The sequence below is a fragment of the Sylvia atricapilla genome, chromosome 4 (genome assembly GCF_009819655.1).
Source record: "Sylvia atricapilla isolate bSylAtr1 chromosome 4, bSylAtr1.pri, whole genome shotgun sequence".
NCBI classification, from domain to species: Eukaryota; Metazoa; Chordata; class Aves; order Passeriformes; family Sylviidae; genus Sylvia; species Sylvia atricapilla.
The window spans coordinates 25,292,710-25,435,714 of record NC_089143.1 but is presented as its reverse complement, the minus strand read 5'-3'; the positions used below and the strand labels follow the sequence as shown (position 1 = coordinate 25,435,714).

Below are 143,005 nucleotides of genomic sequence, written 5' to 3'. Positions count from 1 at the left end.
CTGGCCCAAGGAGCACTTGTCAGGGGTTGGGTTGACAGAGAGGTATGTCCTCTTTGGCCATGTTTTTGTGCATGGAATTGTTAATAGCTGAGATGGTTCCCCCAAATCCTGCCAGTGTCCAGAGCAGCACCTTGCACAAGGGCATACAGACCTAGAGAGAACTCTAGGTGTTTCATAGGTGGAAAAAGACAGCAAAAATGGTGAGTTAGGCCAAACTGAGGTGAAATTCATCTCTGCATCATGTCCTATATGCAACAGCAGTCTTACCGAGACTATGAGGTTGACTTTCCAGAGGGACAAAGGACTTGTGAACACAGAGGGAATGACCAGTAGGATGCCAGGAAGGATCTGCACAGATCAGGTACACAAATCTCATTGTCTTATATTATAGGTGAGGTCCTTGACTCTAACTGAAACTCTTCCTATGTGATTTTAAAGGATCTGAGCTCAGCTATCACACATTTAGGCCCACTGGCAAATTCTCCCAAGGTGCTACTCAAACACATAAATATTTGCCTTTAACTTTCTGGTCCTGGCTGAAGTATACTTTACTTTTGTGAATGCATATAGCATGAATGAATGTGGAGAGGCCAAAAGCACCAGCACCGTCTGAATACCTCCCTGGATATTTGGAGCTGTCATTGCCCTGAGAAACAGGGGCACTGCCATTCAGGTGAATGACTTGAGCTCCTGACTCTGGGAATCTGAGCCATCGTCTCCCTGGAGTATTGTGAAAATAAACCAATTATTTAAGAGTAATTTCCTCCTGCGGGTGTTTGTTTGGTCTTTGGCACTATCTTCTGTCTCAGGGATGTGAAGAGAGCTACACAGAGAGCAGCTATGCAGGGCACAGCTTTCTCCATATCTGCATTAGCAAAGAGGAGGCAAACGAGTTCTCTTGGAGGCAGAGTAAAGTGAGAGCTGCGAGCTTGGTTCCTATCCACTTCTAATTGGGATTATGCTGGCAACTATCAGCCCCATCTTTTGATACTTAGGAGGAAGAAATAGGAAACTGAACAGCAATAGTGGGCTGCTCCTGCATAAACTATTCTGGCAAAATGCCTTTTAATTTCATGTGAACTGTGCCTGCAAGAAGACGGAAGGATCAAGCTATCATCAAGAAAGATTAGGATTTGGAGCCAGGTTTTGGAAATTGTCTCCTATCTCAGTAATGAATCAGACACCTTAGGTTAAATTCGGATCCTACTGAATAAGCATTTTCTTTTTTGTGTTTACCAGGGCCAAGATTTCACCCCTAACTTCAAATATTCCCAAACACTGCTATGCCTGTAGCTTGGAGCTGGTTACCAATGTTACATCCTAAAACTGTATCTCATTTATATTATCCTTGTAGGACCTGATTTGCTCCCCATTATGGGCGTTCCAATGCTGAGTTCAAGACGATGGGACTATCCTTTTTTTTACTCTGCTGTGTTACAGAACAGTGATATTTTAAAAGTGATTCTTAATCTTTATTATTCCTGGTAATTCTAGATTGTAGACTTGGTTTCATTTACATCAGAAACAGGATCCCTATTCTCTGCCCTGGAAGGAAGACACTCTCAAGGGCTTACTGATATTTGTGTGTTTGACTTTAAGGCAGAAGTTTGTTCCTAATTAATTGAATAAGTGCTTTAATCCCTGGCCTGAGGGCTTCCCATAGAGCATTAGCTGTATTAAGAAGGAAATGGAGTGTAATCCCTTTAATATAAGCACAGGAGAACATGAGAGTTTCACATTTCTGGAAATAGTTTCTTTCCTTGTTGCGTTATTTATTCTAATATTAATTTACATAAAAGGCAGTGAGGGCAAAGGGCTTCTCCTCTTTCCTGACACCAGTGCAAAGTGTGCACAGCCCTTGCAAGAGCATCCTTCGGCTCCACTTGCACACTGGTACATCACAGTGTGCAGAGAGAAATAACTTGTGGAATTCAGCTCATTCCAACAGTGCCTGTGAACACATGTCCGTGACTGGCTCTCCTCCTGGAGCTGAGATCTCATCTTCCTGGCTCATCACCAGCATTTACTACTATTTGCATCACTGTAGTAGCAGAAGAATCTCGTTTCTGAACTGATGGCTGCACTACACTCATGTGCACCTACAGAAATTGGACTCTTGGATGAGATTCAGCTCACCAAACCTGGGTTTCTGAATTTATTTCTGCCCCAACAATGTACCTGCATTGCTCACATGAATTGTTCCTAATTGGCCAGGAAGTCAGGAAGGATCAGTTCAGAGGGAAATGTCCTCCTTGTGTACATGCAAAATTAGGCAAGGTTAGTCTTTTGGTGAAATGCATCCAAACCTGGTCAAGGCTGGGTGTTTTTTAAAGACTAAATACTGCTCTGTGTATCCAGCATGGAGTTCCTCTCTTATTCATGGGACAGAGGACTCCATTTGAGCATCCCCTGCTGCCTCATCAGAGGAAGAGAATGGCAGCATCTGAAGGGGACAGTTCAGGTGTCCTCAGCCACCCTCTGAGTCCAAGTGCAGATTCCTGCCTGCCCTAATTCTGCAGTGTTCCACATCCTTCTGTGCGGAGATAAGGATGCTGTTTCCTTCTGCTCAGCACATGCACAAAGGATGTCCTTTTCTCCTGAGGCTTTTGCTCACCTCTTTAGGAGGATTCGGTGGGGGACTTCAAGAGCTCACAAAGGGCAAACTTTGTTCCTCTCCTGTCCGTGTGTCCCCAGGATGGCTGGCTGCAGCTGAAAAAGTGGGTAACAGCTCCCCAGCAAGACTGCTGGGTGCCTTTGCCTCCAAGAAACAACACCAATCCCCTCAGGCTCCCCTTCCTCCATCAAGGCCTCCAGGGTTCTGAAGTTCAGTGGCGTCACAATGGAGTTTTCCCTTGACCCTGGAAACACAGTGATCACAGAGGCACTGTTAGATCCCATCACTGATGTTCCCTCTCCCCAGGAGGGGTCACACCCATTCACCCTCTGGGTGACTTGGGGCTCCTGGTGCTGGGATGCCTCCATCTCATCCCTTCTGGGTTCCAACAGACCGCATCCCCTGAGGTGTCCATCTCTGTACATCCTGGTTGGGTATATTTTACTTCGCTGAAGTTGACTGAAATTAGTCAGACTCTGCCAATTTGAGTATTTCAGCCCCATCTAAATCCCCCTCCTCCTGCCAGTAGCCAGTTTCAGGTCTCCAGTTCCCTTATTCCTTGAGGTGGGGTGGAGGAGAAGATCTGGTCTGCTGGTTTTTAATTGAGTGATTCTTCTGGTCCAGGTTCCTGTTTCACCATGGAGATAGTAAGGGATGCAAAACCATGGAAGGTGAAGTACACACAAGACTGTCATCCTCACTGGTGTTTAAGTAAGGGGTTTGGCTGGGAAGATAATAGAAACTGGTGACAATGGAATTCTGCATCCTGGCCAAAAGCAAACACTGGTCTGAGAAGCCCAGAGGGGGGAAAAGATGAAATGTTAGAAAAAAGGGACTGAGAATACATAATACATCCTTGCCCAAGGTGGGTGACTGTTGGCAAGGCACATGAAGTCCTCCCTGAAGTGCTGTGTGCTGCTGCAGTGTCCCTAATCACGTGGACGTGGCAGTGCAGCTCCTGCCTGGGCCAGCCAAGCCACCCCTGTGCGGTGGAAGAGTTTGTGTAACAGTGGGGATCACAGACCTGCAACCAGAGCTCACCTTCCCCAGCCCTTGCCATGCATTGATGAGTTACCACGTTCATTGCTTCAGCATAGAAACAGCTCTGGAGCCAGCCTGAAGGCTCATCTCACCAGCTTTCCTGGCTCCAGCAGTGCTCGTGGTGCATGCTGAGGGGACAAAACACAGAGATAGTGCTCTCAGAGATAATGGTCTCTCCCTAAAATCCTGCCCCTGTCTCCAGAAATTTGCACTGCAAGGATTTATTTCTGGTGTTGGCGCAGGTGTCACTGGTTTTATAGGCCCTGGCAGAGTTTTCCTCCATAGTTTCTCCAATGCCTTTGCAGAATGAGTACTGACATTAGCCAGCTCTTTAAATATGTGATAAGCACATAGCAAACGTTACTGAAATAGAAGATGGAAGCATGTGCTGATTTAACCTGAGTGACACCGGGCCTCAGCAGCTGATCAAAGTATTTCGGCAGCTCTGTATTAGTGCTCTGCCTGGGGCCATTTGGGCACTCAAAGGGAGTTTGAAGAAGGCATGAGGAAGGCGTTTGTTGCAAGGGAAATCCTGGGGCAAGAAGAGCCCCAGAAACCATTGCCCAAGAGTGCAGGCCCTTCTCAGCCGCCCCGCTTGGGGCTGAATCGCCCTGTTGGACTGTCCCCAGGCGGCCCAGAAGAGCAGCTCATCCTCTCCTGAGCTATGAGGCAGCATTTTGGGTTTGTATCACCACGTCTGAAGGCTTTCCCCGAGGCTTAGCGCTTCCTTGCGTTTGCCTTCTCTCCCTTCCAGCTGCCCCCAGCACTGGACGTCTACAAGAGCATTTACCGGAAGGATTACTGCTGGCACGACGACTATCACTCACCCACGCAGGCACACGTACCGGTACCGTGCTCTTTCCTTGCCTTGCATCCCCAGCCCGGGCTGCCGAGTCCCCTCCCAGCTCGGCTGGGACGGTGCCCAAGGAGCAGCAGCAGCAGCGGGTGCTGTCTGGTCCCCAGCTGTGACCCACCAGCGGGTCCCATCACGCCCAAGTGCCCCCATCCCTCCTGCGGGAAATCCCCCTGGCACCCTCCGGTAAAGCTGTTGGTGGGGAGTGATGCTAATTACGCTCATTAAGTCAGGGCACTAACGACTGCCTGCTGAAGCGGTGCCTGAGCCTTGGACTCCGCTCGCTCCCCGTGGGGCTGCTGGGTGCGTCAGGATTAGACCCATCCCGGGACCGCCTTGCGGAGGGGGGATTGCTTTTGGGATGGAGACGGCTGCTTGCCCTGACACGGGCTTGAGAAGACTTCTGTGGGGAAGCTGAGGTTGTTTTTTTTCTAATCTCCTCGCAGTGCGAGCGACCCCCTGAGCTATTTAATCTGATTTGCCTCGCTCCGCCTGCCCTGGCTTAATTGCTTGTGGCAGCCCGGTGGGGACAGCTGCGGCTTGCGCTGGGCCGCTGCGGAGAAGGGGTGGGGGCATGTTCGGCTGCCGGAGCGCTTTGGGCTCACGAGAGAGCGGGGGGAGAAAAAGTTGAGGCTGGGGAGGAAAAGAAGGAGGGCAACAACAGAGAAATCATTGTGTGAGGGTGCCCACCGAGGCAGAGGGGCTGACTGCGGGCACCGCTGCCATCCCCGCCCGGACAGCAGCTTGGGGAGCCCTCGCCTCCTCCTGCCCCGGGGAGCGCTCCCGCTGCCAGCAGCCTTCATTATCGCTGCTGCTCGGGGCTCCCGCTGTTCTCCGGGCTGGCCAGGGCTTCCCGGGCAGCCCCAGCCTTAGGTGGCTGCTCCGCTTCCAGGAGCCCGGCTGGCAGCGCAGAGTTTAACCCCTGCCTGCTGCTGTGCAGTTTCCAAGCCGTCCATCTCAGGTTTTTTTTTTTTTTGTTTTGTTTGTTTGTTTTGTTTTTCCCTTGTTCTTCATTTATTTCGTTTAAATTTCTTTTTTTTTGGAAGGCTGCACACTTCCTGCGGGGGTGCTGGTGTAGTTTGGGAGCTAGGAAGGGAGGAAGCTGTGCCTGATTCTCTTGGGCTGCAGCTCCCTTTGGCTCCTTATTAATTCCCGAGGCCTGCCAAAGAAAGCTGTCCCACTGGGTAGTGTGATGATGAGGTTATTCGGGAGGCTCAGGTTTCCCTCTTGGCCCTGATAGGATTTCTTCTTGTTTAAGAGGGTAAAACAACTATGATGTTTTTATCTGTGGAATTTTGGGCACTAATCTACTCCCAAGTGGAAGGGGAACTCCTTGGGTTAAGGAAGAAAGCACTGGCTGGTGAGCCATCCCCACCAGGCTCTCCTGGAAGCTCTTGTCCCTCTGGAGATACCTTAGGAGAAGTTCTGGTCATCCTCAGTAGGGGAAGCCCACAGACAGAGGTAGTTCCTGTAGCTCTGCAGCCTCCACCTGCCCTATTGTCAGCCTGGCAGAGGAAAAACCATTAGAGGATTGCCCTGGGAACTTTGGAGTCTGAGGGACAAACAAACCCACAGAGATGCAGAACAACAATAGACAAACCCTGTGAGGATGGCCCTTGCTGGTCCAGCAGCCTGGAGGAGCTCACAGCAGGAGAATCCCTTTCTGAGCCCCTAAAAAGCATCTGGGGCTGCAGTGTGCAGGTGGAGAGGCTGGAGGCAGCAGCCACTCCAGAATCCTCTTTAACATTTTCTTGACATGAACCCTGGAGCCATTCCCTCTCCCACTGCTTTTGCCAGGGCTCCATCCCTCCCTCCCACTGCCCACCCAGGCCGCAGCAGGTCCCAGGCTGTAAGATGGGCAGACAGAGGAATCTGTGATGATGCCTGGACTTCAATGAGAGCCCCAGTTGCTGTTCTGTGGCCACTGTATCCCCAGGGATGCTGACCCCAAGCCCAAGGCTTTGCTGTGGGTGGGGGTTTGACGATGCTTTAGCAACTGCCCTCCCCAGTTGCTGCCTCTCCGTTCACACAGGACTTTTTTTTCTGCAGAAACCTTCATTCCCTACTTTTGGAGAGCTCCCCAAGTGCTACCTGCCGGGGTCCCGGCCCTCTGACCTGTCACCGAGATGGGCGGGGAAACTGGAGATTCTCGCCGAGCCGATGCACGACCTGTCTTGTTGCCTGCCCCTTCCACCTCCTGCTGCCACAGCTGGAACTGAGGGTAACCCCTGATGCTGGCACTGCTGCTGAGCAGCTGACTGGCTGTGTCAGCCTGAGGGACTGTCTGCCTGGGCTTTTGCCAGGCCCCCAGCCCCTGGTCCGTGCTGGCTGGACACACGTGGATGGCAGCATCCTGATGATGCTGGGCTGAGCCTGGGAAGGATTCCCACATCCTCAGCACCTTGACACCACGAATATGCAGCTCCCAGGCCAGCTCAAAGCATGGTTGTAGGGAGCTGGGGTTTTAGAAACATCTCGGTGCATGAAGAACCGCTTCTAGCAAGAGTCTCTAAGGTTTTATCTTCACAGCTCTGTTGGGAGAGAGGGAGATGCAGTCAACCCCATGTTGCAGAATTGCAGGGAGGCAGAAGTACTCTGGTTGGGTGTGAGGAGTTTGAATGGTTCAAACACCTTCTGCTAAGAGTACCTGTCTGACAGCAAAGGGGCTGGTGGCCAGCCCTCAGCCACACCACTTAATAGCTTGCTTGCACTGATTACAATGTTCATGGAAGCCAGGAAAACAAAAGGAGTGGTCACCAAATATCATGCTCAACCATCCTAAAGCTGTGGGGATTTTTCTCTGAGCTCCTGCTTGAGAGTAAAGAGGGTGTCATTTCTCAGCAGTGCTCTAGAAGCAAACAGGAGACATGGCCAGAGATATCTCTATTCCCTGAGCTGATCTCTGCCAGCGAGGGATGCCTGAGTCTGGATCTTTTCATGATCAGAGGGGAGTAAAAAACCAGCCATCTCCTGTAGCTTAATGCCACCCTGACAATGAGGTGAAGTAAGCCCTGCTGGGTTTCCTCTCTCCACTCAAGAGAAGGAGAGTCTCCACAAGAAGCTCAGACAGACGTGTCTCCATATGGACTCCACTTACATCTGAGGCCTTCAAAGATGCCATGCCAAGTCCATCTGAAGCTGTCTTATGCTAATGAAAAAAGTCCTGTGGGCTTTTCCATTCCTGCTCTGACCCTGTGTATCCCAGCAGTGCAGTTTTTCTCCCTTCCACACACAGATCTGCTGCAGAGGGTCTCCTGTTAGTGGAGACAACAGGCTCCTTCCATTTGCTTTGCACCAACATAAATCCTTCCCCTCCTTGTGTCATGAACCACCAAAACTCATGCACTTCTGCAAAACTCTGCTGAAGTGACTGGGTCTCCCCTGATTTTGGCCAGCTAGGACTGCAACTTGCCCCATCCAAAAGGTAGGATTTGGGTGAGTAACTGATGGTGATTCCTGACTAACTCACCTTCTTCTCCTCCCAAGTCTCAGGGTCCTTGGTGCCGAGCCAACCTGCAGCCTTGGTCAACTACCAGCAGCTGGCCCAGGATCTGTACCTGGAAGGGCTGAACGATGCTGATAAAAACAAAACCAAGTCCAGGAGCTCGTCTATTTTAATGACTGGTCAGTGGATGGAGGCTGGGGCAACTGCCCCATGAGAATGACTGGTGGCCTTCAGCCTGGTTTTATGCTTTTTAATACAACTCCAGAAGAGACAGGAGGGTGAAAGTGAGTGACACAGGAAGGGTTCACAAAGCCCCTGTAACCATTTGCCCATCGGTGGGGAGAAGCAGGGCAGAGAAAAACAGTTTTCTTTCAGAACAGATGGGAGTGTTGTAAGTGGTGTTTCTTTCACCCCAGTTTCCAGACAGCCCATCCCGTGGACCACAGCCCTGCATGATGTGGTCTCCCTGGAAATTATGTCACAAGACAGAAACTGCTGCTGGGTTGCATTAACAGCCTGACATGGCCATGCACATGTGAAACACGTGTAACCTCAGCCCCGGTGAAAACAACAAAAATACTCTACCAGCGACTCATCATAGGAATGTGTCATTCTTAAAATACCCTGAAAATCTGCTTACAATGGGTGGCTCTTCTTTGTGTCCTCCCTGCATGTTTATCCCCAGTTAGATCTGCTTGATCAGAAGGACACGCACCACGTTTTTAACACACAGATAAAGGTATTTCTGGAGAGCCAGATGGGAGATGGAACCTCTTCAAACCAGCTCCCACGGGGATTTTTTGGGAAGATACTACATGATATCACAACGGATGTGATGGTCCTCAGTTAGAGGTTAAGTGAGCAATGAATCTCTTCCTTGGTTTAGTCCCTGATGAGTGGCATGATGGAATAGAAAATAGACAATATGGGAAAATTTATACCAGGTGACAAGTCAGTATCTAGACAGGAAGATCACAAGATATCATTTCCAGCTCTGCCTTGTGTGGCTTCCCTTATAGAAAATAAGGGCTGAATAATCTCATCTAAATGACCTTATCTACACCAGGGAAGCAATTTCTGCATTTTCCCTTGGTTAATCCCTTCATCATGGTAACTCCAACAGCAGTGCTGGAAGCACAAAGAGCCAATGGAGCTCAGACTGTGCAATATAAGAGAGAGACCCAAAAAGTCTTTAAATTATTTGGACTCTTTTTCACTAGACTACTCTGACCCTGAGTGGAAAACTATCTACCAGCAAGACTACGAGGGCCGGAAAGGAATCTTTGCTGGATTGTACACAGAGGACATAAGGCCTTCTCCCATTTTCCCTGAAGATAACCGCTTCAACACGTAAGGGAGAAGTGGGATAGGGAGGAGAAGGTGTCTGCTGGGAGTGGGGGACAGGGGAGGAGTAAGTCAGGGAGGTTTTGGAATTCGAAGGTGTTTCTCAAGCGTATTTTTCCTTGTCCATGTTATGCAATGAGCCCAAAGAAATTCCCTCGGGACACAAATCCACTCCCAATGGCTGATTAGCCTTTTTTTGAAAAGTTTTGCAGCGGGGTTGATTGGAATGGGGAGACAACTTTTGGGGCAGCCTCACCCCTGTGGAAAGAAGATCCTCATGGGGCTAGGGCAGGAGGCATGTCTCATAATTTCTATGCCCAGGCTTCCCCTGGGAAATGGCTTTCTAAAATCAAACAGGGCAGGAGCTGTTTGCAACGTGACTCCTCTGCACGCTATGAACCAAACGGGCATAAACTGTTCCTGAGTTCTCATTTCTCACTGGAAAGGCAATTCGTCCCTGCTGCCTCATGCCCCCCACCTTCCCCTCACACACATATATTTCAGCTCTTCATTGCAGATTTTAATGTGGAGTTATATGTGGGGTGGGGACTGCACCTGTGTAATGGTTGGTCCAGATGAAAGATGGATCCCAGTGGCAGCTGTGTGTGCTGCAGCATCTGCCCTGTCTCTGATGGAGACAGGCTGTTCCCCCTCTCCCCTATCCCATCTGAATGTGCTTTTGTTTGCCCTACACCTACAGGCAGGGTGGTTGAATGCTGCAGAAGGGGAGGCAAGTCCCTTGTCCTAGTGCACAAAGCACAGGGTGGAGGTCTTCTACTTATCCCCTTCCCCTGTCTGCAGGAGCCGCTGGGTTACTGAGTATGCAGACAGCTACAACATCTTTCTGAAGAGGCTGGACTGGTCATCTCCCATCTCTGCACAATGGCTGCCCTTTGGGAAGGACGCGCGGTGGACACCGCGATGGAGAGTGCCACCACAGTGCTGAGGTGGCTGTGGTAGGCGCCAGGATCATCATTTTGGCCCTGAGAGCTGGGATCCCGGGGACTGAGGCAGTGGGAAAAAGTATAAACAGCTGTGGGACTTGGTACAAACTACCATGAGACTTGGGAGTTTGGCTGCTGGAACGTTCTTCTGAGTAGCAGCGTTTGTCCCAGCTCAGTGCAGGAGGGTTGGATGAGATGACCTTCAAAGGTCCCTTCCAACCAAAACCATTCCATGATTCCATGACTTTCTGAGCTCCTAGAAAGTGATTTTCCAAGCAGATCTAATTAGGAGAATATTTTTTACTGTGCTGGTGGTCAGACACTGGAGCCTGGCAAGATGGGGGAGTGGCATGAAGATGCTCATGGGGTGACAATGCTGGGTCTGAGGAGCCTCATCTAGGCTGGCCCTGTTGGACCAGGACACCTACATTGTTCCACATTTTTCTGATTTATTTTAGGATGTGTTACCTATGTTGTTCTGTGATTGCAGCTCTTCGGCCCTCCAACCTGCGTGTGTGACATTACTCATCAGAGACCCTGAAAACCTTGGAAACCTTGTCTCTACCAAAGCCACCACCACATCTGTCAGAAAGGTGACTTAAAGACGTCTTTAAGTGCAAATTAAGATTAAAATCTCCCAAGAACCTCAGCTTTTGTCAGAAAAGGATTTTTTGGTGGACGGGGTGGGAAATGAGGCCACAGAGCTAAAATCATTTGGGTAATTTCAATTTATGTAGTTTTAAAAAACCTTGATGATAAAACTTTGACTCTCAGCAAGAAGTAGTGTGTGTTAAACACCATTTTTGGTGTTAATTTACTCTCTAAAACCTTGTACGCTTACAGAGAGGGAAATACCCGTGTTATTCAGGGCAGCTGAGTTCCCACCTTGCAGAGCTCCGTCCCCTCCTTCACATTTAGTAATTCCAGGTTTTGGCCATGAATTTCAGCTAACGCTGGGTAAACGGGAATTGGATTTTGCTGTGTCCGTTTGGGATGTCCAAGTTTCTGGAAGGATCAAGGCTGCTCCCAGCCTGAAGATGGCAATGGAGAGCCGCCGAACCCAGCCCTGGAAAGGGCTGACAGCCCATCGCTGTGGCTTTAGTGATCTGACCGGGTCTTCTAAATTGATGTCAAAATTATCCCTGAGTAGGTGGTGTGGAGAAACCTCTCCCTGACTCCTAAAAGGTATTCCTTTTAAAGGACATCTTGCAGTGTTGAGGGATAAGTAAGACATTTTTAACAGATACAGCTAAAATGTCAAAAATAATGAGAACAAATAACTTGTTAGACAGTAATATCAACTATCCCCAGACCTGTTGGTGACAGGACCTGTGTAGACACAGCAGCACTGTGTCCTGGTCCCTGCCCCAAGGAGTTCATCCTCTGAGCTCTGGGGGATTTAGCAAAATGATGTCTAGCAGGGCCGAGCTCCAAGCAGATGATGCAGGGAAGTAGAATGGGCCAGTGTTTCTGTAAAGCTGCTCTGGTGTGAGGCATTGCTGACCACAGCTCATGCAGCATTTGGGATTTCCACTGCAGCTAAGTGTAGTGGACTAGTGGCAATTTTACAGGACAGAAACAATGAAACTAACTTAAAAATTAGGGAAAAATACTTGCTTGCATCAGTGAGACAGATTTTGACTTCTTTGAGGAAAACGAGACCATGAGAATTGAGGTGTCTTTAAGGGAAATGCGTGCTTTTACACCACTTAAAATAAACCCCGTGGTCTTGCTGATAATTTTCTCTTATGAAAAAAGAGATTTTTTCTCTTATGAAAAAAAGCATCATTTTCCTGTCTCCTCATGCTGGAGTTGGGCTCCTCAAACTGAATTCCACAGTGCTCTGCTCTGTCTCCACTGATAAAGGCTGTGTCTGGGTAAGTTCTCAGAGCACATATACAAAGTAATATCATTGGAAAAAGCATATTGCTAAATTCTAATCACAGTCATGGTGGAAAAAAGGCCTGGATAAGAATCTTGGGTTTGTGCTGCACCCTGTCAGGAGAACTAATGAGGATACTCAATCAGGCAGGTGAATGCTGGGTTTGCTAAAGGGGTCCTTAAGTTTGTGCCAGGGAGAAGGAAGGAAGCTGCTGATGTTGGAGGTAAATGTCCCTCCTGGTTTTTCTTGCTCAGGCACTTCCCAGATTTGGAGACCAGGCTTAGAGATGCAGCTTTTGGAACCTGCACTCACAGGTCCAGCCTGTTGCATCCACAGCTCCTGCCATTTCTCTTCCCAAAATTTTCTTTCAAACCTTTGTTTCTCCAGCCCTCATTTCCCATTCCAAATGCAGGTCTGTGTGTCATAGCACATGACACATGGCAGTGATTGCTGTTAGTGCTTTTTCCCCTATCCCAGCTCCCTGGGGATGGAAATTGTGATGGTCCCAAGGCAGTTCAAACACACCAAAAGGCTCTCACATCTCCCCAGGAGTCACTGCTGCATGCAGGGGACATTCAGGCTGTGTGCAAATGTATCCAGATGGCAGAAGGGAGCAGATACAGAAAGAGGTTTTCAATTTTCCTGGTGCCTCCAACAATGCTCTGGCTTTTCAGTGGATGGATCCTGTTCGTGTGAGTGACACAAGGTTAGCACTGAAGAGCACTGGGGTCAAGAAGAGGAGAGAAGCTCTAGATAATAGTGGCTTTACCTCAACACCATCCATTTTCAGTCCTTTTTTTGCAGCACCAAGATGACAGCAGCCATGAGCTCAACAGGATTCAAAAGGGAATGCAGCCAGATTTCACAGTAGTATCAAAGTCCAAGAGAAAACCCCTGAAACAACATTGGGCATAAGTCAGGAAGTGGTTGGTAGAGATTAGGAGATGTTTTCCAGGATCCTGTTGCCTTGTTACTGCTATGGTTGAGCCATAGGCATATTTTTTCAGATTATTTGGTACTTCCCTGTGTCCAAAAGAGAGGAACGTCTCTGGCTGGAGGCTGCTCTGATCTGGTGAGAACTCACTGGAGCCATGAGAAGGACAATCAGAAACATGTTCCCTCTCAGGATACTCGGTGGGTCCCATCACAAGAAGCCTAACCCAGTGAATGAAAAATTTGCACCTCACAACGTACAACTTCAGAAAAAACCAGGGTTTTAGTAAAGCTGAAGTGATGTTTTTTGCCTGAATGCCTTAGTGCCATCTCCTGGGTAGAAGGGGAAATTCTCATTCTGGAAGTGGAACACTTGGTGTGGACACCCTTGGATGTTCAGTCATTAGAATCCTGGTTGGCATCAGGGATCCCACACTCTGCCTGGTCCTGCTAAGATGCTAAACAACTGTCTTCATTGGGATTCATAATGGAGGTGTCTGTTCAGGGAAAAGGATGCTCTGGGTTCACCCCTCATCTTCACAATGAATGTTGAAGTAATATTTTTCATCTTTAATATTGTCTTTTCTGTTTCCCAGCATAGAAGCAGTGACTGAACTCTAAATTTACTTCATGCATCCTTTATGGAATAATTAATTCAAAACTATCATGGGTTAATCCATTGATGACTTTCTCTACTTTGAGTCTTTCTAGAATTCTCCATAAATTATCACACTGTACATCAGAGATGCAAAACACCCTTATTGAATGGCTAGATGAATTTCACAGTCCTGAAAGACAGGCTAAAATATGTCTGTGGTAATTCTGGCCACCACTATAGAGCATTGACTTCATCAAGGAATGACTGACCCTTCAGATGTGTTTGATGCTGCCTGCACCTTGCATGGGAACAGGCAGAAATCCCACAACAGCTCCCTTGGAAGAGCATTCTTGGGAAGAACTGGTGATTTGTGTCGTAACAGGCACAAATTTTCAGAGGTGTTTTTACAAGTGTAATTAGAGGATTAATTTGGCCCAGCAGAACAAATTGTGGTTGGTGTTTCAGTGGTGCAATGAGACATTTATAAAAGAGCAGCACCTGCAGTAAAGGCTTGGACACCTTCACTGCTCTGCAAACAGCACTGCCCATGAATGCCACCACATCTTTGAAGGTTGCAAGGACACTCCAGGGCTGATGCTCAGCCCCATCACTGAACAATCAGCTTTTCCTCCTGTTTTGGACAAAACTCTTCTCATGGCCGCCACCCAACTCGCAACTGTGCAATAAATCATTCAGCATATGCTTAATGTTAACAGAGCAGGAGTTGATGCAAATCCACCATCTGCTGCAGCCAGGTCAGCCCTGCCCTCGGCTCAGCCACCAACCTGAGCAGAAATTGTAAGCAAAGAACTTGCCAATTAACAACATTTTGCCAAACTGATTTTTGTCAAGGGATAGTGGTCAAACAACTCTTTTTGAGTGGTGTAGTTTTAATGGCACTTTCTTGGGCAAATGATGGAATTCAAGAGATGGAGAGAAACAGAGAGAACTGTGAAAGGTTGACTGTGGTGGCTTGGAAGTCCAGAACAAAAGCAACTGCCAAACACTCCTCCCAATTTCCCTAAAATCAGGTATTTTGCTTTCCAACCAGATTCAACTGGCCTCATGCCTGTTTCCATGCTGTTTCCATTCTGTTTCTGTGAGAGCTCAGGTGCTGTTAGTGTTTGGGAACAGTCTGCTGGGATGTGGGACACGACCTTCACAAAATTCATAAACACTAAAAAGTTCTTCACTGCTTTCATTTGAACTCGCTTAGATGAAGAGGTTTTTTTTGGTTTGGTTAAAAGCTATGTGAATCATGCAATAGAAAATGAAAGGGGATGCATTGCTGAGGTGTGATGACTCCAATTATGGTGTACAGATCCATCTGACACTGCTGCAAGATAAAAGTGAGTTTACAGCTATAAATGACTGCAGCTATAAATGACTGCAGCTGTAAATAACTATGTGATCATGACAAACCCTCTCCATGCACTTGCCTGGCCCGTACTCAGCCCAGAGGTGGGTTCCAAGTGCTTTGCCTCAGATCTCCTTCTTCTGGAAGGAAACACACAGCCTGCTGTCAGGACCTGAGGAATGGCCTGAAGTTGTGTCAGGGGAGGTTTAGGTTGGATATCAGGAAAAGGTTCTTCCCCCAGAGGGTGGCTGGGCACTGAACAGGCTCCCCAGGGCAGTGGTCACAGCACCAGCCTGGCACAGCTCAGGGAGTGTTTGGACAATGCTCTGGGGCACAGGGTGTGACTCTGGGGGATGGTGCTGTGCAGGGCCAGGAGCTGCACTGGATGACCCCTGTGGGTCCCTTCCAACTCAGCTTCTTCTGTGATTCCATGGTCAGTTTGAAAGCTACTTAATGGATTTGCTTCCATCAAATATAAACCATGCTAGTAAAACTGTTCGAATTTCCCACTGGTACTACTTTGGTTTTATTTTTAAATGACAAGCAACATATTCTGTAATATGTTTTGGTTTTTTCCATATTTTTCAGTTCTTTTTCCATGTGTTCAAAACAAAATTTTTCAACCCAGGATCATGCTGACCCACACTTCTAATTTCCTCTTCATCTCCTTGGTCAATGGACCTTGAAAAAAATTGTGTTTTGGGTGGCCTGAGTCTTGCAGGTCATTCTTGGTGCAGTGGACACATTGGGTGTTCTGGGATCATGTGGCCTTTGTAGACCTGAGCTTTGCTGCTTTCCCTGTGAACAGTGGTGATATCCAGCCAGACCTATCCCCCTTAGGAGGAGCCACTCTTACATGAAACGAAGCCTAAATATAAAATATCTCCCTTTAAAAAAAAAAAATTGTTAAATAGAAACATACTGTAATATTTGCAGATTCAGTCCTCATCCTTCCATGGCCACCTGGAAACATCCAGCTGTATGTGTTACTCAGCAGGAAAATGATATGCCAGAGAAATATGAAAAATAACTGGATTTTATTTCTCTGTGGGATGGATATCAAGGGAAAACATTCTCATGGGTGATGTTTGATGGCTCGTGGGTGAGTTGCTGATAATGAGCAAATTAATTAAGCAGGTCAGCAGGGCAAACAGTCCCATCAGGATGCTCCTGCTCTAATCAACGTGAGGGTCTTCCAGCCTAGGAGCTGCTCCTGCTTTCCATCATGGCTCACACTGTGAGATTTCACTATATTTATCCAAGGCATGTGTGAATGAAAGACATAAATAATGACAAAAAGTGAAAACAAGCACTTCAGTGTTTTATTTCAATCAAACTGCCTCAAAAGCAGATACAGGCTGTGATCAATGAGACAGCTTTACAATCACCTACACCTTAAATTCAGCTGTGGCAAAAAACTACCTCACCTGGAAATCCAGATCAGCTGTATTGCACTGCAGGTGACAGAGCTCCCAAAATCCCATTGCATTTCTCACTCTGGTGGTGGGTTCACACACCCTGAAAACTACATCCAAAGGCTATTGGGGTCCCTGGAAAAAATTCCACTTATTTCAAGAGACTCAGACTTTGTAAAAAATAAGTAAGGAAAAAAAAAATTAGAAGTAAATTTAATAAAAATCAGAGAGGAGACCCCTGATGTGACACTTTGCAGTCCTACAGCTGAAAGTTCTCACTTTCTCCATTGCCTCCCCTGCACTGTTTCTGGCAGTGGTCACAAGTTCCTGCAATAAAATTAATAAACCAAATCTTGCTGCTACAAATACCAGCCTGCAGGTTTTAACTCTGCCTTACCCTGGCCTTGCAGCGTGCTGGTGCTGATTTAGGCTTGCTCAGGATGCTGTTGCCCAGGCTGATGCTGAGTGCCAAGTGTGACACGGCAGTAAAGATGGCAAAATAACAGAACCCTCAAAAATTGGGGCACTGGCTCAAAACAGAGCCCAAAACCTTTGCACACCCCACTGAGGCTTTTGGAGGTGTGGGAAAAATCACTTCAAGACTAGCAAAGAAATCAAGAAGTGGTGCAAAGCAGAAGGAGAAGAGTTGAACAGAAGCTGATGTGCTTGGGAAATTTGATGTCTTGGGGAATTCTGAGCCTGTGCCTGTCCACTGCTGCCTTGAAACCCAGCCAGTGCACATATAAGAAGTGGTAGGTGTTGCTTTGTACCAGTTTCCTGTTTGCCTAATACAAAATAAATGGGCTTTTTTAATCCAAATGGAGTTGTGCAAGCCAGATGGAGAAATGCCAGCTCTGATGCTTTGGTTTTCATACAGTTCTTTCTGATCCCAATATTGTGTTTGCAGGAAAAAACATCCAAGCACCATTTCTGAAGTCCTTGGGAGTTATCTAATTCCAGTCCTCTCTGGAGGTCAGCCTGGTGAGGCAGGAAGACCATTGGTGCTGTGGCTCTGTGGGATGGAGAACAACTTAGAGATGCCCAGGCAGGGTGTGGGAACCAGCCCATCCTGGTTGGGAGTGAGGTGTGGGGTGTCAGGTGAGTGCAAGGTTGGGATGTTTTGTGGCTTTAGGAGCAAATTGCTTTAGGTTAAAAGAAGTGTGGGAATAATCTTTGTACTGGAGTCAGGCCTTTTCCTTTGACTGGCACATTTCTAGCTTTTGAAGAAGAATGAAAAACAGAGGAACTGGAGACAAGACAATACTTGGGCTTTTAGAAAATTGTAACCCATTTTTCATTTTTTACTTAATTCGATTATCCACCTTTTTCAGGGCAGAGTCAGCTGTCCCTTGAATCAACATAGCCCTAACCATGCTAGCAGGGGATGTTTGGTGAAACCCACCTGAATTTTCATAGAGTTTTGTGGCCAAAACAGTTTTTCATCCTCAATGAAAACTGCATTGAAGAGGGCCCTCTCTTCCCCAAAAATTTCACCCCTGGGAAGGAAGGGAAAAGTTCCTGAGTGTGTGAGCCCTGAACTCCCAGGCTGCAGCTGGTAGGGAAAGACAGACTGCGTGGATTTGGGATGCTCCTGGGGATGGGACTTGCATGACAGGACAGAAATCTGCGAGGCTGGAGAGAAAACTCTCATCTGAGTCACATCAGCTCTGCAATGCAGGTGCTTTCCTGTCACTCTCTTCCTCACTGCCTTGCCTGCTCTTTGGGGGATGACCAATGTCTGAGTCACCCCTCATAAAGCTGCTCCTGGATTCACATTTTCCACGGTTACTCCACATCCTTGTAATAGATGTTTTCCTCTTCAAACACTGTTTGTTGGGTTTTTTTTTTCCTTCAGAGAAGGCAGCAACCCACTCCTTCATCCCTTGATCACTCAACACTTTGACCAATATGAATAATAAATAGTCTTGTCTGGGGGGTAGCACTGAAAGCTGCTTTCTGGGGAATTGTTTCATTTTGTGTTGGTGTGGGGTTTTTTGGTTGTTTGTTGTTGTTGTTGTTGTGGGTTTGATTTTTTTTTTTAGATTATCTTTATTTATTGCCTTGTTTCCATATTTAACCAGACCATGGAGAATGGGTTTGAAAGGAATCCTGAAAGCACTTCTGTGGTACTAAATCAGAGGGCCAGGGAAATCAGCTGAAGCACTGGAACAGAGAAGTCCATATAACTGAATTCTTGCTTAGCCCATGACTCACCAAGACAAAGCTACTGCAGAGGATTAGTGACAATTCGTGTGGATGAAAGGCAGATCTGGCTGCCCAGCCTTGTGGCCAGGCTTTGTGTTTGAGCATTTTTTTTTTAGCACTGTGTGGATGTACCTGTGTATGTGTACATGTGTGTGTCTCAGCCTGATTGCAGGCACAGCCCTGTGTTTGCAGGAAAAAGAGCTTGTGCACCCCACATGCCACAAATCCAGCATCCCAAGGGACAGCTCCTCCTAATCAATCCCTTGTCATACCAGACTTCCTGCACCCTGCCACCATCAGTCATTCTTCTATCACAAATGATTCTTTAATTCAAGTTTTTAATCTCCTTCTTAACACCCAAGCAAGCTCCTGGAAGAGCTCTGCTTTGGGAGTTCAAGTTTTAACAGCTGCAGCCAACATTCTGGCTGCAAACCTTACTCTGTACAGTACTTCTTACTGTGAGCCAACATCTACTCATCTTATGATACTCTCCAGACATTTATTCAGAAATATTTAACAACAATAAATATCCATCTCTTCCAGCCTGCATCAGGCACCATCATTGTGGAGTTTTTCTGGCAGCAGAGACTGCAGGGAGCTGAGAAAGGGTGATCACATGCATGACACAGCATGGGATGGAGCATATTTAACTGCTGGATTACCAAATGGAGAGTGGTGAGGTCCATTAATGCCAGAAGCATCCCAGCAGTGCCTGCATGCCCTTCACCTCCAGGTCAGCAGGAATTGCTTTGCCAGCCTTGGCCATACAGCACAGCACACTGTGACAACCAGCAGCACTTTTCTGGTGAGGGAAGCTCAGAGATTTAATGAGCTGAACACAAATCTCCACTGGCAACTTGTGAAATCTGCATTTTCCCTCCCATTCCGTGTCCAGGGATACAGCACCTGGACACTGCAGAAACCTCTTAGGGGTCACTGGGCATTCTGCAATTATAAAGCACTTTCTTCAGTCAGTCCATTTATTGTGCCAAGGGCAAGAGGAAGCTCCAGCTTTCTATATTGAACATAAAATATTAAACTCAGCAGGTTTTGGGTTGTATTGTGAGGCTGCCATATGTTGGTGGTTTCATCTAATGCTGAGCTGGGAACTCCAGTGCAGCTCAGAGAACTTTATTCTCAGGCTTTTTCTGGCCTCCATTTTTCACTGCAGAAGCACTTGCTCCCAGTTGTGGACCACTGATGGCCACCAACACGTGTGTTTCACTGCTGGAAGGGTTTTGCTGCCTTGGGATTGTGTTGTAAAATGGATAGAATTTGGCACAGCAGCAGCAGGTCTCCAGCTGGGGCCTCATGGGGCACAGTGTAAGGACCAGTAGGGCCAGGGATTTCACTGGGGACTTTGGCTTCTGTCAGGAGCTTCAAGAACACCTTCAGGACAGGTGAGAGCAGTGTAGGAAGGTTTAAATGCTTGATGCATCCCTACTCAGACACGTGGCTTGCTTCCTCTGGGTATTTCCAGGATGCCGTGGGCGCTTCAGCCATAGCCTCTATGGCTGGGTAAAAACCAAAAAAATCCCAACCAAACAAAAAATCCTCAAAACAAACCCACCCCCCCCCATCTATCTATCTATCTATCTATCTATCTATCTATCTATCTATCTATCTATCTATCTACTATAAATATAAAATATATATATTAAATACATACATATATATATGTATAAGGATATGACCATTACACAGGCAGACCCTAAGTGCCACAGAGGAGTGGAGTCAGGGAGCTGTAGGTCAGTCCTGCTGCACAGTTTCCTGTTGTTTTTATGAACAGCTCCCTGAGTGCCTACAGGAGCCCTGCAGGCTCCAGCAGTTTTCTCCCATGTGTTTGTTCATCCCTGGCTGACTATGCTTGGCAGGCAATGTCAGATGCATTTGCTAAAGGATTCCTGCAGGCAAAAAAACCCCAAACAAACAAAAACTTTTTATCTTTTTTTCATAATTGAAAATGTATTTTTGAATGTGGATCTGTTTCCAAAGTGTCCCTGTGAATTATGTCCTCTATGCCATAAAGGGATTTAAGTACACAAATCCAAATTATGGCTTGGAAATCCGTGTGTTCCATGTGGTTTTGGTAGGAAGGATTTTACAGGAGCTGATCATCTTACAAAGAAAGAGGATTCTGATTGTTCTTCAGGGATGACCTAATTCCATCTATAATTCACATTTGGGACTGATGACCTTCCAAACAGGACCTGGCCTTGACCAGAGACTGGGAACCAGGCTTGGATAGGGGATGCTTTCCAAACCCTTCTGATCCTCTTCACACTGAGTTCCCACCACAGTCCAGGGCTGGCAGGAACTGCTGGGGCCAGGAGCTTGCAAAGCACTGGAAAATTGCTGAGTGTGGCAGCAAGATGCTCTTTGGGAAAGGTGGCCAGAAATGCTCAGAACATCCATTTCCTAACAGTATTATTGTGTTTTAGGCACTTGTCTGCATGGATTTGGTGCCTTCAACCCCACCATAAGGCAAAGGGAGAACTGGGCATGTTGGAAATGTGATCCAGACACAGTGGGAAGAGGAAAGAGCTGAACATCATGGGGTGATGATGAGCTCAGCTCTTTCCTGGGAAATCAGGCAGCTCCCCCCATTTTCATAGGCATGAGGAAATTTCTTGTTCTGTTCATGACTTTTCCATGTAGCTCAACCAGGGCTGACTCCTGATGCTGGCATCTGGTGATAGGGTCTGGGAGGAGATGACACTTGGACAGTTGTGGAAGTGCATCTGAAAAGTTAACTCTGGTCATTTGTTCAACAATATCAAGTTTCTAGCTGCTCTCAGATAAAAAAAAAAAAATTGAAACGTGTTTCTCAATTTAGAAGTAAACATTTCTTTGGGGTTTCTATTTCCCAGTGTTCTTGCCAACTTGAGAAAGGTACCATTGGGCCCCCATTTAAAGGGACAAAGGATGGTGAACAACTGGAAACTAAATATTTAAAAAACAAACAGACTTTTTTTTGCCTAAACACAGAGCTGGAAGGGTAAATTTAAAACCCAAGCACTGAGTTGAAACAGGCTTTGTTTCATGTGTCAGAGTGTGAAATGAAAAATATAGGTTGCCTCTCTCCTCAATATTTTTTATTCCACATTTATCCCTGACTGAGATGAGGGTGAATCACAGGAGAAGGATGCCAAGGGTGACACTGTCAGTGGTAACCTACAAATTATACGTGGAGCATTGCTGCTTGTTTAATCCTAGACTCGAAGCCAATCAATACATTTTCTTTTTTAAAGGAAGTTCGCAGGCTCTCCTGAGCCCCTTGGGGGTGATGTTTTGGGTGGGCATTGGATCTGCTGCCCATTCCCCACCTCTCAGGTCACACTTCTGTCTCTGCAGTGAAATATTTTCATTATTTTGTGTTAAACCATCAGACAGTGAAGAAGTGCTGCCAGGTGAGGAGTCTAGAAAATGTTCAAATACAGACATTTTTCTCCTTTGAGAAGATATGATCCCTGAATTTTCTCTTTATTTTTGTTCTTACAGAAAAAAAATCACCTGAGATTAATGCACCTTTATAAAATATTCCCATCTTTACTTTGGAGATGGTTGTTTTTCACAGCACAAAATTTGTTTTCCAAACAAAAGAAAAACATTTTTGTGTTTTAGTGGCATTTTTCATTTTCTATCAAAATACATCAGCAGCCCTACATGAAATCAAGTTTATGAAGACTGCAAATAAGTTTTTCTATCTCTAATAACAAGCATGAAAAACTAGATTTCAGACTCATCCCACTAATGGCAATATTTTCTGTATCCTGCTGTCCCAGTGGTATGGGATTTTGTGTGTTTTGGGTAAGCACAAAACAATAAGAAGACTGAAGATTCATTTTGTTTAAAACCAACATCATCAGTCACCTCTTCCAGACACCCCACAGCTAAGTCCCGTCCCAAGGCCTTGCACAGAGGAGGCTCTGTAACAGTTTATTTTATCATATCTCTTTATTGGCTTTCTCCAGGCTTTTTTTTTCTTTTTTTTTTTTTTTTCTGGGCTCACTGTAGTTTTTTAGACCAGTTTGTTTAAAACATGGATTTATCATTCGAGTGGCAGTGGCTGCTGGCACAGATCAATTACTGCAGCAGCTCCTGTATTAACAGAATTGCAGATATTGGCCTTGCAATCCACAGAAGCACGATGTCCACAGATGAAACGCTGCTTGTTTTTAAAATGACAGCATTTCTGTCACAGGAAGCTGGGGAACATGGTCAATACATAAATCAGCACGTTGGGAGAAGGAAATGGAATTGCAAGGTTCTGCTCCGTGAGCTTCAATTCGGTGAGTCATGCAATTCACAAGCGAAGGTTAAAAATGTTCTTGGGCTTCAACTTGTTGTAATGCAGGGGCTGCCAAACTCTTCTGATTGCTGTGTGTCATCAAAAAAAAAAAAAAAAAAAAAAGGAGAAATTTAATATGCAAGATTCTCCTTCTAATGCATTTTAATTAAAAACTTAATTGGTTTGAGCCTAAGTATTTCTGAACTCTGGTAAAGTAAATGAATATTTAAAGCTCCCTTGGGGCCATCGTGACAAGCAAAAGCCAGAAAAACAGGATTTCCTTTTACCAAAAAATAAAAGCTTTTACAGAACACCATGTAGTAGCAATAGGCAAAAGTCTGAACTGGGCAGTGGTGAGGAATCTGATCTTGCATGGGGCTCTTTTCTCTTGCCAGAAACTCTTGTTTTTTGTTCCCCAACAACTGTTTGTATATTTTGTTTGGGGGTTTTGGGGGGTGGGTGGGGTTCTGTGTGGTATTTTTTGTTCTATTTAATGGAGTAGCATTTCCCAAGCAGTGCCCCCCCGGGAAAGCACTAAAATTGCTATAATTAGAGCAGTCTTTTGGCACACTCTGGGTATTCATTAAAAAAGGGGACAGGATGCACTACTCTCCATCAATGCCCTGTGCAACATGAACTATATATTATTAAAAAAAAGTAAAACCACAAATTATCAGGAAAAAAAAATCTTCATGTGCATCTTAATCTTCTGCAATAATCTACATAAAATCTGATTAATTATTTTCAGAACTGTGGCTGCCCCAACCCTGGAAGTGTCCAAGGACAGGTTGGATGGGGCTTGGAGCAACCGGGGATAGTGGAAAGTGTCCCTGCCTTCACACATCACCCATCACCTTGTCTGCTTATGCAAACTCATCCCCAGGCTGCAGGAGGGTACTTATCTCTCAGAGTTAATGTAGCAGAGGATTTAAAATGCTTTAACTTTAGTCTCACACGAGCTGTGCTTGGATCCTCCCCAGGACGTGCCCATCACTGAGAGCATCAGACCCGAAACTGGCAGCACCCTGGTTCTGCTGCTTGGGGAAGGCTTTGCTGTCCGTGGTGATGGCTTCAGGTCAGGTTGTTTTCTTCATTTTATTCCTGGAATAATGTGGGATTCAGCCTTCGGAGCCAAAGGACTCTGCTTCAGCCACAGTTTTAATAGATAAGCTCTAACTTTTGACTACGAATTTCTGTAAAATGCAGCTGCTTCCAGCTCATTGCCCAAATACTCCTGGAGATCCTCTGCCAGCTGTGATTTCTTTGGGCTGCCTCTCCTGATTTTGGAAGGGGAGATTTGCAATGGCTGAATGATCAAAAGCAAGGAGAAAAGCTTTGCTCCAGGTACTGCTCACAGTCAGACCCAAACATGACAGTGCCTCCCACAGGTGAGTCTGAAGGTCACTCTGACCTTCATCTGCTTTTGTGGATGTCCCTGATCTGGGAAATGCCAGTTTTGTGGCTATGGATGGTGTCAGATCTAAAGGGGGTTAGTGGCAACTTCATCATAAAGGTCAGAAAAATATAGTTTTGCAAAGAGAAGAAAATACATGAAAGCAACTTATAACCTATGTTCTTGTTTATTACCTGGTTCCTTTTCTATATTCAGATTTTACTTCTTTACCTTGATTAAAACTGACTCAGTCAAGCTGCTAACGTAAATAGCCTGGATACCAATTCTTTTAATCCAACCTATATTTATCTGGCATAGGTCATATTTATCTAGCACAAGTCAGTGTCAAATAAACAAACATAGCCTGGCTTGTGTGAAGCCAGACATGAAAAACAGAACAAACAAAAATGAGCCTGGGTATTACAGAGTAGGCAGTGGAAAACAGGCAGATTATTATTGGGAGGGGAGGGGTTGGGTGGTCCTTGGGCCTCAGTCTGACACAGCTGTCAACAGAAGTACATTTTTGGATTTTGTTCCTAAGCTGTTGGCTAGGGACAGCTCCTGGTGCACCATTTTATGTGAATTCCTGGGAAAGAATTACCGAGCTGGGAGAACAGGGGAAAAGGGGCAAAAAAGCAAATATTAGAAAGCAGTGAGATGATACAGAGATCTGCTGGGTGGGCATGGTTTTCTGGCAGGGCAATGTGCACGCACTCTTACCCCCCACCCCAAATTCTGTTGTCCTCATCAATGATAAGGATTTTCATTCCCTTCCCCACTTTTTATCTGTTCCTGGAAAAGATGAGGTTTTGATGAGATGGGTTTTCGTCCTGCCCCTGAAGAGCTGTGTAACCCAGCTCGAAGGAGTTCATCATCACAGCAGACAAGATGTATTTTCCTCTATTCCACCTCTTCTATATCACAACCCACCAAATGAGTTTCCCTCTCTCCTGCTCTTTCAGAGACCCAGCAGATGTAATTGTGGGATGGCAGAGGGCACAGCATCCCCAGCAGAGGTGCCAGCATGAACATGTACCCTTAACAACTTATCAACACGTGCAAGGATTCTTGTTCTTTCTCAAACCATTCCATTTTTTCATCTGCCTTCCCTGGCTTTGCTTTCATATTCTATCCCCTCTCTTGCAATCCAGATTTAGTGACCAAGTAATATTCACACATCATGCCAAAAGAAAACTCCTTGGAGAGTAAAACCTAATTTCCAACACATGCTTCTTTAATCTTCCTGGGGCTTGCTTATCTTTGGAGCAAAGCACCATTTCCAGAGAGTGATTTCCCATCACAGAGGAGCAGCATGCTCCTCCTCCTGCCCGTTCAAACATGTCCTCATCTCTGCAAACACTCCCATAGACATTCAGATCAGGTGTGTACTCTCACCACAAGCGTGGGCAATTATCCCACCATTCCCGATGGAGCAGCAAGGCTTTGGCTGCTCCAATCAACTTTCTACCCATGGAGCCGTGAGGTATTTTGCAGCTTTGCTTAAGCTTAAAAAGACAAGGAGTGAAATTTTTTTTACATGCAAATGTGCATTGCTTAACTTAGTAAAAGTATAGTGGTGAGGGATGTTTTGTTATACAGCTCTAAAGTATTTTGTAGCTGTAATTATGATTTTGCATGGAAAATTTTTTGATAGGTAAAGTAATGGGAGGTATGAGGGAAGGGCAATCATGCTCTAAAAATACCATTTTCCACTAGACCAGGTTGCACAAAGCCCCATCCAGCCTGGCCTTGAGTACTGCCAGGGATAGGGCAGCCACAATGTGCTGCAAAAAAAAAAAAAAAGTGTTTAGTTCAAGCTTTAAGTCTTGTAAATAATTTTCAGATCCTCAAGTGAAAATCCATAATAAAATGTGAAATATTAACCTTGCCAGACAACATTTTATTCTTCAACTAATGAATCACATCAGTAAACAAGTCCTCTCCTGGATTCAAGAAGAAATGGCTGGGAAAAAAAATATTATTAATTTGTTGTTGCTGTGCTCTTCAGCATAAGTTGCTCTACATCATGCCTGTATTTATGCCACTTCATTTACTCTGGGTGGGCAGTGGTAAGATTTGAAAGAATACTTAATTAAAGCTGAAAATAAACCACAGATATACTTGTCAAAAGAAAAAAGCACAATGCAGATTTTCATAGAAAAAAGCAGAATTTCCCAACGCTACGTATGATGGTCCCACATTTAAACAGTCAGAATATAGTGCTTGTCCTGTCCAGAATCTCCCTGTCCACACCAGCATTTCTTCCTGATTTGTCTTTTTTTTACTCTCAGACTTCTCAAAAGATCAGGCATCACTGCCCTGATGTCACCCAGCAAGATAAAATCTGTGCTCCAGGCACGTCAAGGGAGCCGGGAATGCACACAGTTCATTTCACACATTGCACACATTTCATATATTGCAAACGTTTCACAGCTCAGGAGCCGTCCCTGGCCCAGCCAGGGCAGGAAACGCTGTGCATGTGAATGGGACTGAGTTCTGTGCTTCAGGGATTAAACAGTGAGGGGATGCATTTTCAAACGGGATTGTAAATTGAAATGAACCTGGCTCTTGTTTGGACAGGTCCTGGTGTCAGTGCCATGGAAGTTGAAGAAGAGCATATAAGAAACTCTGTGTTTCACAAATTCACTGCCCATCTCACTGTGAAGGGATAATTTCTTGAGTTCTCCAGGGTTTCAGAAGTAACTTTGATCTTTAGAAAAGTTATCTACTTATTAAAAGCCTATCTATAGCAGATCCATCATGTTTCATGTTCTGAGACTGGGACTTACTCTTATGATCTCATCTTCTGCTCAGCCCAGGGCACTCCTCTGTGGCTCTGCTCTGCCCTGACAGGCATAGAACCACAGAACCGTAAAAAATGGTTTGGGTTGCAAGGGACCTTAAAGACCAGCCAGTTTCAACACTCCTGCCATGGGCAGGGACACCTTCCACTAAACCAGGTTGCTCAGAGCATCATCCAACCCAGTCTTGAATACTCCCAGGGTTGGGACAGGCACAACATCTCCAGTAAACCTGTTCCAAGGCCTTACAGTAAAGAATTTCTTCCCAGTATCCAATCTAACCCTGCCCTCTCTCAGTTTGAAGCCATTTCCCGTTGTCCTGTCACTCCATGGCCTTGTCATCTCCAGCTCTCTTGTAGCCCTTTAGGCACTGGAAGAGGTTCTAAGGCCTTCCCAGAGCCTTCTCCTCTCCAGCTGAGCATGCCCAGCTCTCCCAGCCTGAGGGGAGCAGTGGGGCTCCAGCCCTCTGAACATCTCCATGGCCTCCTCTGGGCTTGCTCCAGCAGCTCCATGTCCTGATGGAGGTCCCACAGCTGGACACAGCACTGGAGGTGGGGTCTCAAATCCTGGTGTAGCCTCAGGGCAGAGAGGAAGGGGTGCTGTAGAACCCAGAAGGACGCTGGTCTTCCAGTGGGTTTTGTGAGGAGGTAAAATGCATTTACTGTGCACCCGAGTGAGGGTGTCCAGGTTCTCACTGTGGTGTAGCAGAAACCCTCCTCCCACCACTTGGTCCAGGGGCTTTCAGCCACCAGCCTTGCTCCTGCACAGGAGGTGGTATTCCAGAGAGGGATCCCCTTTTATTCTTTAAAACAGGAGGCCCAAGTGATAAATGAACAAAGGATTTCACAGCCCTTTATTTAAAATAAAGGCTCTGTTTCTTCATGTCTTCTGGGCTGTACAAATGGGATCAACCTGCAACAGGGATTGCCATTGAAGGCACTGGATTGTCTTTTAGTGGTTTGTCTCCTGCCATGCTTCCAGCACACAATAATCCCAGATGTCCAGTGAAATCTTCCTCCCATCTTCTTCCAGTTACTCAGCCTAATCTTTGCCAGCCTGTAATCGAGCCAGGAGCCTTGTGAGACACTAATGTGTGATTGTAGTTTGCTTGCCAGCATTTATGACATTTGCAAAGAGAGTGAGTCATGCGAGACAAATGGTTACTGCTGTCTATTTTTTTATGTATGTATATAATTAGGTTTTGCAGCACAAGAGAAAAGAGACCCTGTCCAGCTTGTGAGGAGAACAATAAAAAGGAAAAAGAAAATTTTCTTTGGCAACTTATTTTGGCCTGACAAGTGGTTTTGATGGTAAATTTCTCTTTTTCTTCTCAGAGTTATACAATAATTTCAGCACTGTTGCTAGAAATACACAACAGAGCCAAGAAACAGGATTGTTGGAAGCAATTAAAATATGGCAGCTATTCAAATAGATTCTGTGTCCTGATACAGCATGTAGGATATCCTGAGTTTTTTCCTCCAGTGGTTTTGTCTGTGGGTGTTTAGTGCTCTCCTCTCTCTCAGGACTCTGTTCTGTGTATCAATGGTGTCTTTTCTTCTAAGATCAACAAATACCTTTGCAACTCCCCTTGGTGGTCTCTGCAACAGATCTCTGGTGTCTACTCAGTGGCATTTCTGACTAGATTTATAATTTTCTCCATCCCCCATGTCTGACATGGTCTAATAGCTAACACACAGAACCAGAGGTTTTGCTGTCAGACCATGACGTTGAGTCATTGTGCAGCTTTTGGCATGCAGTGAAGGCTTAAAAAATGTCCACTCATTTCTGATGACTCAGTTTGAGCACTGTTATACCTCTTGGGCTTGGATTTTCAGATGGTCTTTGAGAACTCAAAGCACACACCAAACTCAGTTGTACAACCCTGCTGCAAGCCCAGCCCCGATCTGGATGTTTAGGAATGGAGGGACCCATAATTAGAGAGCACTTTGGGGAATGTTACTCACTGGGTTTCAGTTTAAGGGTAAAAATACCAAGGTTCCTTCTGGACAAAGGGTTTCTGTTGGCACAACATGGTGAGCCTCAGGTGAAAGTGCTGTGGTGTAAACACGGCAAGGAGCATGACCATGGTGAAACCCTGACCATCTGATAACTGGGACGTGCCCTGTGCAGGGAAGAACATTTTGGTTAGAAGTGCCATCAAATTTCTGGGGAGATCTCCCACACAAATAAAAGTCATCTGCCCAACAGCTATGGGGAGATAAAGAAGCCACTTCAGAGATGTGAGCAGACAATTCCATGAGAGTACATAGCAGATGTGAGCACACTCCAGTGCAAGCTATCCAGAGTTCCTGGACAGTCCCCTGATGTCTGACAGCTGGTCCTACTGTAAAAATCATTATTGCTTTCAAGTAAACACAAGTTCCCTGCCAGCTTTGGATACCTCTACCTGAATTATAGGATGTCTCTCTGTTGATCAGCCGGTGTGAGAGGATGGTGATCTGGCAGTATGTGTTATCCCTCTTATTGGATGAAATTGATGCCTTGGGCAGGCTGACCTGAAACGGAGACTGGACAGAGCTAGAGAATAAAGTAGGTATTTATTGAAAGGCCTTTAGGACACACCTTGGGCAGGACAGGAGACTGACCAGGCCTACCCAAAGTGGACTTAGAATGGTCACAAAATGGATGACTGCCCAGTCACAAGGTCTCACCCTTTTATAAGTTTTGGTCCATTTGCATATTGGGGTTTAATTGTACAATTACAACTTCAGGTTGTGAGGTCTCATCCTTCCCGTTTCTCTCTTCAATCAACCACTGTTTGTGCTTTTGGCTTGAAAATTGTCCTTGGTCTCCAGCAGGAAAAGGATTTATTTTTTCTACCTACTCTGTGAAGAGAGCTGACTGGCACTTAATATGAGGCTCAGAACTACACCCCTAGGGCAGCACAGAATCTAAAAAATATGAAAGCTGAAACTTAAGGCATCAAAATGCCCAAGGTCTCCCCAAGCAGTGATGAAGCTTCAGCTGGAATTGCTCACTCCTGTGTGGAGTGACACCAGAGTGTGGCTGAAGTGAAGCTGCAGAGAACAACTCGAACATTCAAGAGCACTCAGGAACTGTCGTTGCAAGCCACAAGGCAGAGCTGGGCCATTTCTTTGTCTGAATGTGCTTTTAGAGCTATGAGCCTCAAACTCTTCCCTAGCTCAAGGGAAAATCCATGACAGAGCAGAATTTGGACACAAAACTTCACACGTTGATTAACTCACTTCTGTACCAACAGCCCTGCAGTTAAGAGGTTGTCACAGAGTGCTGGGGACAGTGACCAGAGGTCCCTCTGGCAAACACACAGGGCTTGGCTTGTACCAGTGGGAACTCATGGAGAATGACAGAAGAAAGATCCACACTTGGCTGGGAGATGCCTACAGCATTTTAGGGTTTGGGTTTTTAAGATTTAAAGTGTGATTGCTCTTCTTCCTCCCCAAGTGGGATTCATCCAATGACCCAAAATTGCCCTTAAGACCAGAATCATTGAGCATATCCATACAAAATTCCTCATTTGTACAAACACAAGCTCTCATGAGCCAGTTTAAATTTTGAAGATTGTTTTTCTTTTATTTTTTTCTAAAATTCCATAACTATATCCATCTTAATGCCTTGAATTAATGGGTGTGATGATAATAAATGTTTAATAAACTATCTCAGGCTCTGGTAATTCCTATGGATTTCACCAAGAATGTTTTGGGTGTCTCTAGTTCCCTTGACGTGTATCTAGTTCCCTTGATAATGGGGAGGATCCTGATTTTTCAGCAGTGTGACACAGGCTGCAGTTCAGCTGAGGCACATCCAGAGGCATGGAGGTATTTGCAGGGCTAAAAGCGTATCAGCATAAACATTGCTGAAGGTAGTGGGACTACCTGGACTATTTATTTCCTATATATATATATAAATTGCATCCTGTTAAGACAGAAAAAAATAGGAGTTTATAGCCCCTACATATCCATTGGAAAGAAGAGACCACTTTTGAGGTCTGAGGGGCAAGTGGAAGCAGCACAGAACAGCTGAGCCTGCCACAGGCAACAGGAGCAATCCCTTATTTTAGGAGTGATTATGTCAAAGAAGAAAGATTACAAATCCCACCTGAAAAAGAAAATATAAATATATGGGGCCTGGTAAATGAGAGAGAAATTGTCAGGTAGAATTCATCAAGCACAAGAAATGCCGCAGATGCTGCAGCACATAAGATATTGAAAAAGCACTTTTTTTTTTTTTTTTTTTAAAAGCACAATCAGGGAGCACAGCAGGGATCGTGTGTCCAAGGAGCTTCACTGCCTGGGCTGATGACTAAAGCTCTTCCACAGGGATCAAGTGCAGCGTGCCAGAGCAGCCTGGCACAGAGCACATGTCACAGGCAGCTGCCTCTGGGCCCTGGGGCTGCCACAGAAGTGGCCAGCAAGCACCTCCAGAGGCTTCTGCTCAGAAACCCTGTCAGCCAGCACAGTTAGGAAAGAGCTGTTTAACAGCCCAGACAACTGTTTGTATAGTTTCACACCTGGCTAAATCAAGACAGACAGAAAAGCAAATGCTCTTTTCTTCATTCCTTTTCTCATGCTGCTGCCTTAAGAAGGGGCTGGAGAAGAGGCAGTGCTGTCAGGACAGGCTCCCCCTCAAAAGGCAAAGAAAAACACCAAAAGTGCTACTCCTATGGGCCCATTTGCCCAATGCCATGTGATTTACAGGCCTTTTAAATCCATTTTTCTCTGTACATTTTATAAATCTCTGTGCATGGTGGGGTTATCGTCTGACACAGCAGTGCCTCCACTGCTGAAACATGAGGTCTAAAACCCACCAGGTTTCCTTGTATCCTTCTACGTGCCAACACAACACATTGGACTGAGCTCCTTCCCTCCTTCCCAAGGGGTTTAACAATGCTTTCCAAGTGGCTACTGAGTGTAAATGAAGCCTCAAACCATTCCTGAGTATTCCAGCCCCTGCACCACCTTATTTGACTGATTAGGGAGCTGTACCTCAATGTCTGCATAAACAGCTCTACTACTTCTCAAATTGTTTAAGATCAAGCCGCTTTTGATATGCAAAAGGCTCTGAAATGTACATTTCCTATGACCCTCCTTGTTGTAAAGGTCAGCAAGCCAAATAAACTCCATTTTCCTTCATTCTTTCCTTTCCAAGAGGCATTGAAGATATAACGTAGAACCAGAAGACCAGCAACCCATGAGACGACATCCCAGGAATCCCTGCTTGACAATATCCTTGAATTTCCAGTAAATGTTAAATTTTGTCATTTTTTTTTGTGATGGTTTGTGACATGCTTGTAGGTGAAATGATCACAGATGACATTCACTTCAGTGGCTGACACACCATTTGCAGCACTCTGTCCAGACCACTTCTTCTTGCTGTGATCTCTCTCTTTGGTCATTTCTTTTGAGGCCGATGCTTTGGAAGAGTTGCAGGTCTTTGCTATTATTCTCTACTCCATAAAAACTCAATTTCTGGGGTCTGACAGCCTTCCTGGAGTCCAGGAGGACAAAGAAGGGCCCAGCAAAAGAAAAGCCAGGACCCAGCTGTGCGACCCTCTGGTACCACAGACAGTGACACAGGCCCCTCCCCTCCGGGAATGGGCAATTAACGCCAATTAGGGAATGAGGCAGCTTCCTTTGGGGGTTTTGGACTATTTTTGTGCTATGAATTCAAGGGAAATAGAGGAGGAAAAGGGAGTTTTGGCAAGGCCAGGTGCTGGTGCTGAACCTGGGTGGATGCAACCCCATTATCAGTCCAGGCTGGGGGATGGACAGACCCAGAGCAGCCCTGACAAAAAGGATTGAGGGGTCCTGTCCCCGGCAGGGGGATTGGGACTACATGACCCTGAAAGGTCCATTCTGTGATTCTATGAGTCTATGAAAAAGTATGTTTTAGGAAGGATCTGTCAAAAAAACAAAACCCAAAAAACCAACCAAACAAAAAAATCAAAACAAACAAACAGAAACCAAAAAAAACCAACCCCCTTCCCCACCAAAAACCCTGCAAAAAAACTCCCAAACCAAAAAACCACACATAAACTCCAACAACACCAAGAAACCCCTCACCCCAAAACCAAACCAACCAAAAAAACCTCCACACCATAAACTAGATATTATTTTAAAATCACAAATTTTTCATGCTTCTTCAATTATTATATTTATTATGCTTTTAATATAGTCATATGATACAAAATATAATTGATATAAAATGTGTATATAATATATATAATTTAATTCTGTTTGTTGCTGTTTGTTTGTCAGTAAATGGGGAAATGGAAGAGCTTGGTACAAGCTTTTAAATAAAACTTCTATCCCTTTGCTTATTTTTCCTGGTCAGATATTCCTGTTTGGCTCCATGGCATTAATGGAGTGAGGAAGGAGATACAGAAAGTGGCTTCAAGAGCTCAGCTTGCAAAGAGGCTGGTGAACCTTTTCTTCAGGTTTGAAAATTGTTCTTTTTGATCAGAAATAAAGTAATTTTGCTCAGCTTTCAAGTTATATTAACTTTTTTCATTAAATGCAAATTAGAAGTTAACTTTAAACAAAATAATTTAAACTATTTTATGTTGAAGTTGTTAAAGCTGATTTTTTCCAAAAAAATGGAAGTTTATGTTGACTGAAGTAATGGAAACAATCTAGATTCACAGAAAACTCTAGTCCACACATTATTTATTCCTCCTGCTTTATAGAAAATGTTTTGTTCTTATTAAAGGAAAATACAGGGATGAGGTTGCATTTGACTGTGACACAATTCTTTCTTTCTTTCTTTCTTTCTTTCTTTCTTTCTTTCTTTCTTTCTTTCTTTCTTTCTTTCTTTCTTTCTTTCTTTTTCTTTCTTTCTTTCTTTCTCTCTCTCTATTTCCCTCTTTTGCTATTTTTCTCTCTCCCTCTTTTGCTCTTTCTTTCTCTCTTTTTTTTCCTTCCTTCCATTCCTGGAGTGGAAAATCCATAATTTAAAGTAGATTTTATTTGTTCAAAGGGCAATCTGCCATTTCTGAAGTGATAAATATGACACAAAATGATCCAAACATGCTCTTCCATCACAGTTTGGTTGTTAATGTCAAAGAAAAGCCTGAAACCTGAGAGGCCAATTGCCATCCAGGAGCTGAGCTGTTCCAGGGAGAGCACAGTAAATCCAAGTTTCTTTATATTCCACCAACCCCGATCAAGAGATTTCCTCTCCACACCCAATGAAAAAAAATTCTCCAGTGTCATTTTTGGTGGTGGGTGAAGCTAGCATTCAAAACCTTCGCAACAGTTTCGGGAAAACAAGTGGAAAGGGAGACCGACATGCGGGTGACAGCAATTCAGGGTGAAGAGCTGATGGCTTCGAGAGTGATTCGGGGGCTGTTTTAGGACAGGAGCTATGGCCGAGGCTTACACACGCCCAACTTTGTGTGTGACATTCACCCCAGCACTCAAAGAACCAGATTTCTACACCTTTTCTTGCCGAGTTCATTTTCTGCCAGCTGAGTGGCTCCCCGAGGAGCCCGAGAAGTGCCGGTCACTCCTGAGCCCGGACCTGCAGCTGGGAAGAGGGAAAGCTCCTTTCCAGGCAGCCAATTCAGCCGGGTTCTCCCACGGACGTGCCTAAAGGACCCAAAATCCAACACCCACCATCCCATCCCATCCCATCCCATCCCATCCCATCCCATCCCATCCCATCCCATCCCATCCCATCCCATCCCATCCCATCCCATCCCATCCCATGCAGACTCGGGCACAAGGCAGAGAGGGGCTGAGCAGGTGACATCTCACCAACCTGGTGCCGTTGGCTCCTCTTCCAGCCCGGGATTTCTCGGATTTTTCGGTTTAGTTTGTGAACAAAACGCCCTGTTCGGCAACAGGGGAGCCAAACCCACGGAACGCCTCTTATTTTTTATGGTTGTTTTAATGCATCAGGTCTCCGTGTGCCTGTAGCTGCCGAGGGGGAGTGGGAAGGGCTGGTTGGAAAGCAGGAGAAAAGAGAGCACAGTTTGCAGGGGGAGCCCCGTTTCCCGGAGGGCAGGAAGGGTTCCCGGCTGGAGCGGGGAGGAGCGGGCGCTGCGAGGCGGAGGAGAGAGAGAGGCGGCTCCTCCGCCTGCCTCGGTAAGTGCCGCCGGCGGAATCCCCATCCCCATCCCCATCCTCATCCCCGGGCACATCCTGACACCCCATCCCCGGGCACGGCTCCCCACGGGCACGGCTGCTGCTCCCCGCCCCGGGTGGGACCCCTTCTATCGCAGGCTCCCCCGAGGCACGTCCTGAGCCCTGTGCCCAAAGAACACCCCCTTCAAACACTGTCTCCCCTCGGGAAGGGTTCTGCCCTCTTCTTCCGCACCTCCAAGGGAGATCTGCTCGGCGGGCAGGACCCGCAGCCCCTCCCAGGCTGGTCCCCGCCGCCCCGGGCTGATGCCGGTGTGCTCCACAGCATCCTCGGCGTTTTGCCCTGCCTGAGGCTGGGGATTGTGCTGCCCTGGGGGTTGGCGCTTTAACCCTCAGAGGTCTGGCGGGTTTGACCCCGGGAAGGGTGGATTTGGCACCCGGGGGCTGTGGATTTGCACCCCGGAGTCGTGTCTTTACCCTCAAGGGTTGGAGTGTTTTCCACCCCGGGAGTTGGGGGTTTTGCACCCCAGGGGTTGGGGGTGTTGCTCCCCAGAGGGTGAGGGTTTTGCCTCCCCAGGGTTTGGGTTTTGGCCCCCCGGCTCAATCCCTAACGCTAGGGAGCCACCCCAGTGTTTGCAGCGCGGGTTTAACTTCGCCCGGAGTTTTACTGCTGCGATGTCGCTCCGGTCTCTCCTCTCTCCTCGGAGCAGGCTGCGGCTGCCAGAGCCTTTGTGTGGCTGTGGAAGAGCGTTCAGGTCTGCCGAGGGGAGATCCCGAACCGCTGAGCCGCCTGTGGATGAGGGTTCGGAGCAGGAGCCGTCGGCTGCAGGCAGCCGGGCCGGGAGCAGCCCCGAGGGGCGGGATCCGGGATCCCTGAGAGCCGGCCCGAGCCCCCGGGGACACCGCTGAGCTGCTTCAGCCGTCGGTTCCCAAGGTAAGGATATTGTGTTTTACTGTGTTCCCAGCCCCGGGGCTGGCAGAGAGGCTGTAGGAGTCGTTCCATGCTGGTTTGGGGGTGGAAGGAAATCGTGCCCTGAGAAATGCTGTGCTTCCAACGGGAAAGTTGGATAGAGGGAGAGAAGGAGGGAGAAGGGAAGTCAGTGCTGGGGCTCACTCTCTGCACGGCCTCCTCGAGTGCGTGTTCTGCTGGTGGAAGCATCCCCAGGCATCCTCCCCCTCCTTTATCACCACCCACAGCCTTCCACAGTTCAATAAATTGCTCGCATTGTTCGACAATCACTGAGCTGTTGCAGTTTTCTCATGGGGAGGAGGAGGGAAAGGTGTGTGAGGTAAACTCCTGGGGCAGGTGGTGTCCCCTGCTGCCATGGTTTGTACCTGATTCAGCAGAGCAGCAGAGCCTGGCAGCAAATGTATTCCCAGTAATATATTTCCGGTTTTCATCATTCCTCTAAGATTTTAAAGTGCAGTCACCCTTGAGATTGCAGAGCTTTTTTTCCCCCCTTCCCTTGCCATCAAAATATGCCTTTTACTGATGAAATTAACCTTTAGCTTGGGATTCGTCTGCTGAATAAATTAGGTCAAACTTTCTGGGTATGAAAGAGGAACTGAAAAGGTGGATGTGCTGTGGCCAGGCAGCCTCAGAGCAGAATCCAACCCACCAGTTTTTTGAAAGGAAATAAACCTATAATATCCAAAAAAGAACAGTGCAAATCTTAAGGCATCTGAGATCCCCAGGAAAGCTGGGAAGATCCCATATCGTGGTACAACTGGGCATTTATCCCTTTGGTTTTACAGGGAAGACTGAAAGATTCATGTTGTAGGAAGCCTCTGGACTATCTCAGCTGTGTAACCACACGGGCTGCTGCAGCTCATGGGAGAATTTAAAAGCTCCAATATTTTTAACTGAGGAAGTGCATCCCTGGGAAAGATGGCATATCCTGCTTTGTTCCAATAATTTCCACAGAGAGGTTAAGATGGTATCATTCTCTGCTTTCCTGTGTTAACAATTCTCCTGGTGGTTTGAGAGCAGCACTTCTTAGTTAACTTACTTAATTTAGCACGCTTTGGATAAGGGTCGGCTTCTCAGTCAGAGGCAAAAGATCCAGACATCCACCCAGGCTGTGACAGGGACTTTGGATGAGCTTCCAGGGACTCTGCCTGGGAATTCTTAAAAGGGCTCAGGATCAGCAGGATCCTGTTTTCTGCACCCTGAATTAGAGTTCAAGGTTCAAACCTGAAGTTTTAAGAATCCATCCATCCCTTGCTTTTATTGTTGGAGTAATGGATGTCAAATAATGACAGCCTTATTTCTAGTCCCTCAGCCTTTGTGTTGGTAAAAAGAAAAAGATCTATCACAAAAGAGTGTTTCTCTAATGTTTTGTGAGTGTGGGCACATCTGCCTGCTGGTTTTGTGCACTGTCATACTCCTGGATGTGTCCTGCATTCAGGAGCCTGCTGCGAGTGTTTCGCTTGAGAAGACCTTTTAACCCAGGCTGGTGGCTGAGATGGCGCCTGAGGAGCACAGAGAACTTGCAAAGAGGACTTCTAATAACCATGTCCTAATTCTGCTAGAAGTTTGAGAGTGATGTGTGTTCACAGAGCAGTGTGAGTAATGATTTCTTTAATTAGAGTCGTTCTAACGCTGATACAAACTTAACGACTGTGTGGGAACAGTTATTCTTTGCAGCAAGTTGTGACTTCAAAACCTTCTTGTCCCAGTGTTACATCTAAGAAAATCCCAATTAATTAATCCAGAATTCTCATCTATCATTCTCATCTACCAAGGAACAAAAATTTTACAATGATATTTTAAAAACCTGAAGACAGGATGTTTTAAACTTTAAAATGTTACATAGATTTAAAAAAAAAAAATTGATTTTTCATCAAACCTGATTTTTTGCTGTTCATGTCTTAGGAGCCTATCCCAATGCTGCATGCACACCTGGGAGAACCTGGGCTTCACTGGGTGGTAGTCAAGTGTTTAAAGTGGTTTTCCCAGCCAGCCGTCCCCGAGCTGTCTGTGTGGAACACGCAGGGAGGAGAATGGCCTGAACAGTTATTTCTGCCAGGAAATGTGGCTGCACTTAAATCCAACTGTTCCACAAGAGCTCATCCAGTGCAATGACATCCTCAGTGGAGCTGTTAGGAAGAATGGCACAGATTATCCTCTTTCCTGTCAATTATGGGAGGGCTGGAGACTGGGTTTTTTATTTTATTTTTATGAGGTGTATGTTACCAGCATGTGGAGTGTTGTCCAGGGAACATTTTCACTAGGACTGAGGCACTTAAGACACCCTACAGACTTTTAGCAGTGCTGGCCCAGTGCTGTCCAAAAAACCTGCTTGTTCTCAGTGCTAGAGGAGCAGGAGAGCTTCAGGTCTCAGTCAGTGTCTCCCAGCCCTAGTGAGGAGGAGTTTTCCTTCTTTTTTTTTTTTTTTTTTTTTTTTTTTTCTAGACAGCTTGAGCCTTCTTTTAATTTTGTTTTTGATTTTTTATTTTTAACTTAAAAGAAAGGAAATCACTAAATCCAGCAAATAAACAGAAGTCAGGGGACAGAGCTGAGGATTTTGAAAGATGAGTAGGTGCATGAGCACACGATTACCTCCAAGGACAAGGTCACTATTGCTTTCAGAAAAATGCAGCCCAGCTTCAGAGTTGTATAAGAATGCTTGGAAGAAGTCAGCAGGTGGAAAAGAAACACCTGGGTGGTGTGGGCTGCTTGGAATTCTGAAAGGTTTTCAGTGTAGTCCACTATACTGGTTTTCAGTATAGTCCAGTTCAGTATAGTTCAGTATCTTGGGGGGTGGTTTAAGGAAATGTAATAGTCCCGAGTTAAGAAGGAAGTTCCCTGTGTGAAACAATACTTGTCTGAAAGCTGACATGCAGGAGGGGTAAGTGCAGGGTGAGTTACAGAGAGATCAGTGATGCTCTTTACAGGGATAGGAGTTGGGATGTGTGGGGTTCTAGAAATCTTCAGCTGGGAAAATCATGAATCATGAGGTGGTGATATTTACAGGCAAAAGAAAGTTTAACCGGGGCATGAAGGATAATGTCTGACTCAATGAAGTGAGAAAACGTTTTTATGAGACTCATTGAACATTACAGTGGAAGAAAGAATTCAACTGTGAATTGATGAGGTTTCAAAAAGATGGAGAGGACTTAATTTCCTAATTTCATGGTATTTTCCCATCTAAAGCAGTGGACTCTCAGTTCCTGTTGCTGGCCAGGAAGAAGACCTTCGGATAGCCACAGCTCAGTGGAAATGTCAGCTCAGTGCCACTCAAATCAGCAAATCATGGCAGGGATGGTGGTGAAAGGGGAGCAGGACAGAACAGAGATCATTCCTTTAGGTAAATCCACAGAGCATTTACCTCTTGGAAACTGGAATTTTGGTCCTTCTCAGAGGCTCAGAAGAGCAGCAGGAATGGGCAGGAATCCTCTGTTGTTTCCCTGTGAGGAATGAGCAAGCTGGCAGATGAGGAGGGAGCTGGCAGGGTGTGACAGGGACTGAAGAGGCCACCAGTGGCACTGAGGGAGTGGATGGGGACGGGTTGTGTGATGTCTCTGCCAATGCAGGGACCAGAGGCACTGAATGAAGCTGGCTGGTGACAGGTTCAGAACAAGCAGAAAGAGGGGTTTCTTTGCAGGACACAGAGCTGAGCTGTGGAAGTTGTTGCTATAGGAGGTCATAGGTGCTAAAATTTTGCTGGGCCAGAGGGGAAGCAGGACAATTTCATGATTCAGAAATCACTGAAACCATCTTAAGAGGTAATACTGGATCAGAGGCTGCAGGAAGGACAAAGAGATGTTGGGAATATTTTGCTGCCTTGTTCTTGCACTCCTCCTAAGACAAAGTTTGGCCCCTGTGAGAGGCAAGTTGGTCTACAGGGGTGTTATCCAGGTCCACCCTCACACTTCACTCAGTAGGATACCCTGGAGATGTGGGATTGACCTGAGGGTACTGTGGAAGCAGATCCTGGTCACAGGAGAAGTGATAATATTTAAATATAACCATTTGTCATCAGGAAATATTTATATAATTCTCTTTTCCCCACAAGTTTTGTCTTTGTGTTTCCTCAGCTACACCAGTGAGCTTTGGATTGCTGGAGTTTTTGCACATTCCCACCTTCCCACCCACCTCTGACACCACTTGGTCAAAGTCTGGGAACTGAGATGTGGACACAAGAATGTGGATTTCCTCAACAGAAAAATCCCCAATTTAGCAGTTGGGAGCATCACCTCCCATCTGGGCACAGAGGGAACCTGAGTTTGGGGTCAGGGCTGTACCTGAGACACCTCAATTTGATGATCTTCCAACCAAAACCATTCTGTGATTCCAGGATTCTGCTCCCTGTGTAGCTGCTGGCAGCCCTGCTTGGCCATTCAGACTGGAGGATGGAGCTGCCCACTGTGGTAGTAAAAAAACTAAACGTCAGAGTCTAAAAAAGCACCAGGACAACCCAGGGCACAGCATGGACTGAACAGTGGGGTTATGGAAGCAGCCAGCCTGGGCAAGCAGCCCCAGCTGCTCTGGGGGTGGCACAGATGATAATGAGAATATAGAACCACAGAATGGTTTAGGTTGGAAAGGACCTTAAAGATCATCTAGTTCCAGCCCCCACATTATGTGGACTTGGCATGCTGTTCAGTGGGATTTAGCCCAGCTGCTTTAAATTGTTATTTCAGTTGTTTTCTTTCCCTCTCTCTGCCCTCAGTACATTTCAATTTCTTTTTTTTTTTTTTTTTTTTTTTTTTTTTTTTGTCTCATGCTTCATCTGATGATCCATTTTCATTCACAGGAGGGCTTTTAATTGCCGTGAAGGACTTCAGTCAATGCTGCACATTTATCCTCACCCTCAGGATTTCAGACACTTCTAATGGGCTGCTAACCACGGGACAGTGGTGGCACAGGCACAGCAGGGTGTGTGGATTTTTACTGGAGCAAATGAAGCATTAAATATTATTTCCGTCCTCCCTTTCACACACCCACAAATCGTCATTAAAGTAATTCTGGTTCTCCCCTTTTGCCTCGCTCAGATTTTAACAGTGGGAAGATGCTGATGGACAGGAATGAAACCTGGCTCTCTAATTTCTCCTCCGCTGCCCCCTCCTTTGCAAGGGGAGGGGTGGGGCTGCAGGAGGTGCTCATCGGGCTCGTCCTCACCCTCATCGACGTGGCCACGCTCCTGGGAAACACCGTCGTGTTCCTCTGCCCCGTGGTGGAGAAGAGGCTGCGCACTGTCACCTACATGTTCATCATGTCCCTGGCCATGGCAGACTTCCTCGTGGCCTGTCTGGTGATGCCCTTCAGGTGAGGAGCGTCCCTGGGGTGTGAGCAGAGGAGGACAAATGTCCCTTTCCCAGCTCTGCCTCTGCTCTTGGAGCAGGGCTGGGATTCACCTGCTGGGCTCAGGGCTGGGCTCTCCAAAGGGCTGAACTGTGGGTTGGTGGCCGTATGTGCTTCCCTGTCCCTGCTCTGTGTTATGGATCCCCTGGTAATTCATGCAGACACAATTCCCAAGGGTATTTTACCTGTTGGATACAGGGACCCTGGATGCTGATCTGATCTTGATTTCCAGCTTTGCACGTGGGGCTCCAGTCGTTGAGCCCCCTCTTCCAGGACTAGCCCTGCACTTGGAATGTAAGGAATTCATTCAGGATAAGCAGAGTAATTTAGGCTTCCCCTGTATTTCATGGAGGAAGAGGCAGTTGAGAGGGCAGGTGTCCCTGCATGAGGTTTATATTTATGGGAGCTTCACTACCTGGCTAAAACAGAGAAACAAAACCAGAAAGCAGCTGACTTGTGATCCTGGCTGTCTTGTCCTGCAAAGCAGCCTTAAGTTTGTGTAAATCAGGGAACTGCATCCTGTTTTGAGTTCATGGGGAGTATGAGGAAGCTGAACTCTTTTCCATTTCTATCCTTCAGTTCTTATGGGGCTGCCTGGTCCTTTGAATTTGACACTGAAAAATACTGTCCCAACAAGCAAATTACAAACTGAGTTAAAAGTTCATGGTACCAGATGAAAAAAAAGAGCAGTTAATGATGTTATTTTAAAAAATATTACTGCTAACTTAAATTCTATGCTCGATGAATTTAAGTTCAGGTTCTGAAATTATCATGGAACCATAGTGTGGTCTGGGTTGGCAGGGACCTTTAGGGGCCATCTAGTCCAACCCCTGCACTGAGCAGGGACCCAGGCAACTGAAGCAGGTTGTTCAGAGCTCCATCCAACCTGGCTTTGAACACTTCCAGGGATGGGGCAGCCACAGCATCTCTGGGCATCTTCACTGTGAAAAATTTCTTCCTTCTATCTATTTTAAATCTAATTTAGTGATGTTTTACTTAAACAGCAAAAATTACAAAGGGGAGCAAAGATCAGAGCATGGTTGGTGCTTTGTGCTCCTCCTGAATGTCCTGGTGATGCCTGGTGGGCAGACCTGCCAGCTTCTGGTGGGCCCCACTGGTGAGGAATGGACCCTGCTGGCTCCACCAGCGTTGTCCAGCCCTGCCAGCACAGTGGCTGCTGTTTCACACTTTCCCACTGTTCTGGCTTCACATCTGTGTTGCTCTTTTTGATTTCAGTTTGCTCCTCAGTTGGCAGGTTATTATGTGCCAAAGGGAAGAAAAAGAAATGATCTTACTAGGCAGTTTGGCTCAAGAAAATATGACAGAAGGGAAAAATAAATTTGTCACTTGGTGTCTTAATTTCGTAAGAGTAAGGCTTTTGCTTTGTTCCTGGCTTTGCTGCTTTGCAGGAGTGGTTCAGCTGAGCTTAGCTCGTTGTCTGAGTACTCCAGCCGGTTTGTCATTTCCAAGCTGAATATTTCCAGCTATTTTTTTCCTCTGCAAGCAAAAGGGCAAGGGAGGGGTGACTTAATTGTGTGGGGTTTTTTGGCTTTTACTACTCCTTATCCAGCATCATTTCCAAGCTGCAGAGACCCTTTACCTCAGAGAAGAGGGGTCAGGTATTCATTACCTCATGCTGTGAGAGCATCTGCAGGTCGGGTGCGTCCCACCAGGTGTGTGCAGGTGAGAACTGGGCACCTGCTCACCTGGGATCTGTGTGCAAGGGTGTCCTGACAGCAGCACATCTCCTCCTGGGTGCCAGAGCACACCACAGGCTCTGCAGCATGCCTGGGGGTAAGGAGGGTTCTGAGGCATGGCAAAACGGCACCCAAGTCCAGAACTGAACCCATGTTCCAATTCTAATCCTCGCTTCCCCTCTGTAAAAGAGCCATGAAACCTTTCCATGTGTGCTATGGGATCCTCCATGCTGCCCATGGCGCAGGGACAGGCTCTGCTGTAGTTTGCTTGGATTTGTGCATGGAATCCCACATAACAAAGAGCTGCTGAGGGCTGGGACCCTTCAGCAGCACTGCACCCACCTACAGCAGTTGCTGTGCTCTGGAACAACCCTGCACAAGTCGATTTAGTGAACTGGTGCTGATGAGATGTAGATTAGGCATTGTTTTCTGACATCAGGTTGAATCTTCCTCCCTTGCTGGATACCTGAGCACTGCAGCTCAGCAGCTCTGATCTCGCTGTATTTAACCAGCAACCTGGGAAGTTACAGGATACTTATGCTTTGCAGGACTAGGGAGCTACTCATCAAATTCACTCACAATTCTGATTTCAACAGCCATAGGAGCTACAGAAAGCTGGAGAAAGAAAGGACAAGCAAATGGCATCCCACTGAATGCTATAGAAACATGCATCAGCCTTCCTACAGCTGCCATATGCTCCTTCCTTAGCTGCTCACTTCTCACAGGCCCCTCTTGACTTTGTTAGAAGTATTTTTAGTACTATGTCTGCTTTTTGCTGGTGTGTTTACCTTGCTGAGGCATTTATGAGCCACATAATGTACAAGCTGCATGGGCTTCCTCCTAGGATGTTGTTTTGTATTTTTTTTTAGCCAAGAGTGGAAATCCTTTCTGGTTCTGAAGCATTCAATTGGATGCGATGTGAGTTTCTTGGAGATGCTCCATGCCCCAGGAATTGGGGAGAAATCACAAAAGACTGTGCTATGTCAGGCACTGGGAAAATGCTGTGATAAACAAAGCTGTGCAGATGTAAATTTGGGGAGCTTTGTGGGGCAAAGTGCCTCTCTCAAGGCACTTAAACTGCAAGAAGCACAGGTTTGCTCTTGTTCAGCCATGCTCCAGCTGTGGGGTGCTCCTTTCTTGGCTTGTGCTTTGAGTGTGAATCTCTGCTGTCTGAGCTGCGTGCTCATCTTTAGTACCCGTGTGACAAAATACAGCATTATCTCAGCGCAGTCATAAAGAAATAGTCACAGAATGGTTTGGGCTGGAAGGAACCTTAAAGATCCTCCTGTTCCACCTCTGGGCAGGAACACCTTCCACCAGACTAGGTTGCTCAGAGTCTCACCCAGCCTGGCCTTATACACCTCCATGTGGTGCACAAACAGCCCTTCCAGCTGTGATTTCCAGCCATTTTCTCTCCCAGCATCATTTACGAGGTGACGGGGATGTGGCTGTTTGGGAAGCTGTTCTGCAAAGTCTGGATCTCCTTTGATGTCATGTTCTGCACTGCATCCATTGTCACGCTGTGCTTCATCAGCCTGGACAGATACTGCTCCGTGGTCACCCCCTACCACTACTCCAGAAGGATGTCCCGTGGCAGGTGAGTGCCATTTCTCCTCAGTTTGGGCCCCACATTGATCTGAGGCTGTTGACAGGTGCTGCTGAGAAGCAGAGATGTGCCAAAAGGAACTTTCACCATTTAAAACTGCAGAAAATGCTTAATGCGGTGCAGGAGAGGACAAGGAGGATGCAGCTGAGGGGGGTTGGATGGTGCTCCTGGGAGAATATTTTTTGAGCTAAGGAAGGGTTGCAGAATGGGGTTGAAACCAGTGATACAGGCTGAGTTGGACCTACAAATGACCCTGTGTAGTCATTTCACAGAATCACAGAAAGCTTGGGTTGGACGGGACCTTAAAAATTATCTTGTTCCATCCCCCCCTGTGAGCAGGGACACCTTCCGCTACACCAGGCTGCTCAAGCCTTGGCCTTAAACTTTCAGAAATGGGGAAGGACTTTAAAGAACTTCTAAGGACTAGGTGAAAGGAGACTCAGAAAGATGCATGTAACAAGTTGTCTCTCTCTTAAACTCACCATCTTTTCTGAAGTGATATTCAGGGAAAACAGAGTTTCTGAGATCCCACAAGGGTTTCACGTAAAAAGCTGAAGTGAGGGCTGCAGCATGGAGAAAGTCATCTTCGAGTGGGCAGAAAGGACACTGCAACAGTGGGGTGCTTTACAGGGTGGGTTCAGACTCTTCTAGGCATGTTTTTCCCACTGTCACTCTTGCTGTGTGTGATTGTGGATCACAGGCAACGAGAGGAGGGGGCTGTGTGGCCCCCCTTGCAGATTCTGTCATCTGGTGTCCATCAGCTCCATCCCCATCAGGCCTCAGAGGGTGAGATAATGGCCAGATACTAAAGCTGAAAGCAAAAAAAATCTACATGCTGTTATTTCAAATACTAACGAACATCTTCTGTAAAACCTTTCCTCATCTTTTCTCAGCCAGCTCCGAGCAATCCTTCAGCTGACCCCAATTCTGTCAACTACAGACCAATTACCCACTTGTTAGAGATATGCGTGTCTGGACTTGTTGTACTCCAGCTCTTTCCCTTCTCCACGCCCTGCTGGACTGCTCAGCAGCGATATCCCACACAGGTTACCATGGGGATTGTATCGTACTGGATGTTCTCAACTCAAAATTACTCAGACCCTCTCTCCCCTCTGCATCTCTTTCCTTTTGCAGATGCATCGTGATGACCTGCACGGTCTGGGTATATTCCTCCCTCATTTCCTTCCTGCCCGTCATGCAAGGCTGGAATGAGATCCCCGGGGTGGACTTTGATGCAGGCAGAGAATGCATCTTTGTCACCAACTGGGTTTTTGCCATCGTGGCCTCCGCCCTGGCGTTCTTCCTTCCCTTCACGGTCATGTGCAGCATGTATTTCTTCATCTACCGCGCCTCCCGCCTCAAGGCCACCCGCATCATGTCCCAGACGCTGGAGATCCACTACCACCCCAACAGCAAGCGGCAGAACCACCTGCAGCTGGAGAACAAAGCCACGAGGACCATCAGCATCATCATCTCAGTGTTTGTGCTGTGCTGGCTGCCCTACTTTGTGCTGAATGTTTGGCTGGCAGCCAGAGGCACCGACTCCACCAGCACTGTACTGCTTGGCACCTTCAAGATCATCACCTGGCTGGGGTACTGCAACTCCACCATCAACCCCCTGCTCTACGCCTTCCTCAACAGGGACTTCCAGCACGCCCTCAAGAAACTGCTCATTTGCAGGCGCAGGTCTCAGGTGGATGTTGGGGAGGACATGGTTTCCATAGCCACCTTTGCCAAGACTGCTCCAGACCTGGAATACAGCGTGACCGTGCCCAATGGTGCCCCGAAGGGCAAACCCAAGTCATAGGGATTCGGGATCAGTCACTGGAGGTGGTGATACAGAAAGTGCTGGAGCACATCGCAATGGAAAAACAACGGGTAGGAAAATGGGGGAAGGAGGGGCTGGACTATTACAGCTGGGGACAATACAACAAAGATGCACTTCTTCACCTTTCACAGTTTCAATAACAAGGAACTCAGATATTTTAGGGGCAATCTGTTACATTACTGGAACTAATTAATTGCTGCATAATTATTTTTCTAATGAGCATTTCCTAAGACAAATTCAACCTTCATGTTGGGTAAAAAACCAAACCAGTATGGTATTACATGATCTTAACATTCGTGCACATCCTGGTGATCTGTGTCAGGTGGGACAGTGTTTCTTATCAAGCCACTGTAGTCTCTCATCTCAAAGTTTCTTTACAGATTTGACCAGTTTTAATAGCTCCACGTGTGCTGGTCTGTGTATGGGAGTTAGAGGAGGGATGTGGCCAAAGAGCAGAGTTCATTTCCTAAAGAGGCACCACACTGCAGCCTGGGCTGTTGCTTAGGGTTCAGTTCACTGGCTTCTGCAACATCTGGATATTCAGAGCTTTCTGTTGCTTTCTGTGAATTATCTGTGGGTTTCCTTCTTAATTCTGGAAGGGGACATTCCATGTGACAGACCCCAGGATGTGGGTCTGTGACAAAGGCTTGCTGTAACACCAGGAGCACAGTGGTTTCAAAGCTACAGGTGGCTGACACCATCTGAAGATGGGATGTGAATAGGAATTAGTACTTGTGTGTACACTGTGATGTCTACCACAGAGACCTAAAAAAAATCATAAATGAAAATTATTATTTTTACTACTCCCAAGTGCTTGTCTGGACTTCCCAACAGCACTGGCTCCCTGCAGGAAAGCCACAAGTGCTTCACTGAAGGGTTACTCTGAAAAGGTAGCAGGGGACTGTCCTCAGAGGCAGCAAAATGCAGTAGGACCTGCCTGGAGCAGCTGAGCTACTGAAGATGCCAGTACAAGGGTCAATTCTCTGTCAAGAGCCTGGTAAAAAAACCAGCCCTGAACTGAGGTGGTTCAACAGTGGTGCTCCTGTGAAACGACTCTCCAGGGAGAGGATGAGGTGTCCCAGACTCTACAACTCCGGCAACAACATGGGAGTGGTAAGTAACTACACTTTATTCTGGGGAAAGCCTCCTGTGGGCACAAAGGTGGACAGGGCAGGAATCCTGCTGCTGCCACCCAGGTAATTTTGATAAAACAGGACAAGGAATGGGGTTTCACTCCCAAGAGTTATGGGGGAGGGGAGGGAGCTGAGGGATAGGCAACATCCTGTGAAAGAAATGGGGCAGGACCCTGATGCTGCACAGCACAGCAGAACCTCAGGCCAAAGCCCCTTTTGAAGTGCTGTGAGCTCACAGCTGTTGCAGTTTGGGTGTTCCACAAAACAGGTGGCAGGAAAGTACACATCATTCAGAAGAAAACCTCTCAGATTAGAGAAGAGCCTTTCTCTGTCAAACCCTGGAACAGTAAAGGACAAAGGGACAACACACTCCAGTGCTTAGAGAAGAAAGACTGACCAGGCAGTTCAGACCTGAGCATGGCCCGATGCTTTTTGCTTTTTGGGGCAGGGACCCCACAGGGGTAGACTCATTCATGCCTTTGAGGGCAGGTGTAACATCCCAGAATATTCAGACATACCTGGTATGAACACCTATGCAGGTCCTGGTACTAAAATGCTTCAGGGCCCTTGGAATAGGCAGCTACCCACATCCAGATACACAGCAAGTCAAAAATACCTTATTCCTCATTTCCCGTGTTCCACCTGTAATCACTGAGCTGGCAGGGAAGGCAAAGAGGCTCCACCTGTGGCCATTTCACTGGGCAGCTGTAGCTGATGCAAAAGGGCCATCCAAGGGAAGAGGACACAACTCTCTTGCTTTAACGCAGCTAAACACAAATCCTGTTCCTGATCAGATATTCACTGCAGCATTCTGGTTTCACCTGGACAAGCCAGTATGGAGGAGAGTTATTCACGAGGACACAGAAGACAGTCATTGTAATCTATTTCTGCCTTATCATAAAGCTGCAGGGTGTCAGCAGGTTTAATTGCTGGTCACAGTGTCACACCACAGTGCAGTAATCCCCAGAAGGATTTGAATCCAGTATTTTTTAGGAAACTGATCTCAGAGACTTTAACAAATTTTAGTCTGTAAAACAGAGAAATACAGTTGTACAAGAACAATTTCTAACTGCATAAGAATTATTCCTTCTCCCCTCTGGTGAGAGATTGTCTCCATAATCCACCCAGTTTAGAGCTCAACTCCCTTCTTTCTCCAGATCCTATCTTACTTCCAAGCAGCACATTCAGTTCTGCGTGATCACACACGCTGTGGCCAGTGTGAGACAGGGAAGCAAAGGAAGTTTCAGGAATACAGAGCCCATCCTGTTCCCACTGCACAGGGCTGCCATCTGCAGCACACACGGATGCAGGCTTCCAACAGAAGCAACTACTATTTTGTCTTATAAATAAAAAAAAGTTTATTACATCATTTAGACTTGAAAGAAGTCACAGTAATCAATGCACTCAACAATTACAGCAAGTGCATCCTGTACACCAACAACCCAAATGGATTGATTCTGTATTTTATAAATAAAAATTAACATATTTACAGTGAGAAATAAAAGCATGGCATTAGGCAGTTAAATTAGCAGATTACACAAATGCCTACCAGTTGATTTTTTTTAAAAAGTACAAATCTACAAGATTACATACGACACGTATGACTTAATTAGCTTTAAATTTTCAGAATCACAATATTTTTGTACATAATTTTGACTATGGCTCTTCCAACCATTGCCTGCCTATAAAACCCCCCATTTAATGGCAAAAAGCTCCTTTTCCTTCTCTATAGCTTCATCCATATAAGATGCATTCCCTAAGATCTACTGTAGTGCAGAAATATGAAATGATTTCCTCTAATGACAGGTTACAGACAGTGACAATATGTACAACTGTGGTACTTTTTTGCTTTAAAAATAGTGCAGATTCCCAGTTTACCCACCAGGGACAAAAATGGAGTCAAAGTTCATTTCAAAATCATCTTCATTTCACCAAAGAGCAAGTGATCCAGATAGACACTCACTAGGCTTAGAGACTGTAATTTGCTCTATAAAAATACAGTATTTTAATTCTATTTACATGTTACAGATCTCTCACTCACCCAGCAAGCTGACATTTACAAGCTTCAAAAAAACCCAAGGAACCCTCCCCAAAAAGGATAATGGAGCACAACATTGGCAAGCACAGCAGCTGGACCCATCCGCTTAGGAGAGGAAAGGTAAGGAAAATGGAATGTGAAAGGTTTGGTTACTGGGCTTCGTTGGCTGTCAAAGTAAACAAAAATCTGTCCAACACGTCTTATACATTAAACATGGCAAAAAAAGCAGAAGTAAACTATTCCGAAGATAAACATTCTGCATGATAGGATCCTTCTGCTGAACAATCCCTGTGAAACCTGCTGAGTGGAAGAAGTGATCCTGAGGGTAGTTATTTGCTTGGTTGTCTGGAATGTTTATTTCCTGATAGACTCATTGTCCGTGACCTCTGCCTGAGCACGGGTTTGGGTGGGAGCTCCAAGTCTTCAAAGACAGGATTTTCTATGATTGCTGCAGCCTCTGGTCGTTCAGTGGGACTGGGAGAGAGCATGTCCTTCACCATGTTGTACTGCAAGGAAACACAAGATACGTTACATGAACCAATCCATGAACTCTTCCCCATTTCATGTCCTGACTTCAGCTGTGACTGTGTGAACAAGTGGAAAATACCCCTAGCTGTTTTCTGAGTGTTAGTCCTTTGGCTCAGTAGTTAGAAATGCACTAAATATTTTAAAATGCATCACTGTGCATCTCTTAAAGGGTCTTTAGTGTCAAGGATTGAAAATGATTTTGCAAACCAAATCAGACTCAAGGTTTAATAGAGTTATAAAAAAGTCACATTATTTGCAATCAAAATTAAATATATGATACATAATTTATATGTAACTTTGAGATTCATGTTTAAGCCATCACATATTTAGCCACACTAATTTTTTCTTGTGGGAAATTAGAATTTTTACTTTAAATATTTGTTTCAAAGTTAATCAGATTTATTGTCCTGCTCCAGCTGAGCACAGCACAGTCCCTTCTCTCAGGCAGCCTTCAGCTGTAAAGCATGAAAGGCTGGCCTCACCTGGCCTCTGGTCTAAAGCTACCCTGAACACCTGAGAGAACCTCAGCTTTTTACTGGGGAAGTTTTGTACATCACCTCCTCTTTACCTGCAACCACATTACTTTACAGACCTGACTAATGAGAGCACAGCACAATTTGCTCATGTGATTTCCCTCTTGGGAGGTCCAGTTCTGGCAGGGACCCTGTGCAGCCATGGGTGCTACCTACAGCCTCTCCTTTACCTGTCTGAAACTCTGCACTTTCTTTCTCAGAATATGGATTTATTGCAGGAAATCATGACAGGATGTATGTGAAATGAATGACTGTAAGTGACAAATGGAAGCCCAGTAAAAATGTATTCCTGGAGGTAAACTGTGACAAAAGTGTCATCATGCCATTAGTGCAATATTACAGCTTTGAAAGGTAGAGAAGTACTGCGATAGAGAAATGCATCTTAATAACATGAAAGCAACCTAGTTTCTCCATTTTTACCAGCAAAGCAATTGGAAAGCAAAGGAAAAAAGCTACAATTATTAATGAAAAGGCTACCATCAATAGCATCAGATGTACCTACCTCTTGTGCGTATTTCTGAGTGAACAGCGGTGGAAAATTCAAATTTCTAACGTCACTTAAAGTCTGCAAAAATATGAAGAACGACATGTGACTTTTCCAAAATATTACTCTTTAGTAATATTACCCTATCCTTCAAAACTACGCGAATTATGCAAAGAAATCAGCCTGCAGGAAAGAAAGCCCTTTGCTTTAAGGAGTTGCTTTAGTGGTTAAAAATCACAACAGTTGAACAGGTGAGTTGCTGCTTCCCTAGGTATTGAGCCTGCGAAAGGAGGAGCTGTGCTGCAAGAATTGTGATCTCTGAAGTTTTAAATCCGTCAGATACATAAAACTTAAACTTTCTCACTTTAGCTGAACAAAATCAACCAATCTGTGCACCACTCATAACTCCCAAGATGTCCTGCACCAGTATTAAGACACATGAAATGACTGTCTCTGCATTACCAATGTACGCACCAGTCTTTGTTTAACATTTAAAGGAGGAATGAGAAGATTTATCAGCAGTTCAGAAAGCAGTTGTGTTGGCTATTTCTGTGCTTCTTTCATACAAAGGCCACTGGCTCCATCTAGTGACAGTGTTTTTCCCATGTTCAGCCAGAAGCACAGTATTTAGCACTTCAATTCTTTTGGAAGGATCTCCTTTTACAAAAGCTTGAGCACAAAATACAAAAGCTCTAAAGTTAAATCAAAATTCATTTCACTATTACTCCATTGGAAGCATAAAGTTAATAGTGATGGGCAACAGCCAAACTCCTGCTCAAGAGAACTGAGTTTGATGACATTAAAATGCTTCAGAAAACTTTTCTCGTTTTCTGTCAGTTCAGTCTGCATTTAGTGATCTGTTTTATAGCATGTCATTTGGAAATAAATTGCACTGCTACTGACTAACTGCTCACAGCTTGAGACACAGGCAGCTCTCACGCTCCACTTCTGGGGATTTTTCCAGCCAGTTGTCACAAATTCCTAGAATTTGCTGGGTTACTTGGTCAGGCAGAGCATGTTTTGCTTCAGCAAGCAGTGCAAATAAAACCTCAGTGTTATGCCAATAAAACCTCAGTGTAACAACTCAAAAATAACTACAGAAGTAGCCAAACTTGAGAACCTGGAAATCAAAAGGCAGGAGTTCCTTTTCAGCATGAAGTCAGGGCACTCTTTTAACACTCTCTTGAAGTAAAAAATTCGAATTAGATGGAATTTAGGTTTCATTCTGATTACTTGCTTTGCTTGTATTCTTAGGAGAGAAACTGGAAGGGCAAAGCCTGTAATCAGTGCTGCAAGAGATCTGAGAATGCAGGATGGCTCTTTCCTGGGTATTTTGTTTCAGCAAAACTGATTTAAAGAAATTGAAACTGTTTACACTGCCAGGGGTTCAAATTAAACACCAATTCCTCGTCTATACTATACTCATTTTGCCATTGAAAGCCAGAGCATTTTAATCAAGAGAATGCAACAGATGAAGCACTTGGTCAGGCTTGGTCAGGTCAAGTTGTTTCCTACCTCTCTGCTAAACCCACTCCTTCACCTGAGAATGTAACATCTCCAAGCCCATTTAAATGATAAATATATGTTTTAATGACTCCTTCTTTCCTGCCCAGGTCACCAGTTGTCACAGAGGAGAAACCTTTCTGGATGTAGTCCCTGTTCTCCATTAACTTGTTCCTGAGCAAGATGGATCCCACGTTTTAACAGCAAGCAAGAGCTGAAATGCACCATCAAACATCCCAAATTCAAATTGGGTGTTATGAATGTCATCAGTTATGGGAAGATTGTGCTTGAAGCTGAGAAAGACTCACAGCTAAGACTCACTATAGGGAAACGAACAGCCATTTTTCACCAAGTGCTCTGGGTAAAAAAGCTCTGCAGATGCAAATGAAGGAACAAATAATCAAAATGCACAGCATGGTTCCAATTCTTGAATAAAAACCAAGCTGGTAGGCTTAAAGTCACAAGCTACATTTGTTGCTTGAGTTCTTGGATATCGTAGTTCAGTAGTTTCTCTTACTTGGCTCGACAACAGAGGAGCTTTGTAAAGAAATTAAAGCCTCAATTCAACTGCACACATTAGGAAGACTGCAGTTCGTATTCAGTGATTCAGGAGGTCTGTATAAGGCTGATAAAGAAGTTGTGCTCCTAGCTGCAAGGCTTTTCTCCAAAGAAAACAGGACAGGAACCTCTTGCCAGTGTTTCAGCAAGCAAATAGCTGTTTTAAACAAATGCTCAAACTGAAGATAACCCAACACCACACATACCTTGACCCTCTCCATCTGTGTGCTGAAAGGGTAGAGCAGCTCAAAGAGAATCAGTCCCAGAGAAAAGATATCCACCTTGTGCGAATAGGTGTTGCCACAGATCTGAGAAGGCAAAATCAGAGTCAGGGCAATAAAACTACTCTCTAGATGCCATTATCTACAAAGTAAACAACACCTTGGCATGTCCACCTGTGGAAATCACCAGCCCTATGCAGAGCTGAAGACTGCAGCACAGGAACATTGGCAAACTTCAGCAATGAGTGCCAGGGAGCAAGGTCCTGATCCTCAGCTCCCCTGTGCTGCAAAGCAGAATGTTTCACTTTACTTAAACCTCATGCACAAGAGTGTGTCCTTCCTCAATTAAGTGGAATCTTTTACAGTTACCTTCTTATACTGCATTAAAATCAAGAAAAATGAATGCATCTAGTCTGAATAATTAGCCACTATTTTTGCTCTAACAAATATATATATTTAAATAGTAATTTTGGAATTCACTTTAGCTCAAAACTCTATTTTGATGAGAAAGAATTTAAGTGACTTGATTGCAATCGTTTACTAGGAGTGCCTGATCTTAGAGCTCCCAAAAATTCAGGGCTCTTCCAGGCATTGCCAAATACAGCTTTGGAGAAGAGAGCACAAACCTGTTCCGGGCTCATGTATAGTTTGGTCCCTACTTGTCCTGTGTGCCTGGCATAAGCTGGCATTGGGGTCAGAACTGATTCCTCCTCCTCATCTTGGTCCATAGCAGTCACCAGTCCAAAATCCCCAACCTTTACTATGTCATCCATTGTGAAAAATATATTGGAAGGCTGAGAAAACAAAAGTGAAAAGAAAAAGTAAGCTACAAACAGTGGTTACAACACTTGGTTCTAACTCAGAAGCTTGTCAGGGTTAAAACATTCACTGAACTGCTGAAGGAGAGCAGCTAAGAATGGTAACTATTCAAGAAAAAGTAATTACTCCTGCATTAACCACTGTCTCTTCCTGAAACTCAGACTGCTTATTTCTTGTTATTCAGCAGAGGTTTACCAGCAGCACACAGGTCTGCTGAGGAACAGCACTGGTAAGTTATCCACCCTTCATCACATGACACTTTCACACCACATGCTGCAGTTCCATCTCCTGGGCTTTTGAATTTTAATCCCTAAGTGCTAAAGTAATTTGCTGTATTAATAACCAACACACAGCATGTCATCTTAGTGTTAAATTATAGATACAACAGGAACAAGGTCTGCTTTTCAGTGTAACTGTGCAGTTTAACATGGGAACAACTGTTTGCATAACAGAATTAGAAGTTTATTTTTGATAGAAGCTTAAGAACTTTGCATTTTATAAAAGTAATAGCGATGATCTGGCTTGACTCTCCTCTAGCTTGTTTGCCACACACCACCATCCTTGGCTTAGCCTACTGATAAAAGAGACTGAAACAGAGATGTCACTTTGCCAGTGGTGCACATCCCAGATAAGATTTCCAAGAAATTTGCTTCCTGGCTGACAGCACCCACCAAAAGAATGATTATTCCCTTGAAATCTAACACTCCAGCTGGGTTACAAATAGAGACACAGAGTATTGGGGGAAGAACAGACTGATCCTGCAAGGGGAAGGAAGCAGCAGGATGCTTTTACAGGGCCAAGCTGTGAAGAAGCAAGGGGTGCTGGGCAAGCTCCTCTCAGAGCTCCTGAACCCTTCAGGCTGGGAGAACGTGGTCTATGCTTTGCTGACATAAGCCCTGCAACAGGAGCAGGCAGACAGATAGAAGGCAATACTTTTCCACGATTAAGGACCACAAAGCTGACCTACTTTTAAGTCCATCTGACTTCCTAAGTTAAAGACAAACCCATTGTGTGCATGAGAAACAAGACAAAGAAAAGGCTTCTTGCTTTTTATTTTTAGGCAATGGCCAGCTCTGAGAGAAGCACTAGAGAAACAGTTCCACAGTGCCCACATCCTGCCTCTGAAACTGCCTTCTGAGCTAGGTCTTATCTCCCACTGTATTTTCATGTAATGAATGTCCAGCCCTTTGGAGTGACAGAGCATTCAGGGCACAAAAGCCACTGCCCTGTAAATGCACAGTGTCCTCAGACTCTGGCTGAAGCATTTACAGAGCACCCACCCCTCAGTGCACACCCACATGATCAAAAGTCTTAGTATCAGAATTTTAATGTTCAAGGAACAAACATCTCCATCAGGAGTTTGTATCCCACTGCCTTGATCTCCACTCTCCTCCAAGTCTTGTTTCCTGGGGATAACCTCCTCATAACAGAAAGTTTATTTCAGTATTTCTCTGGCTGGACACAGACTGTCTCTGAACAGGCTAGCAAATAGTTTCTACAAATAAGGAGAACGGACTCTATGCTATTGCAAAATACCAGCAAAAATAAACTATCAAGATCACACTTGGGAGAAGAAAAAGCTTAAGGCAGAAGCACACAGTTTTGATTTAAATCATCAGGAGAGGACAATTAAATATAACCATCCTCTAGTTTAGTTATCTTGCCACCTGCAGAAAGAAATTTCTCTCCATATCCTTCAGTCAGAATAAGAATTCTCATTTTTTCACAGGCAGGAATAAGCTTCTCACACATCTGAGATACTCTGTTTAATTCAATTAATGCTGCAAAATGTATCCAAGACTGTTCTGCAGTTCTTTGAAACTGATAATTTCTTTTGAGCTGCCAAGCATGACCGACAGCTTATCCTAGGAATAACAGTAAATTCACTTGACAGACAGACTTTTGTTTCTGCACTTCATTTTCTTCAAAAGAATTTGAACTCTGACCTCTTTGCTTGCCCACATAAATTCCTGCCATCTTGTCATTACAGTATCTCTGATTAGCAGGAGGCTCATTAATGTATTTTTAATGTGCACTGTTAATTTAAATATTTAGATTAGTTCTTGGATCTTTTAATGTGCTCACATAGAAATTTGTTTTCACACAGATCTACCAGCTTTTGTTGGTGCCAATGGGAGCAAGAACTGGCCTCTGCAATCATTGAGCTCTGTAGCCAAGCCAAAGCAACTTTGCAGGTTATTCACTTGTTAGTGCTGGCACCAATTCAGGGCTGCATGACCAATCTCTTGAACAAATTACAAAATTAGATGAGATCTCTTCCTAGGAGCTTCTGAAAAGTATAGAAAATAATTAAATAAACTGGCTGTTGTTTTCACCAAATTAACACATAACAGACAAATAAACTTTGGGATCCAAGAATAACGTCTATACAAGCATAGAAAGTTTCCTGAAAGAGGAAGTTGTTTGTCCAGGGAGATCCTTTCCAAGTTGGTTACACCAAGTAAACAAAATTAAATCTCGTGTTCAAATTGCTGCCAGCACTGAACTTTTAAGATGTTCCAACAAAACACTCCACACCTGCTGATCAACACAGTTTAAGTGAAGATCTATGTAAGGTTTACTGAACAGTGAGCTCAGTGAAGACTGCAGAGAGCTACAACTGACAGTATTGTTAAGGTTACTAATTAACATGTCTAGCAGCATATTAGTACAGGGATTTAATTACTTTTATGGTCAGTTTCTCAAGCACTAAAGATTTGTCAGATAACTGGTTCAACGTAATTGCCTAATGCTGATGGGAAAAGAAAATACTTGGAAGAGCTCATGAGTTTTTCTAACTTTTCTAATCCTTTGAGGATTACTGCATTTGAACCTCCTTTTACTGCCACATCTGAGATGGCATTTTTTAGCTTTTGCTTCTACTGATACCAAATTACTATCTGAGAAGCCACAATCATTTCAGTAATTATTCCACTGAGGTAGAGTATTAGAGGCCTTAATACTCCTCCGTCAAGCAAGCAAAGAGAAACAGAGCTGTCCACATTTTGCAAAAAGGATCCATTTCTCAGAACCTGGCCTAATGAAACTAACTTCAGCTGGTCTCTTCAATCAAACTTGTTTATTTGGTAACACATTTGGTAAAACACTTCCAGTGCTTTAAGCTGGAGGAAAATTAGGCACTAGCATAGAAGGATCATGAACAAAATTAAAGAAAAGGTACAAGTTACTCTTGACTTCAGTTACACTAAACCCCAGAGGTGCAAACCACCTTTCCCAGTCCTCACTGTCTGGATGCTGTGTTATTAAAAATACTGTGAATACTTCAGAAAGCTTCACTGTGATTGCTGGCATTGGCTCACAATTCTGCTCCAGGACACTTTACATTTCAATTCCAGAGCAGTAATACTTAATTTTTACTTTATCTAACCAAGAGTAACACTGCTCCTTTTAGGCTGTCATTGCTATAGAAAGAATGAAAATACCAGAATTAGAATCACAGAATTATTTAGGTTGGAAAAGGCTTTTAAGATCAAGTCCAACTACAAGCTCCACACTGCCAATTATCTGCTTCACTTGAAATAGTAGAACAGGATCCAAAATAGCTTTGTCACACAGCTCAGCACTGAAAACCCTGTACAAAGAACATGAATTAAAAATACCATAGGACAAATGCCACCGATCTGTGCCAGGTATGAGAAGTCTTGCTGTAAGAAAGATTTTAATTGCAGTAACAAGTGATGAATGTTTATTTCCTGGAGCACTGCACCTCCGGATTATTATACAGACATTGATTCAGCTTTTTTAACACCCATGCTGAGGTCACTGACAGGAGTCAGCTGTTTTTGGCAGACTTTGTCTCCAATGCCACATTCCTCCCACACAGAGCAACCTACAGATACAAACCTTGAGATCCCTGTGCATTAATCCTTTGCTATGCAGAAAGTCAACAGCTTCAGCAATCTGCAGAAAGATCTGCAGACACTCTGTCCTTTCCCTCTCCTCTATGGAGCATCTTCTGCTCATCCAGTCTTTAAGGTTCTCCTTCCGGCAGAGCTGCATCTGGATGTACAGATACACCTTTGGAGAGGTGGGTTTTACTTTTTCTGCAGTGTTTTTAGAAAGGTCCAGGCTTAAACTTGTTGGCCTTGGAGGAGAAACGGAGAGGGGACTTCCTGAAGCAGATTTCTTGTTATCAGATTCCTTTGTACTTTTCCCTTTATCCTCAGAAGGACCCTCATTATGTGAAACATCAACTTTATCTTCCTTACTAGAGGCATTTCCACAGCCAGAATCCTCAAACACAATAGAGGAGGAGGTCCCTTCCTTCAGATGTACAACAGGTACAGATGAAGAACATATTTCCAAGGAGTGTCCCAGCTCATTACTATTGATAGTACTGTCTTCTGCATCACAGCCTGTGAGGACACTGTCCTGAAGGTTTAATAGTGGATCTTCTGAGTGCTGCAAGTCCCTGTTGTCTGTGTCAGAAAATTCTAGAGGAGAAAACTGGCTTCCAGATGAATCTGACTGACCACAGGGTATCCCCACAGACCCCACCCTCTCCGATGAAGCTGCAGTAACTTCAGTGTGTTCCTTTGTTGAAAATGGCTCTGTTGTGATCTTAAATGATGGGACATCCATCGGGCTGGGAGAACTGAGTGGCCAATCAGTGCTGGAAGACAAAGCTGAGAAATCAGTACTAGAGAAATTGTAGGAGATTCCAACCATTTCACTAGAAATGCACTTCCAAAGGCCCAGATTTTAACAACTACCCCTGACACCTGTGTCATACTGCAACACGGAATGACTCCCCAAGTGTGGGAATCACTAATAACCAGGATTTAACACCTGTGTCTTAGCAAGGATGTTTTCTCATTGAGACCAAAGTGTTGATAAAGGAATATTTAACAAGCACTACTGCCTGCATTCCTAATGTGCAATCAGGCTCATCTTCAGTTTGAAAAAATTCAGCCCTTTGGAACATGCACTGCAAGGACTATTTAAAGTGCCTTGGAAGAATTACAGCTGTGAAATGTTAATTTGATGCCTGAAATATAAAGGTCGCTGTATTCTAAAAATTGTAATGCATGTTAAGATGTTATTATGAAACCACCCAGCAGTCTTGTATTAGCCCTCATTCTATAAATGCCAATATACACCCACTTTTTCCTCTCCCTTCACATTCTCTAACTACTTTATCTAATTTTCTCTTTTTAACCTACTTCTATCAAGCTTCACAAATTGTCAGTCGGATTATCCCTCACATATTTCTGCTGAAATAAATTCACTGATGGACTGTATCAGGTCCATCTAACTCAAGACAATGAAGAGGAAGAAAGCAGTAGAAAGGAACAAAGAAGGCAGAGATGCCAAAGTTTGAAACTGAATCACAGCAGCAATGCTCCAACTTTCCAATCACCACAAGATTCAGTTACACAAGTTCAATTAAGAAACATGTCATGTTCCTAAGCTGAAAGAAGAATCTTAACACAAGAGAGGACCCATAAATCAAGAACTTTATGTGGAAGGGTAATATATTTTTTATTTATTTACCTGTTCAATTGAAAAGTTGGCAGGCTAAATTAACAACCACTTCTCTCCTAGACAATATCTCCACCTTCCTGGATCTTCTACCAGTTTTTTAGTTCTCTTGACATACAATCTCATATTCAATTGTTAAAAAGAGCCCCATGAGTTACCTTTCATCTTTTAACCACTGCTCATCCATCTTTTCCTGCCATCTCTCAGGGGGAGCTTCCAGCCAGGCATTGAAATACCGAACAATCCCTGGATGCTCAAGCTTAGCCAAAGCCTTGACTTCCCTCATCACCTTTTCACGAGCCAGCTCCCTATGGTTTGGGGTGAGGAGAAAAAGAGACCTGGTGACAAAAAGCAACAGCACAGCACAAAAATTTCTGCAAAGGAATTTAATCAAAGCTGCCCCAGTATACACCAGGGCAGTAGCATTGCTTTTCACATAAAAACAAAAATATGTCATAAATTCCCCAGAGCAACTTAACTCCTTTAGCTTAGAAGTGTGGAGGAGCAGAATGTGCTCCTACTGTGCTCCTAATGGCTCAATATTTAGTCTTCCCTTTTCACATAATTACAGGCAGCAAAAACAGGAAGAAAAAGTTCATCTTCCTGTCAACTGTTCTCAAGGATAGAAAACAGGATTTTAAACAGCAATACTCTACAGGGATGTAGAAGACACTGATGCAAAAGACAGACAGCAATACCTTAGTATTTGTTTTTTAATTGGCAATAGGTAAAGAAGTTGCATGAGGACTATTTTTGTTGTGGACAGGAAAGCAGGCAGCCTCCTGTCTTACTGAAGGAATTTATCTCTCTTCATAAGACTGTAACTGGACCAAATAAAATGTAATGGGTTTATTTAATAGCTTTGAATATGCTTGGAAAATAAGAATTTAGGCTACCTTAAATCTCAGAACAAAACCTTTAGTCTTGAATAGTCACACTTATTTACCACATTCAAAAAAGAGTAATTCTAGATATTATAGCTTTACCCCCTCCCTCTTGCTGTTCTAACTTGAGATTTCCAGAAGCAGTGTCTCCCATCTCCCACTAAAAGGAAGTGCTGCAAGCTCTGGGTAGGGTAATTCAGCAGCATGGCTTGACCACCTATGACTGAGAGAAAAGGTAGGGGTTGTGGGACCAGAAAATGAAACGAAAGGGCAAGTGGAGTCAAAAACGTAGGTGAGGGAGAGAGAGAAGGAAGAGGAGGTGGAATCGGAAAGGCAAGGAGAGGAAGGAGAGAAGCACATTAACAGCACTGTAATAACTGGTCCTGTTAGCAAAGGCTCTGTTCATCAAGGAAATCCCCGTGGAGCAGCATGCCCACAAAGGGATCTGCTATTGCAAGTGTTTTAGCCAAGCAGGTCACCTTTGCTGGGATTGCACATGCCAAATTCTCTGTGCCAAAACTAAGTCAGCCCCCCATTAAAAAGTATGTCATTCATCCTAATGAAATATCTGGGAAATCAGTTCAGGAGCAGATGTAGGATGTGTAGGATGGGATCTCACCATTCATTCATTATTCTGTGTCCCAACAAACCCATTCATTACCTGTTGGGCAATCGGATCCTCTTGATGGCATAGTTGCAGTCATCTACTTTATTTCTGGCTTCAAAGACCACTCCAAAACCTCCACGACCCAGACACTGAATTGGTTCAAAATCTGTCAGATATCTGGGGACAGGGGGGTGTGAGGAAGAGACAGAAGAAGGGAGGGAGGATAGAGGAGGAAAAATGCATTAGTATAGATAGAAAAATAAAGTCACTTATGACCTTGACTGAAGTAGTTCTGTACAGGCAAAACATGATGAAGGACTTGCAGAATTATTTATTATTCCCTGCTCACCCACCGTGAGCAATTCTCTGTCTATGAAATGGACAGTTGCTCAATATGTATTTATGCAGAGTTTATCACAGGCCAGCAGGATGCATTCTGCATGCACTGGACAAACTGAAGAGGTTTTTCAGATCACCAGCTTGCATGTGTACTGGATCCTGTGTATATAGCCCACATTTCTATAGCTAAGTATTTTCTAAATCATGATTTACATTTAACCCTACCCCAAATAACTGTTTCTGCAACTAGTCCTTCTAAACATCACATCCAAAACATCTCTGTTTTTAGATATTACTACTTTTCTTACCCTTCCTCATTTTAAACACTCTAGTTTTTACTTTCATTGAGTTACAAATGTACAGGAAATGGTCACATTTGCTCTGGAGCATAATGGCATGCCCCTATTAAGCATTTTGTCTTAACCAACTCCTTTGTAAAACTAATAAAGGTTTTATTTCAAGTATAGACTGCTTATTCTGCAGAGTATATAAAATGTCATCTGCTTCCACCTGCGACTGCCTTTCTCTGTCTTACACCATAAACACAGGAACAGATGGAGTAAACACTGATTAAGACCTACAAGGATCAATCTCCCATTTGGCATATCAGCAAGAAGCATGAGAGCGATACTTCTGACCACATGTAACCTGTTGACTCTCTGGAATTTCTGAGACTAACCATAACTGCAATGTCCCATGAGTAACTGGGGTCACAGAGTCTTTTTTGCCAGTTGCTGATTATCCTGCAATGTCAGAGGACTGGGAGTTCCTAGGTAAGAACAGGTGAACACCTACTCTATCTCCAGATAGTATTAGCAGCCACACTGATTAAACACCCTGTTTATGTTGTGTTGAACAGACCTCACCTTGACACATATCCAGAGTTCTTGGCATCACTCCAGCTGTTGTCTTTAATGTCTCCACAAGTGGGCTCATACTTACAATCAGTCTGACACTGTGTTTCAGACTCCTTCCGCAGCTAACAAGGATTTCCAAAACAAGAACAAAACAAACAAACAAACAAAATCAACTCCTTGAGTGCCTGAGACTGGTTTGTACCCTAGATAAGGCATTGAATAAATATCTCCAGACACGTCAGAAGCAGTCTAATCTGCTTGCTGAAGCAGTTAAGCAAATTGTATGTGGCAGCTGGCAGCCTTCACACACAGATTAAACAATAAATTTAGGCTTTTGATTTTGTTACCTCATTAGTTATTAACTTATTAATATTACTCATTGCAGAGTCTAAACTGAAAGAAACAGCTAAAATAATTCCTTCTATATTTGGGATTCAGAAGAAAATACTTACTCTGCTGTAAGGGTGGGGATGGAAGAGTTTGCGCACAATAAAGGTCGTGGCCACGATACAGAATACAATGGTGCCAACAATTTCCTTCCACCAGTGAAGCAGAAGAACAGGATCCTTTTTGCGAATGCTCTTGTAATTTGTGTCATCAAAAAATCTAACCGTGATCTGGTTGCTACGTTTATTTCTCTCCCTCTTGTAGTAGGGTAAGTAATAACCATTATCTGTGTATAAAACACACGAAGACAACATGGATTTACTTGCTGGTGCTTAAGAAACAACTCTGGCTTCTCATTAATAGGTCTTCTCAACAGACATAGAGTGTTTTTATTTCCATTATCCATGATTTTAAATGGCACATCAGCAAATTTAGTTAATTAAGGCTGTGGACAGCACCTATGCCTCCCTAGCTTTAAACCAGAATAGCTTCCATATGGAAAACTTGTGACAACCATCCTGAGTCTCCAGCACTGTTAATAAATTCTTAAAAAAGTAATTCCCAAGATTTTTCCACTCCAAACAACCCTCAGTGGTAACAGCAGCACACACAACAGCTCTTCAGAAGCAATTTCTGGCATTTTACACTTATGTGGCACTAATTGTACCTACATCACAATCTGGAAATCCTAGTTTGGGCAATAATTTCCTAGTTCATTAAATATTAAAAAAACACATATATTTAAGGTCAAACAAGTGGTAATTTATTGAAATCCACAGATAATAAAACCTGGGTATCTGAAACACTTTGAAGTCTGGAACTTCACCTACCATATGGGTACTGCAGAACTGACAGTGCTCCATTGCTGTATTCCTCATGAGAATACTTGTCATTGCTGAGACACTTATCAAACTCATCAGAGCCCACCAACACTGGAGTCCTGGAAGGCGATTCTAAGCATAGAAAAGACAAAATTTTCCTGAGCTTTATTTCAAGTACAGACTCCTAATTCTTCAGAGTATAAAAAATGTCAATTGTTTGTAAAACTCTGTTCTCACATTAATTTAAAGAGAACTCCAATTGCATAATCTTACAGAATGCCTCTTCAAACAGGTCATAAGAAGTAAATTTCATAGAAGCAAACATCAAGAAAGGTACTTTAATGTAACAGTTACAGAATAATTGTCACCTTGACAAGTCAATTCACTCATATTCACATCACTGCAAAAAACTTCTTCCTCTTTTTGCTGAAAAATTTGATTAGGGAGACCCAACATTTCATTACTAACAAAACCCCTGTCAAATCCACAGTAAAAGAAAACAGATATTAAACATTTTATTAGAAAAGAAAAAACACTTAATAAAGCCCAGAGATAGTCCTGAAGTAGTTTACAGTTGGAAACATCAGACTAGTTTGAAATATACTGGAAATCAGAAAGATGTCCTGTCTTTTCTGAGCTAAGGCAATAAAGGAAACTCTCAATTGCTGCTTACGGATTAAAGGTTTCCACTTGATTTTGGGAAGAGGAATAATTGCATTATCGTTCCTGGATTCCAGAGCCTTTGGGTTGGTTGGGAATTTCTCAGAAATTCTGACTGATGATTGAAGATACAACTGGCCCCTGAACATACCTAAGTAATAAAGAAGGACACATTTAGTCTTTAGATTTGTTTCTCTTCAAACCCTGGAATAAAACTGTCTAGTCAAAATACATGGTTAAAAACATCTTTGAAAATACTCCTTCATATTCTGAGAACCTGAGATACTGACTCTGACTGCAAGGTTGGACGAATTCAAGTAATATCTTCCCTTTGTTCTAGGAAAGCGAGAGTTCAGGACAGCTCATTTTTACTGCTGGAAAGCCTGTGCTACAGGAAAATGCCAGCAATTTTTAACAGCTATAAAGGAGTTTGGGATTTGCAGAGTAAGACCTCACTCAAACTTCCTACCCTTGTTAATGCTGCACAAAACAGCCATTACGAGGAAGGCTAGAACAACCTGGTTTCTTCCTAGTGGTATTCTTTATCTGTTATTCTGAGCATTAATTGGAAAGCTACAAGGTGGAAAGACTTAAGAGAAAAAGGCTAAGGGAAACCAAGTCTTAGAAAACTAAAGCATATTCACTTCCAGACAGCTGAGGAGGAGGAGCTCAAGCCACTCTATTTCAAATTGCCACAAACTACATCCAGTGATTTCTGACAGCTGGATGAAAACTAAGCCATGTAAAATCCAATCTGAATTTTCTTCACAGTAAGTTACTGCCATCAGTGTACAAATTAATGGGCAATAAGGCTGCTTTATTAGCTGTCAACCTGTCTTCTAAAGTTTCAAGACTTTTGGTCATCTCCCATGTACTGAATCTACAAAGCAATGAACATTTCAGAATCAAAATAGAAAAGATTTATGGGTTTGAAATCTACCCGTACAGAAAGATTTGCTTTACTACAACCTCAACAGAGAAATGAATAATGTTTACTACAGAAAATGCTGCAGTTGGTGTCTCACCCAAATAGACACTGGACTCTGTGGCCCCTCTGGCAGCTTCCACAAGATCTTCTTCATCTTCCAGTACCTCATTATTTGCTGTGTAACTCGTGTCATCAAACAAACTGATTGGAATTACTTTGCCATCCTTAAGCAACCATGCAGAAGCAATTGGAGTGCAAAACTGAAGGGGAGAGAGGTAATTGGGAAATTAATGTTGTATTAATCAGCTATTAAATAAGAATAATAAAAACCAAAGTGCTTAAATTTTTTGTTTAAATTTTTGTAACAGATGCAGCGGCTCAAAGTCAGAACTTCAGTTAAAAATTACAAGCAGATGTGTGCTCCTTTACAAAGACAGTGCCTGAAACCAAAGATGAAAGGCATGTTGAAAACATCAACTTTTGTGATATTTAATATTCTGTCTTTCCCCCTACCTGGTATTCCCATTCCAGATGTCCTCCTCGTCTGTTAAAAGCCATCACCTTCCAGTCAGCCACGGAGACCTTTATCACTGTGTCTTTCATCATAGCTTCCTGCTCCTCCACATCTGAAATAATTTTTGTTTCTTCTTTGTTCATATTTGATTTAAAATTGCTCTCAATGTATCCTGCTCTAGTTTCAATATCTGGGACATAGCGCAGCTCAAAGTGACCAACACTGAAATTCCACCTCAAAGAAAAAGAGAAAACCTTTGTAGAAACAGCTTTTATTTTCCAAGGAAGTCCCTAGTTCTCTGTGCAGAAGATTTCTAAACTGAATTACCTATATTTGACCCATATTTTCACAGTAAATTCTCAGGCTCTCAAATGAACAAAATTGTACCAGGCAGGGAATACTAATCCAGAACACAAATCAAACAAGCTGAGAAATGTTGTCCAACATGATGGGTGAACTGAGAAAAAAGCAGGTAAAGTAGGGCCAATGGCATTAAAAATTTAGTGTATGAAGGGGGACATTAAAATCATCAAGTACTACAGCTGGGTCTGCTTAGTAAGAAAACATTCTGTAGCTGATGAAAGCAGCAAGTACAAAGCTCTTAGAAAGCAGCATTCTAAAATTCTTCTCTTCACTAACCAAGTGGATTTAATTGGAAACATAAGATCTTTCAAACTGAGAAAGGGACAACGTTTTTTTTTGTTTAACCCCACATACAACCTAACACAGATCCCTTGACAGGTACTTCATGAAAGCAGGATTGCTCATGTCCCATAGGTTAATACCAAAAAAAAGACAAATGTACAATAAAATGTGCAAGGAGCACAGTTTTCTTGCACAGCAAAAAACTTTCCAATTCTTGTAAACCAACAAAGATACAGATGGCAAAAGCATGTTTGTGTCTTGGACAGCATGAAGGGGTATTTCTTGAACAGTATATTTGGGTACCTAAAGCCATGGTAAAGGATCAGTCTGGCAACCACCAGGAACCCTGAACACTGGGTTTTGGCTCCCAAAAAACCCATGGTAAAAGTTTGATATATTTTATACACTCTGTAGACTTATTAAAGATGTTATTTTCTCTGGATTAAACCCCCAGATGTTTCCAACCCATTCGATGTCACCAGGACAGCATCTCTGTTTCCCACAAAGACAGCAGGATTCTGGGAGACAAGACTAAATACTATAGTTTTGACAGACCTCTCATGGCTAATACCTGTCTCCAAGAAACACAGAAACCAAGATTTATCCTCTCAGACATCTGATCTGTTAATCTACTGAGTTCTCATTAGGTTCTCTCTGATAGGTTACAAATTCACAACCTGTCACATCTTGCTGCAAACAGAAGAGGGAGCAGGGGAACAGGGAATGACTGGTTCTCCACTATGTTGCTGGTTAGTTACTCATATCTATGTACAGAGCACAGCTTTTTAAGTCTGTGTTTTTATGAAGTGGGTTTGGGGTTTTTTCCCCCAGAAAATACATGTTTAATTTTACAGAAATCTTGAAGTATTAAAACTTCAATGTGACAGTGTTAGAAAAATCACAGATTGAACCAGTTTCTACAGCATAGAAAGAGCAGACCACCTACATTATGTAATGAACAACATAAACAGAAGAATTATTTAAAATATCAACTTAGAATGAAAGCTTAAGACATAGTGTACAACACCACTCCCCAGTGACAGTTACCATTAGTAGGTAAAGCACCTTAAAGTGAGTAGATTATAAGAAGACTTTTAAACTGTCTCCTCTTGTACAAAAGCAAGTTAGAACAAACGTTGTAGTGACATTTGCCTTGCGCAGTACAGCAGTGACAAACTGTTCCGAGGTGAGCAAGGACAAGGGAAGCAACTGTGATCTGATTCTTATCTTTTCTGTCTCACCATCTCTATGGGCCTGCTCCTGAGCAGTTCTCACTCACTTTTCATTGCCACTGCGTGGCCCCACAGCTCTGACGGTTTTCTGGGTGCGGTGCAGCAGGAGCGTCTCCTCCTGCTCTGTCTCCTCATCGTCCCAGCGGCGGCAGCCCACGGCTGAGCAGATGTACTTCACCTGAGGGACAAAACAGGCTCACATGTGCAACTTCAAAACAAATATAATCGACTGCACCATTCAAAGCTAACAATCCTTACAGCCTGTTCTTGGCTGGCAGGCAATTTGGAACTCCATGACTTTAGATATTTGACTGGAAGGATGTTGAAAAGCTTGGTTTAAGAGATAACAGCTTTTCAGAATGAAAACTTTCAAGGGATTCTAGAAAGTTTACAGTCTGTGGTATTTTGACTATATTTTGCACGTATGTCTAACATAAAGAAATCTGAGCTCTCTCTTTTCCCACTATTTCTATGGACATCAAAAGAACATTCCTGCAAGACCCACATCATAATTCTGCTTTCATGTCATGTTTGTCTCAGCATAACTCTATCAGCTTCAAATGAAATACTATTGATTTATATAGAATACCACAAGGCCTTCCCCCTTTGCCTTGTCAGCTATTAGAAGGAAAAGAGAACATTAATGAACTCTCACAATCACACAGTTTCCAACAGTCCCAATCTCAAACGGAATCTGCATTTTATGGGCAGTTCCAGAGAGATAAAACTGCCCAAACCCCTAGGAAAGAAGAGTCGGGCACTATTTCTCTAAGAGGCAGCTTTGAGCATAAGCAGGAGTCGAAACAGAAATGAAAATTTCCTTTTCTGAGCACTGGAGGAGGAGTCTGTTGGTGCACAGACCCCTCTGCTATCAGTGAGGAAATCAAAAGGAATTCATAACATGAACTCTGGTTTGGTGTCTGTGGTCTTTATCACTAGTGATGATTCCACACCACACCACAGAAGTGTTCCACATTAAAATGTATGGTGAAAATGAAGAAAAAAACAACAACCCACCATCCTGATTTTGTTGAAAACAAACACCCTGAACTTTAATTTTTTTAACTGAATCTATTTTTTAACTTTTAAAATGCAATGTTTCTGAATCACCAAATGTCTTTTCTTCACTACATGAAGTATCTACAAGCACTTCAGTGACATCTGACATTTAATTTAACTTTTAAATACGACTTTAAAATAGAAGAACTTCTGATAGTAAACACACTGACAGCTAAAAGTCCTTAACTGTTGCATATGTTGAATTTTTTCTGTCCACATGAGTTTGAAAAATCTAAAATTAGTTGTAAAAAAGGCATCACCTAAAGCATTAATTGATACACAGTGAGCTGAACTGCAAAGTCTACTTCAAGCAGAGCCAGAGGATAAAGCTGAATCCTCCCACAGAAAGGGGTCATCCCTCACTATGCTCTAGTGACAAATCCCCTGTCTCTGCCCTTGTGCAGCCTCTGGCCTCCCCTGGTCCCCTGCTACAGCGAACCCAGCACAAAACCAATTGAGTAAAAAGTGAACGGTGCTCTGCTGGGTTAGCAAATGGTGAGACAAGTGTTAAAGCCAGCACGGGGCAGAGCAGCAGCTCTCAGGCAGGAGGAGATTGCATTGCCATGCCACCTACTACAGCCCACCAAGCTCAGGTTCTGCCCTTTTGTGCCCTGCTATTAAACACTTGAGCTGCACCACAGTTTAAACCTCAGGAGTCACCTGTTTGCAAGGCAGAGCTCGAAAAGCACAGACACCAAACAGCTTCTCAAGCTCTTACCTTCCCTGAATAGGAGCTCAGCCCGTAGGTGGTCAAAGACTTTCCCCCAACTAAGACAACGTCCTCGCCAAATTTGTAGGATGACTCAAGAAGAGATTCAACAGTGAAAGGAACGGCTTCCATGCTCTCTCGATCCCGATCCCACTGGAAGAGATCCCCATCCAAGGAAGGGATAATCATCTTGTTTCCAAACACCTAAAATAATTGAATTCAAGGTTAGATATGATTTAACCATAATTTTATCAAAACACACAGACCACAAATGGCAACAGGAGTGCTGTGTAAGTCCAGTGCATTATGCTCCAGTGTCCTAATGGTTTTGTATCTCAGAGTCCTATTTTTCAAAGTTATACTGAAGACAGAAAACTTTCAGGCATTCAAATCAGATCCATATTTCACTATTCTTAGTTAAAAAACAGTTCAGTGTGTGACACTTCTTCAAAACATTTGAAAGCTCGATGAGTTGACAGGTTTCATCCAAAACTGCAGAAAATATGATGTGGGTTGAAGCATTCTCCAAGAGACAGGCACTGGTTAAAGTGCAAAGTTTTGCAGATTATTTGTGATAGTTTCAAGATAGAGTAATTTTAAAAGTACAGCTGAGGCTGTACTATTAGACTATTAATGTCTATTCCAGAATATCCAGCTTTCTGTAAAACAGAAAGAGCAATTATCACTGAGATCAGAGCTCACATTTCACCTTTGCCTCTCCACACAGTTAAATCTGACTTCTCAGAATTTTATATCTTTAAGCACACTAGTCCTTTAAAAATTGCCCGGCTTTTCCCTAAACACACAAGTAAAAAAATAATCTTCACTGGGATACAATATTTCATCCACTACACAGAGATTTTCAAGGAGATCCTAGTTCGGAAGTATGAGTCATTGTCAGCGAGTACTAAGGGACTTATTAAGAAACTCATTATCAGCATGATGGACCATAACTAATGCTGTGGAGCCACAGTGGCTGTGCCCATCAAGAACAGTGAGAAACTGTAATCCACATAATCTTAGCTTCTGAGGATATGGATTAACATGTGAGGTTTTAGTGCTTTTTCAGAACCTCTGTCCATTTGGGCAGTACCCTACAACATAATTACATTAAATTTGGATACTTGACACATTAGGAATTAAAGACTGCTTCTGGTACACGTGTATTAGTCACTTGGAAAAAAATATTCCTGCTCACACTTCAAGGCACAGATGTGTATTACAAAGTGGTACAAAAGAAGCAGAAGGTTTCTTGTTATTATTTCTGGAGCGACTGTGAGGATTTGGAACCACATCTTCTGCATGATTCAAATTCCATATAACATGGAATTTTTTATTCCTCTAACTGGGTCAGAGTCGAGCAAACAACATTAAGTGAAGTTGGGATTCACCTGAACAGTGAGGGAAAGACAGATGTTGCAGAGGTGTGCATGTCATGTCTAATATCTCCTCATGCATTGTTCAACACACCTCATTTAAAGAGAAAATTCAGGTGAGTTACCCTACACTGCTGGTATTTAAGATCCCTAAAGGATCCAAGGGGATCTTTCCAGCTTTGAAAAGCTCATGATGACAAACAATTGAAATAAAAAACTCCTCTCAGGAGCACAATGTGTAATTGGAGAGATGATAAAAATAAACCCCTGAGATTAGCTGTGAAGCTCTTTACAAAGCAAAATTAGGTTCTTTAGTGTTCTTTCCCTCTCAGATCTTTACCTTACGGGAATAAAGGCCAAACATCCTGGAAAAGACACTGAATGTGATACACAAATGTTGTATTACTGCCTACTAGTGGGAAGGAAAAATAAACAGACACAGCCCTATACACACACACAGAGAGAAATAAAACAACAAAAAAGCAATATTCTGGTGGTGGGTGGGGGCTGTCATTTGTAGAGGTCACCTGATTGGTGGACAAATAAAGCAAACAAATAAAGTTTATATAAACATTCATATTCAAGAGCAACCTTGTGGTCTTGAGAAACGAAGGACTGGGAAGATCTGGAAAACTTATTTTTAAAACCAAAATACTAGTGCCAAAATTGCAGCTGTAACGATGGTGGAAGTACCTTGTTAACACATTCAACAGTGGAGTAATACCACAAAACGTTTCTGTAATATATTCTTTCAGAAGCCCATAATAATTCTGATGACAACTTTTAGCCTGTGCAGCTGTTAGTTTGCATTAACAAATCCTCTGAATGGATCTGCACATGATCCATACACATGCAAGTAGTCTGAAGGCCCATGCCAGTATGAGATAGTCTGCTCCAAGGGCTGGAAACCATATTCCACGGTTTGTGAAGAATGGAGACAGTGGTGTGAACCACTGAGGAATTGCTGCTGAGCAAGAAAACTCTGTGGGCAACTGCAAGCTCTGAGGACAGCGTGACACATGTCATCTAAAGTGCCTCCCCTATCCCCAAGATTTTACTCCAGGGCCCGAGTAGGAAATTTCTACCAGCAAACAACACACAGACATTGGCCATTTCTAGGAACCACACCTGAATTCTCAAGATGCATGAAGCTGACTCAGCAATACACACCTGTACACTCCCAATATATAGATCAAATTAGGTTATGGCTTCGGAAATTCCCTGACAGTGGTTCTCTGCCTGCTCAACTGCTAAAACATCGGTCCCCATGAGCTGCAGAGGACAAATGACATTTTTAGTCAGCTCTGTTGATCACCTGTCCGTGCTCCCAACCTTGAGGGCATCCACAGGAGCAGCACGTCCTAGGTGACACTGGGAGGGAAAAGCTGAGTAAAGACACAGCTGCTGCCCATGAACACATCAGGAAAGGGAGCACAGGCAGCAGGAAGAGCTGTTGCAGTGAAGGACAATGCCAGAGGAAGAGTGGATAAGGTCATACTAACCCTAGGTGCAAGTGAGACATTTGGGTTACTAACCATCACAAATGAGCTATTTCACTACAGAAACAGTGCAGGGGAAAAAAACCACCTTCTTTTAAGATGACTCTGTAAGTGGATTACACGGGACAATGCTGACAAGAGACAGCACTTGATTACCACGAAGGTCTTCTTTTAACAAAACAGCTTTATTTGAAGAATTCGGGAGGTATGCAAATGTGCCACTTGCAGGTGCCCACATACATGAGTAACAAAAGGCATTTGTGGCCACTTGTGGTGACATCTGTTTTCAAAAGAGCAGTTCAGCCAGATGCTTTGGAAGGACATTAATAACAACAGCTATCTGAATTATGCAGCTCATTCTCTAGTACATCAGAAGCAGAAAAGGGACTTTCCTTGAAAGTACTAGCAACTAGCATCGGCATGCAGCTCAGGTAAAGGAATGACATCACCCTGTATCTCAAAAGCATTACCTCATCTCCTAATCCAAGGAGTGAGTCACCCAGGCAGTCAGCTGCAAATCTCTTGGCACAGAAAATGTAGGTTACCACGATGCACTTACACATTCCTCTGATCTGTCAATGTAAATAGCTATTTGTTCAGCTTCACTGGTCAGCAATATGGCACATAATTGTTAAGTGGCTAGTCTTTCAGAAGTAACACTTAAAAAAAGCCCCCACATTAACTGTGGAGCCCTAAACGAGCCGCTGCTCTTTTGCTCATTAAGAGTTTGCAGCCCAAGTTCTCCATTGGCTCTGCGCGGGGTTCTGCAGCCCTATCAGCGGCGCGGGCTGCGCAATCTCCAGGCCGACGGGTGAGGTAATGCAGTTTCTAAAAAGCCTCCACAAAAAAGCAAAAAGGCATAACGATCCGGAATGGCATACGCTTCCAGGGAATTTGCTGTCTAGACTCTTTACTGGAAAGGAGGGCACCGTACGCCAGGTGCCACGGCAGGTTGATAGGCGCAGGGAGCCGCTGATTTATAGCGGGGGAGAGAAGAGAAAGAAAAGGAAAAATTGTGTAAACAGAGATCAAAACAAGCTGAAGTACTAAAGCTTCCAGGAGCTGTTTAACAGCAAGCGTGACATTCTACCCCCTTCCTAAGGCTCTTTATCGTCTGAAACAAAAATCAAGCCTGCTCACGTGCAGACACATCTGAGCCAAGTCTGGTGCCAAAATAGTCAATATTATTGTTTACAGATGGGCTGGACCATCTACTAACTCCAAGGAAATAACCACGCACAAGTGAAATATTTTGCTTAAAATAGGATTTTATGTCGTTATGTTTTTCTAACACTTCTGCTTGTAGTTTTCAAGTCTTACTATAAGCTGCAAGAGCTTCATTCCTGTTACAAATTAACTAAGACCAACCTACATGATCTTAAATGATAAGGGTACCAGGTTTTATTCCCTCTATGATTATCTCTACAATAGGATCATTGTAACAAACAGGATCAAAGCCAATCAAGCAAGCTCTTAAGAAAACTACTCACTGAGAACTATGTCTTTTAAGCCTCCTTAAAATTAATCTAGGCAACATATTAAAAGTCACATATGGCAGCTTTATTCTGAAGGGTAGAAACAAGAGTCTGCACAAAGAAATGTGGGAAAGCAAAGGCAAGCTGGTATGCTCCACATTAAAAAAACAAATAAACAAATTAAAACCACAAACCCATAGGCAGACAGTAAGACAGGTATCCCTACTGTAAACGTTAACAGATTTTTCAGGTAATACCAATATAGACAGATATACATACACATACACACAATTTTTTGGATTTCCCTAGTTCAGGCTGGTCTGGAACTCATTTATTGTCTTGGGTTTTTTTTGTTACGTATGCAGGAAGGTTATCTGCACAAAGCCATAGGTTTATGACTTCCTCTCAACAGAAGAGATTATTTCTCCTCTTCACCTTAGATTTCAGGATGCTCATTCATCTATTTTGCCTCCAGCTACCAGCAGAAATCCTGAAGCACAGGGCACTACAAGGATGACAGTGTACTATTACTAACAGGCAAACCCTAATCAAACAGCAGCACACTGAGATAAAGGGGCCAACCAGAGTCTTCAAACTTCTGCAAGGGCCACAACATCCCAACTTTCTTAGGAGAACAAAGACCCAGACAAAAGCACAATCTTTTGAAAAATGGAGGCTGTTGAGCTATTCCACTGCCTAAAGCACTGGTAAAAGAGCAAATATTCTTCAAAACATGCAGGGCTGTTCAACCAGCCAGGAAAAAGAAAATTGACTGTGAAGGAAAGTCCATGATTTACATCAGTAAAACAACCTGAGACATCTTCAAGGACAATGAGGAAGCTGAGGCAGGAAATACCAACAGACAGGTTGTTGTCTGTCTAGAAAATTTTTCATTCTTCTGAGTACCATTACTTCTGATCTCTGCACTGCCATTGTTCATGGAGTGCACACCCGTCCTGACCACCTCCTGTGCCTCAGTTAAGCACTGAACAAGCTCAAACCATCTCTGAGACCAGGACTGTGAGAAAGGCTGCAGCTGGACATCAGATAATCAGTATTTTATTGAGCTGTTTACAGAGGTGGGATTAGGTGACCTTCCTCCTCTGCAGAGGTGAGTTCCAGGGCGGCACATCAGAGAAGCCATGGAAATAGGTTTCACTTTGGGGGGGGGGGGGGGTGTGACAGCCTGAAAGAGCACACCAGGTCTGCACAACAACAGTGAGCACAGACGTTTCTCAAAGCTCAGGCTGATTTGTACCAACAGGCTGTACTGTTCACCCAGAAACAGTTCACAGCATCTATCAAGTGACCAAACCTGGTCCCTGACTCCTGCCTACATTAAGTACCTGATGACATAAGTTTTTATCTGTTACAGTCTTTCTTTTCCTTCCATCATCCCCCAAACTCCACAAGTTGGTAGTTTCTATTTTATTTTTCATGAATACATGGAAAAGAGTAATAAATTCAGCTTCTGTGGGCCTGTACTGTCTGTATGAGTGGGTGAAGTGATGCTCTAGCCTTGTGCCTGGATGAGTACTAGAGAACTCATTTCAAAACTCCTTTCTTCTCTCTCTTCAAAGCAACACCTGCAACATCCTCCTGACAACTTTAATAAAATACTAGAGCTGGTATATCTGTCTTGATTCTACACTTCAGATCTTAAAATCTGATCAGGTGTAAGCACTAGGGTCCCGACAAAACTGTCTTTTACACAAACAGTGTAAAAAGCAACAGATGACAGCAGCACAGCAGCTTGAGACTTACACTCTCCTTTCCAGCATCAGGGGCAGCACAGTAGCTTGTTCAGCTTGAGTTTGCCCTCAAAAGAATTATTCCTGCTCTGCCCTCCCCTGAAGGTTCATACAGGAAATCTGAGGAACTGCAGTGTGCTAACTAGACCACCCCAGCTTTAAAAGAGATCAGGAACCCAATACTGTTTGTTGTGCAATCACACAGACCCTTCCTCTGAAGACAAGCAAACCAAAACACCACCGTTACTTTAATCATAGTCAAACAAGTCTTGAGGTTTTGAGATACAGAGATGCCAGCCTGCTCTGCTGCCATGGTAACAGACTTTTAAAAACTGTTCTCCTTAATAATAATAATAAAAAAACCTAACTGCACGGTGCTTTAAGAAAGACTTTATTTTGACATTATTCCATCCCCCTCTTTTACATGGCAAGTTTTATTAATAAGACTGCAAGTCTTCCGAAACTTCAGAGCAGTGCTTTCTGAGACAACCTGGTGCTGCTGCTACCGAGCCCATCACTGAGCTCCTTGAAACTAACAGCACGTAAGCGAGTGGATTAGTGGGGAAAAAAAATACCCAAAGCCTTGCCTTTCTAGAAACAGGCACTACACAGAAGTTCATCAGCCACCATGACCAAATTGCTACTGGTATTTGGTTTGTGTGGCAAGGCTTTGGTAGTGGGGGCCTACAGGTGTGGGAAGAACCCCACACTGAAGCAAGGGAAAAGTGTGAGGGGTCCTCCTCTGAGGAAGAAGAAGTGGCAGAGACAAGGTGTGCTGAACTTACTGCAGTCTCCACGTCCCATCCCCCTACCTCACTCTGAGGTGGAGGGAGAGAAAATCACGGTGAAGTTAAGCCTGGGAAGAAGGTGGAGTGGGGGGAAGGTGTTCTTCAGATTTGGATTTATTTCTCCTTATCTTACTGTGGTTTTATTGGTAATAAAACTGGTTTCCCTGCGTCAAGTTTGCTTTGCCTGTGATGGTGTCTGGTGAATGATCTCTCTCCCTGCCCTTATCTTGACCCACAAGCCTTTTCAATAGATTTTTCTCTGCCCTGTCCAGCTGAGGAGGAATGTGACAGAGTGGATTTGGTGGGCACCTGACATCTATGCAGGGGCAAGAGCAGAAGCTCGTGGCACTTGAGGAGACCAGGATTCAAACTTATCTCTGCTGGACCCTGTGTGTTTCTCTCCCGGCACTGCATGGACAGAGTGTTTTTGCAGATAAGGAGTTCATGTGAAAAACCAAGTCACAGAGCAAGTCCTATAGGAAAACAGCCTGATACGGGAGGAGAACAGAACATAGAAATCACAGTCTCTTCTTTCAAGGATTCAAAGAAACATGCAGTGAGTCTGACAAAGATTAATAGTTACCTCCTTGTGGAGCACGAAGTCCAGAAGAAATTCGGAAATGAGATGTCAGTGGCTGTGCTGCTAGAGGAATGATTTGCTAAACTGTCTAAAATGCTTAACCCTTGAAATGGGCTCTTCTTTATATAGATAAAGATATAGCCTGAAAGTTAAAAAAAGCTCTAGGGCAGAATAAATTACTTTTTTGTGTATTGGACAGCTGGATTCCAACTATTTAAGTTATCCACTACCTGAAACTGATATTTGTCTAGGTACTACAGTTGATCCATTTTAGTATCTGTAAACACCAGAACTGCTAAACAGCCAATACAAAAACATGCAGTGGGCCATACACAATTAAATTACAAGCTCTCTTCCCGCCCTTATCTCGACCCAGGAGGTGGAGGGTCCAGACCACAAGACTTCTAAGAAATGGCTGAGGGAGCTGCAGTTAGTTAGCCTGGAAAAAAAAAAAGAAAGAGGCCCAGAGAAGACCTTACTGCTCTCTACAACTACCTGAACAAAAAGTTTTAACCAGGTGAGAGGAGTCAATCTCTTTTCCCAATAAACATGCAATAGGACAAGAAGGAATGGGCTCAAGTTCCATCAGGGAAGGTTTAGACTAGCTGTAAGGAAAACTTTCTTCACTGAAAAGATGATCAAGCCTTGCAACAGGCCGCCCAGGGCAGTGGTGGAGTCACCATCTGCGGGGAGATGTAAAAGGCTTGTGGATGTGCCACTGAAGGATGTGGTTCAGTGGTGACCTTGGCAGTGCAGGGTTAATTAACACTTGGACTCGGTCATTCTGTAATCTTAGAGCTCTATCCCAACCTAAACCATTCTGTTCTTCTAGTATAAAGAGAATAAAAACCCAGAGACAATGGGGCTGGTAAAAAGTCTTTCCAATATTTGATGCATTTGACTATGGCTGTGAGCATGAGATGAAAGCTGGTCGTACACAGAGTGAGTCTGAGAAACTTTCCTGGCTCTGCTCAGGGCAGAGCAGCACCTGAGGACTGGTCTCGAGAGCTTTGGTATCGCACAGACCACAATATCCTGTTCTGCAGCTGCTCACATGTCCCCTCACGGAAGTTGTCATCCTCCAAAAGGTCCTTAAAGCACAGTGAAAGGACACGTGTCAGCACTTCCTCAGGGCTTCATCACTGCTAACTACAAGTGTCAGCAAGGCAGTCACTGAGCTGCAGCTACAGGAAGTCTTTGGGGCTGTTTTAATTGAACAGGACACCAAACTAAGAGGACTGAAGATGTGCAGTTTTGATAAATACATAACACCACTTGCCTAAGCAACAGCCCTACATGTGATGATGGTATGATAGTACTGCATCACACTAAGCACCAACTCAGTTCAGGCAGCTGTCAGCAATTCCCATTTTCCTCAAGTTAACCATTTCCCACTAAAAAAGTTGGTTGTGTTTCCTATAAAAGCATACTTCCAGCTATCAGGGTACTTTAAAACAACTAGTCTTTTGTTGATGACTTTTTGTTCTAAAACGTAATGACTAAACAACATTAGAAGTTTATTTTCAGTAGAATTGTAAATTATGTTTTAGTTTCACAAGAAAGCAACAAAAACCTGTACTTAGAAATCCAAAGGTCTCTCTAGTGAAGTTGCTGTCTGTCACCTCTTCATGCACTAGTGTATGTCTCCAGCAACAGAATTGAAAAGTAACCATTTGTGCCATCAGGAATGCTAATACATCCATGTAGTTAAAGAGTAGTCACATCCATTCTCTTCCTGCAAAACACAGGCCCCACTCCCCCTGATAGCCCTAACAAGTCTTCTCTGCCTCAACTGCAATTAGAATTTATCTTCCTTTGAAGTACAATTCTGGACACTCACTTCTTATTCATTATGAGCTTTTCCAGGACCATTTAAGACGCTAATCTGTCTCTCTCTCTCTCTGTACCCGCAGGCAAGGAAGAATCACATTTCCTTCCCCTGCAGTGGAAGGGAGATGGCAGCTGATAACCTGTCATGGGATATCTTGGCATGCAGTTTTCTCAGTTTTAAACTGGTCATCTCCAACCTTCAACAATAAAACCACAGTTATCAATCCCCACATCTTGTATTTCATTTAGCACAGTTTAATGTCATGTCTATTACAGAAAACCTGTACAACTGAGAACCAGCTGATGTGCCAGTCTTTCTCTACGGGAATGACACCTCCAACCATCTAAGCATCTGGTGGTTCTACACGTCTCAGTAGTACACAAAAATAAAGGTCACTACAGGACACTAGAATACTCTTTCAGAAAACTAAAATGATACCAGTTTACCTACAAGGAAACATTTTCCGCAGTTTAATCACCCCAATAACCAGACCAGTGATTTACACTCCACCTGCTTGAAAAGAGTAACAGCTCAGTGCTTTACATCTGCTCAGAACACATTACAGCTGAAAAGTAATTTTACAGCGTGAGTAGATCTTTTACAAATTTTATTCTCTGTTGAGTAAAACTATCCTTTAAGAACCTTTTGTACACACTCAAACACCTTACAGAACCAACCTCTGTATATGAAAGTCTGACCCTCCCTGTGAGCTGCCTGGATGGTGCATGGAGACTCTTCCAAGTGCTAAGCGGGAAAGATTGTTTCTGTTGCTGGTGTGTCCCGTTCCAGATGTTTTAAGATGCACCCAAGATTAAGAGTTAAAATTACTAACAGTGAACTTAGACAGAGGCATTCATTTTAAAGCAGAATTCAGAACAAAGACATTTTCTTGGAATATCTGTGTAGTTTGAAAAGAATCTCATTTGTGTTTGGCCAGTGAATGCTAGCAGGATCAGAACAATTTTATGCAGGATTAATATAAATTCCTAATATTCATCACTGCATGTAACAGCTGCTATAATAACCTTTTTAGTGAAAACACTCAAGTGTCTGACAGTCTTAAGTGTTCCCCACCCATATCCAAGAAAAACACTATCAGCTTTTCCTTGGATGATATTTACAGACAGTGACTCAACCAAAAAATAATTATAATAGAAAGTCATGAACCAAACAAACACATAAGTTTTATTCAAACTAATAAAATACTACTGCAGCAGTGCCATTAAGTGGTGGGTGAGATTTTCCTAATTCTTTCAAAGACACTGTTGCATTATTTACCCTCCCTGAACCTCTGGGAAGGCACATAACAGAATTCACAATTCAAGCCCCTCAAAGGGCATTTTGGTCTCTTGCCTTGCCCTGACCCATTACAATGTGGATTTTGCATTTTCTTCCATTCCAGAGTGTAAGAGGTCAAAGGATGGGAATTGCTGAGTTCCCTCCTGTGTTCCCAAAGCAACCCAAGACACATTTGTGCTCTTCTCTGGCTTGCCTGGGCACAGAGGCTGCCTTATCCAAAGTGCAGCAAAGTGCAGGCAATTCAAGTACTTCAAAGTGAGTCCCAGGTGTCTGGACACTTCACAGCAGAATTTGGTATTTCTTTTCGGAAACCAAAGCACTGAAAATTTGGAAAGGTTTACAAGGCAGATAAAGGGAAGTAAAAAGAAAGAAGACACGTTAATACTGTACATTAAATCCAGTCACTAGTGAAGTTTTTTGAGATTTCAAAATCCTTTCTCAACTGACTGTTCTAAGCTAAAAAGGAACAATCTCCTCAAAGTCTCTATAGGCTCACTTCACCAACAATGCAATGAGTTTTCAGATGCTTCAGTATAGAACTTCTTCACCTCTCCATATTTCTCTAGAGAAAAAAATATAATACTAGGCTATTCCATAAAAATATGCCACTTCTATGTCCAAAAAAGATGACACAGATGTCTAAGCTTGTAGAAAAGTTGATTTTATGTGGCTGTCACAATTAAAAATATATATTTATGTTTATATACATACACACACAATACAATCAATACAAAGGTCATGAGAGTCTTTATTGGAATAAGGATGTTGACAGATTTGGTGACATGGCATAATCAAATTATTCCATTTTTCCAGGATACAGTGGCATGTTTACTCTGACTGCTATAAATGTCAGCCTTGTGAGCTGAAACTGATTTTGTCCCATGATCTTCAATGTCTCAAATAAGGAAATAAGATGCTTACTTAGGGATTAGTCTGTAACAGCCCAAGCCTACCAGGTATTTTTATAGAATCCATCCAGTGTAGCCTCTGCCTAGAGCACTGAAACAACTCTGACTGGTGCCCATTAAGTAATTTAGTATGAAGCTTGCAGGTAAAAGAATGATTTGCTCATCCTCATCAGCAAATTATGTGCTATGCACCTTCCCACTGCTTCTGAAGCAGTTCTCCACTTTCACTGTAATTAATCATCATTATTTCAACAACACTGCTTCTCCCACAAGTATTCTTTTCTAAGTATGGACAGTATATTAATTACAAACCTAAATTTTCAAGAGCAAAGTGTTTTTATTAAAATTAAGCTCCCTTTTAGGAAAGCTGTGATTCAATGACTTTATTGTGAACTTCATCAGGCAATCCTTACATACAGGTAACAGGAAAACCTGGAGTTGTAACCAGGCTTTTATAAAGGTTTCCCATTTTAAAACAATGGACAGGGAAACAGAGTTTTTTAATTCTCATGCACAAGCCTGAACCGCAGAGTCAATTTTTCAGCATTGGCACCCCAACCGTGGTTTGTTTATGTTGGAGCTTAGAGCCAAGGAAAGAATTTTAGCATTCTATGGTTACCCAGACACACAATTAATACTTCAGCAGCCTTTCCTTTCTAATTGATCTATTCACATGACAAATGATGAACATCTCACTTGTCAGTGTCTTAAGCAGTAGTTTCAAGATCTGAAGCATTTGACAGAGCTGCTGGAACATTTGAAATTTCACTGCCTCACTTTCCTAATTAACACACGAGCTCCAGACAGCCAGGTTGACATTTTACAGTTAGGCAAAGGAAGTTAACTACAGTTCTGTTAAACACTGAAAGTTTGAAGATCTAATGTCTATTCTTACAAGGCACTTGGAAATTAAATTCATGCTTTTGCACCAGGACTTGGAACTACAGTTCATTATATTCACACTTCAGATAGTTAAAAAAACCCTCATCAAAACAATTAAGACCCAGCAGCACACACTTTACATGCACTGAAAGAACACAAATCTTTGTCACTGCAAGTGTAACAGAGTTTCTTATCTGCCATTTCTTGCAAGAAGATGTAATTTAACAGCTTACATAATGTTACTGCTTTCTGATGAATATTGTGGTTGCTAGCACAGAAACCTTTGTTACTTCAAAAATGCTGGAAGAGGAAGGAAAAGCCTCAAGACTCAGTTTGAGAGAATAAAACTCAAAAGGTCACATGCCCACATCAGTATTTTGACCCAAACCAGAATTTTCCCAGCAATTTTAATGAGGTGAATTGCTCACTTTAGTAAGTATCTAAATTCACTGCATGAAGTCTTTCAGCTGATTACTGACAGCGGATTAAACATTCAAATGCAGTTTATTCAGAGTGTTCATCACTTTTCATCATGTTTCTTGTTAAATTGTCTTAACAGCATTTGTTTACATGACAGTAAGAAGTCTAAAAAGGCCCATATTCATAATGCTTAATAGCTTCTAAAAGGCCAAAATGACCTTTTCCTTCCAAAATTATCTATCTCATAGGCTCTGCATCTTAACTACCAAAATCCCTCAGTAACTTTGGCCACAGCTGTAGAAATTAAAGTTTGAAAGCCCATCTGAAAGTCCAACTTCCTCTATCCATAACAAATACTCTTTAAAAATGTATTTTTATGATTGCCACAACCTACTGACTTGAAATCACAGAAAGAAATTAAATATCATATAGACAAACTGCAATTTTTGTTGTCTTAAACCCCTTTTGTTTCTACAGTCATACCACATTGGAAAAATATCAAAACTCTGGACAGACAGTTGAGTCACAAAATCTATATTTGCAAAAAACACATCTATCATTGGAAATGCTTGCACTCCCAAATCTTTTAAAACTTGGGCTTGTGACTTAACTTGTAGTGAAAAAATAAAGTTTATATTTGCACAGATTTCATGTGTGTGCTTTTCATAACCACTGGTTCTAGTTTCATGTGGTCATCAGAAACTATTTGCAGCAACACGTATTTTATGTATACCAGACCAGTATTTTATGTATCTACTACTGAGAACCTTTGTGAAGGATCACACTATCACTGACACCTTCCACCCCACAGAGCTCTTTACAGTTCTCTCTTCTGTATTCTTTTCAGTTCTGTTCTTAAACATATTTTGGGGGGGAAGTTCTTCTTTCCTAAAGTGTTTTTTCTAAACCACAAAAATGCACCTGAACGAATCTCACAAAGCTGCATCCATAAATAAAATTCTCCCTCAGAAACAAAGGAATGTGAGTAAACATTCACATTACTTCTGCAACCTGAGATACTCATTAGCAGCTCTCACTGAAACAGAGGTCATGGCCACATACAGCAACAAAGAACCATACGCAAGAAAGTCATGCAGTCTGAATAATCCTGAACTCAACCTTCATTCTCTGATGCTCACTGTGCAAAAGCATGATACAGGACTGGCCATCAAATCCCACAGTCCTGACAGGGAACAACTGTGTACTTCTGTGGTGTGTTATCATCACCAATTACCTCTTTGTCAGTGTTTTTATTCCTCCTAATTCTAGGAGAAAATGAATCGAAGAACTCCCCAGTGTAGGAAAAAAAAAAAAAAAAGGAAAAAACCCTTCCTTCTAATTTTTAGCCTAGCTTACTGCAACTGATGATGGCCAATAGCACCAAACAAGAAACTGAACTCTAGATTTTCTTCTTACAGTTCATCAGCATGAAGTGATGCAACCCTTCACCACTCAGTACTTCAGGGTGACCTTCACCACTCTGTTTAATTGCTAACACATTCTATTTCACAGGAAGCCTGCTTATCTAGTATAAAACACCCAAAACAATCCTTTGTTCACTTATTAAGTCACAAGGACTTTTGCTTTTCTTGAGGGAAAAAAAAAAGCCAGTACTTGCCAAGATACAGTCTAGTAATATAAAGCAGATGATCCTTTCATTTGCTTGAAATTACAAGTAACTTGTTTTCAATCAGGAATTACATACAATTCCCCAACTCCGTTACATCATCTAGTTTGATATTTATCAAACACATCAATCCCAAGGCTGAAATGCTGACACACTCCAGTCTGAAATGGCAACATGATGTAAGCACTCAAAAAAAGTTTGAGAATAGAACTGACAAAGTTTCGGAGGTATTTCCTCCATTATTTAACACCTATCAAACTGGGAGGAAGCTGCATTCCTTTTATTACAGACAACTCCATTTTTAAAGACTTAGTAAGGAAAGAAATTAAGCCTTACCTCTGGTTTACTCAGGCTGGATGACACAAGAGAACCTGATCCCACATCCAGATCCCACTGTTTTCTCCCACTGTTTTCTGGATCCAGTGCAGCAATTCGTCCATCCAAAGTGCTGATAATTACTAGAGATCTGCAAGTTGGAAACGTTCACAGTCAAAACTACAGCAGGATGGACTTCACCTATTAACTGCCTTTTACGCTCAGTAAAATCCAACTCCAACACTTAAGTCTCTATATTCTGCAGAAAAGCAATTCAACTGGGTAGCTCTACCCAGACCCACAATAGAGTAGAGGAGCTGAAGTCTCTGGCTGGATGTCATAAACTAATTTCCATGTTGTAAGACACTTTCAGAGTTGAGATTCAGGAGAAGGCAGTTGACTTTTTGCTCTTGCATGCAGATGTTACCACTACAGTACTGAATGACATCATCTTTCTGGAGATATTTATACAAACAGTATGGATCCCACTTCTTCCAGTCCCTTCCAAACTGATCTTTAACACATCCTTCTCAAAACAACCTAAACCTGAAACTATTAACCCAGCCAATCAGGATGTAAAAAATACTAAGTTGCAACTAAGTTTTCAGTGGTTTTGGACTAAACATCAAACTTCTGGGATGTTTCCCAAATCTCTGAATAAAGCAAGTCCCTCCAAAGACACAGGGCACTACAAACAACCTCCAACGCCTGCAGACCACAGAACAACCAAACTGGCTTTTGCAGCTTAGGCTTTAAGTATCCTGATGTCTAGGAATACAGGGCCATGGCAGGCTGGCTGCCGATTTCTACAGTGCCTGAAGCTCCTGAATTTCAGTAAATCTTGTTTCTTACAGAGCTGTACAATTAGAATAAACATTTCTGGTTGTGCTAGAGCTCCAGCATTAAAATAAACAAACAAACAAAATAAAGAACACATCAGAGACAAAGCACTGACAAGGCATTTCTGAAAGGCCTTTATTTTTCCTTGAAGATTGTTTCTCTCTGACCTGAAAAAGCTGGGATTGTGTTGTCAGCTTGGCTTGCAGCAGCTCACCAATCTTCAAAGGCAGAGGGAGTAGACCTTGATCACTTTACAGGCTGCTTGCACTGAGGGGAGCTGGATCTAGTGACCCGGAAGGACCTTTATAGTCACTGGTTTCAATGAGAATAAGGAATTGTGCAAATAAACTGATGGGGAGATTAACCAGTTTCAGGTGAGGGTGAAAGGGCAGGGGGCTGGTAGGGCACACACAGACATGTATATTAATCTTTACTTTAAACAATAAGGGACAATCAGTTATTGTCTAGAATTCTGCCCAAATATATTCACTTGTCCAAAGTTAATGGTGTAGTAACAAGGAATTTAGGGAGGAAATTATGGGGGTTATTAGTTTGCTTTAAGGAGGGGAAAACTGAAATCATGATGTAAAACCACCTTCAGGGAGAGTGGCTCATTACATCACCTCTAACAAAGGTCATGTAAAACATGGCTGTTTTACATCTTAAAGTAACCCATACAATTTATATAGGATTTTATAATGCTTATAGCGCTACACCACTAATAAACATAAAAATAAAGATATCTTTAACCTGTTCCAAAAATGCCACAGCACTCCTACTTCTGAGGGTGGCTGAGCATCACATTCCTCCAAAAGCTAAGTTTAAGAAACTGTTAGAAAAATACCAAGTGTGCAAATATTTGCACAGTACAAGATGTAAGTTTTTATAAGCCGATTTCAAACACTTTTTCCAACTATACAGAAATGAAGATTAGGTTAATAATAAACCAGATTGCAGGAGATTGACTATTTTCAAGTACTGTAAACAAGTGCTCACACATGGCCTTGGACACATATTTAACACAATCTGTTTGCTTTATGGTAAAGCAATTTATCTGAAACTCTCTAGCATTGCATAAAAAAAAATTATTCCAAGTGGGCCTACTTGAATTTTATGTTGATCCTCCTGACAACTAGATTATAAAAAGAGGTAGAAATGCAGCTAGAATGAAGGGAATTTTGGCAGCCATACTGCAGAGAAGACAAATACTAAAATCATGCTGTGAAATGTTTTCTTCCCATGTACTCCCATTGTTTTCCTTTATCTAATTCTTCCTGTTTTGACTTCTCCCTCAAGTAACAAATGTTTCATGCCTTTGTATCTTACATTTCTGTATTATCTTTCCCCACCAGATGCAAACCTCAACCTTCCCTAGGAGTTACCTCACTATTTAAGCCTCTCCAACACCACTCAAGGCAGTGGTTTGGGAACCTGTACCTGCACCCTGACCTCCAGCTACCCAAATCGTGCTGTAACCACACTCCAGTTTTCAGTTCAGCTGATTAGGAAAGAGGAGAGGAGTGTGGGGAACCTTTGTGCCAGCAGCATATACTTGGAGGAACTGGTTTAACCGACCTCTTCTGCACACTGTAAAAATCCTGCCTTTTCTTGGGTGCGGTGGCACTCAGGGTTTGTCCCCTTAGTTTGTCCCTAGCTGTAGAATGGACTTTGTTTCACCTACTGAGAAAACACTTCCATGAGACATCAGCCCAGCTATATCTAAATCTTAGGTGTGGCTACCTTTAGAACTGGGACCAGGTATAAGAAAAGCATCAGTTTTGCTCTGCTTTTTTAATAAGAGATTCATTTTCAGTTAAATAGCCGCATTTCTGGTTCCAACTTCATCTTGCTCTCCAGCAATACCACGTATGAGGAGAAAAAAAGCTGTAACTCCTTACTCTTCTGATAAAATCCTTCATTCCATACTCTATTTGTCTAGGAGTTAAAATCTTAATGTCTGGTCTCCTCTTCTCTGATGGACTCCAGTATGTTAAAACCCCATCACTTGAACTCTGCTTGGTGTAAGATTGGAGAGTCACGCCCAAGACTCTTTCTAGTGTACAATTTGTCGCTGTCAGATTTTCCCTTCCCTTTCTCTGTGAGATTCCAGTGCTTGCAGCTTTGTGTACTAGGAGCACGGAGTGGTGACAAGAGATCTTTCTGTGGCTCAGGTAGTCTAATCAAGCACTAAATTAACATTATGATAAAAGCAATTTAGGCAACTACTTCAAGAAAATATTTCAGAGCTTAAAAACAAGCAGGCAGGCAAACTTGCTTTTTGTCACCCCACAATGCCACTGTGGGTTTACTGCAGTGTTTTGTGCCAATTCTTACATCAAATTCTTAGAAACATGAGAAGAATACAGCCACAGTTCCAGAATAAAGGAAGTCATTTCAGCCACCTGTTTGCCAACCTTTGCTGGCTCAAGATGTCAGGCAATTCCTGTAATTCCATTACAGTAAACCGAAAAAGCAGTATTTTTGACATGTCTTTGGGCCAAGTGATTGACAAACTGAAAGTAAAAGGAATTCTTTACTCAATTTCTATTTTGCTTAGGCTTTATAAACTCTTTCATTCTCTGAAAAACAACACCTTGTCACTGGCTTTATCAACATCACTTCCTGACTGGGGTAAAGCTGAAAGACTGCCTTGACCAAAGAAACCAGCTTCTAGGAACACACATGTTTTCTGAGAACACTACCAAATCAGATTCCCTTCTGAGAAAGGAAAACACAAAGTATTACCCAGCTTAAGGTCAGAAGTCACAACTATAACACCAAGGAAGTGAGAAGGATAGAGACAAACAGCATCAAGGCTGTGTTCACTACTTCTTGACAGTAAATGGCAGACTGTACTAGGGAGTGAATCACATCACAGGGACACAAAAGGAGGAGAAAAAAACGACCCATACCACAATACCATACCCATACCACGACCCAACGACTAATACCACAAAATCATAATTCAATAATCTCCACAAGCCTGGACCAGAACAAAAAAGATACAAAAAGAAATACTCAAAATAAGGCAGTCACAGGATTCATCATCTGAAAAATAAACATCAGCAAAATTAAGACCTGCACTCCTCCTTGCCTTGAGCTGCTGGTCCAGAATATATTGTGAACCAAGGGATGGAGGATGCAAAAATCCCTTCTGGGATTTTTAGCAGGACTAAAGCAAGGGGCCAGTTCATGGAGCATACAGAGAGATCAGTAATTGGAGCAGCTGGTGGAGAACAAGCTAATGTTGTATAGTTAGATTTTATTTGCACTTTGTCACTATTAAAGCATATCTGGACACACTTCCCTGGCCCAAACCATCTACAAACAGCCTCTATGGTTGAATGAAAATGTTTTCTTACCAGTTCCTATCCTCTTTTGCTCACAGACAGGAACCTGTTATTCAAGGGCAGTGATAATGTTCCCCCTTGAAATTACTCAAAATACCTACGGCAAACTTCCACGTGCATTGACAGAAGGCAAGTCCTGGGTCTTAAAACCTTTGTTAGTGTCCCATAATGAACACAGGCTGCTTTCTGAAATCAAGAGGCCTTAGCACAGCACTGTTCTACCTTACAGAAGTGAAGGTATGATTTACCTGCAAACAAAAGGGAAGATAGCAAAGGAAGCTGTAAACAGGACAGAGGAGGAACACTTCTTTAGTTCACCTACACCCTTTCACTACATCAAACTTTGCATTTATTCAAGTTAGTTGTTTTGGTTAGAAAAACAAAGCAGAACTTATTGTCATCTTGATGCATTTCCCACTGTTCCTGTTTCAGATTAAAAGAATCATTAAACCTAAAACCCTCAACCCTCAAAAGTCCATTGGGACATTGCAAATATGGCTGTTCGTTAAACTTGAACTCTGAGCAGCTATTCCAACAGCAAACCCTGCATGTTTGCATGTAAAGAGCACAAGAAATCGCTAGCTCTCATATTTTCTTCTAGAAAAACAAACAAAAAAACCCCTTCAAACCAAGATGATTATATTCATTTGCCTACAGCAAAGACAGACAGTTGGGGGTTTGACTTTGTTTTTTTGTTGTTTTGGGGTTTTTTTTTTTCCTTTCCCAGATTATATTGACCTCTATATTGCCTGGGTATTGCTGAAGAACAATTAACTGAGATGAGTGGAGATCTCAGAAACACAAATTAAGAAAAATAAAGAAATGCAGGCAAACACTATGGCCAGGCAGCCATTCTATTTTTATTTGATGACAGCAAATCTGTTCCTACATACTAATCAATTACAGAGCAGCTACATTTAATCTCAGGCTTAATTTACTATATTGAACATCTTTAGTGTATTCTACTTAGCTCTAGAAGGCAAGCAGAAAAGGTATTTTTAAAAATTTTCCAGGGTCCCATCAAAAACTGAATACAGCAGAATTGCAATAAACAAGGTGGTATTTTGATCACCTGATACACAAAACAATGATCCTGTTGCTAAGTGGAGAGACTGTCCTCCAAAAAAACGGTGTCAAGTTTTCAGCCAGTTTCTTGTTTTAAGTGAATGCTTGGGCATACTAAAAACAAGCTTTGGGCTATTAATTTTCATGTTTTCAAATACAGTAGGCTTTTAGTCATGCTCTTCTTCCTTTAAACTCGGGCTGTGGCTTATCACCTCATCATTCTCAGCCAATTCAGAAACAGACGGGAATCGGCTCTGTAACATTTCTGCACTTGAGTCATTCATCTAAGTCTTCCTTCTGCCGGAGCTTCTTGCCACACGCAGTTATTAAGTATTTTATTTCCCCTTGTTATATTCTGAAACTTGCTCATCAATTTGCCTTGCATGTTTGGCTTCCCCTCAGGCACACCCCAGTGTCTGCGCTGAACAGACAAATTAAGTACGCGGGGGAACTGCATTTTCTTTAAAACAAAACGATGACAGAAAGGGACAGCGCGCTCTGAACAACTGTGAGCTGCGGGTATTGGGAAGAGTTTAGACTGCAGATGCTTTAGGGTCTCCTTCCCGCAGGCACAGAACTGCCACAGGGGACCAAGGCAAGGAAGGGATCGAGACGCGATATTGCCAGGGTAAGCAGACGGGCCAGATGTCACATAGCGCGACATCCGGCAGCTTGTTTGTCTAAGAACTAAGGCACCCTTTCTCCTTGCTAACAACCGCGTAAAGAACAAGCACCTCAGCGCTGGTGAGGTCCCGAAGTTCCTTTTCCTCATTGTCACTGCCTGCCCATCCCTACAGCGCTACTCCAGCCCCATCACGGGACTCATCTCTCCCATCTCTTCTCCCTCCACCTCTCCTCCGGCTCTGGGACACTGCCCTGAGTGTCCCACCGTCCAGCCCCCCGCACCAGCCTGCGACACCCTTATTTCACCCCTTTCTCAAGCACCATTCCATCTACGATAACCCCACAGCGCAACTCTCCCTCCCCTCCTCTCCACTCTTCCCACTCCAACACTCCCGACCCATCGCAGCGCTATTCCCGTCCAAGCGCACTCCTGCACAGTCCCCTCCCAACACACGACCCCCGGGACGCTGCAGCCCTTTCCCCGTGCACTGCCCCTCCCCAACAGCCCTAGCTGCTGATTCCCAGCCCAGACACAGTCGTGTCCCCCGCAGTACCCCGAGACACTGCACCCTTCTCCCCTGAGGCACTGACCCCCGCCCAGCGCCCCACACCGGACCAGCCCCTCCCCGGCACCTCCACGCCGAAGTCACTGACCCCCACCCCAGTCACAGACACCCTTCAAGAGTCCCAGACACTGACCCCCATCCCAACCACTGATACTCCCCGTAACCAGAGCCAGACACTGATTCCCGACACCTCTCAGCCTCCTCAGGCACTGACCCCACCTCAGCCCTCCCTACCGACCCCCCACCCACACACTGACCCCCCTCAGGAACCCCCGCCCCCGACAGCCATCCCAGTCACCGACACTCTCCCCGAGCAGCCCCAGGCAGGACCCTCACCCCAGACACCGACCCCGCACTCTCACCCAGGCACTGAACCCCATTTAGCCCCAGGCACTGATCTCCACCCCAGTCACCGCCTACCCCCGCTCACCTGCTACCGGTCCGGGCCTCTCCGCTGCCCTCAGCCTCCTGCTCTCCGGGCGCCGCGGGGGCCACACCGCCCTCATCGTCCTCCACTGTCACGTCCGCGGAACCAGCGGGCAGAGCGGCAGGAGCGGCGGCTGCCCCCAGCCCAAACGCGGCCTCCACAGCCGCGACATCGCTCGGCGGCGGTTCCGGGCCGCCCGCCGTCACCTCCAGCAGCACCAGCAACGCGAAGGCGGCCACAGCGCTGCGGCCCCGCGGCCCCCGCATGGAGGGGCCCGGCTCGCCCGCCGCTGCCACCCGTTAGGACATGAACGCCGCTGTCGCTGTCCCCGCTGTCGCCGCCACAGAATGGGCGCCCGCCGCGCGCGCAGCCCTGCCCGCCGCGCCACGCCCGCCCGCCACGTACCGGCACCCCACGCGCACCCGCCCCTGCGAGGCGGACGCGCATTCTATTGGTCTACCGCCACGCCGCTCAGGCCGCCGCTTCCTTCTGATTGGCGAGTCCGGCGGAGAGGGCCGGGGAGGACCTGGGTGTTTGTCAACAGAGTCCGCCGGGCCAATCGGAGCCACGCCGCTCTCTCCCCCTCCTTTCCCGCCGCGCCGACCAATCGCGAAGCGCATGATTCACCGGCCCGCTCGCCGATTGGAAGGCGGCTGGCGCGCGGGCGGCACGGCCCCGCCCCTTCCTCAGCCGGGCTGGAGACGTGGCTGTTCCTCGGCGCCGGCAGGGCGGGGCCAGCGGCGCGCACCACCCGGCGCGGGGGGGCAGGCGCTGGAAGTGCCTCCCCCCAACCCAGAGCGGAATGGAGTCGCCGGGTAGGAACCGGGCCGTGAGGGAGTGACCGCCCCGGGGCACCGAGGGAAGCGTGGAAATGACACTGGGTGCCATGGGGGTCTTCGGACATAGGTGGGACTCGGTCAGCTCAGAGGTCTCGTCCAGCCGAATTGATTCTGTCTTTCGGTGGTGCCCCCCTGGGCTGTTCTGGGTGCTACAGGTAACCCTATCCCTGATACCGAATTCGGCCCTGTGCTGACCGCAGGAGACCTCACCTCAGGTGACCCCACCTTTCTGTGGGCTTGCTGTGCCCGCCCACCCCAGCACACACAGGCCCATGACCGGCAGCCCCAGCACTTTGGCCAGGGGTCTTAGCAACCCCAGAAAGGGCCTGTGGTACCTTAAACTCGTGTTTCCTCCACGTATTCGCGGATCTGGCCTGGGAACTTGTGAATGCTCCGTCCTTAGAAGTGTTCCAGGCCAGGTTGGATGGGGCTCTGAGGAACCTGGTCTAGTGGAAGGTGTCCCTGCCAGTGGCAGGGGGTGGGACGAGATGGTCTTTAAGGTCCCTTCCAACCCGAGTCATTCTGCAGGTCTCTGTTTATGGTATAATTGATATAAATTATATATGTGATATATAATTGCCCCGTTCAAGGTTAGTTTTCCTCCAGTTTTTTCCAGACCCAGTTTGCCGTATTTTGAAGGACAGTCCTTGTCACCGTGATGATACCACCCAACTGATGAGGCTGTCATCTGCAAATTGGATTAGGGCTGATTTTGTATTTACTTCCAAATGACTAATGAAAATATTGATTATGTATGTGTGTAGTACAGCACATATGATCCTGGAGGGTCCTATTAGAAGTAGCCTTATTCAATAGTGATTTATAACCACTTATAAAAAAATAATCTCTGTAACCAGTGTTTAATATATTCTTCACTGATGCTTTATTACTCTGTTTAATTAAAATGTTGTGCAGTTCCAAGTAAAAATGTTTTTAAAAGTTTATTACACCTTTCATAGGAAACTGAATTATTTGTTGTCTATTAGAAGCATGAAATGAGATTTCTATTAGACCTCTGACCAGCATTACTAATTCTTTAATGAGTGACATAACACCCTTTTTTGGTATTTATCCAGAACATTATCCACAGATCTGATGTTATTAGATCTACATTTACTCCATATCATGCAGTCTCCTTTCCTGAAGACAGGCACCAACCTGGCACATTTTAGCCTCCTAGAATTGCCCATGTCTATCAAGGTTCACTAAAGAGGAACATCAACACACAAGGGGTCTCTGCAGTCAGCTGCTTCCAGCCTTCTGGGCCACAGTTACCCCTGGAAGACAAGAGCTCCACTGGTCACTAATGCACTGAAATTAATCACATCACTGTCAAGTGACCCCCACACACGTATCTTCCTGCTTCTTCACAAACATAGATCATAAATGTTCAATGAACACTTCTGCATTGTTATTGACATTTTAATCATGTCCATCTAGTAATGGGCCTGTACCACTCACTTCCAGGGTTTTCTGGCATTTAGCCTTGCTAGATATGGATTTCCTTTGATGTGCTTCACTTCCAATAACTACTCTGGTTCTCACAGCTTCTCATTTATACTGACACTTTCTTATTTCCTGCTTTTTTAATTTTGGCTATTTCTTTTTTTAAATTTTACTCACACTCTCCAGACCATTAATAAAACAAAATGGTTTTTTTCTCTCTTGATTTTGAAGTTGTGGCTCTCTGATCGCCCAATGAATTCTTTAAAAAGAGCTCATAATTGTAATTTTTAACTTGTACTTATTTTTTTTCTTCCTGATGCACTCTTACTTTCTGAAGATTTGCAAATACAGCTGTTTTAGAGCACCAAGTGTATGCAAACTCAGGTCACAAACACAGCTCTCCAGCCAACCACTGAATTACATTCCAGGGATCTTTGTTTGGGTTTTTTTATTTCCTTCATTATAACAAAGTCCAAAAGAATTTACCTTGTGCCATATGCCAAATGGAGCATGTCATATTTAGTAACTTAAATGACATTTTATTACTGTATCCGTATGGTCTTGTGCTACTATTTTCTTTATTTAGATAACTCCTCTGTCTTGAGTGTCTACTCGTTCATATGTTTATAAAGAGTAATCAAATTCCTTGTTTCTCTAGGCAAATCAAGCCAAAGGCTTTTATTCTTCCCTTACACATTTGGCTCTCTGCTTTAACTTGCCCTCCCATGGAGCTGTCTCCATTTAAATTCCTTTTTCTTGCATGGTGATGTTTTGAACAGTGACACTGAAGGGTAAATTGAGTTAAATTTTATACTCCATTATATTTCTAGACAATGAAGAAAAGCTAAGTCCTTGCCAAGCTTTTTACAGTAACTTATCTCTTGTCCCACCAGTTATTTGAGGGACTCAGAGACATAACCACAGACCCCAGAAAGTTCCAGAATACTGGGATATGTCACGACTAGACTTGCACTTCTACCTTTGTGTTGGGTCACGAAGGTTTATTACACCTAAGGCAAAGCAACAACCACCCGATGCAGGTGTCCCTCTCACACCCATGAGCATGACCTCATTTTCTCGTGTCCCCTCCCAGCCCCCGCCCCAGAGCAGCAGCCTTCCAATTGCAGCCTTTTATTTAGGGGAGGATCCGGCAGTTTCCACCCGAGCCCACGTTTTCTTCCAGACTCCTCCTAGATTCCGTGGCACCGAGGAATAATGAATAATCAGAATGCGAAAGCTCTTATTCTTCTTGTTTTGGAAACATTTCTCCAAGGGATGGACAACGTTATTCTCAAATCCTTATGACAAACATGGCAATACAGCCCTATAATTTTCTCTCTGTATTAAAAAAAAATTGTGCCAACAAAACCAAACTTCCTGCTTTTTGCAAAGCATGACTCACATCCTCCATTCTGTTTTGACTGACTGACATAAGAGATCTATTTCAGTCATATGACAATAACTTCGAATCTGACTAGCCACTTATGTGGAAATCAAAGCCTGTTCTTGCAGGATGGATGGATGTTAACAGGGAGGGTGTCTTACATAGCTCCACTGAAGATCTGCCTGCTTTTCCCGAATAACTTGCTCCTAGAATAGCGAGGCGCGGCAGTGAAAGCCCAGCGTGCCACCTCGTGGCTGCCCTGTGCCCAGGGCCGTTCCTAGTGCCTCCCTTTTACAGGAGTATCCAAACCGTCCAAAAGCTGCATATGTTGTAATTAGCATTCCTGCACCCCTGCTGATGCCTCCTCTCCTCTCCTCTCCTCTCCTCTCCTCTCCTCTCCTCTCCTCTCCTCTCCTCTCCTCTCCTCTCCTCTCCTCTCCTCTCCTCTCCTCTCCTCTCCTCTCCTCTCCTCTCCTCTCCTCTCCTCTCCTCTCCTCTCCTCTCCTCTCCTCTCCTCTCCTCTCCTCTCCTCTCCTCTCCTCTCCTCTCCTCTCCTCTCCTCCCCTTCCCCTTCCCCTTCCCCTTCCCCTTCCCCTTCCCCTTCCCCTTCCCCTTCCCCTTCCCCTTCCCCTTCCCCTTCCCCTTCCCCTTCCCCTTCCCCTTCCCCTTCCCCTTCCCCTTCCCCTTCCCCTTCCCCTCCCTGATACACTGATCTTGCTGCCTTCCTCAAGAAAGGTCAAGGAAAACTGACCTTGATTTTTTGGTTGCTTTCCCTTTCGGAAAGAACAGATCTCTGCCAACAAGGAGGCAGCAGGAGAACTTGGCAAGTGATGGACCATAAGGTGGCAATGCTTCTTTTTTTTTTTTTTTTTTTTTTTTTTTTTTTTTTTCCTGTTTTAGACCAGGGCAGCTTAAGCCAGTTATAAAATTTTGAAATTTCTCTTTCCGGGACGTATATTAAGTTTGGCTGACCCAGTTCAACCTCAGTCACCTGGCAAGAAGAAACTGCCTTTTCTTGCCTGCATGGCAAGGTGAATCAGCACAGGATCATGGGAATACCAGCACAAACTCTGTACCCAGGCTGCGTGTGGATGGTGGATGAAAGGAATGAAGAGCAGGCTCTTCCCTTTTTGCAAACAGCAAGCTGTTATCTCAGCTACCATGTAATTTTCCTACCATGTAATTTCAGCCTCAGATGCAGAATTCAGCACCCGGAGTCACGCAGTCACCCTGAAAGGGCTGAGCTGCTCCATTCCTTAGAGTGGTTTTTGTCGGGAGTAACACCTCACAGTTGCCACCGTTTGACAGGCAGAATGTCTGTTTAAAGCAGGTTCAAACACCTCCTCGTACTGAAACACAGAGGCTGAGAGTTGGCTCCTGGAGAGGCTTTGACATGGGACAAAAGTAGGCTTGTACAAAAGGACTTTGAGCTGTTTGCAAACAGAGCTGGTTGGTGCTGGAATTCACAGAAGATCCATTTCTGAAATGTCCAATACCATTTTATTTTTTTTTTTTTGTGCACAAGCAAGGCTCAGCACAGCACAAATGAAAGATTTTCTGCTTTCGCTGGAGCTGTAACTCACCCAACAGATTGAGATAAATTGCTAACAGAAAGGTCATTATCTAGAAGTGGAAATGTTTGTGTTTCCCCAGGCACTGCAAGATGTGTTTCAAGCCAGAGCTATCAGCTGCTGGTGTGAAGGTACAACAGGTTTATCACCCCACACTTCTGCACTAATACTCCCCACATCAGTGGGACTTGACAAACCCAGGGTGGGCTTCCTGAGTCAGCATAAAACCCTAGTGAAGTGACGGTTCTTCATTTCAGTCAAATACTTAGGATACTGAACAGAATATTCATAGAGTGGCCTGGGTTGGAAGAGACCTTAAAGACCATCTCGTTTTAACCCCATGCCCTGGGCAGAGACACCTTCCACTAGACTTATGTGGCCCAGAACTTCCAACCTGGCTTTAAACACTGAGGTAGCCACAGCTTCTCTGGGCAACCTGTTCCAATGGTTTACCAGCCCCAGAGTAATTTTTTTCTTAATATTTAAGCTAAACCTCCTCTCACTTGAAGCCATTCCCCCTTGTCCTGTCACTGCATGCTCTTGTAGCATTTCCCAAAACTCAGTCAGCTGCTCCTTCAGTTTTACCCTTCTTGCACCATGGAAGAAGGCAGTGCTTGGGTCTGATTCCCTCTGAATATATATCTCAATAGATGTGTGTTTTTACCCTTTAAAATGGGTAACTTGCAGGAAAAATCGTTGCCAGCTGGCAGAAAACACTGAACCACTGCACAGAACCACGTGCTGCTCTTAACAGCGAGTCACTCGCTCTGTACAGAAAGGTAAGGCCTCACCGAGCTGAGATAAGCCCGGGCAATGATAATAGAGTCTTTGTTGAAATCCCACTCCATTGTTCAAGGACTGATGTGCCGGCCCAGGGAGAACAAAAGGAAATGTTTCTAGTCCTTGAAAATCACAGCAGAATCGCAGAGGTTGGCAGCAAAGCAAACGAGTCATACATAGAATTTAAAAAGAGAAGTCAGAGGAAGCTTTTCTGTTGAGCAATAAAAAGATTATTCTCTACCAATTGTGGCCTGACCTTGGAGTGAGTAGTAAGGGGTAAATACCTGCAATTCTCATCCACCTTTGTGGGATTGCAGCTGGAGAGAAACTCAGGTGCCTGTGAATGGTCCTAATGTGGCTCACAGGAGTGAAAATGCTGGTGTAGAGGAACTTCAAGGTTGCTCTGCCTCTCTAAATGTTTCAGGAACAACTTCATCAGACGTCAAGCCCAGGGTAAAGGGAAAAACTACAGGAAACAAAAAAAGACTCTGTGTAGTTCAGGGCAGGAGATTTCCATGGGGTTTTGTATTGACTCTCCTGCACGGAGGGGTAAAGGACTCTGTGCTGCTTGATACCATGTACTCAGAACCGTTTTTCACGTCCATGTTGCTACTTTCGAGGGAAGTCGTGCCACAAAGTTTGAGTGAAAAGTCCGAGAAAGGCTATTCCTCAAAACCTGTGCAAGCCCAGCCAGAGTTCAGTAAGTCCTCGAGCTCAGTGCATTGCCTGGCCTCCTGCCGGGGCTCCCCCCGCCATCCCTCCTTCCCCAGCACCTCCCGGTGGGACACCCCGCATCCCTCTGCTCTTTGCAGAAATGCCTGAAGCCTTCCAGCACTGGCAAACCTGGTCTCTCTGTACTTATACATGTACATACATCGATTCAACAAGTCGCTCCGGGGACTGTCGGGCATTGTGGGAGCTGTAGTTCGCCGCTCGCAGCACTACAAGTCCCAGCCTCCCGGCAGAGGAGAAAGAGGAGGAGGAGGAGGAGGCGGAGGAGGAGAGGAGCCGGCACGGCCCAGGCCTGCAGCCCGTGAGGAAGAGCCCCCCGGGGGCGGGCCGCGCCGGCATGCGGCTCCCCGGCCGGCTCGCCCTGCTCCGCAGCACGCCCCTGGCTGCCCGGCCGCCAGGGAGGCTCCGAGCGGGGCGGGCGGCGGCGCGGCGCGGCTTCTCCCGCGGGCGGCTCGGCGGCACCATGGCAGAGGAGGCCAAGAAACGGGCCGCCTTCGCCGCCGTGGACAAGCACGTCCAGGTGAGGCAGCCCGGCGTGCTGCGGGGCGTGGGGGTCTCGGAGCCCCGGTGCACGGAGCGGCCGCGGGGTGCGCGGAGCCCCCGGGAGCACGGACGGACTCGGAGTGCGCGGAGAGGCTCCGGGCTGCAGGGACCCGCCAAAGCACAGAGAAACTCCGGCGTGCAGGGACCTCCCAAAGCACAGAGTGGCTGTAGGGTATACTGGGGTCCCCCAAGGCATGCGGTGGCCATGGAGTGCACGGAACGAGTCCAGGGGGCCGGGACAGGATCTGGTGTGCCGGGACCCCCGAGTACACGGAGCGGCCATGGGGTGCACGGAGCTTCGCAGCGCAGGGAGGGGCTCTGGAGTGCACGGAGCCCCCAGTACACAGAGAGATCCCCGAGTGCAGGGACAGGCTCCAGGGTGCCGGGAACCCGTAGTGCATGAAGGGCCACGGGGTGCGTGGAGTCGCCCAGTGCACGGACGGAGCTTGGGGTGCTCCACACGGAGTCTCCAGAGGCAGGACGGGTCCCGGGCTGCGTGGGGCGGCTCCGGGCGCAGGGACAGGCTCTGGGGTGCTGGGGCTCTGAATGCACGAAGTGCCAGGAGTTGCACGGAGTCCCCCGGTGCATGGAGCTACTCCGGGGTGTCGGGACTCCACAAAGCACAGAGCGGCCACGGTGCACGGAGTTTTCTAGTGCATGGAGCGGCTCTGGATTGCAGGGACAGGCTCTGTGGTGCCGGGACTCCCCAGTACACGGAGTGGCAGTGAAGCGCACGGAGCTTCCCACTGCATGGACAGGCTCCGGGATGCACGGATCCCCCAGCAGACAGAGTGCCTCTGGGGTGCCGAGACTCCCCAAAGAACGAAGCGGCCACAGGGTGTGCAGAGTGCCCCGGTGCACGGAATGACCCTGGGATGCATGGAGCGATTCTGGGGTGCAGGGACACCCCAAAGCACAGGGCAGCCACGGACTCTCCCAGAGCACGGATGGACCCTGCGGTTCATGGAGCGGCTTCGGGTGTTGGGATTCTGCAGTGCACAGAGACCCGTGGGGTACACACAATCTCTGGTGCATGGATAGACCCTGGGATGCACAAAGCAACTCCGGGGTGCCGGCACCCCACAGAACACAGAGAGGACACATAACATAGGAGTGCACGGAGCCTTCCCGTGCACGGACAGACCCAGGGCTGTGTGAGGCAGCTCCAGGTGCAGGACAGGCTGTGCAGTGCCGGGACTCCCCAGCGTATGGAATGGCCATGGAATGTACTGAACTTCCCAGGGCATGAATAGGCTTCAGGTGGCACAGTGCATAGAGCAGCCCCGACGTTCATGGATGTGGTGGGGGGCACTGAGAATATCCCTCCCACTCGGAGCATGAACAGTCCTGGGTGCAGAGGGGGACCGTGGGGTGCACGGATGGGTCCTGCTGAGCCGCTTTCTCCTTCGCTTTGGACTTCACTCTCTTTAGTTGAGGCGAAGGGAGAAAATGGCTTTTCCTTCCCCAGTGTGTGCCTCCCTGGCAGCTGCCTCATGCCTGATCCAGCTCAGCACTGTGCATGCCGAATTTGGGGTAATGTCTTGCACCTTCAGACTTTCTCTGTGCACCCTCTCTGCGAGCTGGGCTGTGGAGGGAGTTCAGGCTAATGCCATCTACTGCTGCTTTCTCCAAGTCCACCATGCACTACTGCTGCACCCCGTTTCTGAGCACCCAAGCAAGAAGCAGCAGTCCCTGACCAGGGGGTTCTGTCTTGTGCTCTGTCGGGAGAGAGATGCAGCCAGGGGCTTGAATCAGCCCTTTGAATGTCAGATAGGGCTGGAGCTGCCTGAAGTTTGGCGCAGCCTGATTTGGAAGATCAACGGTTACAGTCACGCAGGGTTTATCGGTGCCAGCCCTTTCGCAACAGCAGTGGTGAAATCGGGGTGAGGAGTTGCCGTTAAGAAAGTCGATATTAGCAGTTAGGGGAGGAAAAAAAATCCCTTTTCCTTCCTGTTCCCCCCTCGCTGGATTAGTGTTTTGAAGTTCCGTTGCTGATGGGTTGCTTACCTATGTCCCATGAAAGTTTGGCTTGTTCTGCAGTCCCCTTCCTCTGAGCAGTCTGTACCTGCCTGAGAGAGCACAACCACATCCTGCGTGAGACCCAGCCCCTGCCAGGCCAACACCATCAAAAGTGATCAGTCTGTGAGATGGGGGAGCCTGGGGGCTCCGGCAGCTGCATAAAAATCCCCTTTCCTTACCCAAGGCAAGCCCAAAATTGTGCATTGAGGGGTCGTTGAGGGAGGAAGGACTCGTCCCACAAGGCATGGAGCCAAGGCACCACTGTTGCTGTGAGTTATAATAAATGGGGGCTCCTTTGATTTGGGGTAAAACCAGTACTTTTGGACTTTTATAGTGAAATAGCTGGCCTTTGTGCTGTTTTGTGGCCAGGCAAACTTAGGGTAATGCTTCTGGCTGTGTTCCAGCTGATTAAAGTTCGATGTCCAGCTTGTGATGCTGGTTAAGTAAATTAGGCAGTGTCTGGGGTAATTCCCCAATGCTTGTGCAAGTTGGCTTTAAGAAATGCTGGAGAAGGAGCTCAGAGTCACTGCCCAGGAACTGGATGGTCTCAGCTGTCAGTTTGCACTGTCGGGGCAGATGCTGTTTGTAAACGTTTGTGTTTGCTTGTTAGGGCTCTCAGGAGGGAGCAACATTATCTCTGAAAGCAAAGCTGAGGCTTTCCCTTGCACAGCAGGGATGTGTGGAAGACACCAGGGTTTGGTTCTGCTGGACAAATCTCTCTTGCTTAACTGTGCCATAAATCTGTGGCACTGGAGACTTGGGACTGGGACTGGATGAGGCTCCTCGCTTCGCATCCACCTTCACACCCATCCCTGCTTTGCCAGGACAGCAGCTCCTTGTGTGGCAGGCGTAAACCTGGGTGTGGGAGGGGGGATTAGGAGAGGAAAAGTTGATTCTCTCTTTTTTTCCTTTTTTATTTTTTTAATTAAAGCTAGATTGGTGTATTTACCCAAAGCACTTGTCCCCTGGACAGCTGAAGGAGCAGAATTCCCCAGTTCTGGAGTGGGCACTGAGATGATCCATCTCAAAGCCCGTGGACTGTGGGGCTGTGACAGCTTGGGGGAGCAGGGCTGGCACAGGGCTTGGGGCTTTAGAGCTGTAAGCTGCTTGGGGAGAGCTGGCTTTGCGTTTATACAACACCTCTAGGGCGGGTCCTGCCAGTGCCTCTGTTAGAAATGAAAATAACAGGTACTGCCCTATGTCCTGCTGCCCCAGAGAGGACTGAGCAAACTTTGGGATTTGCTCTGTATTTATCTACTGCTTTTAGCTGAAGCTCATTGTTCTCTGACCTTGGAATCTTAGGTTGGACTGGCCAGTGCCTGTGTGCTGCTGGTACTGCTCCATGTGTGTTGCCTTGTTGGCTTCTGTAATGCTGGACAGTGTCTTTAGACCCTTGGCTTGGCTGAAAAAATGCTGTGGTCACTGTCCACTTCACCCATAAAGTGGGTCCTCAGCTGTGCTGTGGCTCACTGCCTTGGTTTTGTTTGGTGGGCTTTTGGTAAACAACTTGAAATGTAATTTTTTTTTGCATGAAGTGCTGCTCCTCAGTGCTCTGCTTCTCATCAATGTTTGCCCTGCCCCTGTTTTTAAAAGTGGATGTTTTGTGGTTGGTTTTGCCTCTGGTCTGGCTGGGGAGGGAGAGGTGGGAGTCACAGTAAGGCAGGGTCTGTGACAGCATTAGTTTAGACTGATTTAAAGTGCTGCTTCACCTCTAATCAGTGATAAATGGATGGGCTGGGACCCTTGTGAGCTCTTCCTGCTTCATTACAGTGGAGTTGTCGATGCTGAGGCTTTCCCCATCCCTTTAGGGTACCCAGCTGCTCCAAGAAGCTGTCCCAACCTACAGAAATGAGGGCAAAGAGAAGAAACTGCCTGTCCCCAGGTCGAAACAAGTCTTTTGGGAACACTGGTACTGCCTGTGTCCTGCCAGCCTCTGCACCGCTTTGCTTGCCCCTTCCTTGGCTGGCCTTGCTTGGCTCTGCCTGCTGGGTGGGTGACACTGGGAACCTCAGGAGCTGCTGGGTTTCTGCTGGCCATGTTGCAGGTGTGCAGCAGTGACCTGTTTCTCTGCCCAGCTTTTGCAAAGTCACAGTGGTTAATGAGGGCTGGGATGTAAGCTGAGCCTCTGGTTTTGGAGAACTTCTGTTTTCTTTAAGCTTTTAACCGGCAGAAGCAAAAGAAATGACTAATCCTAGGGGAGTGTGACCTGTCTTGAACCCCACCTTTCCAGGTAAACTTGCGTGATAGCAAGATTTTTGCTGGTTGAAGTGCTGCAGGTGTGGCTTTTTCCACAGCTGCCGAAATCTGGATTTGCTGCACATGAGGAAGGAGCTCCAGATCTGTCTAATGTCCAAGAGATAATGCACAACAGCTCTGTGCCTGCATCTCTGGTTGTCTTCATATCTTCCTCATCTGAAGTCTTTGTGGTGATACTGGGCCTCTTTAAGTCAATTTAAGCTTTGGATCCCATCCAAAGAAAACGAAGTACACTGAAAATGGGAAGTACAGAAGGCTGCAGGTCACTTACAGGGGGTGGGAAACTGAGTTGATAATAAACAGACTGACGTGGCAGAGAATATGTCTTGCAGAAGTAACACAAATGCACCCATCTACCCTCAGCCTGCAGCACCTTTTAGGAATGTATCTGTGTTGTGGATGACAGGGCAGTGATCCTTCTTAAATCAGGCAATACGTAGAGAAAGGCCAGGATGGAGCTGTGGTTAAAATTTCATCCTCTTCAGCACATGCTGCCAGGCTCACCCACCTTCCAAGTTTTGCTGGACTCTCCTATAGGCAGCTTTACGCTCTGTTTTGGAAAAACATTTTTTATTATTCACAGGAACAGCTGCTGGGCTCTCTGCTTTGGCTGCTGGTGCATCTGTGCTGTTTACAAACGATATGGTTGGCAGCAAACCCAGCCTTTTACTGTGTGGCTTCCTTGGGAGATCTTATCTTGAGGTTGTTTCCCCTTCTTCCTCTGTGGTATTGTCTGAAATTCACAGCCTTCCGGCAGGAGAGCTTTCATGGAATGCCAGCAACCACCAGTGAGTGTGCGTTGAACACCCTGAGATCGGACTGGGCTGGTAATTAGCAAGCACATGTCCTCTAATGAGAGGGAGAGTTGATTAAAATCCCTTGGCTGCAGACCATGGCCGTGCCCTCGCTGGCACAGCGTGTTCCTTCCCTTGCCGGTGGAGTGCTGAGATGCTGTGTCCACGTGCAGCCCTGGACAAGGCTCCTCTTGCATGTGTTTATAATGCCAGTTTTGCTGGAGAAAGTGGACAGTGTGAGGCTTCCAGTAAGAGCATTCCTGTGTCTCTCTTTGATTTGCAGAACAATCAAGTTCTTGGGATCGGAAGCGGATCTACGATAGTACACGCGGTGCAACGATTAGGTAGGACGCTCCCCTTCCTGTCCCTCCCACCACACAAAGTCCCCTTTTCCATCTGCCCCAACTACTTGAAAAACACCCTAAGTCACCGGCATGCTGACTTAGAGCTGATGCCTTGGGTCTATACACCTGCTGTTGTGTCCTGCTTGAAGCTGAAGGTTAAAACTGGGCCTTGGGCTCTTAATTTATTGCCTGAGAATCCTGAGGAGGTAATGATTTGCCACCTGTTCTCCCCATGCAGCCAGGAAAAGCTCTCCACTGGCACCCACCGCAAACTGGAGCTGAACTCCTTGGTCTGGTTCCAGTTTTTCCCAGCTCTGCCCAGTGCTGACTTGCTGTGTGGCTCGGGGCCATGCAGCTGCTCTGCTTCCTTTAACCCGTTTGCCTGTGGCTCATTTTGCTCCCCACATCCACACGATTCACACTGAGGGCCCTGCTGATGTGTAATGAAAGTGAGGAATAGGAAATCCTGCTGCATTTTATTTATGTGCCCCGCAGCTAGGTTTACCTGCTTGCTCCAGGTGCAGGGGTTTGCTCAGGGTGTGATTCAGAAAATTTCAGCCAAATATTCAAATGCAAATTCAGTTTTGCAGAGTGAGTGTGAGGGTAATTATTGTCACGGCTCATTACAGAAGGTGCAGAGGTTTAAAATTCCTTTGCAGGGCACTCTCAGCCCTAGATCTGCTTGTGGGGGTGCTGAACTTTGGATGTCCTTGGATGCAGAGCAGAGCAGCTGTGGAGGCCATGGTGGGTTGGGAGTGCAGGATCAGCCCTGTTGTTCTTGGAGGTCTTGCTAGAATACAGGAGGAGGAACCACAGAATCATTAAGGTTGGAAAACACCTCCAAGATCCTCAAATCCAATGTAGTATCACTGTGTTCACCACCAAACCATACTCCCAAGTGTTACATCCACACTTCCAGGTATGAAGGTGTTACATCCACCACTTCCCTGGGCAGCACAGTTCAGTGTGTCCCACCTGAATGGCTCTGCCTGTCTGGGGAGTCCCCTGGTGACCTCCAGCTCCCTTGGGCAGAGCTGTCCTGAAGCCCAGAGCAGGCTGAGTTCTGAGCACATTCCAGCCCTTCACTGTGCAGGGTCACAGCAGGGCTGGGGCTGCCCCTTGTCATCCATTTCCCACTCTGTGATGAACTTCATTGTCTGTTCAGCCTTCTGGGCTTGGCTCAGCACTGCAACCACTCCCTCCCTGAACACAGAATCAGTCTCTAAATAAATGGGTATTGTATTTGAAGAGGAGTGGCTGTTCCAGGCTGCAAATTCTGGCTTTTCATGTCTCCTGATTGCTTTAGAACTGGGATGTGGCTTGTAACAACATCCAGTCTCATGTATTGCATGTGCAGTCCTTCCAGCAGCAGCATTACCTTGGAGCCTGTAGCTTGCTCTGGTGCACGAGCTCCTGCTGACTCTTGGGCTGTTGACTTGTGCCTGAGTACTGTAATTACTAAAATAACATTTTGTCCATAATGATATCTTAGTAATAGATTTTAGTCATTTGAGGTTAGCCTGGGGGGAGGAAATATTTCCTTCCATTTAATGGAATACTGTACTTTATTAGTTCTTTCCCTGTTATATATTTAAATGTTCTATAATAAATTAACGTGATGTCCCCAGGGCAACAAGCCAGCAAACCTTTCAGACAGCTGCTGGAGCTCTGTGTTTACATGGAGAGCAGCAAAAACCTGTCTAATGGAGTGAGAGAGGGGATGGGGCCGATTTCCCAGGTGAGGATTTGATGATGGCGCTCCTCTGCTGCTGGAGACATAAAGGTTGATGTCTCATGGTGGCTTGTGCTGGGCCAGAGTGGGTGTCTAAACATTTCTGGCTGTTGAAACTGAGCCTCAGCTTATGGAGGGGGCACCTGTTTGCATTTTGAGCGTGACTGAGTTATTTGCAAGCCAAGCAAGTAATTGTGGTGAATCAGAGGGGCTGTGCTCACTTTCTTAAAGTGGAAGTTGCTGTGTTTTTGCCTTATGCAATGAACAGACCAAGGCTTCTGCTTTTTTTCCTGCAGCTGAGCGAGTTAAGGAAGAGAACCTGACAATTGTCTGCATCCCTACATCCTTTCAGGTGAGTGCTTTCCTCCTCTACCTCCTGCCAGTCCAAACACTCCTGCAGGGGATCTCCCCTGGGCTGTGGGAGGCCAGCTTGCCTCTCTCTGGTTCACAGTGGTGTGAATAAACCGGAAGCACCAGTGAAAGCAGTTGTGGTGCAGCCTACAGAAAGACCTCGCAAAGAGGGTGATGATGCTGTGTTACCCTGACCTGAGCTTGAGGTTGGGAGGTGTATTTGGAGCCAGTGTGGTAATGCTGGTTGTGTCAGGGTTGGTGCATGTCTTCCTCTGATCCTACTTGCAGGAAAATGCTGCTTAGTGGTGAACCAGACTTGTAGTGCAAAGCTCACTCGAGACACTTTGTCTCCTTTGAGTCTGTATCAGTCCTGACAGCTGTAAATAATAATAGCAAGCCCTTGTGTCTTCAGCAGGAACTTCAAATGCATCAGCTGGATTTGATAAGAAATTGCAGAAGAGAAATTTGCTTTACCGCTCATTTGTTGTGCAGCCTTTGCAGGAATTGGTTCACACCAAGCTAGATGTTGAGAGGGCTGGAGGGAGAGGGAGAACCTGGATTGGTGGTGGAACACAGATCTGCTGGGGAAGCTTCTGAGCATCTCCCATGCTTTTGGCGACTGGCTTTGGTCTCTTTGCCTCTGTTCCCTGAGGTGGGAACCTTCTTTTGGGCAGGCAGAGGTGACGTGGGGACCACCCAAGGGGTCTTCAAGGCCGAGTGGCAATACACCATCGGAGTAATTAGGTATGTGTCCTTTTCATGGTGCTGGTGTGGGCCTGGGGACTGTGCTTTTGTCACAACCTTGTCACTGTGAGGGCAGTCAGGCAGTGTGGCAGGTGGGGCATAGCCTGTCCTGTGAGGTTTTCAGGGTGGGTAAAGCCCTGAGCAGCAACCGGGGAGCTGACCCTGCTTTGACCTGGAGGTTGGATAGAGACCAACCTGAATTATCCTAAAATCTTAGGAAAATCTAACATCTTCTTATCCTGCAGTTGTTTAGGTGTGCGGGTGACAGGGCTCTCTCTTCCCAGCTGTTGCAAACAACTGGGGTATAATGTAAGGTGCTGCAAAGGCCAGAAAGTAAAACAAAACAAAACAAAAAACCAACCAAACAAAAAAATTAAAAAACTAACCTATGAATACTTCTGCTGCTTATGTAGACTGTGGTGAGAGTCTGTCTTTGATCTGTCTCAAATGATTCCCACCCTGAAATGTCATGTCCCCTGTGAATCTAGGATAAGTGTTCTGAGTTCTGTCATTAGTTCTTAAAGAAAATATTGATGAAGCTCTTGTAGTGAGCCTGGGCTGGAGCCTGTCCTGCCTTGGAATGATTCATTTAACACCACTGAATTACTTGCCAATAAAATAGAGAAGTTGCTGTTAAAGGGGAGAGAGTGACTGTACACCTGCAGGAGCCAAAATTCCCAGCACGGGGCTGCCTTGTGTCTCTTGCAGTCCCTTAGACCTCAACCAATTCTGAGTGGAGCTCCCAGGTCAGCAAAACAGCATTTTATTTTCACTGTGTACAGGTGTAGATGGCTGCCTGAGGTCACTGGCAAGGAAGAGTTGGTTTCAGTGGGCTTTTATACTCCTCCCTTCCCTGTTGTCAGGTGATGAATGCATCACCATCAGTAAAGCTAGAGCAGGGTAAGTATTTGTCCCCTGGCGTTTGCGTTGTCTCTTTTCACCGGGATGTGTGCCAAGAGCACGGAGTGGGACTGCTCCTGTTGAGTGCTGTGCAGTCACCACCACTTCTCCCTCAGTTATGGGAGCTCTGCTTTTGATTCCCACTGCTCCCATTGCCTTGCAAGCAGAGCCTGGAGAGAGCCAAGCCACCTTGTTGCCACACCGCTGACTTTAAGCCTGTTCAGGGTCTGGCCTGCATGTGCAGCACAGTGTTTTTTAATGCTTTCAATTCCCCAGATCCCTGGAAATCTCCTTTTGTGGACACCATGTGATGAATGCCAACCCACTGATTTTTATTCCTTTCATTTTGTGAGTTCTTAGGGCCCCACAGCCCATGAGTGTTAAAACTGCATGCTATGAAATGCCCTGATAAACTCTTCAAAGCATATCTCATTGCCAGGAGTGCCACCTGCTAATTCTAATGTTTATGGGATGCCAGTACCTGTGTGATGCACTTTGTTAGTGTTAGTGGGCAGAATTCAGAGGAATCAGCTGATGCAGGCTATTGCTCTGGGGTTTCTTGGTCTAGCTGTATCATGGTAGCAAGTTTGGACTCGAGCAGAGTCTGTGCAAGGAGGGAATGATGATTTGTAGCACAGAAAATTCAACCAGTTAGAGATTCTGCAGATGACACCAAGCTGGGTGGGAGTGTGGATCTGCTGGAGGGCAGGAATGCTCTGCAGGGATCTGGACAGGCTGGATGGATGGACCAAGGCCAGTGGTCTGAGGTCCAGCAAGGGCAATTGCTGGGTCTGCACTTTGGCCACAACGACCCCCTGCAGAACTCCAGGCTGTGGGCAGAATGGGTGGAAAGTGGTCCAGCAGAAAAGGCCCTGGGGGTACTGGTGACAGTGGCTGAACATGAGCCATGGTGTGCCAAGGAGAGACCAGGCGCACCTGGCGTGTCTCAGCAAGGGTGTGGGGGCAGGACCAGGGCAGGGATTGTCCCTTTGTACTGGGCACTGATGAAGCCACACCCTGAATGCTGTGTTCAGTTTTGTGCCTCATGACAAAGGCACTGAGGTGCTGAGTGTGTCCAGAGAAGGGAGTGGAGCTGGGGAAGGGTCTGGAGCACAGGTGTGATGAAGAGCAGCTGAGGGAGCTGGGGGGCTCAGCCTGGAGAAAAGGAGGGGGACCTTCTGGCTCTGCCCAACTCCCTGACAGAAGGGGCAGCCACGTCGAGGTTGGTTTCTTCTCCCAAGTAACAAATAACAGCATAAGAGGAAATGGCCTCAAGTTTGTCCAGGAGAGGTTTAGATTGGATATTAGGGAAAACTTCTTCACTGAGAAGGTGGTCAAACACTGAACAGGCTGCCCAGGGCAGTGGTGGAGTCACCATCCCTGGAGGGATGTAAAAGCCATGTACATGTGGCACCTGGGGACGTGGTTTAGCGGTGGCCTGGACAGTGCTAGGTTAAGGGCTGGACTTGATGTTAGTAAAACTGGTGACAGTTCTGTGATTCCCTGTTTGAGCTGAGGGACTGAGGTAAGGGCAGCTCTGGGTGCCCTGTGTTGTGTTGCCACTAGAGGGAAACACGTGACCACTGCAGGAAACGTAGATCAGAGCCACCAAGCAGCTGTTTCAGCAGCTTCCCACACTTTTCCCATGAGTTGTAGGTTTGTTGTTTACTTTTTAGCTTGTTTCCAATACAAAAAATGTTTTCTCTGTTAGTTCCACGTTACTATGGTGTAAATATTTAATTTTCTTGGTTCCATTTTTCAGGCAAAGGAGATGAGAAGGGCTGGATGGGTGTGAGGGAGAATGATGTCCAAGCTGAAACAACATAGGATTTAAAAATTCCGTATCTGCTCTAGTGCTTAGATACAAGTGATTCCCACCAAGCTGATGAGGCCTCCTGCTATTTAGTATGGAGACACCCAAACCCAGGAGTCCTGTTGCACCACATGAGCATTTTAGTTCTAATCAACAGCAAGATTTTCTTTTGATTAAACTGCTCTGGTCTGGAAACATAATTTTCTCCTTGCTGTGTGTTCCTGCTGCAGCCTCTGCATGAGCTCAGAGTGGAGCAGTGGAACTCTCCCAGGGAGGCTCCATCTTGCTGCATCCAGGGAATGACACCAAGAGTCTGTTTTCCTTTCCTGCCACTGGTAAATGGTGTTTTGTTGTCTTCTTGGTGCACAGGCCCGTCAGCTGATCCTGCAGAACGGCTTAACACTGAGTGACTTGGACCGAAATCCAGAGGTAAGTGGGACCAGGAAGTGAGACCTCCCCTGGCCTTCCTCTCACCTGGTCCTTAAAGCATCCAGGCTCCTTAGTCCTCCCCTGAGGTTGAGTTTGGGCAGCCATGCTGCAGAATATGAGTGAGAACTCCAGTTAGGACAACAGGAAATGGCCTCAAGTTATGCCACAGGAGGTTCAGATTGGATATTAGGAAAAATTTCTTCACTGAAAGATTGGTTAAAAAAATCACTGGAGCAGGCTGCCCAGGGCAGTGGTGGAATCAGCATCCCTGGAAGTGTTCAAAAAACACATAGACTTGATGCTTAGGGACACGGTTTAGTAGGGACCTGGCAGGGTTTGTTGAATGGTTGGACTCAAGGATCTTAGAGGTATTTTCTAACCTTAATGATTCTATGATTTTAACAGGTTTAGTTTATTTTTCCCAAGTTCTGTCTTAGTTCTTGTCCCTTTAGATGGCAAGAAGACTGCTGAGTTGTGTTGCCTCCAGGTGCTTGGCATCTCCTCCAAGGTGAGGCTTGAGACAGGGATATTGCTGAACTGTCAAAGATTTTCCCTGGGAAAATCTTGCACGCTGGACCTTAAACAACACCAGAGGCTAATGAGATGTGCCTTGCAGGCCAGCAATTGGTTTGGGTTTCTCTTCCTCTCACATGCCTAGGGTTGTTAGAGGGGCTTAGGTGGTCTCAGGGTGTCCTTGGGTAGCCCATTAGACACTTGTCTCTGGTCAGGCTGCCATCAAGGTGATCCCAGCTCTGGTGACATTTGGGATTGCTGTTGGAACACTCCACCCCACAGCTGCACCAGGAGCAGGGCCTGGATGCTGCATGGGAGGGGTTTCCACATCCATTTTTTCCTCTTCCCACAGCTTGATGTTGCCATCGATGGAGCAGATGAGGTGGACTCTGACCTCAACCTTATCAAAGGTGGCGGGTGAGCCTTGCTGTCCCTCTGTCTGTCTGTCCCAGTGCTGGTGGTGGGGGCTCTGAGCATCCCTGTGGGCTGTGGGTGTCTGTGGGGTGGGCTGGAGAGGATCCTGTGCAGGGCTGTGTGTGCACCCACAGTAGGAGATGGCTCCTGGCCAAGGCTGCCAGGGACATGGGGCACAAAGTGAGGGGTGGGGATAAGGGGAGATAAGGTGTGGGGCAATGCCAGAACCAGCAAGAACATATTGGAGAGGACTGGACATCAAGGCCATTAGGCACAGTGAGGAGTAGTCTGATGTTTTCTGGTTTTATTTTTATTTTTTTCGCTCTTGCAGTGGCTGCTTGACACAGGAGAAGATTGTTGCAGGATTTGCAAAGTGCTTCATTGTTATTGCTGACTACAGGTGATGATATTACTGTTCATAATATCTTTCTCCTCCATGGGAGGTTTCGGGTGGTGCTGTGTTAGGCCATTGTTGTCATTCCAATGGTTACAGGAGAGCAGGAATGGGTGGAAATGAGCCTGGATCCCAGTATTTCAGCAATTCAATTTATCTTTTTTTCTTAATTTTCAACTCAGCAGGCCTGCTTGGGAGTCAGCAGAGCTTGTGGGGAAGTGGCAGTTCTGCTCTCTGAGCTCAGTGATTTGTCAGCATGGGATAAATTTTCCAGCCATGGGGTTGTGGGAAAAACAACTCCTGTTTTGCTTGTCCAAAACATGTCAAAACAGGGCTTGTGAGTGGATAGAGCATCGGGCATTAGACTGGCTCTTGCTGCACCAGGGCATACATGGACTGACCCTGTCTCCTCCTTGTGCCCAAGGGGTTTGCAGAGGCCCCGGGGTTAATGTGTCAGCACTGTAATGTCCAGCACTAATCTCACCTCAAACTGTGCCCTCAGGAAAAAATCTGACAGCCTTGGGGAGCAGTGGAAGAAGGGAGTCCCGATCGAGGTCATCCCCATGGCTTATGTCCCTGTCACCAAAGCCCTGACCAAAAAATTCGGAGGTGTCGTGGAGCTGCGGATGGCTGTTAACAAAGCAGTGAGTGTCCCTGGCAGCCCTGCTTCCCCTCAGCAGCCACCTCAACGTGGGCAAAGGGAGCACCAGAGGTCTGGCCCTTCATCTAGTGAAATCTGGGCTTTCACTCCCACAAGTGACATCTTTTGTAATTCCTCCTTATTATACTTTGGTTACTGATTTTTGTATTTAGGTGTTCAGGCTGCTCAGTGAAAGCCTCTCTGGTTATGACTCATAAAGAAGCATCCCAGAGCAGGGAGCAGAGGGATTGCCAGCCTGGGTCTGACCTGCTGCTCTGGGGCTGTGGGGGGGCTGCAGGGCAGTCTGAGCTGCCAGTGAGGGTCTCGAGTTGGGGGTGATGGTTTCACTGACAGGTTTGTTGTAGAGGTGGCCCCAATTTACTTGAATGATGACTCTAAACCACTGCAGTAGGGACAGCTGGTCCCAGTGAGGGCCATGACAGTCCCTGGCTGGGATCAGGAGACACGGGGCTCATGCCATGACAACTGGGTTTGCTTCCAGGGCCCTGTGGTGACAGACAATGGGAACTTCATCCTGGACTGGAAGTTTGACAAGGTTCACGACTGGCATGAAGTGAACACCGCTATAAAAATGATACCAGGTGATGCCTGATTTCTTCAAAACCACAAAAGCTGGCTGAGGCTTGGTGTGTGATAAGTAACCTGGACTGTGGCAGCTCTCTCCTGGATATGAGGAAATGTGTGTGTGTATTTGCTGCCCTCCTGCACCCAGCATTTGTTTCTACTCAAGAGAGCAGTCAGCTCAATTGGTACAACTGTGGCTTTTTCCATATGGTGGTGAAAACCTGGAGTGATGCTGGTTGATGCTGACACTTCCATTAGTCACTAATTAGACACTTCCAACAGTCCTGTCCTCTTCCTTACTCTCCTTGTGCCAATTTAGAGAGGGACTTCTGGTGGAAACACTGGTGCACTCTGAAGGGAGGGTTTGCACTGTGCTGTGGTATTTTCCAGGAGCTGCTTACAGCTCTGCATCCCATTCCCATTGGGAAGCCTTCCGTGCCGGCCTTGCTGTGAGGATAAAGTGTGCCCAAGCTCTTGCTGGGCTCGAGCAGCAGTGGCTGAGTGCTCTGTTTGCAAACAAGGCCTCCTGCCTTGCATGAGACCTGCTGCCCAGGCCAGAGCTGCCTCTGGACCATCCAGGTCTGCCCAGGGGCACTGGCACTCAGGGAAGGATCTGAGTCCTCAGGGAAGCAGCATCTGGATGTCTTTGTGGTTATCTTGGCAAAGCCTGTCCCTGAAGTCCTGCCTTCACTGACTGCTCATGTGTTGCCAGAACATGCAGGAACAGGTTGGGATCTTGTTGCTCAAATGCCAGCATCCCCACAAAGCCGCCATAGATTGTCCTGGCTCCACAGCTGAAACACCAGACCAGGCAGAGCCTCTGGGTGTAGGCTAGGTGAAGAGTGGCCAGTAACTTCTAGTTGTTTCTGGTCAGTGGTTTTGCTTCCCTCAGTAGTTCTTATCACAGAATCACAGAACTGTTTGGGTTGGAAGGGATCTCTGGTGACCAGTGCTGGTCTGGGATGCCCCTGGTTCAGTGCTCCATATCCTAATCCAGTTGCTGCCCATGGCTGTTCAAATCTCTGTATCATTAGAGCTCTGTCTGTGCAAGAGGCAGACAGTGCCTGGTTACCCTGCACAGCAGGAGCTTCTTCCCTGCATTTCTTTATGGTTGAGAAAGGAATGGTAAATAATGGGACCTGTTTCAGCCTGTGGGTGTGGCCTCAGCACTGTTTCCTGCTCAGAAATTTCACCTGCTAAGGGAAGAAGAGCTCCTTCCCTACCCAGAAGTGGATGAGCCTAAATGTGAGGCTTTTAAGGTCTAAATGCAGTGCTGGGAGAAAGGTTTTTGCCACCCTGTGCTTTTGGTAGCCCTTGTCCTCCATTTCTATCCACCTTTGTGGCCTCTGGCTGTGTCTCAGTGATCACTGTGAAGTTAGGAGCACCCCATAATTAAATGCAATCAAAAGTACATTTACTAATGGGCTACAGATTGCAGAGGTAGCACGGAGCTGCTGAGTCTTAACATTTGAACAAGTGTTAGCCAGGTGATCCCTTACAGGATAGTCTTTCAGATGATCCCCAGTCCTGTGGGTATGTGTAGCTTCCTCCTCCTCCCATGGGTCATCACATGGCAGAAAATGCTTTTCTTTTGGTTGTGTTGGTGCAACAGTGGTGGCTGGGGCAGCGGGAATGTCGGGGGAGCTTTGGGAGTTGTTTCTCAGTCTCTGGAGAGTTTTTGCTGGGAGTGGCTGCATGGAAAAGACATCCCAGCAGCTCCCTGTGTGGGCAGTACAGGTTAGACACTTCTCCACACCTCTGATGGAGGCTCTGGCACTTTTTAACGAGCACAACCACAGGCAGAGCAGGGGGCAGGAGCACAGGGATGGCTCTGGCAGTAACCAGCAACCTCTCATCCTGCAGGTGTGGTGGAGACGGGGCTGTTCATCGACATGGCCCAGGTGGTGTATTTTGGGATGGAGGACGGCTCGGTCAGCGTGCGGGAGAAGCAGCCCTGCTGACAGGGCCCTGCCTCGGGGACTCAGCTGTCCCGACCATGCCAACCCCGACGTTTTGCCTTAAGGAGCAGCGGCTGTCGCAGGAGACCCGCAGGAAAGCCCATCAGAACCTTCTGACGTGATACTGAATGTCTTTTTTTAAAAAAAAAAAACAAGTGAACAAACAAAACAAACAAAAAATAGATTCTATTTATATATATATATTTTTACTTTACAGGAATGTCGTCTTTTTTTAATGAGTCGTTTCAATGAATTGCTTTAATGTTTTTATTTTCTTTTCTAAGAGATACTTACCAAAACATTACTCCCTAGTTTTGTGTTTGGAGGGTTTTTTTTTTCTTTTTTTCAAAGAGAACTTGAATCCTTCTGGTTGCTCATAGTGCTTAATGGTGGAAGTCAGAAATACAATCCTAATGCATCATTCCTAACTATCCTGGCTGGAAGCGTGACGTATGCAACAGGAGCACATCCAGTTTGGACCTGCTGATGCCTTATTTGGAACCTTTTTGGTTCAGTATTTTATGCCTTTTATTTTTCTATACCACTGTTTTTTAATAGTTCAGGATGTCTGGTTGTCCTCGGTGCACCATGACAATTCTCTGAGCCTAGGGTGGTCTCTATGTCTGCCTCTCTGGGGCACTAATAAGGGCCTTTTCTGGGCTTCTGTAAGGAGGAGACATTCATCCTTTGAGCCAAACTCTGCTCTCATTTAATTCAGTACCTCTGATTAAAGTCTGTCCTGTAGCTGGAGATGTTTGGGACTTTGCCCTTGTAGACCAAGAGCAGAACTGGGTGCTTGATGAAGTTTACAGGAGCATATTTTAGCAGCTAAGAGCAGTATGGAATAGTGTTCAGTGGCAAATGATTTGGTTTGGAATCAAGGTTAATTATCACCCCTCACAGCTGGTTGATGTGTGGAAGGATAGAGCAGAACACACAGGGAAATGGAGTCTTCCTGCCTAAATTTTCCACGTGTAGCAGGAGAGAGACACTCATTCAATATCTCATTTTTTGGTGTATAGGTGCTTTGCATGGTTCTGATGTTGAAATGCAGGCCCTCTCTTCGTGTTTTAGACACTGAAATAAAGAGCTGTTAATACCAGACTCAGTGGTAATTTTGTTCTTAAAGTAACTTATTTTGTGGATAATGGGGTAGATCATGGTCAGACCAGCTTCTTCTAACTTCCCTCACACCCCCCCCCCCCAAACCCTTCTGCATTTGGTCTTTTTGGTTAAGGTAAATGAATTATTTAAAATGAACTAAATTGTCTGGTAAACACTTGTTACCTGCAGTACTTTCCTCAACAGACACTGTCTTCAATTTGCACAACTAGAATCTAAATCTTTGCACATCTATGCATCTAAATCCAGCTCTTGTACTGAGACAACTGCCAGCAGCTTGCTGGAAACACTGGGATTTCTTTTCCCACAAGTCTGGTGCTGCAGGAGCCATTTGCAAAGCCCCAGCTCTGGCTAGGAGCTGTTTTCAGATGCTCTTGGGCTGCTAATGTAATCCTGGATAAACAGAGAGCAATCGAGCACAGCTTTGTGCCCAAGTGCCTTCTCACTCAGCGTGCTGCTGGAAATGAGATTAGCAGGAGCGAACGCTGCTGTTGACTCTCTTCTGTCTGAAATCAAACAGCTCCTTCTCAAAAAAGGATAAACCCATTACTGCACCATTACTTTCTGGCCCTGGACCAGCTGTGATCTCATTCAGCTTTGTGCTTAGCAGGGGCTCCATAGCCTGAAGATGGGCATGTCTGATTCCTGAGCTGCTCTGGGTGCTGGGGTAGATCCCGTGGGGGCTTTTGTAGCAGATTCCTCTGCTGGGGTGGGACGTTGAGTGGGTCTCAGACTGTGGGTTATGGGCACGGTGTGCACTGTACCACACAGCTGGAATTAAAATGTCTGTGTGGAATTAAAACCTCTGGAGAAAATTTAGCATCTGAATCCTTGTGCAAGCTCTCCCAGCTCACACTTGCAGAGGCAGTAGATGAGGTTTGACTTAAGGGGCTCTTGGCAATGGTGGTGTCTTTCCCTTGGGGGCTGCCAGGCTCCCTCATCTCTCATGACCACCCTCATCTGCCAGCACATTCAGGTGTGGTGCAGGGACTCCATGCCCTCCTGGGGTGGCTTTGTGCCCTGGCTCTGCCCTGTCACCAACACAGCACACTTAGACTGATGCTCAGCTGCCTTGCCACAAGCATGTTTGAAGAAGGTGAAGTGTACAGGCAGCAGAGATATTTCTAGTCCCTGGTCCTTGCTTTTCTAGGCCATCACCATTATTACAAATGTTTATGGAGAAGTAACAGTTGATGGATGAGCATGCTGTGGTAGATCTCCAGCTGAGGGCAGGCACTGCAGCTCCCTGTCCCTTCCTTGGATAGAAGCAGTACAGCTGCTCCTGAGAGCTCCTGAGCCTGAGTTTGTTGAATTTGATTTTACCACCTTGGCTGTTTTCACTGTGGCATTTGCTCTGGGCTTTGATTTGTCAAGGTGCTCTTCAAAAGAGCCCTCAGAAGCCTTTAGAAATGGGCTGCCACTTCTACCCCACCCTGCTCCCCTGCACCCTGGGAAGAAAAGCAGGGATATATTTTTAGAAGATGGCATTGGGAAAAAATGCTATCAAAATCAGGTGGAAGGAGTTGTCCTTTTATCCCCAAGGCAGACTGGTTGTGGCTATTTAGGGTGCATTCCTGCAGTGGCTTCTGTTACCTGATGTGATCCAGCCCCCCCACCCTATTAGGTTGCCTATTGGGTTGTGTGTGGTGGGTAATGCACAGAGATTTACCATTAGCACTGAATTATGGATTAACTTGGCCCTGGAGAAAACAAATGTTTCAGGAAAGAGCAACAGCAGCACTAAAATTAACGAGCAACAGAGGTAATGAAACACTAGTCCCATTCAGGAAAAAAAAAAAGGCAATATAAATATAGTAAGAGAGTGTATCAGACTCAATTTAATTAACCAGTGGTTAATAGGTTAAATAATTAAGATGAATTAATTAAACTAACTAGAAAGAAAGTATGTGTTTTTGTTAAACCAACTCACCTTGTTCCATGTTGTAGAGAAAGTATTACTATCTGTCAAGTTATTACAGTCAATGTAGGATGGGATTTATGATCTGACATAATTACTGATCTGAGAAATGTGGCATAAAAAGAGGTGAAAATAATTAAACAGGCAGCATAGAGGATGTGTGCTCTGGGTATTAAACAAAAAAAAATTACAGCTAAAGTGATGAGGAGAAAATCAGCATGGCACAACCAGTGATAAAAATAAGCTGTGAAGAATATTAGTAAGCTGTAATATGTATTAATATCTTTCAAATATAAAGCCAGATCCATTTTTTAATTGTGTGGCTTTAACAAAAAATTGTGTAATGACACTGTCTGTGGTCCAACTACACCAGGAAAGGAGGAGGAAAAGGAAAGATGTCTTAAGTTTCAAAGTGATTTTCCAATTCATCGAGCCTTTTGGATCCTCAAAAATGTCTTTGCAGCTTTATTTCACTCAGTACATTAGCAGAAAGGTGATGCATTTCAGATTAAAGATGAACTTGAAGACCAAAAACTGCTGGTTTTTGTATTGAAAACTTGTGAAGTTTATTCATTTCCCCTTCCAGTAACTTGAATGGAAGTTTTATCATCCCTATAATTCCATAACCTTGGTAGCTGGGACCAGGAGGTTCTTTTTCAGAGCATGAGACTTTTCTGTTTGTATTTTTACACCTACCAACACAAACACCTCTTACATTTCCTTAATGGCACTTCTAGCCTTGCAAAAATCATGTCAGACCATCAACGTTAAATGTAGTGAGCAAAACAGTAAAGGATCAGTCACTTGGTTTGCCTACAGGAAATTACGTAAACTACTTTTTATAGTGAAAACAGAAGACTTTGTACAAGAATGTCTGAGTGAAAGATAAAACCATCAGCCATGTTGGAAAGCAAAATGCTTTTGATGATTTATGTTGTTTCTGAAGTCAATAACAGAAAGATGAAATTCAGCTGAAGAAAAAAAGTTACATGAAAACGCAGAACAAATTAAGCCAAATACCTCAGATCTGTAAACCTCTCAAAACTTCAATATCCAAGTTCACTTGGGGATGTTGAATTAGAAATATTCTTAATCACACTAAATTCAAAGTTCATCTCATGCCATATTGTTAAAAATACATGAATTTGATAATGCAAAAAAACCCCACAGAAGATGCAGTGCCTGTTAACTGGAATGGTCATTTTAATTGTGCACCAAACTCTAAATTCCCTCGTGGTGGTCTTCCAGTGCAGGATTAATTAAAGAAGATACTACATCAAGTACACTTTCTACTTAGAAATGTCTCACAGGTTTGTGTAATCTCCTACTGAAGCTATTACTAGAAGGCTGTATAGGTCAAAATCTCTAATTAAACATTAATTCCCTTAAAACATTTTCAAGCCTTGATTTCAGTAACTTGCAAGTTTTATTTGCCTGCCACAGCACGCTGTCTTCTTGTAATCAGTATTTAATAACCTGTGCAGTTTAATCCCAGTGTAATGTATTTGGCAATGACAAATGAAACTGAAAAACCCCGCTGTAAATCTAGATGGTGAACTGGGATGCTGTTCTTACTATCTTAATTTATTGCTGGGAAAAAAAGAGACAGTCCTGCCTTCCTCTAACCCTTAAATGAGTATTATTTTTTGAAGAGGAGACTATAATCCTTTCCTTTACTTTTATGTGTAACTTAGGGCTGGGCCAGATCAGTGAAGAGTCAAATCCAACAGCTCCTAAGTAATGTACCAAAATCTTGTCTAACTGAAGAGCAAGCAGATAATCACACTTTGTACTGAGAGGGTTTTCAGGGTATATGATCCGCTGCATATGAGCACCTTGGGAAAACTCAGCCTCTTTGCCACAGACCACCACTTTTTGGACAGGGTACTTGCAGGTTTCTCTGCAGGTCAGCTGTGGGCTGTGGTTTATCATTTATGCAATGTTTCTTTCATCCTTTTTCAACAGCTTAAGCAGCACTTGCTGACCCTGGCTGGGGCTTTGGGGCCTGCATTGAGTGGATCTGTGTTTTTCCTGTGGATTTGCTGCTGTGATAGCCCTGGCTATCAACAGCCTGTTCCAGCCTCCTTCCAGAGGCTCCCCAGCAGGCCAAGGCCATTATTGCTCCCTCCTCTGATCCTTGGAATCTGCTCAATGGGTTGCTTTGCTGTAATTCCTATCTCTGATACACAGCCCACAAATGCCCAGTGAGCTTCATTTCCAGTTCCTGGAATGCTCTGGTTCACCAACACTGTTGCCCCAGCACCAGCAAGGCTGGCCAAGAGCTTTTTATCACTTTTAAAGCAAATCAGCAGGAAACTTTTAGCAGATTGAACATCCTCAGCTGTAGAATCATTAGAAAAATCCTCTCTGCTCAGTAGGTTGTACAGCTGGGGGTTTTGCCACATGTGACAGTCACAATCACATCGAAACATTACTCAGAGGTTCAGTATTATTTAATCCATCCTGCCTGGGCAATTTCTTACCTTTCCTGTGTTTCAGCTAAATCAGTTGTGGGTCATGTGTAAACGATAAAAAGGTAGGGTTTTTGTTTTTTTTTCTGAAAATCAGATGGATATGTTTTTAAGCTCCCAGGCAGGTAGGCACAATTCCATATTCCCTCTCCACAGCTGAGCTTGGCCTGTGTCAAGTTGTGAAGAGAAAAACCCATCTGGTTACTTAGCTGGTGTGTTTTTGTTTTTTTTCTAGAGTAAATCTAATACTCGACACTTAAAAATCATGGATGTCCTAGAGACAGTAAACTGAAAGTAAAGTTGATTACATCTCCTATATGCCAGGTCAGTAGGGAATATTTCATCCAAGCTCCTTTATCTCAAAGTGACATTTCTTCACCTCAAGTGCCCAGAATTGACACCAGACAGAGGACATTGTTCATTGGCATCATGGGACCCAGCCAGGCCATGGCATATTGGAGTTATTCTTTAAGGACTCTCAGGACACAGCTGATGCAACCACCCTTGTCCTTGTGGGGCAATTCCACTGGCCAGATGTTAACAGGGAAAAGACAGGTCCAGGAGATTCCCAAAATACCTGGATGTCAACTTCTTGGCAGAGGGCCTTGGGGAGCCAATGTGGAGAGGTGTCCTCTTTGCTTTGCTACTTGTTCCCGAGAGGCTCTTGTGGGTAAGGTGGTGACTGGTGGCCATCTTGGCCACAACGACCATGAAACCACGGATTTTCCAATCTCTGGTGCTGTTGGAACCCATCTGGGTCCCAAGGTGGCTCACTGAGCCCTGCTGGCAAATCAGCATCTTTTACTGGTGTGTCCCCTGCAGGAAAAGTGTTGGTTGCTTTGAATCTCTGTGCAGTAAGAAGGGACGGTGGCGATTCTCCAGAGCTCTTTGCAAATATAAAAATATTTATTGACAACTGAACTGTCCCAAGTGAACCGATTTGAATTAGAGCCTGGCAGCAGGCACTAATGCTCCAGCTGCAGCTCCAAGCAGGAGCACCAGAGCAGGATGCACAGAGCCCGCAGAGCCCGTCTGGGGCTGGAGGGCTGCCTCTGGACACCCTGCACGTCGCTGAGGCTCTGGGCTGCCAGCTGAGTCCGTGAGGAACAGGGAGAACAGCAGGGACTGTCTGGGGAAGGGCTCTGTGACCCTGCTGCTGGCACCTGCTCATCTGAGGCAGGAGGAGTTGCTGCCTTTGCCTCCTCCTGGAGGGGGTCCTGGAAGAGCTCCGGGTACTTGGGGTTGACCCAGACAGTCCGGATTGTGATGTGTCTCCAGTTTTCATGCAGTGATGTTTTGTTGCTGTTGTTTTCCCCTTGGGACAGCTTCTGGATTCTGTTGACTTCCCCTTGGGAAAGCTCTTGTTCCACGTGGCTTTCCCCTCGGCACGACTCAAGGCGATGGCAGTCTTCCCTCTTTTCCTCCTTGTTGGTCCAAGCTCCCTCCTCAGGCTCTGGTGCTGCCAGCACTGACCACTGCCTGCTGAGGGTCTGGGCTGTCCCCTGGGCAGATGAGGGGCCTGGGAGAGAGCAGGGGCTCTGCAGGGGTGGGATATGGCTCTGTGTCCCTGAGGGCACCTGCTCACCCAAGGCTGCTGCCTCTGCTGCCTCTTGTGCCTCAGAAGGAGCATTTGGGCAGTGCTTCTTGTTCTCTGGCTGCCTGTGGTCCACCTGTGGCTGCTTCAAGTCCATCTGTGGGACAGAGGAGGCATGGTGTGGAGAGAGCTGTCTTGGCACATCTCAAGCCCAGCCTTGTCCCATCACCAGCCTCCTTTTCTTGCCCCATTGCTCATCCTTTGCCTCTTCAGGCTCAGCAGTCCAGGGTGGGCAAGGATTTGGGATTCACCTTCTCCCCCTTGGGCATCTCTGTCATGCTTTCCTGCAGAGGTTCTCAGGCAGCTGCTGCCTCCTGAGAAAGGTGCCCTTGGGCAGTGGCACCCCAGGGCTCTGTGCCCCAAAAACCGCCCAGAGGTCACAGTGGCCTCTGAGCACAGCACAGCCCCCGTGTCACAAAGAGCCCTGGAGCATGCCTCTGTCACAAAGGAACAACCCAGCACCCCTGAACCACCTGGATCTGGCTGTGCCCAACACAGGACAGCCCCTGCCCTCTGAGCCCCTGGCTGGTCCGATCTCACCCCTCCCACACAGCCCCTTGAGACCCTCACTCCGGACTTCTGGATCCCTCTGGATCAGGACTGACCTGCCCTTGGGTCTTCATTTCTCTCCAAGCCTTGATGCGGGCATCTCACCTAGGGGATCATTTCTACAGGTGTTCTATGTTTAACTCAGCTCTTACACTCAGCTGCCTAAAAGCAGTGCAGGCACTAAGTGCCTAATGTGAGCTCCTGAAGCTTATTTCACTCATCCAGTTTGGGAACTTTTGGTTATAAAGGGGAAAATAAGCTTTGTTTGGTCAATGAATTAAATAATTTCTTGATTAAATAATATTCAGAGTTCCAAACTGAATATTCAGTAAATGAGACAGGAAAAAAAAAAAAAAAGCCTAATGCCTTTCTAGTTTTCATTTGACTATTTTAAGAGAAATAGATAAGATAAAACCAATGTGGGAGAGAGAATCCACGTGTTGCCATTACTCTGTGATGGATGGCTGCCTTCCTCAAGAAAAAATCAGTGGAGAAATTCATGCCCTAAGGCCTATATTTATTGCTTGAGGAGTAAGTGAGGTATTTCAGGGATATCATTATTTACAGGATCAATATTGCTATTTAGCCAGATGGCTGGCCAAGCATGGACAAATATTGTCTGCTATAATTCGTTTATTTGTCTATTGATCCATCTCTGCGCCCATTTTGCTGATCAAACAGATGGATAGAGCAGGACCAGGAACAACTTACTCCTAGTTTTCCCTCATCAGTAATAGGATTTATCTCATGTAACTTCCCACTCAAAAAAAGCTACATGAGCTTGGACAAACCTGGAGCTCTATGAGAGCCAAATGGATTCACCTCATCTGTTTTAGGCAGGACCCCTCACCTCCTGGGAGTGCCCACCCCAGACAAAGGCAACCCACATCCCCTCCTGCCTACAAGTCTCTCAACACCAGAGAACTATAAAAACACTTCAGGAAAGTGTTGCAGTGCCTAGACTGAAAAATGCAGTTCTAGCAGGGATGTGTAGAAGTGGAAAGGATTGCTACAAGATTTTCCTGAATTCAGAGTATTCAACAGAGGATGCAGAGAGAGTTTTTGAGATCTACTCAAGTATACAGAGTACCTCATGTTGGTCCAAGCTGTTGTTTACTTGCTAGGAAAATGTGATCTGGTAAAAGGCTTCCACTAATCAGAGGGTGACACGGTGAGTATTCCTCACCTCCACACCAAGCAGGAACAGCTCCAGTGAGGCAGGTGGAGCTGATGCACCAGAGAAATCACTGTCAGCTACAGATGGATTCACAGATGGAGAGGAAAGATGTTTTGAAAGAGTGAAATGCAGTTTTAAAAATCAAGGTGTTTCACAGAAAGATCCCTGATGGGACACATTCACTGGGCTTGTTCTATGCAGAGGTGTGATCAGGGGGAGGATGTGGAGATTCACATGATGAAAAGTTCCATGGAACCTGTATGGGAGCAAGAGATGCTTCCTGGGACCCAGCCAGGTCACTGCAGAAACACGACAGGTGGTTTTTGGAGAGTGCAAGGAGCCAACACACTCCAGTTTGTGTTGTTTATTTCCCCATCAGAAGGGATAGTAAAAGTGGCTGTGCTCGGGAAGGGGCTGCTTGCCAGGCAGCCAGTCACCCCCTATATCCAGTATCAGCCCTGTCATTGCCTTCATCACCCACAAAGGTCTGATTTAACACACTCAGGTGCCAGCAGCCAGGTTGCTAAAGAGAATTTCTGGGTTGTGACCAAACCTGACCAGCCATGGGGCTGTTTGTTTTGCATTACAGTTCCAAGAAGACAAAAGAGATGAGGGCTCTCGGTTTTCACCTGGCAATAGCAGTTGTCACCCTTGCTGATAAACAGATGGTTTGAAACCATCCTGTTTTTCTGGAAACAGGCAAGACCTCTCCAGACAAACATATGGAATGCTTGGGAAGGTCAGTCCAAGCAGTCAAGAAAAAACACACAAGGAACCTTTGGTGTGTTGAGGATGATCACCTGGGACATCTCTGATACAGCTCGAAGCCCTGATGGGCTGGTCCAATTGGCACAGCTTGGGAAGTTCACCAGAGGGAGGAAGCCTCCCTGGGTGTCACAGGGTGCTTCCCAGGCTGACATGGGGCAGAGGAGCTATTAATCTATAGCTGTGATTAATTTTTTTATCTAGGATTTGTTAGATTGATTTAGAAAAAGCTGAGGTACGTACTGAGGATAGGAGAAGGGAGGCAAACATTTTTCTCTTTTCTTCCCTCTTTTCTTCCTAGGCAAATTATGGGCCAAATTTCTTTCCCCCAGTCATGAAGGGAGTTGGCATCAGGCTTGGGTGAGCTGTGATTTGTGGTGTTATCTCAAAAGAAAACACCACTGAGTCCAACAGAGATGCTCATTTAGCAAAGCCTGTCAGCTTGAGCAGACTCATTTGCCTCAGTTGGTTTTAGGCTGCATCTGAAGTCAGATGGACAAAGTATTGCTTTAAAGTGAGGAAGAGGAATTTGACTAAAGCCACTGTAATAAATAATCTTGTGATGAGCAAATCATGCAAATTAGGTGAATGTAGACAGGCTGGGAACCCTCTGCCCAAGCCTGAGGCAGTTCAGACACCTTTGTGCCACTCTAGGTTCCTGTTACATTGAAGAGATGTGGAATCCAACCCATGGCCCAACCCCTGCTCTGTGCTCAGCTCCTCCTCTGCAGTCCACCCCAGCGTGGAGGAAGCACAGCCAGAATCAGCTATTTAAAACCTCACTTTTCAAATATTTCTTGTCCTGCACAAGTAAATCCAATCAAAATCATATTTTGTCACACACAGGTGTATGATGAGTTGTGCTTCGCTGCGGTCTCCTACAGGACCTGGGCTTGTCTCATCCTAAACCTATCAATAATCCCAGAGAATTTAAACACTGCAAATATTTCTGTTTGAGGGTAAATGTTGGGTGTTTCAGTGGAGTGTGAGAGCAGACAGCTAACACTCCTCTGTACCCACTGAAGTGGTGTAAACAAGCAGAAACCCCACTGAGCCAAAAATGCCCCTTGCTCAGGAAAAACCGGTTTCTGCCTGTGCCTCCAATGCCCTGTGATAGGACATCTCCCAGAGAGATGGGAGCATCTCCAGGGGGTTTCCCTGCAGGTCTGATTCAAAGGTCACTCAAAGTAAAAGTGCAAGTTATTTTCTGTGGGATTTCAAATCTGTTTTCCCATTAAATGCATTCAGCTTTTTGAGGACAGTTGGGAACTAATTTAGCTGAAGTTCCTGTACTTTCACATTTCATGTCCATTTTAGGGACGAAATTAAATCAGGTTCTTCACAGAATCACAGAAGAAGCTGAGTTGGAAGGGACCCACAAGGATCATCCAGTGCAGCTCCTGGCCCTGCACAGCCCCATCCCCCAGAGTCACACCCTGTGCCCCAGAGCATTGTCCAAACACTCCCTGAGCTGTGCCAGGCTGGTGCTGTGACCACTGCCCTGGGGAGCCTGTTCAGTGCCCAGCCACCCTCTGGGGGAAGAGCCTTTTCCTGATATCCAACCTAAACCTCCCCTGACACAACTTCAGGCCATTCCTTGAGTGCTGTCCCCAGGCACAGAGCAGAGATCAGTGTCTGCCCTTTCTCTTCCCCTCACAAAGAAGGTGTTTCAAAATTCAGCACAATGAGGACACCCCCACCAAGATGTTCACTGTTCCTTGTAAGGTGCTGTTTTGACAATCACTTCTGCTTTCTTTTTCTTTGTACCTTTTTATTGGTTTTAGGTTTGGTTTGGATTTTTTTTTTTCACCTTCAGGGAATGCTTTAACAGCAATTTCACAGGAATTCAGTTTTGGTTTTGTTTGCAATAATTGTTGTCATTGGAGTGAAAAAGGAATCCACAGGAGCAATTACTGGTCATGAGAGAGTGAATAAATGAATTAATTATCTTCAGCTTTGCTATTATTTTCATGCACATAAGAATGGCACAGGCTGGTGCACTGACTATAGTGTGTTTAGGGGAGGGAGAAAAACTCTCTAAAAGCCTGTGGGAGATAATTACTTTGAATGTCCCTCTGAAAACGGTGTATTTTTCTTTTGTGGCAACCTCAGTGCCAAGTCCTGAGGATGAACAGGTTCCTATGGATGACACCAGCAGAGACAGAAATCAGATTGCCTTGGGAACAGAGGAAGAATATTCTTCCCTGACCTTCACATGGGCTGAAGCAACTGTGCTTGCTCCTTCACCTTCCAATCATTTGTCTCTCTGCCAAGAGCTGCTAAAATAGGACAGAGATACAGCCAGCCTCTGTGGCAGTTTGGCATCTAAAATTAGCTCCTGCAACAGAAAACACCTCGAGTTTGGCCTAATTAAGTTCAGTTGATGTTATTGCTATTTCTTCACTATTTCAGTAGGAGGAGGTGGGTGGATGCTTTTGTGCTCCAGGACCATCAAGCATTGACGACCACAGTGACAACACAAATGCCATATGCAATAACTAGGGAAAGTGCAGGAAAGTCACTTCCAGCAATATATCCTGTGGTCACTTTGCTTTCCTGCTTCCAGCACAGTTTGTATGCCACATCAAATTTCTTCCCACCATTTTTTGCTGTAGTTTCAAGAGTCAGGGTGGTCCTGCACATTAATTTCCTTCATATTGAACAGACTGCAGAGCCTTTTTGTGCCCAAAACCAGAGGATCTGGGAAACACACGATTTTTTTTCCCTTACGAAAGGTGTGTCCTAAAGCACCCTGCACTTCCTGAGGACAAAAACCTTGATTTTGCTTAGTTGTCTTTGTATTTTGCTCCTCAGTTAAACCTGCAAAAGTTGTTCTTCAGCCAAGGCTGTTAAAGAGTGAGCAAACAGTGAAGCAGTTGTGACATCTAGTGGTGCTTGTGGCTGTTACAATGCACGGAAAACACGGGATCGTGGAATAGTTTGGGTTGGAAGGGACCTTAAAGATCATCTTGTTCTAACCCCTGCCATGGGCACCTTCCACTAGACCAGGCTGGTCAGAGCCTCGTCCTTGAACGATTCCAGGGATGGGCCAGTCACAGCTTCTATGGCCAATGACAAATATATACTAATACTAAAAATGAAAAATAGGTATACTTTGTGAAAGCTGATACTGTGCTTTAAAGGATGAATAGCCAGAGGGATCTCACAGAGGTCACCAGGTCTCAAACGCTGCCATTGCAGTGTCTTCACTGCTGCTGCTCCAAATTTAACTGCAAGGATGTGAAATGAGGATTAGCCCCTGTGGACTTAGTTTAGACATTTGTATACATTTTGTAGACATTCAAGAACCAGTCCCGAAGCAAAGGAATTCAGTAGAACATTAACTTGGTCCTGCAGAACTTTGCACACTGGCATTGCTGTGTCAGCAAGATTTCTGCCAAATTAAAACCCTCCAAACTCTTCACTTTAGAAAGAATCTGGGCACCTTTAGTGTTGTCAGTTACTTTTGCAAGGACAAAGCTGGCTCCAGTGTAACAACAAATTTGAGAGAAATTCTTTTTTTTCTTTAGATCCAAGACAAATTCTGCCATGGAATAAACCTATGTTCATATTTATTCTGGGGCTATTAAGTCTCCAGAGAAATGGTGGAGTCCGGAGAACTTCTACTCTTCATGAATCCCACAGTGCCTGAAAAGAAAAGCAATTTTAGTGCCAAAAATTCCAACAGATGTGTTTGTGAAGCTGCTGTGGTCAGCTCGGGGATTTCCAGGCTGCAGGTGACCTGTCTGACGACTGAAAATGAGTTGATGGCATCCAATAAAAGGGAGTAAAATGGCGTAATTTGTCAGCTCAGCACTTCTTAAGGCGTTTACATTTATTCAGATTGGGAAATCTCTGAGAAACTGATCTAGTGCAAGGTGTCCCTGCTCATGACAGGGTAGTTATCTAGAGGACCTTTAAATGTTCCTTCCAACCCAAAGTACTTTCTGGCCCTATGATGCAGAATTAAATAAGTTGCAACTGAGCTTTGCTTTGTGCTTTTGTGTGTGTGTCTCCAGGAGAGGTGGGTGAACATCAGAGGAACTAAGGGAATAGCTCCAGGAGACTGCTGGAGGGAGAAGTTTGTCACCTGGGGCTAAGAAAAGCCACCAGTTCCTGGTTCAGGACCACAGAGCCCTGCCCTGCCCTGCCCAGCCCAGCCCAGCCCAGCCCAGCCCAGCCCAGTTGTCCTGCAGCGGCCCGACCAATCTCCCTATAAAATAGCTGAGGACAGAGATGGGGGAACAGGCCAAAAGGGAAGTAGCTGGATTTACTGCTCTTCATGGTGAAGGTGAACACATTGTTCCATGTGTTTGTGATTTCTGGGGACACCAGACCAGACCTGACCTGTTGTAAGCTGTGCTACATTTAGCCAGGTTGAGATCTTCCTCTTGGATGTGGCTTTTTGGTACTCCCAATCCTTACCACTCTTTTATTTTCTGATGCTGATTTTCAGAAATATGGCTTTCTTAAACCCCACACGAGTAAAAAAAAATCACTGCTCCATGACTAATTATGCAGACACATGAATTACAGCCTTTCAGGGATGCTGAGGTCAAAAGGGATGTGCCTATTTCAACTGCTGCAGTTCTGGCTCTCAGATGTCAGGGGTTTATCAGCTTTCAGCTTAACTCCTGCTGAGATGCACCTCACAATCCTGAAACCTTCCAACTCAATGTGGCCTCCAGGGAAGAAGACTTGATTTATTTATCATACAAGGATTCATTGGTATTCAGTGGAGTCTTTTTCAGGGCAAAGAATCAGGGTTGGAATGAAATGGTCTTTAAGGTCCCTTCCAACTCCAAGCATTCCATGATTCTATGAAAGAATTAACAGCCAAACTCAATTCCTGACAGCAGGGGGACAAGCCATGGCCAGACGCTTTTCTGGTATATGCATTTCAAGGAACTTACTTCCCAATTTGCTCCTGCTTCTTCCTGGGTAGCAGAGGCTTTGCAGGATCCCCTACCCTGCTCCAACACCAGGAAAACCTCATGCAGGAATCTCAGAGAACAGTATTTGTCTGGATCTGCTGTTTTCCCTTTGTGAACCCCTCCCATCTTCAGGTCTGCTCCACTCCTCGTGACCAGCAGTGCAACCTGATGATCTGGAAGAGCAGGTCTGCAGGATGTGACCTTTCCCAGCACTGTGGGGCAGCTCCAGCTCTGACACCTGTGTTCCTAATAAACCAGATCGTTGTGCTTGGCTGCCCCATCTCCAGGAGGGAGAAAGGCAGTGGGAGGTGTATGGCTGCAGCCCAGTGAACTGCAACAAAAACCCATCAAATGTCAAGCTTTTCTCTAAGACCTGGAGCTGCTGAAGCATTTCTGGCAAAATTTACTGAATAAAATGAGTAAGCTCCGATAAGCCCCTGATATTTGACAGAGTCAGCCTTGCTTCAAATCACAGAGCAAAGGAAAAACTATTTAGATGAAGATCACCACAGGTCTTTGGCAAGCATCTTCCTTCCAGGAGAAATCCAAGCCATGATGGACCTGAAAGGATCATTTTGAGGCTGACAGGCTGCAGGTGTCCATCCTTGGGACTTCCCACTGAAGTGCTTCTGATGTTGATGTTGTGACCACAGTTGGTGCCAAGCTGAAATCTGATCTCCTGTTTGTGAAGCACCATAGAAATGTCAGCCTCTTTAGAAATACCAAAAATACCAAGCCACGGCACAGCTTCGGGGATGAGGCGTAGCGTTTGTGTGCTTCTTTATTTTCATTTGGCATTAATAATACTGAACACCTTCCCCCCCAAGATAACTATACTAATAGCAGTACCACGAAAGTTGGCAGGATTTTTCAGAAGCAAAATATAGAATTTGTTTGCTGAAAGCATAATGGGGACTGCACAGAAAAAGAGCAAGCTGGATCATCTTTTCTTGCTGCACCTACACCCTCTCTACCATAAGTCTCTACTGGTCCTTATCTTCGCTCTCTGGAGTTACAGAAGTCCCAGCAAGTCAATTTCTAACTAATTCCTTAGCAGATGATCTCAACCATAGCTCTGTTACTGAAAACCACAGGCTGCAGGTTAAAAATAAAGTAGGTTAAAGCACAAGTGTGGCTAATCCCTCCAGAAGGAATCCTCAGCTCTGAATTTTTCTGTTTCTTTTCTCTTTTCAAAGGAAAGGAGAGTAGTGGTCCAGCTCCTCCCAGTCACTTTCCCAGGGCTGAGATGCTGGGATTATTTTTACTTACAACCCATAAATTATAGAAACCCACAAACTTGTCTGTTTTTAGAAGGGTCAGCTCCCCTTAGCTGCTGGAAGCTGGATAGATGTGACGCCAGGGTTTAGCTTCACACTTGGGTTCCTGCCTTGATTCCAGGGAGATGGTGGAGAATGACCAATTTGTTTGCACATCCTTAAGTTCCAGCGATAGGAGGTGATGATGCCACTACAGGTAACAAGACTCATGAGTATTTCAAGCTGCTGAGTTGTTTTATTGAGGGTTAGATTGAGGGACAGTGATCAGGCATCAGCTGATGCCAGAAAAGTAGGTCCAGAGTCATAGTCATCACTGAGGTAAGGGCTAAACCAGCTCAAGAACTTGTCCCTGATTTAGCAATTCCCTGAATACAGGCTTTCCCTCCAAGGATGGCCTTCCTGTGAAACTCTCCCTACTGGAACCTGCAATTGTCAATGGGATGACTTTTAGCTCTGGCCAGCGCCAGGAGACAAACCTGCTTCAGATTCTGAATGGGAAATCAGGGGTATATTTCATGCTGTTAAATACCTGCCCACAAACTCCATTTATGGCTGTAACAACTGTGCAGTTTGTACAGATGCCAGGCTAAACACAACCTCAAGTTTTTTAGTATGTCTGAGTTTATTGTATGGATCAAGTGTGTGACTCCTGCCACAGAATTACAGAACGGTTTGGGTTGGAAGGGACATTAAAATCCATTTAGGTCCAACCCCTGCCATAGGCAGGGACACCTCCCACTAGACCAGGCTACTCAGAGCCCCATCAAGTCTGGTCTCAAACACTTCTAGGGATGGGGAATTCACAGCTTTTCTGGGCACCAAGATTATCCTGAAGGATTTCTGCCTGGTGGGATGCTCACCGCAGTGTTTGTGGCATAAAGGGCTGCAGTCCTAGGACACTGAGCAGTCCTTTGGTTACCCCACTAGAACTGGGTCTGACCTGAGCTTTGTAAGCAGCCCCTGTCACTGCTACCTGAGCATTGACAATTGCTGCATTGTTTCTCCCTGGGCTGAATGGTTTCTTTCTAGGCAGTTGGATAAATCAGCAAAATTAATGTTGGTGGGACAGAGTGTTCTCTGACAGGAACCAAACCACTGCATTAAAACAATTGAGAATAAGTTTATTTCTCCTCAATTTCATGTATGTCTGGCCAATTAGATACCGCACAGCTCATTTCCATACCCTGAAACTTCAACAGAGTGATGATGCCTTGCATTTATGTTAATTACAGAATCAAAAGACTCTACACACAGTAAGGTTTTGAATGCAAAGGACTGAGGAGATGTTTCTGTTTCTGTTATTAAAAAATAACAAACTATCAAACCAACAACCTCTACCCTCATCTTACATGGTCCTGTTAAAAACACTAAACCAGCGAAATGTTTCTGTATGCAGAATGACAATGCATTGGCATTTAACTCAATTTCTGTAATCCCCACAAGAGTCTTAGTGAAAGCCTCAAGGAAAAATTGATTCCGAAATAGATCCAGGTATAAATTTTCTAGTAGTGAGGGTGATCCTTATAAAATCAGTGTGTTTGTGTCCTCCTAAGGGGATCATCTATACCTCATAAAGAAGCTTAACATTTGGATGCTTCATTCATTACAGTCTCCTTCTGGCTTCAGGTTTAGGGGTATGATTAATTAATAAATCAGGAAGAAATCAGAGCATAACTTTGCTTATTTCTGTTCCAAAGCAATATTTTGTTTTGACCCACTCCCACAGCTCTCCCTACCCCATCTACGCCCATAAACACACAATTATTTGTACTGGTTATATTTACAGGACATGTTTCTGGAGGCAGCTGATGTCATGGGCTGAACCAGGTAATGCACTGTGGTTCCTCCCACCCTAACCCATCCTGTGATTCTGTGAGGTGATGGAGTCATGGAATCACAGTACAAACTGAGTTGAAAGAGACCCACAAGGATCATCCAGTGCAGCTCCTGGCCCTGCACAGCACCAAATCCCAGAGTCACACCCTGTGCCCCAGAGCATTGTCCAAACACTCCCTGAGCTGTGCCAGGCTGGTGCTGTGACCACTGCCCTGGGGAGCCTGGTCAGTGCCCAGCCACCCTCTGGGGGAAGAACCTTTTCCTGATATCCAACCTAAACCTCCCCTGACACAACTTCAGGCCATTGCTCAGGTCCTGTCACTGTCACCACAGAGAAGGGATCAGTGTCTGCCCCTCCTCTTCCTCTCATGAGGAATTTGTAAGTGCTCTGAGCTCTCCCCTCAGTCTCCTCCAGGCTGAACAGGCCAAGTGCCCTCAGCCTCTCACACGGCTTCTCCTCAAGGCCCTTCTCCATCCCTGTGGCCTCCTTTGGACACTCTCTAATAGTTTAATGTTTTCCTTTGATTGTGGCTCCCAAAGCTCCCCCAGCACTCGAGGTGAGGCTGCCCCAGCCCAGAGCAGAGCAGGACAATCCCCTCCCTTGCCCGGCTGGCCGTGCTGGGCCTGATGTCCCCAGGACAGGGATGTCCCTCCTGGCTGCCAGGGCACTGCTGGCTCATGTTCGACTTTCCACTGACCAGGACCCCCAGGTCCCTTTCCCTGGCACTGCTCTCCGGCCCCTCATTCCCATCTGTCCGTACATCCAGGGCTGCTCCATCCCAGGTGCAGAATCCGGCACTTTCCCTGGCTGAACCTCACACGGTTGGTGACTGCCCAGCCCTCTCATTTGTGGAGGTCTCTGCAGGGCCTCCCTGCCTTCGAGGGAGTCAACAGCTCCTCGCAGTCACCGTCCCTGGCGGTGTTTGAGGACAGCCTGGACGTGTCCATAGCGGAGCCAGATCGCGGCTTAGACTCGGCGATCCCGGAGCCGTTCCCCGCCCTCATGGCCCCCGTGCCTACAACACCCAGAAGGCCCCGCGGAGCCGCTTCCGCCGCCGGGGCGGGCCGAGCTCGGGGCCGCCGCCGCCGTCATTGCGGACGGGACGATGTCTCGCTGCAGCCCCGCCGCCGCCCGCCTGCTCGGCCGCTTCCTCCGCCGTGAGTACCGGGACGAGCCCTCCCGGCCCCGCCGCGGGAGCCGCGGGCGGCGCCGGGGCCCGGCCGGGCAGGGCAGGGCAGGGGCCGGGCAAGGTCACGGCGGGGCGCGGCCGGGCGCGCTCGGCCCGCGGGCACCGGGGCGGGACTCGGGGCGGCCCCGGGGGTCCCCGCGCTGCTCCCGGCGCTGCTCCGCCCTCGCTGGGCGTTCGGAGCGCGGCGGCGGCACGCCCGGCTCCGAGGGAGCTGTTTGTAAATGTACTGGGGAAGTTTTCCCGTGGAGGGTGGGCGGCCGCACGCGTGGGGGCACGGAAAGGTTGTTCTCGGCGTTGTAGCCCCGGAAAGACTCCAAAGGGCAAGGGTCGAGGGAGCCCGTAGGGTTGGGGCTGGTCACTGCGAGGGCTGGAGGCCTCTGCAGGGCCTTGAATTACCCTGTGTTTTCAGCATAGCGTGGCAAATTTCTTTTTGATGCCAAAAATAAAGTTACAGGCTTCTCTTAGTGGAGAACACGAGCAGTCTGATACTAGTATTTCAGTTTGAGACATTTGTGTTGTTCTGAGCAGCACAATGAAAAATAAAATGCTTTTCAGTCTTTTTTTTTTTTTTTTTTTTTTTTTGGTCTATATTTTGGCTGCATCCATTTGAAGAGGAGACTTATAGTGATAGAACAAGGGTAGTGGCTTCAAAGTGAAGCAGAGTAAGTTTAGGTTGGATATTAGGAATAAGTTCTTTACAGTGAGGAAGCTGGAAAGGTTTCCCAGAGAAGCTGTGGCTGTCCCATCCCTGGACACGTTTTAGGCCAGGTTGATGGGGCGTGAAGCAACCTGGTCTTGTGGAAGATGTCCCAGCCTATGGCAAGGGGTTGGAATGAGATGGTCCTTAAGGTCCCTTCCAACCCAAACCATTCTGTGAGATCAGTGTGGGTGTGCCCAGGCACAAGAGCAGTTACTAGAAATCTGAACAGAGGAATTTGTGTGTTAGTGTGGTTCTTGTAGCTGAAGATAAACGAACAATCTTAAACCTGTGTCATTTGACTGCACACACAGTGTTTTTGTCTCAGTGGGATGGTGACTTGTAGGTCAGGTAATGTGATCTCACAGCCACAGGCTGATCTGAGTAGCTCCTGTGGCACACCTACTGTCTGGGTGGGTATCATTCCTGCCTCTTGTTCTTCACAAGCAGGATCAGGAAACTATTTATCCGGTTAATTTCTGCCACTTCAGCTTTTTGAATTGGCTCCCGTGGGCCCAATAAGAATTGGTTCTGATGGAGGGGAGCAGATGGGAATGTAGCACTTTCCAATTTAGTTTAATTTATACTCCCAGCAAAGCTACTCTTAGGTCCAGTTTTATGTGTTAAACCCCCACATTTTTCCATTTACAAATAGCAGTAAGAGATTGAAGGAATAGTTATTAAATTATTTTGAGGGGTAGAAAGGAGGACGAAATCTCAAGTGACTCAAGAAGTGTCTTTTTGCAGCTGTTCATGAAGTCTTTTACAGAAACTCCTGCAAGGTGAAGTAGTCCTTCTTTGGAAATCTTTGGTTTGATACTCTTTAAAGACTGTTGAAACCTTAAATCTGAGCTTTGTACATACATTTTCACTAACAATTAATGTCTGCTTCTCTTAGTGATTTGAAGTCATGAGTATGTTCTGTTGCACAAGAGATGCAAACCTTGTTTTTGTTGGTGTGCTGCTTCAGGAAACATGCTGGGTTGTGTATCCCTGAGGTTGAGATCAGGAAGTTGTGGAAATGGAGTATGAAATCTGTCAATGAATGGTGAGTGCTGCTCAGAGGTCAGCTCAGAGCACTGCTGATGTATGGACACAACCAGGAGAGACCTGTGCTTGTCCATATACCCTTGAAGAGTTTCTGTAGGCATCTGAACTGGTAGGAGAGCCAGGATTAGGGGTTCCGTGTCCTGGATGTGTTAGAAAGGCTTTGGAGAGCTCTTAGATTAAAAGATTACAGTAATTATGTGAGTAACCCTGGCAAAGGATTGCTGCAGAAATAACAATCCAAACTGGAGAATTCTTTAATTGTTTTTATGTCAACAGTGTAGAGGGGGGAAAGCTCACAAACCTCCACCTGCTCACATTCTTGGTGGAGGATACCTGGAGAAAAGCAGCTTGGCTTACAAGAAGCAGGGGATTTGTACTGCAGAGAGACTTTGATTAGGAAAGAAAGATGTGTTGAAAGAACTGAAATTTTTCTAAATGTCATTTCCCCCTAGGCCTAGATTTGTTTTAATGTGATGGGTGCAGTGTAGGCATTGCATCTGCCCTTCGCAGCCTGATTAATTAATTCCTCAACTCCTGTTTCATGGTCACAGTTCTGGGTTTCCATAATCAACAGGAATTTGGCAAGGGAAGGGTAAGAGAAGAGAACCTGGGGGCTGATAAACAGGAATCCTCAGAGTGCATAATCCTCTTAAACAAAGGAGTAAGGTGTTCTGAACAATCCCTTAATAGCATGAAGACTTCTTTGTCATCAAGGAGCATCTTCTACTAATGTAACTGATAACTTCGGGGGTGAGTTCTGAGGATAGGTTTATGCTCTTCTGGACTGTCAGGAGCTCCCCAGAACTGTTCCTGTTGTGTCTTCCTCAGGACTTGCATTTGTCGGCAGAGGAAGGAGAAAAGAAAAGAGGTGGTCATAAAAATGTAAATTAAATGTGTAGAAAATATTGAAAGGAATTCTGAGGAGCAAGCTGAAGGCCCATAACTGATGGGAGATAAAGGAGGGTGGGGGGGGGGTTGGGATGTGTGTGTGGAAAAAAAGACAGGAGTTTAAGTAGCATTCCTCATACCTCAGTCTTTCCCTGAGCTTCCCCTGCATTGGCCTCCATATTCCCTACTTACATGTAGGGAAACTCCTATGATTTCTGAGGCTTTCTTCTTTCCTTACCTAGATTATAGAACAGAAAAGGAGTATCTTCCATCATCTCCAAGTTCTGTGGCTATGTCAAGGGGCAATAGAGGAAGAATTTCAGTCTTCTGGCAATGTAGCTGTTAGCTTAGGTCATTGTGGAGAGGGATCTGCTGTTTCACCTTGCTTTTATCCTGGGCTTGTTTTATGAGCAGCTTCAGATGCTACCTCAGCTTCCAAATTTAATTTTTGTTTTGTTTTGTTTTGTTTTTGTTTTTTGCTTGGGGTAAATATGCTTAAGAAGGAGGCACTTTGATTGGATTTGTGTCCATAGGAAATCTTTCAAGAAGCCCTGAACATAGGAAGTTTTGAACTTTGTATGGTTTGGATGAAGAAGCGATTCAGCCTTTAGTATCTGTGCTGTCACCTGGTTTGCACTACCCAAATAGGGAAGGGCTTGGACTAGATGACCTCTGAAGGTCTCTTCTAACCCAAACCATTCTATGATTCCATGAAATAGTTTGAATAGTAGCTTGAGCTGCATTGTTTTAAATGAGATTTGTGCCTCAGAGGTGTTGCTGCTCAAGGAGGGCCTGAAAGCTCAATGTAAATGGTATTTAAATTCCCTGTGTGCTTTAACATACCTTGTGAATGGATCAGTTTTCTTTTTAACATGTAAATTCCTGTTTGGACTCCATGATAAAGAATAGGGTATTTTTCTAGAAAGGCTTGTTAATTTTAATATGCAAGTGAGCTTTAAGTCCTGCTTGAGCCTAGGGATTGTGAGCTTTTCTTCCTAAGAGGTAGATGAGGTGGATTTCCCAGTTGTTTGTACTGCAGTAAGTTCTGCTCTTGGCTGGGGCCTTGTTGCCTGGAAATGACAGAGCAACTAGCAGCAGTGTATGGTGTTGAAGTAACTGTGTCCTTTAGTTCTAATAAGGTTTCTTGACTGTAAAACAGCTGGTGTTCCATATACAGGCTTATACCCCATTGCTAAATTTAGATACCGTCTTTCAAATCTTGCCTGAGACAGCAGAGGTTGGGGACTTGAGCAGTTTTCATAATTGCTTGGTTTTCCTGTACAATGGACCAAAGTAGGCTCTTGCGACAGAACATCTCACTTTTTAGCTATGTAGAAGTTAAAAGTACTGAAAAGCCAAAACAAATGCATCTTGTTATTTGTATAACTTTATTTTTAAACCACAAACTGAACAGGGGTGGGGCAGAAATGAACGATGTGGCTGGGAAAGATTGTCCAGTCTCTTATTTTATTTTAAATACACTTTCCTAAAGGTCTGTTACAGGTCTTTGTTGGACTTGGTAATGTCCGATCTTAGAACTCTGACTTGACAAAATACAGCATTTCCCCTGTGCTTTTGAGAGGAATTTGATTTGATAGGACTTGTCCTTATGCTCTAGGACATCGTCTGGGGTCTTCATCTTTGTAACTTGGCCTGTAATTTAGAAGTGAGCATTAAAATAACATCACCGATGGGTTTAGCCTTGCTAGTTCGCAGCTGAAGAGCATTTTGTTTTTAATTTTTTTTTACCTCCAGTCTTCATGAAGCAGCATGCATTTACACCTAAGCACCCAGATGATTTTTTTTTTTTTGTAGTGAAATCAATTTTCTGGATGGGTTTGGAAGTTGTGAAGCAGGTGAAAATTGAGACTTGGCTTCTATTTCTGACTCATACCTGCTGCGAACTTGGGCATGCCATTTCCACTTTCCACCTGTTTCCTTCTCATCTTATATCTGTCTTAACTATTGAAATTGCCAGCTGCTTGCACCCAGGGCTTGCTGTTTGTGCCACGTGGAGCAGAACCGCATCCTGACCCATGGCCCTGCTGCTCCCACCCTGCTGATAACTGGGGCCAAGGTTGCTGCTGCAGGCAGGGCCAGGAGCAGACGGACAGAACTGTATCAAGCCACTTTAAAAAGCCCCAAAACTCGGACTCATCCAACCCAGAGACTGCAAGGTGATTTTTTGGGACTTTTTTCCATAAATCACTTCAAAAATATTCTGCTCTCCAGACATTTGCCTGTGCTAAGCTGGCTGTCTCTGGAGACAGCAAATGGCTCAAATCTATAGCCAGGATTTTTGAACCAGCTGTATTTTCTCTGAAGGAAGGCCATACAAATGTAAGAAGCACATTCAGTTTTCAAGGGTAAATCCATACAAAGCTTAAATTCTGAGCTGCTGTTTAGGTATCAGTGCCTTTTTTTTTTTAATAGTTTAGAAAATGCTCAAAAAGTTTTTATCTTTGAAAAATACATTTACACAGTCTCCTGAAAATGGAGGATTGACAAACTTGAGCTTTCAAAAACATTTTTATGCAATGTTATAAATGTCTGAAAATAGATCTGGAATGAACAGTTGAACTGGGAGTGTAGAATTGCTGTAAGGTGTAGAGACATGTGACTATTTGTCAGTTTTTCAACAACAAAGAGACTGTGGGGTCTCCCTCGGTGGAGATATTCAGGAGCCATCTGGACACAATCCTGTGCAATGTGCTGTGGGGTGACCCTCCTTGAGCAGGGAGGTTGGACCAGCTCACCCACTGTAATCGCTTCCAGCCTGACCCATTCTGTGATTTTTATTTTAATTCTTTTCCAAGTACTGAAGTTTCTCAGTGGCAGATATGTGGCTAGCAAGCATCCCTCCCTTACTTTGCAGGTGGATTTGTCAGTGGTGGGGCACAGACTCTGTAAAACTTGGACATGAATCAGTTTATGTTGCCTGTTTGCTCTTTCCCCTTGCAGGCCCATTTTCAAACAGTCATTCCCATTCTCCTGGAAGCCTGAAGTGTTCTCCCCAAGGCCTCGCTGGTGGTAAGGACTGTAACAGCTCCTTCCCAAGGGGGATCATCCTGCTGTCCTCAGGGTCGGGTTTCACCCAGGCACATCTCGTGACCTTGAGGGATAGCCTGAATGGCTGGGCTCAGGTGGATTGATTCCCTGCTCTCCTGACCAGCATTCCAGCTGTTGCTGTTTTTGTTTTGCCTCTCCTTTGCTGGAGGCAGGCTGCTCTTCACCAGATGTGCCTATGAGTTGATTGAGGTGCTGCCCAGGAAGGCCAAATCCTCAGCTAGAGACAAAGATCATCCTGTGCTGTCTTCTGTAGCAGTGGCTTCTCTCTCCCCTCCCACAGCCAGCCTGGTAGCCTTGTTCATTAAATCTCAGCCTTAGACATATTTTCATAAAATCACAGAATGGTTTGGGTTGGAAGGTGACCTTAAAAATCATCTTGTTCCACCCCCTTGCCGTGGGCAGGGACACCTTCCACTAGACCAAGGTTCTCCAAGCCCCATCCAGCCTGGCCTGGAACACTCCAGGGCTGGGGCAGCCAGAGCTCTGAACAACCTGTGCCAGGGCCTCACCACCCTCACAGTACAGGTTTTTTTTCCTAATACCCAGTTTAAAAGTGCTCTCTTTCCTTTGAAGCCATTCTCCCTTGTCCTTTATTACATGCCCTTGTCAATAGTCTTGCCCCATCTTTCCTGTAAGTTCACTTCAGATACTGAAGGGAATTGAGTCACCCCAAAGGTTTCTCTTTTCTAGGCTGAACAAATTCTCTCAGCCTGTCCTCATTGCATCTTCATAGTCCATCACTCTCATCAACTTCCTGCCCTCCTCTGGACTTGCTCCAGCAGCTCCAGGTCCTTCCTGTGCTGGGCCCCAGAGCTGCAGGTGGGGTCTCACCTGAGCGGGACAGAGGGGCAGAATCCTCTCCCTTGGCCTGCCCACCCTGCTTTGGATGCAGCCCAGGAAACTATTGGCTTCTTTATGGCTTTTCCTAAGGATTACACATGGATTTTGTCTGTTATTACTTTGTATTTCCTGGTATAATGAATTCTGCAACAGGATTTGTTGTGATTTAGATTAAAACCTTGCAGGTCACTGAGCTGAAGTGCACTTTTGCCACTTTCCTTAAAAAGTTTACTGCATCCTAGTCTCTACCTTTCTGTATGGAGTTTTACTTTGTGTCCATGTGAAGCTGAGGATTTGTTGCAGCTCCTTAGAGAACAGCAGAAGGTGACTGGAGTTAAACTCTGGGTTTGCCAGAGCTTTTTAAGAACAGAGTAAGGACTTCAGGCTTAGCAATAGCACTGAGGTGTGTAGGCTGCTTCTGGCATAGTTTGATTTTTCTGTTCACTCCTTTGAATACAACTAAAGCATAAAAGCAGTGCAGCACAAAATTTTAGTTGGCAAGAGAGAATTGTGCAGCTCTGTGATGGGAATGTGTGTGTAAGTGGACCTTAAAAAGTTTCTGCATATTTACTAACCCATAGAAATTCTGTTATAATAATTTAATAATGCATCTTAACAAATTCTGTGCATTGTCATAAGGATGCTTTTTTACTACTTTCTCCTTAAAAGCTTTTACTCCTTTCCTAAAAAGAAAAAAATACTCCCATTTAGACGTGCCTGAGTATGTATATGGAACAGTCTGAGGACCATGGTTTAGGATCTGTTGCTTTGATTTCAATTTCTCTATTTATTTCTTCAAGTCTTAGTTGCTAAAGTTTTAAAAGAGCTAAAGGGGTAAATTGTAAGATATTGGTGTATGTGTTGAAGATCCTGTATTAGGATTGTGCCTTCCCAGGTTCACTCTATGTATAAATTATAAATTATGGTTTTTATGTCAAACACTAGCAGGGAGTAGGTTGGTTCTGATCCCCTCAAGACTCTGGTGTTTGAAAAAACATATGGTAATAAACTTAGGTGTGCAACCTATTTATACCAGAAACTCTCTCCCTTCTCATCTCAAGCTTTCTTCTGTGGTAACATTCTGTGCATTTGCTGTCATCATTCCTTTCCCTTCAGCACAGATGCAGTCATTCGCCTTGGCGTTTTGTTGCCAGCACACAACAAAACTGTGCTCTTTTTCTACAATTGTGGTGTGTTGTTTTCTTCTTTCAGCACCAGAATTGTGAGAAATAAATTAAAAATCACTCCAGTGCAATACCGAGAGCTGTTTCCTCACAAGCCCAGACGAGTGTCTAGCACTGATGCCATAGCTAGGAATCTGTTGAAAAAGATCTCTTGCTGTCTGTCTTAGTTGGCATCAGGTATTTCCTGGGCTGAGGGACCCTCGAGCTCCTCAGTGTCCCTTGTTGTCTGCTCTGAACTGTGCTCTGTTCACAGCAGGTGTCACACAGTACCAGTGTTGTAACAGCCTCTGGATTCTGGATACAGGGATTTTAGTTCTGCTTTGTCACTCTGCAGAATATCTGAGAAGATAAAAATATGCTTGTTTGCAAATGAAAACAGTGCTTAAGAAGTTGTTTCTGTCTGTCAGGACGAATCCTGATATCAGTACTCAATATGAGAAACCTCTCCTAATTTCTAGTAAATTGAGTGATCAGCATAATAGGGTGAGCAACAGGTGTTTAATGTCTTAGAATGACAAGCACTGAATGAGGCTTCAGAGCTGCTTTTGAAAACATGAGCTGCTCATGATTTTTTGATACAAGCGTTGATTGATATGCACTTATTTGGTAGGAGATTTTTTGACTGAGACTCTACCAAAGGAGTGGATTAATGGTTTGTGCTCTCTTTTCTCTCCAGTTCAACAGAATGGAGTGCGGCACTGCTCCTACACAGCATCCAGGAAAAACCTGTATGTTAACAAAAACACAAAGGTTATCTGTCAGGGGTTTACAGGCAAACAGGTATGTTTATAAATCATTTCTTCTATCAGCCTTTCAATCAGAAAGATAATTGCTCAGAAACATAATTATACATGAAATGGATTGTATACTGCCTTTGTGTTGATAGGAAGTTGGACTTCCTTCACCATCAGGAAGGTCCCTTCAGCACTGTAGTTTGCATTCTTTGGTCCAAATACTTGTGCACAAGCTTGAAAGTTGGTTTTGAGTCATCTCTGTTATAGTGCTTTTCATTTTTTGTTTTTCATATTGCATACAGCTGAAAGAGTTTCTTTGTAAAAGGCTATTTGCAAAAAACCAGCAAAAACCTGCCCATTTTCAAAGTATTTGTTTCACAAATGCATTTCAATATCAATGCCTGTGAATTAAATTTCTGTTTTTATTTCAGAATATTTAATAATTTTCTCAGATTCAGTCTTATACATTTGCAGGCAGAGAAGGCTGCTTTTGTAAAAAAAGCTAGTCATGGATGAGCATGCTAATTTCTTCTGTTTCACTGTAGTATTCGTCATCTGCCAGACTTGATGTGGAAAAGAAACTGTGCTGTGCCTGCAGATGTGTTAGCAGCACACAACAGAATACCCTTTAGCATTAAATTACAGGGCTCTGATGGAAAAAAAAGAGCATATTAGCATATTCCAAATTAATTTAAAATGTGTGGATGCACTCTCCAAAATATCTGATTAAATATATATATGTGTAGTGAAAACTTCTCTTCTCATTGCAAATTTCAGTGACATCAATTACCTTCAGAATTACAGATACCATCAAACTTTTTGTTGAAGTCTGTTTGCTATTATGTGCCTTCTAACTTTACTTATTTTCTCTCTCACAGGGCACCTTTCACAGCCAACAGGCATTGGACTATGGCACCAATCTAGTTGGAGGAATTTCTCCAGGGAAAGGGGGAAAAACTCATCTAGGTCTGCCTGTGTTTAATTCTGTGAAGGAGGTAATTTGCAGCAGTGACTGGAGGGCACAGCGTTTAAAGCTGAAGGGCTCCTTATTTCATTGCTCATACTGGAGAGACAAATATTTGAGCCGTGGATGTCACTGGGCAAAGAGTGAAATAGAAGCCTTGTAAAATAAGGAGCATTCAGGGTGGTCAGGCACAAGTTTGGCTTCCACCGTGATGTTCACAGAGTCTGGGTGCACTTGCTTTATGAATGCAGCTAGTTTCTGATTGATTCTGCTGTGCATGATGAATATTTAGCAAACTTTTATGCAGGAGTATTTATGATGGTGATTATGGAGCAGATCCTTTCCA

At 45.2% G+C, this 143,005-nt stretch overlaps 4 protein-coding genes across 4 annotated transcripts in view; 3 read left to right on the top strand and 1 right to left on the bottom strand.

The window, feature by feature from the left end:
- The first annotated feature begins 40,898 nt into the window (after positions 1–40,898).
- LOC136360224 (histamine H2 receptor-like) lies at positions 40,899–47,364 on the top strand. Its single transcript, XM_066317293.1, has 3 exons — positions 40,899–41,468; positions 44,622–44,798; positions 45,942–47,364. Exons 1-3 carry the CDS (start codon positions 41,212–41,214, stop codon positions 46,612–46,614), a joined length of 1,107 nt encoding a protein of 368 aa, XP_066173390.1. The 5' UTR covers positions 40,899–41,211; the 3' UTR covers positions 46,615–47,364.
- Positions 47,365–49,101: 1,737 nt separating this feature from the next.
- On the bottom strand, positions 49,102–91,568 carry EIF2AK3 (eukaryotic translation initiation factor 2 alpha kinase 3). The gene is made up of 17 exons (XM_066317292.1): positions 91,223–91,568; positions 84,369–84,498; positions 69,606–69,800; positions 67,876–68,006; positions 65,951–66,185; positions 65,535–65,697; positions 64,523–64,660; positions 63,859–63,981; positions 63,094–63,314; positions 62,651–62,763; positions 61,500–61,622; positions 60,113–60,262; positions 58,317–59,085; positions 54,260–54,427; positions 53,619–53,720; positions 51,370–51,432; positions 49,102–50,312 (listed from the first exon to the last, which is right to left on the bottom strand). Exons 1-17 carry the CDS (start codon positions 91,483–91,485, stop codon positions 50,136–50,138), a joined length of 3,264 nt encoding a protein of 1,087 aa, XP_066173389.1. The 5' UTR covers positions 91,486–91,568; the 3' UTR covers positions 49,102–50,135.
- Positions 91,569–98,240: 6,672 nt separating this feature from the next.
- On the top strand, positions 98,241–114,613 carry RPIA (ribose 5-phosphate isomerase A). The gene is made up of 9 exons (XM_066317290.1): positions 98,241–98,491; positions 103,867–103,927; positions 105,956–106,011; positions 109,837–109,896; positions 110,762–110,826; positions 111,155–111,223; positions 111,720–111,861; positions 112,360–112,459; positions 114,306–114,613. Exons 1-9 carry the CDS (start codon positions 98,309–98,311, stop codon positions 114,401–114,403), a joined length of 834 nt encoding a protein of 277 aa, XP_066173387.1. The 5' UTR covers positions 98,241–98,308; the 3' UTR covers positions 114,404–114,613.
- Positions 114,614–133,077: 18,464 nt separating this feature from the next.
- SUCLG1 (succinate-CoA ligase GDP/ADP-forming subunit alpha) overlaps positions 133,078–143,005 on the top strand; it is a 16,391-nt gene continuing 6,463 nt past the window's right edge. Inside the window, exons 1-3 of the mRNA XM_066317289.1 lie at positions 133,078–133,201; positions 141,638–141,741; positions 142,574–142,690. Coding sequence (XP_066173386.1) covers positions 133,150–133,201; positions 141,638–141,741; positions 142,574–142,690 — 273 coding nt within the window. The 5' untranslated portion in view covers positions 133,078–133,149. The remainder of the gene's footprint in view (positions 133,202–141,637; positions 141,742–142,573; positions 142,691–143,005) is intronic.

Bases quoted from the DNA above. Each gene is read 5' to 3' on its own strand.
- EIF2AK3 (XM_066317292.1), bottom strand. From the start codon at position 91,485: ATGCGGGGGCCGCGGGGCCGCAGCGCTGTGGCCGCCTTCGCGTTGCTG. The intron at 63,982-64,522 runs GTAAGCAGCAAT...TTCTATGCTTAG, and splicing joins CAAGTGGAAACCTTTAATCC to AATCGCCTTCCAGGACTCCA. The intron at 50,313-51,369 runs GTAGGTACATCT...GTTTCCTTGCAG, and splicing joins CTCAGAAATACGCACAAGAG to TACAACATGGTGAAGGACAT.
- RPIA (XM_066317290.1), top strand. From the start codon at position 98,309: ATGCGGCTCCCCGGCCGGCTCGCCCTGCTCCGCAGCACGCCCCTGGCT. The intron at 109,897-110,761 runs GTAAGTGGGACC...CTCTTCCCACAG, and splicing joins ACTTGGACCGAAATCCAGAG to CTTGATGTTGCCATCGATGG. The intron at 111,862-112,359 runs GTGAGTGTCCCT...GTTTGCTTCCAG, and splicing joins GGATGGCTGTTAACAAAGCA to GGCCCTGTGGTGACAGACAA.
- LOC136360224 (XM_066317293.1), top strand. From the start codon at position 41,212: ATGCTGATGGACAGGAATGAAACCTGGCTCTCTAATTTCTCCTCCGCT. The intron at 41,469-44,621 runs GTGAGGAGCGTC...TTTCTCTCCCAG, and splicing joins TGTCTGGTGATGCCCTTCAG to CATCATTTACGAGGTGACGG. The intron at 44,799-45,941 runs GTGAGTGCCATT...TTCCTTTTGCAG, and splicing joins AGAAGGATGTCCCGTGGCAG to ATGCATCGTGATGACCTGCA.